At 43.1% G+C, this 144,179-nt stretch overlaps 3 protein-coding genes across 4 annotated transcripts in view; 1 reads left to right on the plus strand and 2 right to left on the minus strand.

The window, feature by feature from the left end:
* Positions 1-786: 786 nt before the first annotated feature.
* CNOT10 (CCR4-NOT transcription complex subunit 10) lies at positions 787-33,077 on the plus strand. Its single transcript, XM_058039115.1, has 19 exons — positions 787-953; positions 6,235-6,326; positions 8,876-9,037; positions 9,526-9,676; positions 10,675-10,820; positions 11,662-11,748; positions 12,455-12,538; positions 13,303-13,420; positions 14,285-14,434; positions 16,034-16,236; positions 18,819-18,940; positions 19,534-19,710; positions 22,291-22,371; positions 27,028-27,141; positions 28,506-28,636; positions 29,393-29,428; positions 29,530-29,657; positions 30,895-30,970; positions 32,783-33,077. Exons 1-19 carry the CDS (start codon positions 932-934, stop codon positions 32,935-32,937), a joined length of 2,235 nt encoding a protein of 744 aa, XP_057895098.1. The 5' UTR covers positions 787-931; the 3' UTR covers positions 32,938-33,077.
* Positions 33,078-42,251: 9,174 nt separating this feature from the next.
* TRIM71 (tripartite motif containing 71) lies at positions 42,252-96,545 on the minus strand. The gene is made up of 4 exons (XM_058038870.1): positions 95,670-96,545; positions 55,326-55,493; positions 45,817-45,951; positions 42,252-43,703 (listed from the first exon to the last, which is right to left on the minus strand). The coding sequence occupies exons 1-4, from the start codon at positions 96,543-96,545 to the stop codon at positions 42,252-42,254; spliced, it is 2,631 nt and encodes an 876-aa protein (XP_057894853.1).
* Positions 96,546-139,442: 42,897 nt separating this feature from the next.
* The window catches only part of TCAIM (T cell activation inhibitor, mitochondrial), a 20,370-nt gene continuing 15,633 nt past the window's right edge, over positions 139,443-144,179 (minus strand). For both annotated transcript variants that reach the window (XM_058022725.1, XM_058022734.1), the window contains exons 9-11: positions 144,015-144,179; positions 143,375-143,506; positions 139,443-140,046 (exon numbers count right to left, since the gene is read on the minus strand). The exon at positions 144,015-144,179 is cut by the window's right edge and continues 68 nt beyond it. In XM_058022725.1, the coding sequence (XP_057878708.1) occupies positions 139,821-140,046; positions 143,375-143,506; positions 144,015-144,179 (523 nt within the window). In that variant the 3' untranslated portion in view covers positions 139,443-139,820. The remainder of the gene's footprint in view (positions 140,047-143,374; positions 143,507-144,014) is intronic.

The raw sequence follows: 144,179 nt of genomic DNA on the forward strand, positions 1-144,179 counted from the left end.
AACAGCCACTTAGGAATATGGGATGAGGCACCAAACCTGCACCGGGCACTTATTGCCATTAATTAGTACGGTGAGAAGCACCCTAACAACACTTTAGATAGTGCACCTGATAATCCACATAAACTAGAGAATACATTGAATGGAAGTGTGTAGGTCACCGCTAATTGCTTCAGAGGGATCACAGAATGGGTCAGGTTGGAAGGGACCACAGTGGCTCAGCTGGTCCAACCCCCCTGCTCAAGCAAGACCATCCTAGAGACACTGCACAAGTTTTGGATACCCCCGGTGACGGAGACTCCTCAGCCTCTCTGGGCAATCTGTTAAGGTTCTTGGCCACCCCCACAGTAAAGAAGTTCATTTTCATGTTCAGGTGAAACTTCCCACGGATGAGTTTCTGCGCGTTGCCTCTTGTCCGATTGCTTGGCACAACCGAGCAGAGCCTGACTCCATCCTCTTAGCACCCCACCTTTATGTATTTACATCCATTGATGAGAGCCGGCACGTCTGACCGGGGTAGAAAGGACAAACCCCGTTCGAGACAGCTGCCGGCGAGCTCCGTGCCGCGGGAGGAGCGCGCACCGCCGCACCGCGGCCCTCACACGCCAACATGGCGGCCCCGCCTCGTTCGCCTCTCCTCCCCCCCGCCGCGTCCTGGCGTCACATCCGCGGTGCCCCAGCAACGGCCGGACGTCGCGGGCGCGCCGGGAACCCGGAAGCGGCGGGCGAATCGGGGCGGGCGGCGCAACCGGCGGGGCGGGCCCGGCGCGCAGGGCAGCGGCGGCGGCGGCGGCAAAGCAGTGTCGGGGGGCAGCGGCCGGTTGGTGGCGGCGGCGGTCGGGCAGCGCCTGTGGCGCAGCGCACGGGGGACTCTCGACAACTACCGGCACGCTCGGGCTGCGCGGTCCCGCACGGAGCTGCGGCCGAGGCGGAGATGGCGGCGGACAAGGCTGCGGGTGAGTGCGGGGGGAGCGGCCGCGGCCCCGCCGTGCCCGCCCCCGGCCTGCGCCGCCCGGCGCGGAGGGACACGCGCCGCGGGGGGAAAGCTGGCCCTGCGGCTGTGCGCCGTGTCCTTCCGCCGAAGAGGTAGTGCCCGGCGGGCGCGGGGCCGTGTGAGGGGCCCTGTGACACCTGCGGGTCACCGCGGGGCCGTGCGCGCACCGGGCCCTCCGTGCCCTCGGCAAGCGGCGCTGAGCGGGTGCCCCCTCCTGGCCGGGAAGGGCTCGGTGGGGAGGGCCCTGTATCCGTATGGCCGGGAGGGGGGGTTGTGCGTTTGTGTCACTCAGAGCTTAATAACCCCTACACAAGTCGAGCTTCTGGGATAATTTGTTAAACTGGGGCATGCAGGAGGTACGAGGGAGGTTATAACTCTTGGTGGTGCTGCTTAATCGCTGGAGTGCAGTCTGATTCCCTCAGGGATGCTGCTTTGGTTTCACGGGATGAGTGCGTCCTCACTGAACTCGGGCCTGAACAGACCCGAAATCACAGAGACTAAACATAAACCATGTGTGGTAAACAGACAGAATAAATCTCAAATACAGTTGCTGTGTAGCACTGCTACACCACTGCTCGTCCATCTTCTGGTCAACTCCCCGTCATGCAAGAAGTCTTCATTGCAGGAAAGGTCATCCCGTCAGATGTCAGCTCCTGGGGGGATGGAGAGGAGGGCCATGTGGAGGAAAGCCTTACTTACAGAATTATGTAGGTCTGCTTAGTTGAAGTGTAGGATATCCTGAGTTGGAAGACTGATAAAGATTAACAAATTCCAGTTCCTGGCCCTCCACAGGACGTCTCTAAGAATCACACCATGTGCCTGTGAGTGTTTTCCACACACTTCTTGAACTCTGTTGGACTTATGGCAGGTGGGGAACCCATTCCAGTGCTCAAACACTCTCTGAATGAAGAACCTTTTCCTAATATCCAACCTAAACCTCCCTGACACGACCTCATGTCATTCCTTCTGGTCTTGTTTATGGTCACCTTTTTTTTCTAGTTGTTTTTATGTGGGGGGAGCATTATTTAAAATCACCTTAAGGATTTTTTTCTCTGGATACTAAATATGAAATGCCTCAGTATTTGGAAAAAAATTACAGGGAAAATAAGTATACTGCACATGACAGTTTACAAAACTGTCATGTGTTTATTTGTAGGAACTGTAAGTGACTGCTAAAGTACAAGAAAAAATATTGACAAGTTTTTAATACTTTTTTGTTGATGTTCTTTGAAGTGTTGAAGGAACTTTTCAGTTTTACTTTCTTAAAAGTATGTGCCAAACGAATCAAAGATGTGAGCTATGGCAAGATATTGCACACGCTGCACTTGTTCAGGGCAGCGAGCTATAGGTAGCTTTCCACTGAGAAATGTTTGTTTTTTATTGCACAGCACCAAAGAAGCCTATTGTACCTATACTGGTAGTGAAGGGCTTTATACAAAAATTAAAACATAATAAGTCTTGGTGCCACAACTGTTATCTTGTAATGGCTGGACACTGGCTGGGCTTCATACACTTCAAAATTCTTTTGGAGCAAGAGTCATGTGATAGATCCCTCCCCTTTCAAGAAAGGGATTATCACTCTGCCTGAAGAGTTTGGAAATTAAAAATATTGCCAGAGATACTCTAATGTTCAACATCACAGTTCATACAAGATGTAATTTGCAGGGCATAGGAACAAGAGAGGTCAGGAGCAGCAGTCCTTGGAGAAAAGGAGTGCAGGTAGGAGAAGGATAATGATTGCAGTCACTCTCAGGTGTCTTCAGCTATGTGTATGTGGGAGATGTGACTTTTGTTGCTTTTATGAAATTCTGGCAGCAAGCCTGTGAGGAGAGCAGTCTTCCTTTTCAGGTGGCAGTCTCATACTTTTCCTTGTTTTCCTTCCATAGAGACAGTTTTCCTGAAGTTCTGCTGTCCACCATGATGCAGCCTCTCCAGCAGGAGCAACTCCCTGCTTGTACAAAGCAAACCAGCCTCTGTGATGTAGCATTGCTGCTGCTCAGCCCCAGGATTGATAGCTAGGAAGATAATTCCTGGCTTGATTCTTAAACTTCTAACTCAGTGCAGCAGCTTCCTCCAGATCAAATCTGAGCAGCTGATTTTTACATCCTATTCCAGGTTGCCCATTTTGCTCCTCATCATGAACCTACACAAATTTTAGTTCTAGAGTTGGTTTGTACTCATGAAGGTTGCACAAATGAAAAGTTAAGCAAACAGGTCCATATTTCAATACAAATTCCAGAGATAAATCAAGTTCTCTCACTTGTGAAGCAGAGAATCTGCACTGCTCTGGATATTTCAGCTGATGGTTGTGGCTGCTGTACAGATGGGAGCACATTGGAGGTGGCTGGTGTGCCATGTGCTACCTACACCACCTGCAGTTCTGCAAGAATGCCAAAGGTCAAGGGGCCCAAGTGAGCAAGGCATGCTGTTTGTTTTGCCAGAGAACAAGTTCCCTACCTGTTTCACTTTCAAGTGCTTCAAGGAACATGGAAGTAACAGTTCTGTTTGCCAGCACTGGGATAGCCATTTGCAGCCAAGAGAACAGAGCACTCCCTCCCCACCACTCTGCCACTTCAGTGCACTTGGTGGGCTCTGTTCAGTACCTTGTGCCAGGCAGCTTTCAGGTGACTCCTCCTGCAGGGATCTCTGATAGCAAAGATCAGCTGAAGCAGTAGATCCCAGTCTAAACAAGGATGGCAGTATCACATTAGTCTGCAGTGGCTTTTAGGTTTTTAACAAGTTTCAGGTGTGTTTGGACAGAGAGGGTACAGAGTAGCCCAAGTGCTTTGTCATGCTTTCTTCAAAGGAAGGAGCTATGCTGTGAACTACATCAGCTGGATTTTAGTTTTTTCTTGATAAGCTTCTAGTTCAGGTTTCACAAACCTGCTTTGTTTACTAAGTGCTAGTAGGTGCAGTTGATTGGATTACAGAGACAGCTCTGGTTTTGCTTCATTTTATGTTTTGGGTTTGTTTGTGTTTGTTGAATGTATCAACAAGTATAGAGAGAGTGAAATTTGAAGACCTGTTCTGATTTTTCCTTAGGAATTACATCAACAAAGCTATGTAACTGTAGTTTTCATGGCAGACCTTGAACAAGTATCTCTTGAATTATCTGTCACTTCACTGAAGACATTTTACTTCAGAATTCAGACTTCCTTTGCAATGCTGGTCTTACAAACCTGCATACAAAGGCAGTAATCATTAATGTGCCTGGTGTTTGATGGCTCTCTGCTAGGTAAACCTGTATGTGAGGAATCTGATCAGATTGAGTGTTATCAGCTTCAAAAGCTTTAGAGCCTCAAGGCTCTGCACTGTGGTTACCTTTACCAGCACAATCTGACAGGCATGCTGAGCAAGTAAAGCAGAAAATGCCACTGTTAGCATGAAAGTTTGAAGGAAGATGCATTTGCTTATTTCCTGCTGTTCTAAAGATCCTTGGAGAGTGAGAGCTTTTAGTTCATCTGTATAATCACAAGGTTTAGAGCTGGAATCAGATCTATGCTATATTTAGGTTGAAGCAGAGGTACTTCCTGTTCCTTTCCTCTTTCCCTGTGGAAAGCTTTTGGCACATCAGAAATGTTCTGAGCTTTTTTGTGGTTTAAATTTCTCTTTTGCCTTTCCTTTTGAAGGACAAGGCAGTGCAAATGGTGTTGATCAATGCATGATGCAGTCAGATTTCATAGCAGGTGTAGGCCCTTGAGGATCCATCCCTCCAGAGTACTGAAATTGCTGAACCCTGAATTTTATCCAAATGACAGTGGGTTACTCTTGCTGGTGTGAGATTTGTTGAGATTTTAAAATCTCCGCTTTGTTAACATCTTAATGCAGGATGAAGGTCCCAACCAAATCTTTAAAATTCTTGCTCAATTGCAGGGGGCAATAGTATTATTGCAGGTGGAAGGAATCTCACTATTTCCCAGTAACAGGCACAAACTTAATAGATTACTAAGTCTGTTTTGTTCTTACTGAGGATATTATATGATTAATCTTCTGAGGTTTGACTGCCCCTTATGATTGTCGTTTGTCCTATATTTGTAAATTTTCATAGTAGTAGAAGATCCAGATATATTGGTGATGATGGGGAATGTATTTTGCAGAGGAGCTCACAGCTGTGTTTTCATTTGTTCAAAGTGAAAACAAAATGAGTGGAGTTTGCATTATATCTCTGAATTATAGGGAAGAGAAAGCAGGCATTGAGTTTACATAGCCTACATAGTCTATTAAGATAGCAAAACATGTTTTAGAGCAGATCTTCCACTGTGAAATTCAAGAAGTACTTTTCTGCAGAAGCAGTAACATTGCTGATTTATAGTGTCTTTGTTTCAAAAACATGAAATTATTTTTGTATGTTCTAGCACATTAATTAGTACTCCTAGAAATACTTTCTCCAGTGTGGTGGTTGTGTGGTTGTTTTATTTTTTCTCAGTAGTTTGTGTTCAGCACAAGGAAGGGCTTACTGGAGGGGTTTTTTTCAGCTTCTTTGACATTGAATGTGTGTACTGTGCTTTTTAATGCAACTTCACTGAATTCTTAATTACGTGATGACAAAAGGATTTAGTAGACTTCTTTCTGAAAAAATATGCTTAATAGTGACTGCAACATAAATCATTAGGAATTCAATGTAAAAAATTGAAGGCAATTAAAACCTTGTTACATTGCCATATAAATGCATGAAGGGGCCACCATTGCAATTGCTACATGTTGTTCTTGTCTTAATCTGGAAAAGGGTGTGGTAGAACCGGAGAAGATTCTGGGAAAAATGTGAGGAAGATGGAGAGTAAACTGCTTCTGCTCATGTTGGAAGAGATGTGATAGAAAGGAATACCTGTAAGATTTGGAGTGAGGCTGAAAAAGTGAGCAGGCAGCATGTGCTTGTGCCTTGCAATATAATCACCAGACAGCATTTGATGGAGTATATTGAAGAATACAAAAGTATAGAGTGTGTTGTTAAAAAATATACTAGATCTGTCAGTGATTATTAACAATGATGGTTCAAGTGCAGCCTCTTATTTGGGCAGATATTCTTCCAAAGTAGGGAGCTGTGGAGTATAACAACTTGATATGTTGTGGTAGGAGATGTAACTTGGGATATAGATAGTGTAGTAAGGACACTGCTATAGTTATCTGGAAAATTACTTGTATTGGCAGGAGGACCTTGAGGACTGGCAGAAACAAAGTTTTTAAGCTGCACAGCTGTTATCACACTTGCAAGCTTTGTTGTAATCTTCTGTTCACTTTTACAGATCAAGGTACTGAAAAGCATGAGGGAGCAGGTGCTTCTGGGATTACTGATCAGGAAAAGGAGCTGTCGAGCAGTGCATTACAAGCTTTTCAGGTAAGACAAAGTCAGACTTTGAGACTTCTAAGTTACCACATTACTGCTAAGTGGGATTGTGTGATTGTTTTGCCTGTTTTCTTTATACAACTCCAATTGCATTAAGAGGATGTTCAAAAATAGTACTAGTTGTGTTGTAGAGGCAGCACATGCATTTTCTATCTGCTGTGATGTGAGAACGCTGAACAGGATACTTGAACAAAAGCACTTTTAATTTTGATTCTCAAAACTTAGTAACCTTAAAAGCTATATGAGGCTTCTCTTCTGCATCAGCATTGGAAGTGCATGATCTCTTGGAAGAATTAATCACATCAAGCTAAAAATGGTGTTAGTGTTTAAAGGAACCTCATGTATTTAAAAAACAGCAGTGAAACAAACACTTGTGTTTTAGCATCATGCTATACTATATTCTTTCACAAAAAGTGTTGTATGATGTCCTGTCACTTTGCAATAAAACATTCTGAATGTGTAACACCTACAGGCAGTATCTACTACTTGTTTTGTGTTTCTTGGAAGATTTTTTTCTTCTGTGTTAAAGTTCAAGTACCAGGTCTTTAAATTTATTTCTTTCTTTGTATTTTGCCTATTTTTATGTAGTGTGACAGGAAGTGCAATTGCTTTTCCTTTCAATTATATCTCTGTCTCCAAAATGCCTTGCTTTAAATTCAGTTTTAAATTTGTGAAATAAGTCAGTGAAGAATTTAAGTGTTGTCTTTTGAGATTCTTGTTTCAATGTTTCACTCAGTACTTCTATGTTTCACTCATTTTGCTACATTAAGTGCATATGGTTGGTTCTTAACACTGTGCTGCTCCCTGATGTCTCCTTCAACGCTGTCTAGCTCAATTGCTCTTTTTCAATAACATTTTAATCAGTGGCATTTGATCCTGAGAACTGAAGGCACATGAGAGAGTCATTTGTTTTCCACCTTGCCCACACATCTAAATACTTTTGACCTGCTAATGATTTCATCTTTACTTTTATCCTGGTCCAGTGTATTTGGTTTATCTTGTCAAATTTTTCTTGCTTTGAGAATTCCCTGAGTTCATAGAGTGAGGTGGCAACAGATGTGAGCAGAATTAATTTGATGCCTTGTTTGCCAATTTTTTGCTATTGAGTAGCTCCAGATCGCATTGTGGGCTGTCTCACATCCTGGCTTATCATATTACATGCCCAGTTTCAGTCTTGACAGAATTCCTATAGAATTGGGTATTATAGTCTAGATCCTATCTAGTAGAGTGGCATAAAGGACTGTTAGCTGATGAAAAACATCACAAAATAACCTGAGCATTTAAAGGTTCAAGGTTTGTAGTCCAGCCATGATTAGAAACCTTGTTGCTGTGATCTGGAAGCTCCTACTGAGGAGAAGCTGCAAGTGTGAGCACAGCAAGAGAACCACTGGGAGATGAACTGTCTCAGCTAAAGAGCATGCCAGCAGCTGAGCTGCAAGTTCCTGTGTTCATGCCCAGGATCAGAAGGCAATCCATGCTGCTGGTGCTTACAGTTGTGAAAATGTGTCAGTGTCCTGCTACATCTCTCTAAGTTGTATAACTGTGCCTGCCTGGGAGACTGGAGGAACTGGAGTGGTTCCATGGAGAGGAGCTGTAGAATGGCAACTTCCTTGGGGAGGGCAGAAGGACCCCAGAGCTCTTCTCTGTTGTATTCTGCCCTTAATAGGAAGTTACTCAGCAGTCCAGGAGAAGCTCTGTGGAACAGCACCTGAAAAGGAGGAGTAAGTAGAGGGTGGTACTCCAGAGCTTAGCTTTTGGGTGTGAACCATTGACAGAGATAGAAATGCATCTGCCTATCTGTCTATAACTCTGATATGGAAGAGGTAAATGTGATTATTCCTGTGTAGGAATTTAGCAGTTGAAAGTGAAACATCATCTAGGCTTAATGAGTGAGGAGTTTCTCTTTCATTTGTTGATGCCACTAAAGTCCTCCTGTGGTCAAAGAAAGGGATTTTTCCACTAGATCACACATCAGTGGAGCATCACGCTTGGCTCCTAGTTTCTGTTTAGACATTCCTAGGTGATTGAATACTTCATCCAACAGCTAAGGCTTGTAAAAATGTTTCTTAAACCTATTCTGGGAAAGTGACACTTTCTTTTTCCAATCTCTCTTGAGCTAACTTCCATAGATTCAATTGTGAATCACTATATATTCAGATGAACTGAAGACTGAACATAAACATACACAAGTTCCAAGTTGGGCTGGAACTTGTGGAAGCAACTGCAGCTGCTTAGTGTTCATGAAATGGGGAAAGATTGTGAAAACTGAGGAAACAGAATCTTGAAACTTAATATGATAAGAGAAATGAGAATAACCCTTTTCATGAAAACATCTGATAATAGTAATCAGCTACTTAATTTGTCCTTACACCACCAAGTTATTTTTGAAGTTTGGATATGATTTCAACATTTAGACTTGCTTCTCATCCATGTTAATCTGCATAAGTAATGAAATATGTGTATACACATTTAGTTCAGTTGTATTGATAAAGGAAAGACTATCTTCTAATGCATGTTTCTGGTATGTGTGCAATTTACAGGCTGGAAACTATGATGCTTGTTTACAACACCTAAATACCCTTCAAGACATAAACAAAGATGACTACAAAATAACTTTGAATACTGCTGTTGCAGAGTTCTGTAAAAGTAATCAGACTACCACAGACAATTTGAGACAAACCCTTAACCAGCTGAAAAACCAGGTAATGCAACTGTATTGACATGGTACTTGATTTTGGGTACTATTAATGGTGGTGGGATCTTTCAGTGAAGTAGGAGTAAGGCTTCTGCTCCTTGTCACATAGATTTAACAAAGTAAGAAAGTAACATTACTTTTAAACATCTGAGTCAGTTTAATCTTGTAGGACAGTTTTTGTAGTTGTTGAAATTGGTCTGTGATTATAACAATAGAAGGACCTGCTATGTTCATTCAGCAGAAAGTTCCTTAATGTAGAATAGTTTGTGAAATTATAAAAAAGTGAAAATATTACTTTACTGCTCAATTGACAGTTTTGTATTTCATTGTATGTTTTTTTGCTGTGTTAATTTATAGCAACAATGAAGTTTATTAGGTCAGTAAGTTAAATTTTACTTTAGAGAAATTCATAGCGTTGGAGGTTTTTTTTAAAATACCTGGTACTTTAAAATCATAGGTACTGAAAGTTTAATGGAATGAGTGGGGTTTTTTCAGGTTCACTCTGTTGTTGAAGAAATGGATGGTTTGGATGATGTTGAGAACAGTATGCTGTACTACAATCAAGCTGTGATCCTGTACCATCTCCGTCAGTATACTGAAGCAATATCCGTTGGGGAGAAGCTGTACCAGTTCATAGAGCCTTTTGGTATGTAGGCAGAAAGAAGAATCTTGTCCTTTCAAGAACTACAGAAAGATAATTAAGTCTTTTTCACTATCAGACAAGTCATTTGTAATTTGTCTAATATAATTTTAAGAAATTAGGAAAGGTTTGGAATAAATAATATGTTTTACTTATATCAAGGACAACCAACTAATTTGGGGGAAAGCTTCAGAGAGATTTAGCGGACAAGTGCTATGAAACTGAAATGGATTCTTTCAAGTTGAGATGGTATTTATATAAATAATATGTACAAGCTAATGAAATTATTTGAAATCTAATGTTTTGAGTCATCATGCAGCCTCATGGGTGGGTGTCTGTTTTTCAGGGCACTAATTTTTAAATACCTTTATTAGGTAATGCATAATTGTTTGTGCTTATATCTGAATACAAAGTCTGCAACTTTTATGAGCTATGATACCTTGTGTAGTAGAATTACTATACTTGCATGAAATAATTTCATAATCCTTGTTAAATCTTATAAGTGAGAAGGCTGAAGGATGTATGTTTGTGGGTCTCAGTAAATTAAGTAAATGCTGCTGTGTTCCTGCTTCAATTCCTCCTAGTTTTCAGTATGCATAATTGGGACTTAGTCTGTGAAGTCAGCTAAACAGAGATGTGTTTTACAGAATCTTTGTGAGTTCTTTGGGATTCTACATCTGCATACAGCTCTGTCTGTTTGGCTGCTGCAACTTTGGTACTGATCTACTTAGATCAGTTCTCAGAGCCTATAAACATGAAATACTTGTTAAGCTGTCTTTAGTCTGTGCTTTTATGGTGATGCTATTTGAATAAGTAAGCTTTCTTTTCAGTGCATGTACTTAGCTGTGGGTTGGACATGGCTGCATTATTTTTTCTTATGTAGTATATTGATTTTTCTAATAATGTGGCATAAATGGCACTTTACAGTAGGGTTTTTTCCATCCCTGTTTGGAGGGATTGGTATTAGAGGTGAAAAACAAATTTTTCTTCTTTGCTTTTCACAGAAGAGAAGTTTGCCCAGGCTGTGTGCTTCTTGCTTGTAGACTTATACCTGTTAACTTACCAAGCTGAGAAAGCCTTGCATCTGCTTGCTGTTTTGGAAAAAATGATTTCACAGGGCAACAATAACAGCAAGAATGGAAAAAATGAGGTAAGCTTAAAATCATACAAATGCCTTTAAATCTTTATCAGAAGTATGCTTTAGTTCAATCCAAAATTAGTATCTTAATAGACTTTGGAATTATAAGACTAAGTTAGATCACCTGTAACTTTAGACAGCGGCTTAAATATTTTAGTGACTGAGTTAATTGTGTACAACAGCTATTTATTCCCTCTTTTTCACCCTTTTCTCTTACTCCAGGGAGCTAAAATGTCTTTCTTCAGTCTGAGACTTGCATTGGAAAAACAGTTGTCTCCTGGGTCAAATATTGCTTGTCTTTGACTATGACCATATGAGACCCTGAGTTTGAAAGGGAAGTCAGTGTCAGAGGAACTGCAGCTGCACAGCATAGGATAGGAAATTAAGTATCTTTTTTACACAGTATCTGAAAGTGTGAGGCACACTTTCAAATGAAATCTTTCATGTGCCTTTTGGAAAAATCAAGAAAATCAGTGGTGTCTTGGAAGTGAAGAGAGGACATTTCAGTGTTTTCCTGTTGATGGAATGTCACACTTAAGATAAAATTTTCTCTCTTTATAGTAATTCTACTGAAGGAAGCATTAAAGAAGTACTCTAGAGTGTGCATGTCATCCTTCTAGGCAAAAGAATTCTTCTTAACTGCAGAGCAACATAGTGTAACACTAATGTTAGTACAGAATTCAGCTCTTCAAAGACTGGTCTGGTTCGTGGGTTTTGATTGTTAAACTCAAGTTAGTTTCTGGTGGGATGTGTATATTTTGATATTAAATACTCAAACAATATTATTATTAATACTATTAAATACTTATTTAAAAGGTGATTAACAGTAATGCTTCCCCTTTTTTTGTGACAGTCAGGTAATAATACCAATAAAGATTCCTCAAATCAAAAAGCTGAAAGTGGAGCTTTAATAGAAGTTGCTAAATCTAAGATACACCAGGTAAGGGTCTGCATGTTATTTATACAAGAACATTCCTTCAAGAGTTTTCTAAATCTGAGTGTCATCTCCTTTAAAACCAGTTCAGCCCAAATTATGATGCTTTCTCTCTCCTTGTTGTGAAACAAAAAAATGAATTTATCTAAGTGTTCCTTTCTGTAAGATCCATGTACAGGAAACATTGACCTGGCATCCTGCCCACCACCACCATTTCAGTCCCTGTGTGTTATAATTATTTCTTTACATGACAGTTCACTGCACTGAATTTGTCTGTTCAACCTCCAGTCTAAATCAGCTGAGGTTTTATTTCACTGTACTGTTCTGTTGAAAAATATGTGAAGAATCAGAGTGCTTCTCTATTAGCATTCACTTACTTGTGTTTTCAGTTTAGTAGGTAAATGTCTGGGTTTAAGATGTTAGATTATTTTAATTAGTTTGTCATTTTAAGTGCTCATGTCTGTGTTTGAATATGGAGCAGATGCTGGCCATTGAACAAAGTGTTTATCTGCTTATTGTGATACAAACCCTATAAATGTGGTGTTTAAAGTCTGAATAAAATTTCTTTTTTGTGAAAACTTTTTGAATAGCTTTTTGCTACCTATTTTAAAAATATATATAAAATATTCTGCAGTAAATATCTAGATACAGTTTGTCTTGCAAACCTGCAGAAATTATTGTGTATTATTTAACAAGTTTAATTTTTTAACAGTATAAGGTGAGAGCCTATATCCAGATGAAGTCATTAAAAGCATGCAAAAGGGAGATCAAGTCTGTTATGAATACAGCTGGGAATGTAAGTATTCTTAAGGCTGTTGTTTTTCTAATCTAAATATGTTCTGTATCTTAAAACTGAATTTGGTAATGTTCTTTACAAAAAAAAGTTCTTATTGAGGGTGGATGTTTGAAGTAATTCTGTATGTAGTCAGTTGGGTTTATAATATCTGTGCAAATGTAATCAATGTAGAATTTTCTTGTTTGTGCTCTTTTCAGTTTCTAAAAAAATATGCCTTGTGGTGCCAAAATAGCAGTGAAACACTATATAATAAACAGATTCAGCATTCTTTATAATTGCAATGAAATAAGTTTTAGTGTACTATAGATGTTTTGCATATTACAAACTTTGATGTAATTGGTAGTTTAAACCAATTTATAAAGGATTAATTCTGGGATATGTGGGCATTTTTTTGAGTTGTTTTTTTTTTCCTTTTTGTTGACATTTTTTGGAGGCTTATGTCTTGCTGGAAAGCAAGTTTAACAGAACGCCTTCTGGATCATGAGGTCTGTGTTGGAGGATTCCAGCCTACAAGGAACTCTGCTGGGAGGGGAGGTGTGAGGAGGAAGGTATTAGAGGACAGGTTAGAGATCCTTTAGAGATCCTTTCTCCTTAGCCACTTCCATGACAGGCTCTCTAAAGTTCATGACAGTGTTCTTGAAAGTAACATGGCCTAAACCCATTTATTTTTAAATGGCAGGAGAAGCAAGTTTGTGAAGTGATATAACACTAGCAGTATAAATCATCAACCAAGACATAACTAACTATTGTTTTCTGCTTCACAGTCAGCTCCTTCCCTCTTTCTTAAGAGCAATTTTGAGTATTTGAGAGGCAATTATCGTAAAGCTGTCAAACTTCTAAACAGTGCCAACATTGCCGAACATCCAGGTTTCATGAAAACAGGTAAAATAAAACCCCTTCATCTGCAGGTACTTCAGTGTCTAATATAACAGAACTACTTGTTGATAGCAATTTTAAGGATATTAATGATTACTTAACAGTGTCAGCCCTGAAAGTAATGGATTTATCTGCTGAATGTGTTTCATCTTTCTTCTTGTACTCTCACACAACAACATAGTGATTTTCATTGAACATTCTTCTACAGAAGGCTGTGATTGTATGTGAAAATGGATTTATGAAGCTGTGTCATATTTGCAAGGCTCATGATTGAGTCTCTTAATCAATAAATGAAACAAAAGGCAACTTATTAGATCTAGAATTGAGGCCTCTCTGGCAGTTTTTCTGCTTAAAGTTCTCTTTATGATTTAAATTTTTTTGAAAATTTTACTGTCACATAACTTTTTTGCATTAGCTTTTTTGCACAGTATACTGTTCATTTAGTAGACTTCCTAGGCTATGACTAAAATCATGTCTGTTTAATTTGCTAATAGTCTGGTTATTTGGATTTTAGGGTGGTTTTTTTTCTTTTGTCTTTATTATCCATGTTAACCCTGTAAAATTTTAGTCACCAGCAGGTAAGTGAAAAGTTTATATTTTTTGTCCTTTATTATTTAGAAAAAACCTTTCACTGTGTTACCTGAACATATATTTAGGAAGAAGAATGCATTTCCTGCTTGTATGGTTAAGTTGGCATAAATATATGTGTATGTCATATTGGATGTAACACTGTCACCCATGAACATCTCACTGAAAACCATCTTTAATAGACTGCCATAATATGCTGACCCATCAGAAAGTGACTGGAGCATTTTGTGGCCTTAGCAACAACTCTCACTGAATGAAAATGGTCTTTTGTTGTTCTCTCAGGTGAATGCTTAAGGTGTATGTTCTGGAACAATCTTGGCTGCATCCACTTTGCAATGGGAAAGCACAATTTAGGAATTTTTTACTTTAAAAAGGCCTTGCAAGAAAATGATAATGCATGTGCACAGCTGGGAACAGGCAGCTCGGATCCAGGTAAGCAAGAGATTAAAACAGATGGTGGAAGAGGGGTTGGCAAGTCTAAGAAATATAGAACAGAAGGTTTGAGTAATCATCAGCAAAATTCGCCTTCCATCTTTTTGTGGAGGGCAGGGTAAGAGGGGTGAGAATTTTGATGGTAACTTGATGTAGGAAGGTGGTTGCTATTGCCAGAAATACATGATGATGATTAAGTATGTTCTTTATTTTTCTGGTTTTTGTGATGTACCATGGTGCTGGGACAATTACTTCTCTCTTGTTTACAGACTTTGTCCATCAGTTAGGGAGGTATGACAAAAAAAAGTTTTTGTGGCCTATTTTGCATAGGTTATTTATAGTCCAGCTGACAATGTGTGGAATCATCAGGGCATGAAGGATGCCTTCTCCATATTCTGCATATTCTGGGTAATCAGGTCTCCTGTTTCCTTGTGGAGGGGACTCACACTTTCCCTAGTTTTCCTTTTATCACCAACATATCTATAGAAGATTTTGTTGTTGCCCTTGATGTTCCTGGTCAGATTTGATCCTGTCAGGGCTTTAGCTTTCCAACCTGGTCCCTGGTTGCTCAGTTTCTCTGTATTCCTCCCAGATTGCTGGTCCTTGCTTCCACCCTTTGTATGCTTTCTTTGTGTATTTGTCCAGGAGCTCCTTGTTCAGGAGGCCTTCTGGCACTTCTGCCCAACTTCTTTGTTGGGATGCATCACTCCTGAGCTTGGGAGAGGTGATCCTTGAATATGAATCAGCTTTCTTGGGCTCCTCTTCCATTCAGGGCTTTACCCCATGGTATTGTACCAATCAGACCCCCAAAGATGCCAAAGTCTACTTGCCTGAAGTCCAGTGTAGTGAGCTTGCTGTGCATACTTCTACTGTCCTAAGGATCTTTAACTCCACTATTTCATGGTCCCAACCAGCCCCTCCTTGTTGGTGAGAATGAGGTTCAGTATAGGACCTGTCCTCATTGGCTCCTTCAACATTTGGAGAAGGGAATCATAAACACCTTCCAGGAATTTCCTGGATTGTTTATGCCCTTCTGTGTTGTCCCAGCACAGGGGCTTCTGAATGTGAGACCTCTCCTATCTGACTATAGAGGGCCTCCTCACTCAGTCTTCATCATTTCATGATGAAATTATAATTGTCTTCATTTCTTGTTTTCTTTAAAATATACTCACTATCTGGCATTTTGTTGGGTTTTTTTTCCCATTTCTCCCCTGGACCTAGTGTTGCTTTATTAATGTGAAGACAGAAAGTGTTTTATGCTTGTTAACAGCAAAGTTTTCTTCTGGAATCTATATTCTCTGGAATGTATGTTGATGTGTATTCTCACAAATCTGGGATTCAGTACTATTGTATACAGTTAGCTTGTGTGATAAGGAATGTATGAGGTTAGCATTTAATGTACTTCAGTCTTAATTAAGAATACAATTAATCTGTCTTTGAAATCGGTTTTGGTATGAAGGAAATTTACAGAGGGAGGCTAGTGGATTTCAGCAATGAGAGGGGTTTTTGGTAGCTTTGGGGTGTTTCTCACAGCTTCCCTCTTTGAGTTTTGTGCTGTCTTGAGCTGCACATCCAATGTAATGTAATCCTTTTCTGCAGGTAAAAAATTTTCAGGGAGACCCATGTGTACACTACTGACTAACAAACGATACGAGTTGCTCTATAACTGTGGGATTCAGCTCTTGCATATTGGGAGGCCCTTAGCTGCCTTTGAATGCCTGATTGAGGCAGTCCAGGTCTATCACTCAAACCCTCGTCTGTGGCTGAGAATAGCAGAATGCTGCATTGCTGCCAATAAAGGGGTAAGTAGCTTTGGAAAATTCTTCTAAAGAATGGCATGTGATTACAGAAAGATGGAACTAATACCTAGAGTTAAACTGTGTATTTTGAAGGCCTGATGTTGTAACACCTCTGTAAATCCAGATTATTTCTTGTGTATATGTATTTTTACATGTTTAATCTGGAGCTGCAACAGGTGAAGGGAACTCTGCATGTGGTCTTTTTCTCTTCATGCAGCCAAAGCTCATCTGAAGTTTCATTGTTTCCTCACTTATCGTCCACTAGAGATTAAGTGGGGTGAGACTTTTGTGTGGGTAGTCTGAAAGTGACAGAGGCTGAGGAAGCAGAGATCAGCCTTCTCCATCCTGAAGCTGTTGGGATCACACCTGCTGGGAAATGGAATCTCTAATTGCTAAGCCTTCACCTTCTTCTCCTGGCAAAGTTGGTGGAAACCTGCTGATGGCAGGCATATTACATGTCCTGTGGGACATCTTGTTTTTAACCTGCTGATCCATGTATGCTTAGGATAAACCCACATGATAAAATTCAGAGGGCTGAGGACAGGAAGAAAAAACTGCACCTAAATAGTATGTCTGTGAAATTAAGATACACCCTACTTGATTCCCTGTAAAAACTGTAATTCACCCCTTAAGTGTGGGGGAGTGATGATATAATCTGTAATTGCATGATCCTATACAGTTATTCCCACAGTATGCCCATTGCACTCCTCACACAGAATGTGTGGGATGAATTGAGCAAATAGCTATATTCACTATATTTTCCTCCATCCTTGAATCCTCTGTTTTTCCTCTCTGGTTGGCCTCTGTGCATTTATTTACTGCACACTATCCAATTACAAAATTAATAATTTTTCCTTTGGGAATTTGAATAGTACTCAATATTTTGGTATCTCTATTTCAGAGAACTTAAGAAAGATACAGCTTTATAGCAGAGGTTTGCTTGTATACCAATTTCAGAGGCAGAGCACTGAAGATTCAAGAGTATTGGGTCAAAACTGGACTGACTGTGATTCTGTATGTGCTACTTGTCAGATTGCCTGAGTTTTATAAAGCACAGCAAATGCAGGAAGAACAGCTTTCTTCATACTAATTTTGCAATTTTCTGTATCAATCCTACTGAGTGCATGTCAGAAATAGATAAAGAAGACACATCTGATCATGTCTAGTGAAAAGCTGAGTATGAGAGTGGATTAGTGGTTTTGTGGCAAAAACCCAAAGCTAGGATTCCATTTACAAGGATAGTATTTAGCAGTCTGGAATAGGGAAATAAAGATCCTTATGGGGCATTTCCCTGTTTACTGCAGACTAGCCAAAGTAGTAGATTATGCCAAGTTCCTGAGGCTTTCTTCCTGTACAGTTATGATCATGTGTGATATACCAGAGAGTTGAATTCATGTCAAAAAACCAGCTTGTTGTTCCCTAAATTTGTAATCTTAAAAAAATTAATTTTGGATGCTATTAATATTAAAGGCAAAGAGAAAGTATCTTTAAATTGTTAGATTTGCAACATGGCAAGTGAGGTCCTAAAGTCAGTAATATGTTCAATTTGACCTTGTAACTCAATTTTTAACTCAACTCAGCAGTATTTCTTTATATCTAAGCATGGATTCATATTTATGCTCTGAACACCGTGCAGAAAAGCAATTTCACTGAAGCTAATTTTCACCCACTTTAGTATTTTGTAAGCACAAAATATGAATGGAAGAAGGGTGCTCTTTAAACACCTGCATTTCAAACACCTTTTTTGAAATATGTGCTTCATATCCAAACTCAGTGTATGCATTTTTTATTTGGCAGTAAATGCTACCATTTCAATATTTTTACTACCATGCTACTATGTCAGTCTAGTTTTGGATTCTGATAAATTTTTGAAAAAATGACTGCTATGAAAGTCCAGATTTAGGATAAGTTTTTTCTTAAAACTGCAGCCCTTAATCACTCGCTAAACTTAGCAATGAAGTTAAGATGGCTCATGGTAAAACAGCCAAACAAACCCCAGTAAACGTGGTGTAGAGATAATTCTTGGGACTGACAATTAGGGTACTTTAAATTTACTTGACCCCCAGAATATGTCTGCACTCAACAATCCATTAAACAAGTTAATTTAATGTATCTTTGCATATGTTGTTGTTCAGCTTTGTGTTCCCTGTGGAACAGTTTGGGAGCAGCTTTTCCGAAGAGCTTTCTGAGTGCTGTGTAAGCAGGGAGAGAAGATGGCAAGCGTTACAGTGCCAAGTCTGAATGTTATGTGGCAGATCAAATTATTTCTTTTTAGATATCCTGTCAGTTCTTTTAATATGACTTGGTTCATTGTTCTTTTGCTTTCAAAACAGAGGAGAAACTAGGTCAGTAGGCTATCAGACAAGCTGTCAGAACTAATCTGTGCTTACACTGTGTGCAATAAAACCCCTCTGCAACACAAAGACAATAGAAGGTGCCTGATCCTTCATTGTACTTTAGATTTAAAACTGTATCCATTATTCTTATATTTTAGCAGAGTTCAAGGTCTTCTTTCAGCCTTCACTTACTTTGTCAAGCTCTCATTCAATAGCCTTGATATTTAAGCTCTTTTTTTTTCCTTTTAGACATCAGAACAAGAGACTAAAGGTCTTCCCAGCAAAAAGGGAATTGTGCAATCAATAGTGGGTCAAGGCTACCACCGTAAGATAGTCCTAGCATCCCAGTCCATACAGAATGTTGTTTATAAGTGAGTATGTTTTCCATGGGTTATTTATTTTGTTTTTATAGCTTTGTTAAGGATATATATCTGTTTATCAGAAATTTTAAAACTGTTGTGGAATAACTGTTCATTTATGTAGCAAAGAGAGAGGCATGCTAAAATGCTTAGTGAGGCTTAAACATCATTTTGTGCCTCCTCTGTGATAGCCAGCAGAGGGCTTAACTGTGTGTTTATTGTAAGTAAGATGAACATTAAAGCTTAAAATTTACTTATCTGAAATTTCATTTTCAGATAGCTGAATCTGTCCTCTTTTTCTCACTTAAAAACATATATTTTCAGTAATCCACTTTAGAAAAATGCAGGAAGAATCTATCTGCTCTGCCATAAAACTTGAGTAAGTGAAATCAAAAATCTAGTGAATCTATTTGGGCATGTGATGTATTTTCAATATGTAAAGATAACAAGGTACTACATCTTAATAATTTACATTTGGTATATTAAAATGTTATTTAACATTTTTGGGGTGAAGTTTCTCTGCATTCAGGTATTTTTGGAGCTCTGCTTTTATTTTCAATTTAGTAGGATTGCTACTTATTGGTCAACTTCTGTGTCTCTTTAAGTGATGGGCAGTCCTCAGCAATACCTGTAGCCAGCATGGAGTTTGCAGCGATTTGTCTAAGAAATGCCTTGCTGCTACTGCCAGAAGATCAACAGGAGCCCAAGCAGGAAAATGGATCTAAAACTAATAATCAGCTGGGGGGAAATACAGAAAACTCTGAAAGCAGTGAAGCATGCAGGTAAACAGAATTGAATATAAGCCCTTCTTTTTGTCCAGAGGAACTCTGGGCCAATGGTCTGTGTCTGTGATTTACCTGGTTTGGTCAGCAGAAAAACAGAACATATTTGTAAATTCTCTTAATAATGCTGGTATGTTCAAGGAAATTGTTTAGCTGCTTGTTGTTTTAATGTAAGAATAAAATACTGAATTGATTCCTCCTGTCCCTATCAGCTTTTATTAAATTAGACAGTGAAATTATTTTTTCCCTTGGCCATCTTTTCTTTTCTGTGCTGCAAATGTTATGTTTTCCCACACCCTCCTGCTGTGCATATTGGTATTTCTCTAATTGTAAGTGAAGTTTCATGTTACAGTGATTTTGTGTGTGAGCGCACGTGCGCCATGTACTTGATTCAATATATATCTGAATGTCTGGAAACTCAGCTGTAAACATTTCCCAATGATCAGATTTGACATTCATCAGCCCTAGTGTGCTTTGTTGTGTTTGCATTAAAATGGGAAACTAGATTTAGAAGGTAAGTAGGAAAGCAGCATGGAGCTATTGCTTAATAATCATATTTTGCAGAAAAGAATTTAAGAAAAATCTTTCCTGTCAATAACAATTCAGAAAAAGTAATTTGTAGACACGTATGTTAAAGGAAGGTGGCTTAATTTATTGCATCACCTCGTACATTTGGGACTTCCTTTTGGAGAATAACTTTTGATCATAGTCTACACTTTCATTAAAGACCATTTTGAGGGTAAATGTTACAATAACTCATCTGGAAAAAGTTTCTGGGTAGAACTTGAACTACTTAGAGAGTAATGAAAAAACACTGGTTTTGTCAGACCTGAGTACAGATAAATGTTAAGAAGATAAGATCCATTTGTCACAAGGCAGGATTTACTGTACACATACTGTATTGTGTAGGCACAAGGTGTATCCTCATATATTCCGAGGTTGTCTGTGGCTGGAGGTCAGTGGCTGTTACTGTTTGCAACAATATTTGAAAGCTGCTCTCTATAGTCCTGTTTTTCCAATTACAGTCTGTGTTGTCAAGTGACCAAATTATTTATTAAAGTCAGAGGGAGGAGGGGGTGTTTGTGGGTTTTTATTTTTGTTTGGTTGTTTCTTGTAGGGTTTTTTTTTCTTTTTCTCTTTACTAAGATTGGAGGTTCTCTGGCAAGCATATATGCAGCCCATTGAGATGAAGCTTCTCTGGTTTAAATGGGACTTCACTTTGAAGCTTTTGGGGCTCACTAAGGGGCTGTAATGAAAACAAAATGGTGCCCCTTACTCAGACAAGACCTCCTTTTTTGTTTTCTATTGGGGTGGTTTTTGTTTATTTTTGTTGGAGTGAGGAAAGAAAAACATGCCCTCTATGGGAAGATCCTTTGCTACCTTCTGCTTTCAAAACCAGATGCTTCTTCAGCTGAAAAAAGCTAAAGAAAGGACTCCCTCATATCTTCCAGTAGTCATTGCCAGTTTCAAAATATCCAACAAAAGAGGCTGTTCTTGAATTTCTGTGTCACATTCTGAAAGGTTCTCTAAGGATTTGTTCCTTCTGACAAGGGAACCTCTGTGAGAGAACAGTAAAACATACAAGGCATTTGAAGAAAATCACACTAATTGAACAGAATGATTTTAAAGCAAATCCCACTAATTGAGCAAGCTGACTCTTAAGGCAGATTCTTCTCTTATTCACAAGAAAAGAGTGAATGCTTTTAGTGGTTAAGGGTATTTTTTGGAACAAATTTTTGGTAAAGGCATGAAGTATGTACTATACAGCATTATTGAGTATGAATTCCTTGGAAATTTCTGCTGTATGTTTTGCATGTTGGAGTTATCTTACCTATTTGTAATAGAGAGACATGAAACTCATAAACTAAGTTCTTGTTAAGTGGACAGATTCAGTTTCAATTCTGAATTTTCTTTTAAATCTTTTTCTAGACCTTGCTGTCTCTCACTGCCAAGATACAGCCATTAGCTGTCTCTTCAATTCTCATTCCAGGAAGTTCTTTCAGCTTATTGGAGGGTGAAGTTTCATACTTCTTAAATGGAATGAATACTCCCCAAATGCTCCCCCCCCCAAAAAAGGTGTAATTTTAAGAAAGTGGAATTTTATTTGGGAAAAAATAGAAGAGGCATTTTGTAATAAAGGGAAGCTAGAAATCTAAAGGAAGCTGTAGCACTTTGTGGGTTATCTTTCTAGAGTATTTATGTAACTAGTTTTTAAGAGGTCTAGAGAGAAAACTAGTTTATGGCTTTTCTTACAGACCAAAAGGAGAGAAGCTACAAATGCAGCAAATTCTGTGTCCCTCCAGTTAAAAATGCTTATCCTGCACTGAACTTCAAAAATAGTTCAAGGCTGTGAAGAATGGTGTGGGTTGTTTGGTCTGTCAGTCAAATCCTTTCCAGCAAGTGTCCCACTTCTTCCTTCTCAAGTAGAATGATTAGGATAAGAACATATGCCTCAATCTGTGAATGACTTCAACTCCCTCTATTTTAAGCTGCAGAATTTATGTTCTTTTAAATGGAGTGAAAAAATGCACTGAGAATTTTTAAATTGTCTATTATAGTAATACACTGTTTTTATTCTAGCAATAAAAGTCACGAAGGGGATAAATTCATTGCAGCTCCTCCTTCTTCACCTTTGAAGAAACAGGAATTGGAGAATTTAAGGCAAGTAAATTATGTCAAATATTCATCATTAAAAAAGCCTCTCCCTTAATTGTGATTCCTAGGGGTCTTTTTGTAGCCACCTGTGATGTTGAATTGTAGCTGGTAATCTTTTTTTCAAATGTGTGTGCTTCCTTTCTTCTGGGCTTTGAATCTGAACAAATAGAAACCATCCAGCAGAATTGCAGCTTAGGTAGATCAGTCTGCTTGATTCCAGTATTGTAAGTTTGGTGTTATATACTGGGCAAAGCTGAAAATAGCAAGTCTCATAAGGACAAATCTAAAAAGCCTGAGAATGGCTGTTGACATTGGTGGAAGGGGATGGAAATTCCTGTATGTACCTTTTCCCCTTAAAACCACAGCAAAGCTAGTTTAGAATTCAGTCCCCACATTATATGCTTGTTGGATGGGAAAAAAATGAAAGTGGAAAGCAGCATAAATGCTTTTACCATTGAGAATGGTATTCCTTTCAGCAGGAATAAATCCCTAGTTTACATAAAATAAAAAGCAAAAATGCCTCTGTCCAGGCATTTGACTTTCTCACAATGGAAAAATATATGTAAAATTTCATTGTAGATTTCTTATGTGTTCTCAAAGATCCTTAAACTGCGTGTTCAGAAGTCTGAATGTTCTCCAGGTGGAATAACTCACGTGTGTGTAAATAAGTATCATTTTATCTGGAGTCTCTCTACTTTTCCCCAAGATTACCATTTACTGGCAATGTTAATTATTTCAGGTGGCTTCCAGCTTGTTGAAAATCTCTTATTATAAAGCTTGCACCTGTTTAGGAAAAAGAAATCTGTTTTAAGTTTCTATTATGGACAAAGCATACAGTAATTTCCCACTTGAACTCTTAGGTAAACATTCTGTTTCAGCCTAACCCCAGGTAACCTATGTTTTATAATGACCAGCTTAACCTTTTCTTTGCTCCACTACATGTAGCAAATCTTTTTGTACTCATTTAAAAGTACCTCAGGAGGAATCTGTGAGGCAACATCGATTATTTATTCTGGAGTGGTACAAGAGTGTGCTACTTGAAATAGAACATGCTGGATTAAAATCAGTGATGTGGGTTGCTTGTGGGTTTTGTGGTTTTTTTCTCCTCCTGACTGTTGAAAGTGTGGCTGCCACATGTCAAAATTACATGGTGTCAATTTGTGATTTTTTTTTTTAATACGTAGTCTTATTTTTCACAATCAGCTGTTGTTATCTACTGATGAAATCTGACAACATGTCAGGAAAAACTTAGCAGTTCAGCAAGAAGTGAGCTGCTTCTGGTAAAGAACTTCATATAAGGAAAGGAAAAACATTGGGGTTTTTTTTTCACTACATACTTTGGTTTAATCTAGAGGACTACACATTCCTAGAAAGAGGTTCTGCTGAAATTGTTTCTAAGCTTCTGAAGATGTGAATAGCAAAATACATTACACTCAAATAGTAGTCCTGTAGCCTTGCTCACTAAGGAGCTAAGTGAGAAAATTGAAATTCTTGTTGAGTCCAGGAAAATTAAGAAGAAAGGATTCTGGATGTTGTCAAGGATTATCCTGAGGAATAGGTATCTATTCAATTTTTTTTTCCTGACAAGTTGCTGAATTGAAAAACCTCTATTACTTCTAGAACTGAAAAGGGACTCTGAATGCTTTTTTTGGATGATTTTATAGAGTTGTGCATCCTTGTAAGAGTTAAAAATGCCTGACTTACCTTTGCCCCTGAACAGTTTTTAAAAGCTAAAAATATCATCTGGAAAAGGTTTACATGCCCTCTATATTGCTTGATACTTCTGCACAAATTGGTGGACTAGTTGAGTGGACTATTCTCATAAAAAGCAGTAATTCAATTGCAAGGTTTTAAAAACAACAAGCAGAAGTCTTGGAGACTTCTGAGACTTGAGAGGACACCAATCATTGCTAAGAATTTATGCATTGGAAGTAGAAACTCCAGTTTTTTTCTTCTGAGTTTCTTCTAAACAATCTTCCTTGGTGCTTCTCATCCTTGGACAAGCCATTTCCCCTGCTCTGCTCTCAGGCTGTGGTATGTTCCACACACCACAGCCACTAACACTGTTTGGATACATCAAGAGAAAAGATGTTCTGCTAGACCATGGTTCACAAAATGCACATTTGGAAAATTTTGTGGATTTTATTGTAAAAGTTGAGATGGACAGCAACAGACCTTGTTGTAGTCTTTCTCCCTAGATTGAAGGTGTTTGTGTAAGAACCCTAATTTTGCCCCTCAAAGCAGATAGAGTTAAAGGAATCATTTGTTTTCTCCACGCTTACCCAGTTTTGCCTCAGTTGAAAGGTTGCAGTGGTCTGTTTGGCTCTGTCACAATGCTAGAAGCTTACAGTGATTATCACCCATAGCTGTTTCACTCTCTTCTTCCTCACTCTTAGCCACTGTGTACTTCTTCCCTCATCTCCCCTTTGCTGCTGCTGATTTTCCCCTTGGAGAAAGCACAGTCTGCATTCTGTATTTCTTAGTATTTTGTATTGTTTGTCTGTGTTGAAACATAAAAAGTAGGTATTTTGTATATATTGTTGGGCTTAGCTGTTTGAAATTATTTAACATTTGTGACGTTCTCTTAATGGTTCAGAAGTGTCATTTTTGGTGCCTTCATACTAAGTTTTGAAGGACTGGATTTGCTCTGGCTTGCCATTTCCCTGAGAAATAAAGCGAGGCAGATGTGGAGTTTGGGTTCCGTAAACTTAGAGTCTGTGTGGGCTGACAGATCCTGTTGCCTAGACCTACACAAGAGGCTGTTTGACATAATCTGGCAGTTTAAAAAAACATTTTTCTTTTTCCTAGTGCAAAGGCAGTTTTATTTAGGGCATGTGGAGGCTCGGTGATGCTGGAAGTCTGCCGTGCTCAAAGGCGACCTGCGGAGTTTTGTCAGAATCCTGAGCGGGGTGAAACACTAGTTTGTCTTTTCCCTTGTGCTGCAATTCTTCTGCTCCGGTTGGCTGTCAGCTCTCCTGAGCTTCGGTTCAGCCAACTCAACAATGGATCCAAGTGCAAGAACACAACTGCATGGGAGGAAATCTGAATGTTTTCCTCCTTAGATGACTTGTTGCTAAAGGCTTTTGCCTGCTCTTATGTGGCAGCAAACAGTGGCTAGTGCTTAGAGCAGAGGAGTAGGTTTCATGCTGTTGTGTGATTGGAGCATGTGTTGTGTTTGAATTTACACTTGCAGAAATAAAAATAGGCTTTAAAAAAGTTGTGGGAAATGTAACACACATTGATGGGAAGGGCAGTAATAACCTACTCTGCAGGCCCTAACTTGTGTCTAAGGGTATTTTGCTGGTGACACGCAGCATCTCTGCTGATTTAAAAGCTGTACTTCCTTGAGGTAGAGACAAAAAGAGGTTAGTTAGAAGCGGGCTGTTATTGCAGAGATTTTTTTCCCCATTCCATCCCCCTTCCCAGTCACAACCTTTCAGAAATATTTTAGGTTTGGGACTTGAGCTGGGGAAGCTTTCCTCTCCCTCTCTCCAGCTTTTGTATGTGCTCAGATTAGATGTGACATCTGGACACGGTGGAGAGGAAGTGGGGGGTAGGGGAAAACACTGGAGAAGTTTCTTATCCTACTTGTGCATAATTAAGGAGCATGCCTCCTGGGAAAGGGGAATAAAGGCACCCCAGGCCCTGCCATGAATGACATGACTTACTGCTGGACCGAAAGCGGGCTTGACAGTTGCCAGAAGGTTGGGCAGTAATAGCCCGCCGACCAGCGGGAGAGCCCGCGCCTCTCCTCCCAACCTGAGACCCCACTCAGAGCATCCACTCGTCCTCCCTGGAGAGGAGCAGAGCCCTGCTCACAGCAGGGTGTCCTGGGCAGAGGCTTGTGCCCTGAGGACAAGGCAGCCTGCGCTGAAAGATGTTTTACCAAGTGGAAAATATGCCCAGGAACAGTGTTTGGAGAGGGGGGCAGTTATTACAAAGTGTGAAGCTTGGCCTAATGATGGCGTCCTGATGTGGGGTTATTGTTTGAAGATGGAAAATGTGAGTAGTTCAGATTTCATTAAATGAACTGCCAGAGATTTTCTGGTTCTGGAAAGATAAGCAAGTCTGTGATGGCAACAAAATGCCATGGATCACTCAGAGTCTTGGCACTGGGTTACAGCCCTCAACTGAACACAAAACTGGAAGTACCAGATTCTCCAGTGTTTGTCTCCCTGTGTGCAGATGTTGTTCAATAGAAGAGTGAAATATGTTACAGCCTAATTGATAGCTACTGTGTGTCTGTAGGGTGTGTCTTATAGCAATCTACTGTTCTCTACAACAGATGGGGAGGGCAGAGGAATACAAATGGGTCCAAGGCAAGACCAGTAACAAGAGTGTGAGAAAGGGAAACTGCCCATGAGAAAAATGACACATGGTGAAGTCCATCATTTTTAAGTCTGTTATTTATGATGAAAACTGCAAAATGTTACTGAGCACACCATGGTGATCCTTGGTTTATATTCGTAGGACAATCAAGCCCATAAATAATGAAAACTCTTTAACTTCATGGTTAGATAGGAAGTCATTATTGAAAGTTTGATATATTTCTTTAGCACTAAACAAGAAAGAGGATTTAACAGGTGTGTTTGGAATCACAGAATTCTCCATTTAACATGTTGACTCTCCCCCTCTCCCCCTTGTTTTGTCTGTTTCTTCCAGGTGCTCGATCCTTGCGTGTAGTGCTTACGTGGCTCTGGCTTTGGGGGATAACCTTATGGCATTGAATCATGCAGATAAACTTCTGCAGCAACCAAAGCTCTCAGGGTCTCTTAAGTAAGTCTGATGGGGTCATTTCTTCTTTCTCAGCCCTGTTTTTTGCTGGACAGTTCTGAGTTGAAGCATCCAATGTCTGTATTTGCTTGCCAAATTTGTGTCTGATGCAAAGAATTGCTTGACCTGCTCCTGTTCTTGTTGAAGCCCTGACTAAATGCCCATTGATACACAGGAACATGAATTCCCTCCTTTGTATATGAATTCCACATAATTTGGAATCAATTGCTGCTTTTGTTACTGTTTCTCCAGCTCTGGGTCCCATGCAGCAGCAGGACCATCAGGTCTCTGTGATTCACTGCAGGGTTGCACATGCTTGGCACAGCACAAGGGGCAGGGATGTGCAGCTGTGGGTAGCCAACATCAGCCCAAACCCACACAGCTGAAAGGTTACTTCTGAAACTACAGCCTCAGAGGGGAAGGTTTGCTCAGTCACTCAGGGTAACAGATCTTGTGTGTGCAGGACTGTCACTTCACCTGTCAGCAGCACTGTCACTGCTACTGCTGCTTATGTAGGTTCCATTCTGCAGTTTCTCTCGGTCGTCTCTCATTTGGCACTGTATTTTTTGGAAGGATATTCAAAGTGCATTCTTTTTCTACCCAGCAGTTCTCATAGAGTTCTACAAATTCAAAAACGGCAACTTCAGTCCTATCCATCTGACACTGCACTCAATGCACAAGATAAAGTATAGCAGAAGTTTTTACAGTAGTAATATTTTTCAAAACTGGTAATATATGGTGGAAGGCAAGGTAACTCGTGCTTGTTTTTATATGCTGGCACCATGCTTTAAACTGGTCCATGCCAGTAAAATTCTTTGGCTTTTTTCTTCACACTACTGCAGCTCATCCTTTTGCACAGCCATTGTATTAGCAAGGTCTTTGAGGAGTTTGCAAGGTAACACATAATTTTGTGTTACTGTTATGTAATGAAAAAAATGCTAAACAACATTCTTTTGCAAAGACAAATAGGTGTGTATCTTGGTCCCAGGAAAATAGGTGCTTTATTTTTATTGAATGTAAATTAATGTAACACTTTAAATTGTAGATGTATCCATATTCTGGGGTGGCTTTTCTTAATTCTCTGAGTAAAGCCCCACCAAGATACTTTCTCTGTGGAATGGAACTCCTGTGCATGGATGAATTGTCATTATTTGGGTGTGGAATTTTTTTATAACTTTGGTGCCTAAAAGCAGTAAATGGTAGAACTGGGTATTATGACAATACCTTATGAGCAAGTTAACTTCCATGCTATTGTTCCCAGTAACAGTTCCCATGTGCTCACATCAAAAACTGCATTGTTTGTCTCTCATAACAAACTGTGGGGATTGCAGTGCTGACATTTGTACCCTGACCCTTTGCTGTTGTAGGTTTCTTGGGCATTTGTATGCAGCAGAAGCTCTCATCTCTCTAGACAGAATATCTGATGCCATCACTCACTTGAACCCCGAGAATGTCACTGATGTTTCCCTTGGGATCTCTTCAAATGAGCAGGATCAAGGTTAATGCATCCACACTTCATTATAACTGGCTATGCTTTCAGCTGCCTTCCTGCTGTAGCTTTGTAGACACAGATATAATGATGATTCAGACATTTTGTTTTAAGACCTGTAGGTTATTGCAGGGTACAGGAGGGTGTTGTGTTTCTGTTGTTGTGTTTTTATTTTCCTGGCTTCAGTTCTTACTTTGTGTTTGGTGTGTCTTTTCCTTGTTTGTCACTCCTATGAGGTGGTTAATTCTGTAGCATTAATAGGACTGTATATTGTAGTATTCTGACTTGTTTGAAGGGAATTCTTGAAAGCTGTTTTTGTTAAATATGCTATTATGGTTAAGTTTGGGTTTTATGTCATTTATTATCTCTTCCAGCTTTTTGGTCTTTAAACCAGGCTTTGTCATACTGCAGAATACTTTACTGAGATATAGGGAGTGGGGAGACCTTAATCTTAGTCCTCTTGTTGGGAGTGTGTATTCTGTTAGAGAAAAGTACTTCAGAACCATCTGTAGAGTCTACAGCAGCTCTGATTCCAGTGAAATGCCTGCAGTGTAAACTCACTGTACTCATCTGTAAATCTAAAAGCACAACACTGAAGATAGGAAGTCTTGAATGATGTAAACTCTTGAGCAAACTGATCTGTTTTCCCTCTTTAATGTCAGACTGTAAAGAAAGCAGAAAATTTGTATCTTTGTATTATTTTTGTAATAACCTTTAAAAAAGGTCACAGAACATGACGTGTTTGTGTTTGTTTTTTCTTTGCAGGGTCTGACAAAGGAGAGAATGAGGCAATGGAATCTTGTAAGTACCAGCCACTGTATTCAGCAGAGTACAAGAACTTACTTGGCCAGTTGGAACAAAAGTGTAAGGAAAAGAAGAATTTTATTTTCTTTTAATTGCAGCTGGCAAGCAGACCCCACAGTGTTACCCCAGTTCGGTCACGTCTGCTCGAACAATGATGTTGTTTAACCTTGGAAGTGCTTACTGCTTGAGGAGTGAATATGACAAAGCTCGAAAGTGTCTTCATCAGGTATGAGAAACAAACCTCAAGGCAGCTTTAGGGACAAATGTACTTCCTTCAAAGTGCCATTCAGATCACAGTGAGTTCTGGTGATTTCACAGCCCACCTTACTTGCAGACCCTGCTGAGATGATGGCTTTTCTCTGTCTTTATGAACCAGTCTCTATTAAAAACAAAATTAATTCCAAATTTCTTACTTGTGTAAAAAGTTCGATACCCCTACAGGCAGCATTTTCCTTTCATATCAGAACAGTGGAAGATGGCTGGGAAGCCTTTTCACGTTTTTTAAGTTAACTTGTTTGAGTTTTTTTTTGTGGTCATTTTAATGGTTTGGTAGTAATTGTTATAATTCAGAGAAGGTTTTCTCCCTAGTCATTTATTAACTCACCATCAGAACTATTATCTTTAGGGCTGTGAGAACAAACTACAGTTCTGCTGGAAGCATGCTCCTTGTCTGCCTCTTGTCCCAGGAACTCTCAAGTGCTGCTTTTGAAATGCTGTCTCCACCTGGCCTGTGTCACGTCACTTGGTCTTTTTCATGGCTGGGACCCATCTCTTTCAGCATGATGTTTCTCTTTTTGCAGCCACTCCTGTCTGTCAGGAACACTGCTTGGATGCATTGTTGAGCTACAAACTCAAACAGCAGCTTCCAAATTACTTCACAGTGGTTGTGTATGTGAACAGATTCAAATTCTTTGAGGCTCTCAGCTACTTAAGGCAGCTGTCTGGCTCTTTTTCCTGCTGAGGCTTCTTATGATGGGGCAGGTGTCTCTGCCTGGGCTCTGTAACACCTGTGTAAAGCCCAAAGGAGTGCAAGGCCACCCATAGGTGTAAAATACAGTGGGGCTCTGCATCTACAATAAATTCATTGACTCCATAGCTGAAAAATGGTTGTATATGGAAAGTTAATGAACAGTGTTTGTTAACTTTGTATTCTGAACTTTGGAGCAGTGGAGGTTACCTTCTTCACCTGTCACCTCAGCAGGAAACCACGCTAGGCTGGCCCAAGAAATACAGATCCATATGAACATAAGCACACAGCAGATGGTCCTGCTAATTAGTGTGAAACAATCTTGCTATGTAGATAATCTTGCAGTCTCTCCTTGCATGTTTAAAACTGATGGAATGTATGAGTTTGAAAAAAATCTGGTCTTAGTTGATGAATTGATCTTTTCAAGGGGCACTTTCTTTGTTCTGGATCTTTCTCTTAAGCACTTTTTCTCTCCACCCTCTTGTTTTTCAATAAGGCTGCTTCGCTGATCCACCCCAAAGAGATCCCTCCAGAGGCCATCCTGCTGGCTGTGTATCTTGAATTGCAGAATGGTAAGTTGGGAGGTGTTCAGGCAACCTAAGTCTGGGATACAAAGGCAGGAGGGCAGCACTCATCATTCCTGCTCTGCAGGGAGTTGTGCCACTATTTTGAACAAGACACTTTAGCCCTGCCTCCTTCTTAACCTGCTGTAGATCCATGTATGTGCACCTTCACTTCCATAGTTTGCCATCCTGTTCTTACACACACCTCCTAAATATTCATTTCCTGAGCTGAAGTTTTCTATCTTTAGTGCAGAGTTCAGCAGTCTTGGATAGGCTCTGTGGAAGTTTGCAGGCAACCCCAACATGGGAAGAGATGAGTTGACTCCATGTTTCAGAAGGCTGATGTATTATTTTATGATATATATATATATTATATTAAAACTATACTAAAAGAATGGAAGAAAGAATTTCATCAGAAGGCTTGCAAGGAAAAAAAGGAATGATAACAAAAGGTCATGACTCTTAGAGAGTCTGAGCCAGCTGGGCTGTGATTGGCTATTAATTAACATGAGACCAATCACAGATCCACCTGTTGCATTCTTCAACAGCAGATTGGTTTTCTTTTCCTCTGAGGCTTCTCAGCTTCACAGGAGAAAAAATCCTAACAAAAGGATTTTTCATAAAATATCATGGCTACATTCTCAGTAAAACTCTTGATGAAGTTTCTGCTATAAGGAGAGTTTGAAAAGCTTTCTCCATTAAAAGCCAACCACAATCCAAGTTTCCCAACGAAGCTGTGTCAAGGCTTGTGTAGCAAGTATGGCAGCAAAGCTTGTAATACTGATAATTTTCTCTTCCACAATGCTTTCCTTTGAAGGTTCACTTGGTTGGTAGGAGGGGAAAGCTCTACATAATGGGAAACTGGAAAGGTTGCACTTGAATTCTGCAGTGAGAGCAGACTGGTGCAGCTGCTGCTTGAAGCTGTCATGGTTGCAGACCTGTGCTCCTTGGGGGGCACTTCATATCCAAGTGTTGTGAAATGTTCTGTGTGCCTGTTCCCCTTCAGTGATGTTGCACTGCAGGCAGGCAGAGGATTTGAGCATTTGCATTTGGAATTGAGACTTCTACAATGCTTTTCTTACAAAGATGTTTCTAAATTGGAGTTTTGGAAACCTTTGGAAACCTTTATTTCTGCAATAAAGATGTACAGAGCAGAAAAGAGTAGAAAGTGGAATTTCCATCCCTCACCCTCTTCTAAGTACATGACTAAAGGAGGCTAAAGACATTTTTGTTCTATAAAGGACAACAAAATGGTGCATCTCTTCTGAAACGAAAACTTCAGGGAAAGAAAACTATGAGAGAAAAATACTCTCCTCACAACTCAGTGCCTTTTCTCCTGTAATTTTACAAGTTTAATTTTTAACAGAGTAAGTTTTCCATGTATAGTGGTAGTTGTTTGATGGACTGTACATACAGTTAAAAATCAGATTACTTCTTTTGAAAACATCTTTGATCCCCTTGGCATTTGCATTACTGTCTGCAGTGTCACACTGTGAGGGCATTTCGTGTGAGGTCTAGAGCCTCGCTGTGCAGCTGGGAGAGAGAAGAGGTGACCTTTGGGAAATTAGAAGGTGCTTTGGCATCTTCCAGCTCTGAGGTAAAAACTTGATGTCTTCAGCTAAGAATAGGTGGACTCAATCAAAACTAATTTTTTTCAAATTTCCTGTTGTCTACTGCTTTTCCTATCTGTGCCAGCATTTCACTGGAGAGGAGGGACTGCTGGTGTACCTGGCCTGGGCCCAGGGCTGGCTCATCAGCTCTGTCCCTGAACAGTAATTCATATGCCATTAAATGGGGTTTTAATTGAAACTTGTCTTGTAGGTAACACACAGCTGGCACTGCAGATCATCAAGAGGAACCAGCTGCTCCCTTCTGTGAAAACACTCTCTGACATGAGGAAAAAGCCTGTTTTCCAGCCAGTCCACTCCATCCAGCCCATTCAGATGCCAGCTTTCACCACTGTTCAAAGGAAGTGAGGTTGTGCTTGAATCTGCTGCTGCCCTGGTCAGGGGGGCTTGGGATTTTGTATATTTTTTTAACCTAGGACACCTGAATACCCCAATTGCTGGAGTGTGTTTGTTTATGTAAATTTTTAATAAAAAGATGTAAACCAAAAGACTTGTTTGTAAAGGTTATTTAATAAATGATGGTAGGTTAGCACCTGCTTTGAATGGGAGTGGTAGTTTATTTACAAAAAAAAAAAAAAAAAAAAAAAGCCAAGTATGTAATTCAGCTCTTTTTGAAGAGAATAGAGGGGAGAGCAGTGAGTGGAGAAAACCATTTACCTGCAGTAAAGTCCAGAAGGAGCAGTTGAGCTGTTGTGTTGGCTGCTGTTCTGACATATATAAGCCATGCTCTTCCTCAACAAAGAGGGAACCTGTTTCTGTTTCTTTTTTTTTCCTTTGTGACTTTTTTTTCCCTCTCTGGTTTTCCTTTGCCCAACAGAATGGTGTAAGGGTGCAGCTATGGAGGAAGCATGGATCTGGCTATAAGAAAAAGGTTGGGTTTGGGGTGGTTGTTTTGTGGGGAGCAGGGGTTGGGTGGGTGGTGGAGTTTTGGGGGTTTTTGGTTATTTTTTTTTTCTTTTGGAGAGGAAATTGTGGCAGTTTTTTAATCTAGTTTCCAATGCAGAGGAATACCTCTCGTCTTAACAAAAAAACATATTTGCCTTTTACTGAAAGGAAGATGGAGCATAATCAAGGACCTTGTGGTTACTGACTGTGAGCACAGGAGAGGCGCAAGATAATTGGAGCCCAGCACTCCTCTCACAGTCCCTCCAGGGCTGTTTTGTGCCATTTCAGCTATCCTGATAATCTCCAGGGCAAAGCTGAGCTACCACCTTATCTCCTGTGCTGCTGGCATTGTACTTTAGGTGCTGGCTGGAGGCAAAGGTCACTTCTCCCAGCAGCACCTTGGATTCAGGGCCTGCCCCTTCTGCTCCCAGTACCGTGAGTGGGAGGGAATGCACGTGTGTCCAGGAGAGGAAGGAAGGCAGCAGGATTTGTATCCATCATCTTGGAGAAACCAGCTGACAGAAACAGCACAGCAAGCCTATTCAACAATGTGCAAGTTGTGGAGTGAGCACAGGTGTGTCTCCAGAGGGAAGCAGCAGCTTGGGACCTGCTGCTCTGTCTCGTGTCAGATCAATCCTTTCAGAATCCAACCCAGTAGCTGCCTTTTCTATCACTGCAACGCACCCTTGTCCTCAGGTAGGGACAAACCGCTTAGAAACACTAGGAATAAAAAAGTATCAGGAGTAAGTTGGTAGCGATCACCTTTCTTGAAAGAGAGAAGAAAGGGAGCTGATAGATCTTTTACCTCAGAGCAGATTGACTGATTAAATACAAAAAGGTTCAAGATGCTCCCTGTGTGGTCCCGGGCCCTGAATGGAGACGATTCTTCCCCGCCCCCCAAGGAATGCGGGGCATTCACATGCAAAAGCTGCTGCGGCCGTGCCCGGGCTCGGTGAAGGATGCGGCTGTTTCCCAGATAAGGCTCCTCTTATCGCAGCACGTGAGCCGCGGCCCCGGGGCCCCGAGGCGGCTCCGCCCCCGCCGCAGCTGCGGGATGGACGGGCGGGGATGGCCGCTCTCAGCGTCCAGCGTCTGCTATTAACAGAAAGAAAAAATAAATATCATAACACGTCAAGGGAGGCAGCAGCCAAGGACCTGGATTCTCCCTTCAATCCTTTTGATCTCTGGTAGGAAAGAAGTGACGGTCAAGTAAAACGGGGAGCTGTCCTTCGGTAGAAAACGGGGAGCGTGAGCAGCCCGGGCTCAGCAGAGGGCTCTTAGTAAATCCAGTAATGCAGTAATGCTCAGCAGTTTGGTTTGGGCCCCTTCCTGAAGGAAAGGGTGCCCGTCCCTCTCTCTCCCCTTACCTCCAGGATCTCCCCTCCAGCAGCACAGAGGCTCATATTCCCAGAGCAGGAGAAAGGGGTGCAGTCCCTTTTCCCCCAGCACACACCACAAGCATTGCTGCTGCCTCAGGACTGTTCCTGCTCGGTGCCTGTGGCCACTGCTGTCACCTTTAGCTGTGCCCATGGCCCCGGTGCAAGGAGTGGCCAGCACTCATCCAGCAGTGTCCTGTGTCCTGAGCCATCTCCTGGTGTTCAGGGAGCTTTTGGGTACCAGCTGCCTTCAGGAGGGCACAGAGGAGCTAAGGGAATACAGAGTAACACAGAAGCTGGACAAACACACCTGCGCAGTCTTTGTCCCCACCTCCACAGGGCCTTCTCCCTTCTTGCCTCCCACTCGAAAGGATCTCTGTACTCCCGTCATGTTGCCAGCTGCTCCAGCAGGAAGAAGGCAATGGCCTGGTGATGGATTTTGATGGAGGTGCTGAGAGCCCTACAGCTGTACAGCTGATGCCCAGAAGGCATCTTGGCTCTGAAAAGCTAAAGCAGACAGCACTTCCAGAGCCTGGAATCCACCTCCACTGCTACCCATGTTGGGAATTCAGGCAGTGGCTTGAATTCTCAACCTCACCTGTAGAGCATCTTCCTATGCTCACTATTTCTTTTCAAACCTTTTCCAAGGTAGTGAGGAAAAATGGCAGCTTTCCACTAACCCAACTTTTGTTGACAGCCTGCCCTGTAAGATGCCAGAGAGACTTATTAAATGTTCTGGTGACTTTGCTTTACACTGCCATGCAGAAGAAGCATTCTTTCAGTGGCCAAGGTGAAGGAAAGGAAACCTAGAAATGGACAAATGGACCTAATAAAGTTAAACCAGAAACTTCCTGGCAAAATATTGGGGGAAAAAAGGATGGAGTTTGAAGCAGTGAGTTCAATATCACAACTCTTTCCCCCAGTCACGACAATGAGGACTTTTCTAGTAACACAGACAACTAGGAGGGGCTTTTTCTTTTTTGCGTCCTGACAGAAGAGAAGGCTTTTTCTGGGTGGTACAGAAACACACACACACACAGTTGCCATGAAAAAAACCTCACATTTATTTGATTAAACAAAAATAAAATAAACTGCATAGGAACATTTTAAAGTCCAGAGAGACACTGACTTTGTTTTAAGGCTGCCAGTAGCTGATACATCGTCTCCTTGCTACATCCTTCAGCCTTCCCTATGGACCACAAAGATACATTCAGAAGCCTCCATTAACACAAGGGTTCTAACATTTTGTTCACTTATTCTACATAAAAGTTTGCACATAACCTGTCATGCTTTCTTCTCTGCAGTACTCAACATCTGACAAGTAAAAATTGTATCACTTTTTGTCCAAGTAGAAATGTGATGCCCTTTTTGGAGCACGGCAATTTTTGTCACAGCCTGACTCATTTTCAATTAGATAGAAAAGCTCCGAGCAGCTCATTAAAAGCAGAGCACCGTCTGACCTCCTGAGCTATTTTATTATCAGGAGAGCAGCATCATTAGTTACTAAAGTAGAAAAGAAGTAACAGAAAACTAAGAAACCAAATCAACCCAACATCCAAAGAATTACAAGATCAGTCTGGATCCCAATGCAAACCTGCACTGAGGCAATGCTACTTACAAATCAGTAGTGAAAATTTTCTAAGATGGGTCATACATCTACAGCCAATTAAGGGGGAGGGGAGGGAGGGGAAAAAAAAGCATGTTTGACATTGGTTTTATGAGGCTAAGCTTCTTTTTGTTCAAGGCTTGCAGTTTCTTTTGAGTTAAATTGCAGGCATGTGTTTCACACCCTCAACTCCTCCAAGGACCTGTGCACGAAGCAAGCAGGGCATGACAGGTAATGCACAGTACAAACAAGAGTCACAGAAACCCCCACCAACTCAGGTGACTAAGCAAACCTTACAAACTAGTTAAAAACCTCTTAGTCATTTTAGAGAAAAAAACCAAAACAAAAAAAAAAAAACCAAAAAACCAAAAAAAACCAAAAAAAAAAAAAAAACAACAAAACCAAAAAACCCCACAACCACTAAAAAAAACCCTCAGAAACAGGCATCTCTCTCTCTGAAGGAAAAACTACTACATTGTCTGAAAAATACTCTACAAACCTATAAAAGGACTTTTTTTTTTAAACTAGTCTGGTAGTTCAAAAGGAAGTTACTTAACTACATCAGTACACAGACATTTAACATTCAGTCAGTAAGGCTCTATGAAAAGAGCTTAAAAAATTATCTACCTGAGTTTGTAAGTTGATACAATCATTAATAGAAGGTCTAAGACCATGCAGGTACACAAAGCATTTTTAGAACCATTATTGGTTGAACAATGATGGAAAAAGATGCCAGTCTGGCTTGTTAACCCGTAAGATCACTTAGAGACATCAATGTACATTTCCCACCATAACATTTACCAAACCCAACACAGCCTATTGTCATTAGGGGTCTCCTGTACCCACTTCTGCCACCCCTTAATATGAGCTGGGGAGGAAAAAAGACTTCTTTTTCCTCCAACAGAGTAGTCTGAAAATATGCTTCTGCAACTTAACTCCACAGGTAAAACAGGGTATGTTGCACATCACTACTTAACTTGCCTAAAACCCCAAGACACTGGTTTTAAACTGCCTGTCCTGAGTATGTCTGAACCTAAGCTGCCCTCCAGGAATAGGAACTTGATTGCTTTGTCATGGTGGAAAAAATCCCATTGAGTCAAGCAAGCTACAAATACAATCATCAAGTCAATAAAATAAAAATCCAGGACCTTATTCCCTTCAAGCATTTGGTATAGCATTGTGTTTACAGCAATCAGAACACCAGTCCTCCCAAACAGGACACATTGGTAGGCATGCATAAAAGTTTTTCTCTTGTAGAGAGAAGACCTAAAGGTCTTAAGGACGTAAAAACACTGCAAATGAACATGAAGGATGTCACGTCAGCCAGTAGTGTCATAATACTGAACAAAAGTTTACACTTCCATGCCTCGTAGTGAAACCAGAACAAACTCGGAGGCATTTCAGGTCTCAGTCCAGTTTGCCTAAACATTTGGTTTTATTTACAGATTCTCTAGCAAGGGCAGCTTAATATCTCCATAGGCAGGCAGCAAAAACAAAAGCAAACAAAAGCAGTCACCTCATAGTACACACTTAGTATCTCTGTTTCAATTAAAATGCTTTTCCAACAGGCAGGATGAATCCTTCCCCCAGGCAGATTCTCAAGTATTTCCCAAGCCTGTCTCCTGCTAAATTGAGGTAGATGATTTACTTCTGCAAAGTGAGGTAGAACTTCAAGCAAAAGATAGTGGCATCTCTAGTTGTGCATTTTGTACCACAGCAAACTGGGTTTCAAACTCCCAAGGACTCAAAGATCAAAGGTACAATATTTGTCTAACTCAAGTACCAGTGTTCCTTTTTTATACAGTTCCAAACTGTTTGTCTAAATATCTCTACTTTTAAATACCCTATTACCTTTTGGCACCATTTGGCTTACACTCCTTTAAAAAAATAAACAAAACTTTGGCACAATATTTTTTTAAACTAGAACTGAACAAAGAAATCTTATGATCAAAGTTATGGCAAGGTGAGTCTATAAACCTGCTCTCTCCAGAAATCAATTTTGGTTTAACTAACATAACCCACTGGGCCCACTTTCCTTCAATTCCAAGGGAATGCCACATCCAAGTGACTTGTTCTCTCAGGTTGGCTATGTCTGGCCCTAATACGCATTAGTTTTCAGGTGTTATCTTCCTTTCCTTCCTTTGTTTGAAAGTTTCAGGTTTAAGGGCCCTCCTTAAATAAGTTATATTTAAAACGTACTAAATCAAAAGGAGCAAGTTATGTGAAGGACCTGCATTATCAAGTACTGAATCTGCTTCAGTTTGCTACTAAAGTTCCTGCTTAAATAATGCTGAGAAAGGATAAGATTGCTTTACATGCTGAGCACCCAAACCAGCCACACTGATTGCTGATAACATTTTGTCAAGCAAAAGGTTTACAGAGAGCCACTGGTTTAACCTGGCATAGAGAAAATCCTTTGGGAGTTCGATAGACAGCTCTGTCCCCCACATTTGCTGTTCCCCAACCAAGAGGCACACACTCACTTTACCCTTCTCCATTCCATCTCCCCTAGTTAACAAGGTTACTCTGAATGCTTGTTTGGTTTGCAACCCAGCTTCCAAGCCTTGTTTTCCTCTCTGCATGCATGTACATTATGATTCTGGGGCATTAACCTGAGAACATGCATGGAAAAGCAGAGCAAGGTTGGAATCTCGTTTATTACTTTTTAATAAGCCTCTATGGGGCATCTGATGTTGGCATTGTATATTAGCACTACTTTTTTTCATTGCATATAAAACACTCCATTTTATAAGCTACACTACCACTTTTCAATGAGACCAAGTGTGCTTAGCACTATCTATCACAAAGATAAGGAATTCTTTTGGGTAGCTAAATAGTAGTGTTTTTAAAACGAAAAAGCTCCCCAACAACATGAGGTCAAACACTCAAGGTTCGGTTTGCAAGCAAATCCCACTGAGTTAAATAGACAGAAAGAGTTTAAGTCATTCCTCTTCCTGACTGAGCTGGGCTGGGGGTTGTGCAATGGCTCCATTCAAAAAGCAAAGGGCAACTTCAGTGTCTGTCACCTTCCACAGGGTGCAGGCTGGGAGGGCAAAACGTCCCTCCAGTTCAACACAATCCTGACTGCACACTTCACCTTTTTTTTTTTTTTAATGCCTGGAAAAACAACTCCCTTCTAGCCACAGAGAAGGGCAAACCCCACAAGCATTTAAGCACAAGAGCGTTTCTGGGACACTTCAACACTGTCAGCCACTCTGGTCAAAGCATTTAGAGACCTGGCGTTTTCATTAAGACATGACAGGATAAATGCAAGGACACTGCAGACTAAACATTAAAGCTTTTTAAACCACTATTCTTTGGTATCTAGATCTTGCAGGCTGTTAGTTTTCACAGCCCAAGTTGCAAATAATTCTTGGGCTGAATAATACAAGACAACCACAGACATCTGTCACAGCTGTAGGCCACCCCCAAGAAGGGAGGCGTGCACACAGGCAGAACTTGCAAAACTTGAAGGTAAACTAGCTCTCTCTGATACATGTTTTGTGTGGCCATAGAAATTTATTGACAGACATCTGTATAAAATATTATCCTTTCATACTGTTTTTAAACCATGCCATCCTAAGATTAAGCCTAACTGAAACACACTGCTTTGAAGAGTTTGCTTCCTTGAGGCTTTGGCTGAAAGGCAGCACAGTTGTTTTATCCCATTTAATTTAGTTGGTTTTCCTCACCCTTCTTTTGAAAGAGGTTTTGCCATCTCATGAATCTTGTCTCTTTCTGGTCCTTTAGTTTAAGCCTCCTCTAAAGTGGCAGCTCTCTCTGTCTGCACACATCATTGGTATTTCTACAAAACTCAGAAAGTTAACACTCCTTGGAGGGGAAAAGCAGCAAGAAGGAAAGTGCACCTTGTGATTTCTCACAAACTTGTCAAGAGCCTGTCAACCTCAGGTCACTTTTGTGCATGGTGGCTGGCAGAGAGAGGAACCCTTTCCTTGCAGGATGGTTAAGGCTAGTCAGACTTTTTGACAATGACCAAATTTACATTTCAAAGATATTCTCTTGCAAACAGTAAGGTAAATCCCATGGCGTTTCCAAACTCAAGAGTACTAACACGTGAGTTTTTCCATTGCAGAGCAAGAGGAGCCCTCTCTTGCCCACTTTAAACAATTCTTGTTTGCCAACACCAGAGGGTGAAGCTACAGGTCTGTAGAGACCATATCTGCTTGAACAGCTAAACTGGAATGCAGGAAATTGAAGAATAAAACCAAATCCTTCCAGGGACTACAAGTCACATTTTGCTAAAGAGATCTCTATTCTCCCCAGAAGTTTCTGCTTTTCAGAACACCAGTTTCTATATCCCCGAAAGGGCAAACTTCCCCCTGCCTCCAAAGCTTTTAAGGATCATATACATTAATTTTACACAGAAGTCTTTGGTACTGCCCTGGGAAAAAAAGCAGCAAAGTTTCACCTTGATGCAGTTTGCCTTTAGCTGGTACTGGTAACTCTTCACTTGGATCTGTACCCAGAGATCCTGCAGCAGGGAGCTCCAGGCCCACCCCACCCACCCTAAAAGCTACAGTAGCTATTCCCAAAATTTTCAGTCCAGCTCTCTGGGGAAGCCAGAAGAAGAAAAAAAACAAAAAACAAAAAAAAAAATCAATCAGTGAGAGAGTTATTGCAATTCTCTCTGAACAAAAAACCCCAAAACAAAACAACTGTTGACTTCTCCAAATCACACCCTGAATCTCCAAAGCTGTGCTTATTTCTTTTGGAAAAGGGTACCACTTCTAACAAATTCAAACTTTATTCCCTTAAGGTTTCTCTATGGGAAGGGGCAAAAAACACTAAGTCATTTCACAAGAAAGTAAATCGAAAGGGTTTGATTTTCCCTGTTTCAATGCTCCTCCTAACCTCTTCTGTTACCTAGATTAGGGGCACTGATAAAAAGAAACAGCAACTTTTTTTAAACTAATTTAGCTTTCAGGTGAAAAGAGGTAAAAATGAAATTCTCAATAACAGGATATGCTAAAGGAAGCCTTGCTTTTTATCTAAACTTTACAATGACCGCACTAAGCCACTAAAATGAACAATTTGGTTTAAACTTAAAAGAATTTTTGTGCATTTTCATCAGCTTCACTTTGTGCTGTAAAATTACTGTGTTTCAGTAAAAAAAATACACAGAAATGCCAAAAAAGATGCAAACTTGCTCTTCCTGGCGAGTGAATCTCACTCACTTTCATAAAACGTTCAAAGTTGTCTGGGAACAAGATGCTGTGCTCGCCAGTAAATCAAACACACTGAGGTATAAAAAGGAGAACAGGAAAAAGTTCTCTGCTGCAGCAGCAATGAAAAAAAAAAAACCAAAACAAAACCAAAACCAACAACAACAAATGTCCCTCCCTCCCATGTCCCCACCCACAGAACTGCAGAATGGTCAAGAACACAAATTTCTCTACAAACACCTACTACCATATTCTCCATTTAAAAAGTTACATAGCGCCTTTCTTGGCTTAGTCTAACAGAACTCACCACACAAACCACCTAATGTGCACAGCAATTCTCGTTTGTGCATGAAACCCCATCGGGGGGAAAGAGGTAAAACGTTCTGAACTATGAGTATGTGGGGATGGGGAGGGGGGCGAGAAATCGGGGAGGGAAGGGAGGACAATGAGGTAGATAGAATTCAATTTTACAGGCTCACTCCCTGCAGAAAAGGTAAGTACATTCATCTGTAAAAAAATTAAAGATGAGGTAGGTTTGAATTAACGTTGTATTTTTTCATTTTCTCTTAGAAGAATTTCCCTGAGACAGTTTCTTCCTAATTCAAACACAGATTAGAAGACGAGAATTCGATTGTTTCCAAAGTCGACCACCACAATCATGCCATCAGGGGTGACAGCTATACCTGAAGGACGGTCCATCTGACCAAAGCCGCTTCCCTGAGTGCCAAACTTGCATAAAAAGCTACCATTGGACTCGAATATCTGCACCCGGTGGTTCCTGGAGTCGGCCACGATGATGCGCCCTTCCTGATCCACCGCCACGCCCTGCGGGCGCAGGAACTGCCCGTTGCCGGTGCCCTCGGAGCCCAGGAAGCGCGCCGACTGGCAGTCCGGGTGGATGACCAAGAGACGATGGTTGTTGAAGTCCGTCACTACCAAGTGGCCCTCGTGATTGAACGTCACGCCTCTGGGGGAATCAAAGTGCTTCCAGAGTACCCCTTCGAAGCCGTACTTGTTGAGGAACACGCCGTCGGGCCCGAACAGCTGCACGCGGTGGTTCCTCGTGTCAGAGACCAGGATCTTGCCCTCCGCGTTGACGGCCACATCCCACGGGTAATTGAACTGCCCGTTCTTCGTTCCTTTCTCCCCGAACTTCAGAATGAACTGCCCCTCGAACGTGAAGATCTGGATGCGATGATTGTCCTTGTCGGCCACGACGATCCTGCGCGAAACGTCGCAGGCCACGCCGGCGGGGCGATCGAACTGGCCCGGCCGGGAGCCCAGCGTGCCAAACTTGTGATGGAAGGTCCCGCACGGCTTGAACACCTGGATGCGGTTGTTGCTGCGGTCGGCGACGATGATGAAGCCCTCCTTGTCCACGCTGACCCCCCAGGGGCGGCAGAGCTTGCCGTCGCTGTCTCCCTCGCTGCCGAAGGACAGCCCCGGCAGCCCGATGCCGATGTAGCTGCGCCCGGACTTCACCATCACTTTGAAGGGGCTGTTCTCGATGTGCTGGTTGCACATCATCACGGACACCAGGTGCTCTCCCTCCAGCTGGGGACGGTAGCTGACCAGGTAGGTCCCGTTCTGCTGATCGCTGACGTCGGCCCCGAACAGGTTTCCATCGGGGCCCATGACCACGGCAGAGATCATGTCGCCCCCCGAGAGGCGAGGCTCCCCGTCGTGGTCGTAGCCGATCACGGTGAATGAGGCCACCTTGCCCTGCAGAGCGCGCTTGAGACCTTCCCCCGTGGCTTTGGTCAGGGGAGCGAAGGCCCCGCTGCTGACAAAGCCCATGGATTTGATGGCCATATACAATGCCTGGTCAGGGGGGGTGAACATGATCCTGTCGTCCTCCTGTGGCTGGAGGAGGCCTCTGACGTTCTTCAGCTCCTGCACCTGAGCCAGCATGCGGTCCCGAGCCAGGAGAATGTCCATGGTGCGACCCTCCTCCAGGACCTGCTGAACAGCACTAATGGTGTTATCCAGCTTGTTCAGGTTCTGACGTAACTTTTCAACTTGCAGGTAGAGGGACTTGGCCTTGACTTGGCGAATCTTTTCCACCTTGTGGGAAATGGGGGAGAGAAAAGTGCACTTACATCAGGAAAGACAGACCACAGAGATTTCCTTCAATCTCCCTTCTACATAAAAGCCAGCTGGACAGTTGCTATGGCATGCTGACACACAGCTGCAGAACAAACCTCTAAAAATCACAATGCAGACAAGAAGAAACAAGGAAAACAAATTACTTATCCAAATTTAGGATTATTAGTCTCTCCTACCCTCCAGGCAACACCATACATTTCTACTCTTCAGATCTGCTGCATCAGAGTGACATCTGAGAGTGAGAATTACTTGCTTACTAGTAATTATTTGCTTCCACAAATACTATTCTGTTTTCTAGTTGCAAGGTACTTGACAGATCATCCAAAGGCACATCTCATTCAGCCCCCAGGGAGGACAGAAGTTGTTGCAGCCTCTCAGAAGAGCAGAGGCTGAGGCTTCACTAACCAGAACTGAGACCAGTTTCAGAATGTGGGTTGTTGTCCCACTGGGCTGAGCTGGGAGTCAGCACCAGCTAATGCACATGGGCTCCTGTCATTCCCCCGCCTGCCAGGACAGTTTTTGTGTGACTGGATAACACCAGACATCTAACTCCAGGGATTTTTAGGGTCTGATTATTTTAATATTTTCTTATAAATACTGGCAGTCAACCTGAGCTTGTGCTTTAAAACAGGACGTTTTGTGAATGTCATTTCAAATAACACAGAAGGTTGCTGCCAGTCCCTGCTTGAGGAACTGAAGTTGGTGCAAAAATGTCTGTTTTGTAACTCATCTATATAAGTGTGTGTCTACCCTTACTTGTGAAAAACCACTTTGGACCATCTGTCAAAGACACCTGCTGCATAAAACTAATGTAACATGTCTTTGTTTTATTGTTGCAAAAGAACATTTCCTGATGTCTGAATACTTGCTTGGCCTCAGAACAGTATCTGGAATGCATTTCAGTGAAGGAAGACTCAATGTCTGAGGATTCCTTGATTAGACACTGACTAGATAACATATGTACAAACATGCTGTAAATTGAGGTATGTAGGTTTTACCAAGATGTAAAAAAAATTTGGAGATACTTCTTCCAATCAGTAATGCATCCAAGACACATTACTGATCTTAGGTCTTAGCTAAATCCATAGACTCAGCCCTGGTATACAAAATTGTTTATCAGCATGCTTGATACACAGAGTTTGTTTTGCTAAAAGGATTTACCACCACCTTCCCTTCTTAAAATAATGTTTTTCAGCTTGAAGAGAACTTGCTGTCAGTGCAGATATTCCAACAAAGTGCATTTGTACAGCACAGTAGGATAAGAAGAGCTCAGGTGCAGATCTTACTCCTCCTGTACTAGGAATACCTTAAAAGAGAAAGCTGCCAAGCTTCCTGCAAGTAGTAAAGAGTGAAAATCCAAATAGAAACTCTCACAAAAGCAGCATTCAAAGTACACTAACTATATAAAGTGCAACTTTAATCTTGCTATTGACACTTACAAAAGAAAACAAAGCTTCTCTTGCAGGGTACCAAGACCACTGAATTACTTTTCTGGAACAAGAAACTTGCCTGTTGCTTCCTTTCCTCCTCTCAAAATACCACACATGCATCATTGAGCTGAAATGAGCCCACCACTTCAGAATTGTGCAGATACTCTTTTCTTATACTAGTTCAAAAAAATTGCTTAGAGGGAGGATGCTACCTTGATTGGCAGTAAAGGTTTTAAAGGATGGGGACAGTGAAATTTGGCCTCACAGAATTTCTACCAGCCTTTCTAAGAAACAAAAAAGGACAGGATAGGATATACAGTGCTGCTCCTGTTCTTTATGAGGAGTGGATCAGAAAGCCAATTACACTATGTACCCTAATTCTAGAGCAGGTATTTTGAATATGTTGTTCAGAGGGGATCTCCTCTGGGGGCAGCTGCGGGGCCAGCAGGGGGAGTGCCCAGCCCACGTGTGGGGCCGTGCAGCTCCCAGGATCCAGCAGCAAAAACCCCACCAGCAGCTCCAGGTAAGGAAATCTGCAGCTTCCCTCGGATATCAGAATCTGGCTGTGTAGTGGTTTGAGCAATTTTGCAGTTTGAAAAGCACCTGTCAGCAGTACAAACCACAAATGTAAGGGTGCATACCTTCCAGAGCAGCTCACACTCCCGCTCCTCCAAGGCCTTCTTGTGTCTAGTGGTCACTACCTTGACTTCAGACTGCACCACCTTCGCTTTCATCTCGACTTGCTCTGCCACAGCCTGGGCCTGCTCAATACTCAGCTGGGGAGAAAAAAGACACACACACTTAGGGCTTGACCAAACCAATTAAAAATACACCAGAGGACTGCTGCTTACATTTCACATTACATGTAAATGTAATTACATTTAATTTTACATTTACATTACATGCAAATGTAGAATTACCTGTCTTCAGGTAAAGGCATAAAGTGACAACTCTTACTTTCTTACTAGGCCTTCTTCACCCATTCCATACACTGCAGCCTAAAATCTCTAAGGATTCTTTACATACATCTATTACATGGAGTTTACATCTTCATTGTACCTTGCACCCTCACAACAGCACTCAATGCCCTGTGCAATCGCAGCGAGCAGCTAATGGGGTGAACAAGAGACTTGCACAGAAATTCATACTCATGTTTTCTTCCATGTAGAGAACCCAGCTTTTCCAGCCCCTCAAAATGGTTCCCTGTTGTTGTGTGATGTTCTAGTAAAAAATGACACTGTAGGGAACAGACTGTGTTATCTGTGCATTTGAGTTGCACAGAAATACCCCCAAAAAAGTATGGAGATAATCAGTTTTAAAAGAAAAAACAAAGACCAAATGGTTACCAGTAAAAGTATTCATATAGTTATTCACACCTTGGGTAGAGGTGGGAATTATTCCTAATATAGTAGTATTCGGCAGAATGTGCCCAGGAGCATGTCTCTTTCCCCCCCCCCCCAAAAAAAAAAAAATTAAAAATTGTTTCCTCAAAAAATCTGTCCTAAACTACTCCCAAGTTTCACAAAATATTACAGAAAGGGGCATAAAAACAAAGACTCTGAAGGATCACAGTTCCCAACGGAACAGGTTCAATAGCAATGGCTAACAACTTTTTCAACCTTTGTCATACAGTGAACCAGCAGATGAACCTGTGACCCTAGAGAGGTTAAAAAGATTGTAACTTATTAGTTACAAAATTCTAGAACAAGATGATGGCCTGTGAAGGTACTCAGCCTAAAAAAAGGGGGGTTCTTACAAGTATTCACACACTTGAAGGGAGGGCACTGAGAAGGCAGAGCCAGGCTCCTTCCAGTGGTGCCCTGTGACAGGACCAGAGGCAATGGGCACAAACGGAGTCAGAGGCTCCCTCTGAACATTAGGAAACATTTCTTTTTCCTCAGAAATGCAGGCTCATTGAAAACAGCTCAAAAGGAATTTAAAGGCTTTACCATACATTCAGAACCTTCAGGAAGATGCCCTCATTTTAACTGTACTTATGAGGATGAACCAATCTAAGAACACCTGTTGCAACAATGAACTACCCAGTGTGATCCAGCATCATCAGACAGCACACACTGTCATATTTCACTAAATGGTTGTTAGTATTTTTGAACTCTCCATTCAGCATCTAGTTTATGCCAATCACTGGAATGCTAAAACATAAAAACTTAAATATAGTGTTACTTGGACATTTCTCATACCAGGTAAGTTATTTTAGGACACCTAGTCTGAACTAGACTTATTCTTCCAGGTCACATAGGAGATCCTTTTCTGAAAGAAAAAGGAAGACTTAACTTGGCCAGGTGATTGCTCTCTGGAGACAAGCTGAAGACAACCCTAACAAAATCAGACAAGACAACATTTCTATCTTTACTCCAAATAATTCTCCTGCAAACTGTCATGGGAAAACAGGAGTGCTGCTTGACAGCCCAGTCTGCAGCCCAGGGCTCAGTAAGAGGAACAGGTCTTTGACCTCTCCCTCCTTCATGAACTTCACTACAGTTTTAACAGGGAATGTCTTCAAACTCATACAGCCTACATACCCCAGTCCCACTGGAGGCTGCCCTGCCCTGCCCTCTGACAAAGCTTCTGGCAGGCAAATTTGACAAAAAAATGAAAATCTCATTACAGTATTTAGCAAAGTAGACACGAAGTCACAACTGGCCATGGATTAAGACTTCATAAAAGCCAGTAGGCTCAGACCCAGCTAAAAGAGGCTACATGTAGTACTGTGCCTCTACCACCTCTTTGCCATTCAAATACAGAAGCTGCCCTACAGCAGGGAAAAAGCATGCTTTTTTTCCAAAACAGACCTGGATTCCCATCAAGTACAGCAAAACACCTTCCTTCTCTTGCAAAGAGAAAAAGGTATCACCTTGTGAAGTGTCAGGGAAACTATCCACTCATATTCCAATTCTAACAATGATGTCTGTGAAAGCATGAAGATCTTGAATTACTTATTTTTGCTTTTTGTACTCAGTACCAATTTAAAACTATGATCCCTATATATGCGTCCCTCATTATACCTTAGGGATAAGAGCAATCCCAACTTCCTTGATTAATCCCCACTAAAACCAGAGTCTACCTTCCAAGAATTCCATCACAGCAGGAGAGGTAGTAATTCCCTGTGGATGCTGGGATCTTTCAGCTACAGGAACCAGTTATGCACAACCAGTTGTCTACCAATTACTCATGTCATCATCTGGATTTATTTTTACTTGCCCAGGTATGAACAGCTCAGATCAGTGGGGGATGCCCAAAATGCTAAGATTCTAATATCATCCAGGATATTGGTGATGTTTTGGTAAAATTCAAAGGGTTCTGCACTCTGCCCAAATAAGCTAGAACAGCCAAGGAAGGCTGACCAGCATCAAACATGCAGAGGTATGATGGGGGAACAGCAATAGCAAGTGATCTATATCTGAAGCAAAAGCCAAGAGCGTTAAGTACAATTTTTGGGAGACTTCTTCACATGGAAATTCCTTGTTCACTTTGATTACTGTAAGGTGTCAGAGTTCTGCTATGAAAACTCACTCCTGCTGTTCTGCAGGCATTTTCTGTGCTGAACTTGTCTTGGAGAGGTCAACTTTTCAGGAAGCATGTTGAGCAGCAGTGTTTCTTGTTCTGGTCAGACACCACACAATCTTTTTAACAACAAATCATTGTAAAGAAGAACAGCTTTTATCATGCTCTCTCCTCATGGCATGTCAGTTTTTCCAGTGCTAGTGAATTAGATGGTTGATCAGTTCACACACTTGGGAGACAGAAGACAAGGCCTGTGTTTATCCAAGAATTGTGCTGGGTTACTGAATGTGAGATGGAAAACAACTGTTTTGTTTCCTGCTGTTGGCCAATAAAGTAAATAATCTATTTGCAATTGTACCTCTCCACCTCTGGCCTCTCAGGGCTCTGAAGATGGCCAACACCACTCCCCATTCTATTAGACGTCAGCAGTGCCTTGTGCTTGTTAAAAACAAGTGAAAACAAGAACAACACTGCTTTGCAGTGTATCTTGTAAACTTTAGGGTTGAAACTGGTACTTCCAATTCCTCAAGAGTAAAACTGAAGTGGCAGCAGTCCTTGTGCAGGTGACATGATCCAGGGGGCCACCACCCAAGGACACTGCACACAGAGCTCCCAGTGAGGCACACAAACGCGTTTGCATGGAGGACAGCAATGCAGACACCCATCACGAGCTGCTGCTACCAGCACATTTCCCTTTGGAGTAAAAGCTGAAGGGCAAAGTTGTATCAGAACCTGGGTGTCCTTTACAAGCTCCCTTTAGGGGGACACCTCTGTGAGCTCCTCTTTATCTACATTTCACCACCTGAGGGAAAACTTGTGATGATCTTGCTCCAGTGGCCACAACAACTGATGGTACAACATGAACCCATGAAGAAACCAACTGCAAGAGCCAGAAGTAGCAGAGTAGCATTACAGAACTTGGCCATGCTTCTGGATGCCTATGCTGACTACAGAGGTGCCCAAATCAAGATTTGCCATTTTGTAGAATGGCAACATTCAGTAATTTTTTGTATTTCCCGTCTTCTGTTGAACAGTAGGAACTACCGCCTCAAGTTACAAAAAAAAAAAAAATTATATTATTTCATTTTTACCTAAATATGCCTAAGGGATATTTAATGTTCTAGACTTCCAAGTTTTCACTAGTGTTACTTTGTTATATGAAAAACAAAAAAGATCAGAAGCATAAAATGCTCCAGGAGAAAGAAAAACTGTTACAAAGCTTGTGCTCTGAAGAACTATGACAGAGGTGCTGATGCCCTCACTGAGTGGTTTCTGCTGTCTGACACTCAAATTAAATCAGTATGTCCACAGTTATGCCCACCCAGCACACAGTTATTTGAAGAGGCCACCTCAGGTCTCATGAACAGCAGGGTGATCCAGGTGCTGAGCCATGATGTTAGATGACACCAATTTAGTCCAGGAATTTATCCAAGTGGACAAACTGCAGCACCACACACCACAGTGGCAGCACCATGAAATACATAAAGGCTGCTTATGGTAACTGTACTGCAACTCATCAGTGCTGGCTTGCATGAACATATTTGGAAAAGTCCCTAGGATTTTTTTATTCCATCCATCCAAAGATGGGAGGGAGCTATAATTTTTCAGCCATTAATTACAACACTTAAGAATTTTCCTAATCTCATGTTTTCCAATGAAGGTGCAAACCTCTGGAGAGAAAATTCAAATTCAAAAGCATTTGAACATTTTGGTTCTACTGAGGAATTCTTCAGTATTTGAGGGGTGAATGGACCACAGGTATTGAATAAAGAATATTAAATATACACTTTCCTACCTCAAGTATGGAGGATTTGCAGTTTAACCATCAAGGAATTTAAGAGTAAGTTAACCCTAATCAGAGGGGAACAAACAGCTGAGGTGCTTCTTCTCTCACAAACTCCTTTCTGGATTTCAAAAGCACATTAACTACAAAAAAATCCTGAAGGAAACTTTTTTGTATGTCTCAAGTTAGCCCTCTTCCACCAAATGGAAGGTGTTCCAGCCATAGGTGGTTTGTTTTCAGTTCCTTAAGGCACAAAAAGATACGGTGGGTTTGTTTCACTAAACTTTTCCAGTTACTTATCACTGAGCCATGCAGGATAAAACAACCAGGACAAAACAGTTGGCTTTCTCCAGCATCAAGAACTTGGTGTTCTTACAGTAGAAAAATTAACTGGAAGATCCTACACAATTGCAGTGAAAGTACCAGGATTTGCAGGAATACCGGTGCAGCTATAGCACAAACCACAGTAGCTGGACCAATTTAAAGGTTTCAGTCTAATGTGTGTAAAACACTACAACATCCTCACTTGAAGTTCCTCTCACAAAGATAATTTTAAAAGAAGCTTTTATGGAGGGAGGGCTAGAGGCCAGGTTAATTCATGCCAGATACAACTAAATCATTTTGGTTTGTGCTGCAAGAACAGACTTTTTGCCTACAGTTTTAGGCAGAACAGTAGTTTGGACAGTGACACGTGTCAAATCCATCTTCCCCAGTAACCATCTGCTCATATGCTGCACTGAGGAACTCACTGAAATACCACACAAAACAGAGACTAAAAGTACAAAGAAATTCAGCCTCTTGATACAAATCCCAGCTTTAGAAAGGCACAATTGACTCCATTTTGTTGCCAAAGCTTCATTTCAGATTCTCAAACCTGCAAGCCTGACTTCAAAGCCACGCACAAGGCTGCCTGAGCTAACTCAATGTGACAACCCCAAAGAGATCCCTTGCAGCACAGCAGTGCCATCCTTCTCAGGTATCGACCTCCCAGCACACACATCCATATGGCAGCCCACAGGGAAGCTCCCACCCAAGGGCAGAGGCTCAAGGCAACAGATCAGCTTCCTCCTCTGGCCAGCTGAGTTTCTTAACAGAACCCCCTCACCCCCTGTAAAGGTGTTAATCTATTTCATACCACTTCCCCCACAAATTTGGGAGGGAAGCTCCTAAGCCTTTCATGACAGATAAGAGCAGCTCCTGCTATGTTCTGCACACGGCCAGTCTCACCAGGCAGTGAGAAGCTAAGCACCAGTCAAGCACTCCAGCAAAAAACAATTATAGGCTCAGCTAAGAAAGAATTTATTTTGTTTTCGAATAAACCCACTTTTTAAGACATCTGAGCTGAACAGATTAAAATGTACTTTGACATGTTCACCTGGAAATTGACCCTAAATGAACACGAGCACTCAGTGCTTTACTGTTACGCAAGTGCATTAGATTACATGCATACATCCATACATATATATACAGTTACACACGTATAGATGTATTTTAAGAAGGTGACATTTTGAAGAAGCCATCTATCTTTCACCATAACAGATTTACGTTCAGTTTGTGACCTAGTCCTTGGAAAAAATTCTGAAAGAAGACAGCTAAGTGTGCACTTTCGTGAAGTAAAACAAGGCAGCGGGACACGCTCCCCACATACAGAAAAGCAGCAGCCCTGATTCCTCCCACACCATTTATCTAGCGTCAACTTTGGCTTTCATATCACCTTGTGAATCAATCTGAGTCTCTGAAAAGGCTGGAAAAGTATCCCTGCTAGGAGTATAGCTTTCTGCTGAAATAAGAAAAGAGTCCTACCAGCACCCCAGCTGGATGTTGCTGCTTCATTCCCTGGCACCATCAACAGTCCTTGCAGCACTGCAGCCAACCAGCCAGGGGGCTGACCCAGCCAAAAAGTAAAGCCACAGAAAAACTACCCTTTCAGCTGGATCAGTTCATCACACAGGCACAAGTTCTCAAGTTAGAGACAGGCTCAGGAATGCAGGCCAGGACCATCACAGCACAAGGAAGCATGGAAGGCTTTCCACTGCTGCAGAAATATCACCAAGGGGGGACAAAAGCAAGCCTCTTGCTCTTTCTTACAGAAGACTTCAACTTCCTTGAACAGGGATGTTTGGACTCTTCTGGAGTGACAGGCTACATCAGGCTTCAGTGGATCAAGAGGTTGAAATGTATCCCAACTCACAGCATTTTTTTAAAGTCTGAAAAACAATCTTTCCTCCAAAGCCACAGGAAGAGCTTAAATAAACATTTCTTCCTAAAAGCCTTCAACTTTGCTTAACCAGATACTCTCCAGCCAGTTGACTCATGGCTTGATTTCCTCTCTCCTGCAACACCGCCATTCAAATTCCACCTTTTCCCATTTACTCTCAACTACCCCTCCTCATCCATCCTCAACCTCTCCTGTCAGGGGAGCTATCACTTTCAGAGCCTATTAAGAAAGAGTTTACGGTACAGCAGTATGTATCAGTCCCACTAAGAAGTGTTACTACAACGTATGACTTTTCAAGCCTCTCAGAGCTCCAGTCTTATGTCCCTCCATATCACAGCTTGCACTTGCATTTAGTTCTCTGTTGGCTATTTCCATACTTTTAAGAAAACCACTCAAGCCAATTTATTTTAATTTAGAGACTACTTATTTTAGCGTTTGTTTTGAATTCATGCTGACACACTGTCTCCTCCCTAGGATAAACATACAGCTGCACAGCCATATTGTCCCAAGAATAAAGAGAGCTGTGCTCCATGAAAACTTTGAGTTGAGCACCTCTGCTTTTAACAGCATCACATGCTCTTCTGGTTGCTGCTGATGTTGCTTCAGGAGCAGCTGGCTTGGGCTGAACAATTTTCCCATTCCTGCACACACAGATTTTCACCCTCTTAACTTAATCACTGATTTGTCTGCTCACTACTCTTCTTTTTTGCAGTGGTCCAGATTAAGAACCCCACTAAACTAATGAAACAACTCAGCTCTTGAGAACATGGTTCATTTTACCGATCTTTACACAAGCTGCTCAGCTAATACTTCCACGACAGCCTCTTAAGCTGGATGGGCTGCAGCCAGACCTGGGCAAAGCTGCATGAGCGAAGTTCAGTAGAGGTAGAGTTGCTTGTTCAACTCACATGAGCATAGCCAGTACCAAGAAACTTTTACCTGCACCATCAAGCAACAATCAGCCCATCACAATGGCAGGAGCCTTCAGCATGAAAGGCAGAAAGAGATAAGGGAGGAACGAGCAAAGTAAACTCAGTTGGAAGAAAATCAGGCACAAAAGCATTTATGCAATAGTAGCAGAGTGGTGCTCCATGATCTCCTGCTAGTTTCTACTCCAAAACACAGTCCTTAGATGATTTAGCTGTACCAGTCAGATGATTAAGAGCCCTGGAGGTCAAAAGCAATTATTTAATTACTAAATGGCAAGCCCTTGTCTAGGACAGCCTGAAGAAATTTAGTGATGGTCTTTAAACTAGTATCATTCCTTCCTTCTTGTCATTTTGGGGATGTGTAAAGCATTTCAGTATGGATACTGCTGAAGAGCTTTACAACCTAGTTTAAAACAAATCTTGAAAGATGCTACGTTTTACAGGATCCTGACTGAAGCTGGAATTTAAAGTTAGGCATCCAGCTCCAAAAACTCGTTGTTTACTGTGCCAGTGTAGCAAGTTAACATCACAAGCTGAAGGAAAATGTCAACAACTGATTACTATCTATAGCAACATAAACTATTGTCATTCCACTGGTGCAAAGACTTAATGAGAGACTAATTAGTTGCTCTTGTCTCACAGAACAAGCTGAATTCCTTCATTTACTAGAAACAAGCAGCAAAGGGAGTGCAATGAGCTTTGGGTTATTTTAATTTTTGTTTCCTTGCATGTGGCAGGAAAGCCCACCCAATTTGAAAAGTAAGTTACCTGCCTATCCATGACATTCTACAGAAGTTTACTCAAGAAAGAAATAAAATCTTAGTAGTTAAAGCATACAAAGTATTTAGTATTGAGTTTTGTACCCAACTCAAATTTAGGACATGACACTAACAAAACTACATGGCAGCAGGTGTGGAGTGAAGCTTACCACTTCCCCTCCAAAGTCTCCCTATAGACCAAACTAATACTAATATAATATCAAAGTTACCACTGGGTATTACTCAGCAAAAGTAATTATCTACATATCACTGCAGTTTAACTCCCTATGAAAATTCCTTGTCTAGTTTGAAGCACTGTGCTACCTTCTCTCCAGCCCTTGCCAGGTATTTGTATTTGCACTACAAAACACAGCTGAGGGAGAGCACAGTAACAGGCAGAGTGTGCCTCTGCGTGTGCAGAGCAATCCTCACATGGAGATAGCTCTGGCTCCTCTGCACATGCAGGTTAAGGAATTTCACACTAATCCAGCAGCTGATTAGTATTTTGTATTTGGTGGCAACACTGAAGACATAACAAGAGTCAAAGGTAGGCAGAGTGCTAGAAGCTATACAGGCAGGAAGATGCTCAAAGAAAGTCTGATTTGTAAAAACAAAACCAGGTTTGGCACTGCCACATAAGATCTGAGCTTTCTTGAAACGCTTCACACTCCAGTGCATTTGTACAGAGCTTCATATATATTGTGATTTACATGACAGGATTATGCTGCAAGAATGCAAAACTCATATAACAGCACTTTATTTTCAGCTCCACTGCCACTTCTGTCAGAGATCTGAGAAAACAGAAGGGGTGAGAAGACTGACAGCAGAAGCAGAGAGCTTTTTGCCTTGACACCTTGCCCTGTAACAGACAAGCTGGGTGGGAGAGGGGGGAGAGGAGGGAGGGGGAAATAAAGTACTCAAATTGGGAGTATCTTACTTGAATAGCCTGTCGTCCTTGCTGAGCATCTGCCAGGAGCTGAATGGTGAGAGTCCTGGAGTCCTGTAGGGCGTCTTGGAGGTAGATAAAGCTGTGACCCACATGTCGTCCCATGGTACATTCCCGACATATGGGGACAGAACAGGTATCACAGTAGAAATGCAGTACCTGCAAGAAGGGGGGGAAAAAATTCTCATTACATAAAGAAGAAATGAAAAGAAAACAGAGCCAGGATGTGTTAAAAAAAAATAAAAAATCCAAAAGCTCAACTATAAAGGAGATGGTTAGAGGCAGTAGCCACAGGCAAGGACTTCACAATAGTTTCTCCGCAGAGGAAGAGCTATCCTTCCCAGTAAACTCCAAACCATGCCCTAACAGTTAGATGGAAGTGTCATTGTTTTCTTTGCAATACAATACTAGGAAGAGTGTCCACATCAGCTCCTCTTAAGAGCGGAAGCCATCTGCCAACACTTACAGACTGGAGATGGCATCTATGGCAAGTTTCAGGTGAAGACTTTTCTCGAAAATGCAAACACCAAATTCTCTTCAGAGGCCATTCAATAATCGATACACTGGAGAGCTGCAACAGCAGCACACCCACTGCTCACAAGGGGAAAACCAACCATGCATGCCAAGAACCATCCTCTCTTTTCAAAATATGCAAATCCCTTATGTTCAGGACAGCAACAATATTGGGGAAAACTCCCCCCTGCCACTTCCATCAACAAAGCAAAAATCCTTTGCTATGACAGTGTTTTCTATGCTAGTGATGCTTCAAGATGCTTGAGTTGGAAAACAAGACTGGAACTTTATCACGCCCATCAGAGCATTTGAATGCTGCAGTGACCTGTGGGTAACCACTAAATCCCCGTTCTGTTCACAAAGCACTCCCAAACCCTATATTCAAATCACAACTTAGACCAAGATGCTAGCCTAGAAAGCTGGATCCATTCATCAGCTGTAGCTGCTCCCATTCCATCCAGTAGAGGGAAGTAGCATACAGAAATAGAAACTTCCATGGAAGCCTGTCTTCTTAGAGAGAAGCAGAAACCAGCTCTCAAGATTTTATTTCCAAAGATGCACATGAAGGAGCACAACACTCCAACACAAGAAAGTTCTGTATTCAAGTCGTGCTCTTAACTACACACACTATTTTTCTTAGACTGTAATAACAGAAAATCTGTATTACCATGGAACAGTACAATGGCACGAGGTCTCATACTACAAACAGCTTTTCCATCACCAGATATTTGAAGCCCACCTCAGAGAAAGGAGCAGGAGCAGAACAAAGACTGGACAAGTGTTTGATATGCCTGTCTTCTCCCAGCTGTCATCCAGCCATTCCCACTCCAGCTAACAGCTCGTCACACGGGGTGCATTACATCCCCCTCTCCCTTCTCCCTCAAAAGCAAGGGAAGGACAGGACAGGTGATTCCTCCCTTGGATTGCCTGGGCTGCATAAAGTGACATTTTAAGCTCCTACAAGCGCAACAGCTGAAGTGGTACATGGATTAATTTCTCAAAGGGGTATGTGTGTGTTCGTGTGCACATGTCAGATTTTACTAAAACCTGCCCTTCTTTTTCTGAAATTAGGTTTTGCTGTAGGGAAACTGGAACAGACTTATGTTTGCTTCTGTTTAAACATTAAATCCTCAAGCAGTGTCTCAGATTCCCACTTTTCCAAGTAAAAAAATGCCTTAGGTCTGAAATGCTTTGTTCAAACACATCATCTTCCTTAACTAGAGGGATCCTTGTCCTTACACTGCGGTTGTCTAAATATGTATACCATGTCCACTTGCACATGAAGTTCTGTAATTTTTCTGCTGAAATTACAGGGAATGTTTATTACAAGCTCCTGAATAACTCCACTTAAACAACTGAGAAGTTGAGGGAGAATGAAAACCAAGACAAGGTATCAAGTTAAGTCATATGAATCTGATATACTTTAAAAACATACAGCAGGGATTTGGGGCCTCACTCAAGCAGAGCAGCTGAAAAGAAAATGGTGACCATATGAACAGAAGACCAGAAGCAAGTTAAATCTATTACTAGTCCTACACAATAGCCAATACCAGGAGCAAAAGTTCAGCCCTCTCCTGCTGCAAGGTAACAGCATCCACTGGTAAAAGAGTCATCCAGCTGTTCAAGCCAAAGAAAAAAAAAAACAAGCTTAAACTGTTTAGTTGCCTCTTGCCACCCACCAAAATGTGGTGGGAAACATCACTCCTGAATTTTGAATGAAGAGTGACAAGAGCCATATTCTCATTTAGGAAATGGGCAGATTACACAGGACATGGCAGGGGAAGGTCTTGGGTATATATATTATTATATAGAGTCATTGATAAGGCCTTATTTATTTCTTAGTCAAGCAAATAAAACAAAAAAGGTCAAAACAAGACAGATTAAAAATGGAGAGCAAAAGAGTTAGCAAGCTGGGGCAAAAACAAGTAGATATGCTGGTCTGATCTCCATCACTACACTTTTTCCCCTTATGTACACAGAGGGGAAAATCACAAATGCACAATCCCTAGTGCTCTCCGTAGGGAGGGGAGCTAGCCAGATAGGCACCAGAAGAGCACTAAAGGAGTCAGGCTTCAAAGTGAACTAGCAACTCCCCAGAAACTCCTTTCTGGGCAAAAAGACTCTGATAGAAGCCCCAAACTAGGCAGGGGTACGAGGAAGGGCAGGTCTCCTCCCACAGCCACTGTCACACACACACACTTGTCAGGGGCACCTAGCAGGCTGCACATCAGCTCTACCAGCAAAGGGGGCATGCTCCCAGAGAACAAACCTGGGAAATCTCTGGCTGTGCCAGGCACAGCAGTGAGGGAACTGGTGCCAGCTGGGCTGCTGGGGCGTGGGCACAGCATCCAACTTGCCTGTGCTTGCAGTCACAGCCAGGAGTTTATTGTTAAGCTCAAGCCTGCTCACATCCCAGTCCCTAGGTCATGGCCACAAAGGTCACGTACTGCTAGATTAAGTTTCTATGCCCGGTTCTAAATAGAGGGGGGTGGGGGGAACCAGAGCTCCCCTTTCCCCCATCCCCCAAACAACCAACTCCCTGGAAAAAAAGAAAAAAAGAAAAAAAAAAGAAAAAAAAGGAAAAAAAAAAGATACTCATGCTGAGGATAGGTGTAGGACAATGCACAGCCGTGTTCTTAGTTCAGAACTGACACGCACACAGAGCACCCAAAGCAGTTCCAGTTCCAGCAATGTGAGACGGCCTCCCCACATTTCAGGTCTCTGCTACTGCAGCACTGCAATGCTCCTCATGGACAAACAGTCCTGCTCCTCACAGGGCAAATAACAACACTGATCCTGAAGGGTGGATGGGCAGAAGTAGCACGAGGGAAGAGCCAGACTAAATCTTCCTTAGTGGACATCAGCTTACATTCAGGGGAAAAAAAAAAAATACGCACCACCCCAAAAAAATCAAAAACCCCACCAAAACAGTATTTATAGGAAAGTCCTAAAGATTTTTCCCCCTCCCTATCTGAAGAGGCAGAGATTATACAGCCAAAAGATCCATCAAGCTGTAAATCAACTATTGTCCTGCTAATTTCACTATTTACCCAAACATAGGAAAAACTGGTTTATAAGCAAACACCTTCAAACATTGCGGGTTTTTCCAAACCACGTGAAGGCTCTGATGGGCAGCAAGGAAAGAAGTATGAAAGTAGAGACATTTCTCCTTTCAAAGAAATTTATAATCTGTGTAAATGGCATTTAATGAATTGTTCCTTTCTGTAGTAATTATTAAGTAATTAAGTAAAATTAACATTTTAAAGGTTAAAACCGGTGCCCTACAACACCCTATCCAGTATGGAGAAAAAGATTAATAAGCAAGTTTAGGAGTTTTTATTCCTTTTTTTTTCAAACTGTTCTGCTCAATTAATTAGTACTTTAGAATTTCCATCAGAATTAAGTGAAGAGAGAAATCAGAAGGAAGAGGGGACTAGTTTTAGAGATAGTTAAAAGTGATTTATTTTAAAATAAATCAGCTATGGGTTGATTATTTCCCAAACAGGAAATATTTCCTGAATTGGTGGCATACAATTTTAGACACAAAACAATAAAGGGAGCCTACTTCAATTTAAACAGAATCAGTGAACCATGTTACAGGGCTATTCATCTTTTACAGCCACAGCAGCCCAAGAAATACAACAGCAAGGCCATAAATGTGATTGCTTCAGGAAAGGCTGTACAGTGCACCGTAAAAACATTTTACAACAGCAGGAATTCCTGGGTGTCGCTCTCCCCATTTTTTGGTCCATCTGCTTTCAAAGGGGGCAGGGGGATGGGCGGAGATGTTGTTAAACGTCCCCCGGGACTGCACAGCAATCAATCATCATCTGATGAATGGCCACTAAAGTTAAACCCTGACCCCACTCCACAATTCCCACACCAGCCCTTCTCTCCTTACTGCTGACCAGCTTCCAGCGCGCCCCCCCACCTCCCAGCCCTCACCAAAATTTCCCAAATACCAAGCCCGGACAAAAGCAATGGAATGTAGTAGGCACCATGACAGAGGAGAATTCAGCAGGAACAGCATCTGAGGAGGCTTATCCTTACACTGTGTTTAAATAAATGTTCTTTCAGCAATACTCTCGGTGCCCTTCTCCTCCCAGCTTGCAAACACTTCACTTCTCTCATTTTCAGAGCACATGTGCATGCAAATGGACAACAAAGCACAAGAGAATCTAATCACATAAAAATTTTCTGTCACGACATTTCAGTACCTTGCAAGGATTTTATTTAAGCCTACAGTGTTAGGAATTTGTACAAAGCAGCAACACATAAGGCCACATTATTTTTAAAATGCAAGTCTGCTCTAAAAATCTACCCTTAACCAACCAATCTTAACCAACAATAAAAGAAGTCTACAGACAAAACAGTAGCCTCCTGGTTTCCAATTTTGGAAAAGTTTCAGTATGGCACTTGTAAATTAACTTAGGTTGATTTTTATGATTAAAAAAATCTTACTATAGTCAGTTTAAAGTTTTCCACTACTAAAGGTGTTTTATTATCAAGCTCCCTTGACAGTACCTCCAACACCAGTGGCTTTGTTAGGCAGTGTGTAAGGCTTAGATGACCGAGTTTAGTATAAAGCAATTTTCTAAGGAATGCACTGTGGGATTGATTTTTTTCTTTTTTTTTTTCTTTCTTTTTTTTTTTTTTTTGTTTCTCTCTCTCCCTGAAGAAAAAGCTGCTTCCCTGAATACAGCAATTTTTTATCTTTTTGTTTTAACAGTATTTAAATGAACTAGTCCTCCTGAGTGGTGTAGAGTTTGATACAGATAATTGTTGCAAGTTTAAGCAAAAATAGGTAATATTTTTACTCTGTAGGAAACCGGTCCTTAGTTTCCACCTCAACGGCAATTTGTGACAATTAATTTGATTCACACCATGACTAAAGTAGTGTTTTAGGAACCTTAATTTGAAATTTGAGTGCTAAATATAAAGACTGAAGACATGGGCAAGTCACATGACACACATCAGAACGACAAGGTATTTCCCAGTATACCTTAAACATTTGGCATTCAGAGATACCAGTTAATGATCTAATAGCTCCTAGAACCTGTATTTTAACTTGATGCTCTGGTGTAGAAGAGACTGGCTTTGAACACCAGTCTTCCTCTCTGCATACAGGGGCAATAGGAAATTGCACACCAACTCCAGAAGGTCTCCACAGCAGATAAGAGTTAATTCTTGAACTTAGCCCGATATTCTAACAACGAAATTTCCACAAAAGCATGGGCACTTTGAAGTGTTACAGCCCTATCCTACACAGGGCATGCAGCATGCACCAGGTGGCAATAGTGAATTCAATAGTGAATTTACTGTTACCTTCCTTTGCCACTTGGATGAACAGAGGTAGGTTTTGCTCCATTTGAAATTCAACTTTGCTCCATTTAGAAGTGCAAGAGGATCATTCAGCCCTTTTGTTAAATTCACCTTGATTTCCTTACCCCACCTGGAATAATAAAAGCCCAGCCAACAGATGACTTGGCTCATGCAAGTCTGTTTATAGGAAATAAAGCTGTAATCCCACACGCTTTTTTTCCAGCACTAGTGTTAATACCCTTCCTTCCCCAGATGCTCCAGCGGGTTCTGTTCCTTATTTCTCAGCCACACAGGTATCTCTTGGCCCAGCACATGAAGGGGAAGGAAGCTCACAAATAAAACCCTGAATGTGAAACCACACACAGCCCAAGGCTGCCACTTCACTCCGCAGTTAAACTGACAACTACTCTGTGAGGAAGCCCTAAATCTCCCCTGCCTTGCTTCTATCTCCCTCCCTTCACTGATCCTGTCTCAGTGAAAAAGATCTGGCTATCTTTACAAAAAGCATAAAATTCATTTTTGAATAAACTATTTTTATCAGCTGAGCCTGGGATCAGAAGATCAGTAGGACCAGCACGATGAAGGGGGAAGAACCCATAATTAAGGGCATAGAGACATTTGATGACAATTATCTGGTACCCTGCCAACCTCACAGCTGGAAATCAGTGTAAATCTTCCCGTCTCAAGCTCTAACTGGAAGAGAACAGTATCTAACTGGAGTGGAGTTAAACAGGCTGGTAAATCAAACAGACTACTATACTCTTAAAATTCCTAATGTTTACCTTCTTCAATCCTCCTGTGATGTCATGAAGCCAGTAAAAACAGCTACACATTTTAGAGTGGTGACAGCACTGAGTCAGTCAAACCATCCAGGTTAAAAGCAAAGTTTTTTGAAAGAGGAACAGCCACATTAATCACGTTTAGAACACCCAGTAGGTATTAACAGCCAGCTGGGAGTGGAGCAGAGACCATTTAAATTGGCTTTGCCAACACAAACAGCATTTGCAAATTTAAATGGATTTGGGGTAGAAGTGACAATCAAGTTCCACTTCACTCAGATCACTGAAATGGTGTGACAACAGGCTGCCAACCGGGCCAGGAGACAGGAAGTCACACCTTTGACAAAGCTGTTTTGAGGATCTGCTGGCTCCAGCCTACTATGAAATTGCATTCTCTGTGTTTTAAGTTAAAATCTTATAAATGAAACTTCATGTGATGACTGCAGCTTCTGGTTCTAGGCACTCGCCTGGCACTGCGGCTTTCCAAGCAATTCTCTTTCCATACATTTCTCTTGCACTAAGCCCCCATTGATCCACTCTGATTGTGGAGGGAGCACCACCCCAGGCACAGATGGACTTTGGCTATCTCATCAGCTAACTTTCTAAAAGCTCTTGGGTGCAAGGTAACTCAGTCAGCTGATCTAACTCACTGCCCCAGAGATTCCAGTTATTGATGGACTGGAAAGGGCATCTTGCTTCCAACTTAACTCACTGGTCCAATATTTCCTAAATAGGGATAAGCAAGGCTTAATACTATCTTTAATGTTAAGACTGAAGTGATGCAGGGATAATTATCCCATAGCTGACTATTGTTTAATTATTACATAATGGCAAGTTGACATTCAGCACTTTTCTTTAAATATGTTGGAGTAAAAAACAAACAAACAAACCAACCACTATTTTGTTTTTAAAAAGCCACATCTGTTTCAACAGTGAAGCAGGTAACATAGCCAGTCTAGGGAAAGATGCAATGGTATCAGTAGCTAGTAGATTACTCAGTCCAAGATAAGTCACAGCTCTTTCACGGATTTCAATAGGGGAAACCAGCCTGTGCTTCAACATGCAACTCATTAGCTGTTTAAATGCAGCTTCTGTGCCAAATCTGCATGACATGAGTAGCAGCAGGGTGGTCTTGGCACACAGGGGACAGTGGGTGGATCTAAATATTCAACAGTTCAAGCATGCAAGCTAATAGCCTGCTGTGGTAGCTGACAGAGTGGGTCAGGACACAGTTCTACTTTCAAGCCCATCTGTCCAAGGCACTGCTCTGAGTCCCTGCAAATCTTCCACTCAAGAGTCAGGAAATTCTTCAGCTTTCTGGAAACCAGAGTGTCTTCAAGTTCTGATCCAAAGCTTGGCCATGATTTCAGCAATGCTGTAAACAGCAACAGGTTTACAACTTCTTCACTGTTGCATAAGGTGTTTTGTATTTTAGAGAGAACCAAATGTTAACATCCCTACGAACTCCTCATGTAAGATGCTCTCTCCGTTCCTGCACAGCTCGGTGTAAGAGCTTGTGAAAATTTTCCTTCTCTGCACAGAAAGGGTTGGATAAGAGTCACAGTGCACACAAGGCTCCTGCGCCATCTCTGTGACTATCATCAGTACAGGCCTCACCTCTCAAAACCCATTTTCCTCAAACCCGTGCTGTTCCCACACCACTGCAGAGAGCACCTTCTCTGTTCAGGTCCTTGGCAACTGTTGCTCTTCACATGGAAATATGACAGCAAGGACCCCATTCTATGTCTTGCAAACAAATAAAAAGCTTTTGCCTCTTAAAATACGAGAGACAAACCTTGTTCTTTTTGTGATTCGATGGGGGAAGGGAGCAGGAAGAAAGTCAAACAACCCTGAAGTTCCCATATTTCACTCAAGGGCAGCTAGTCCTCATGGTGAAGACAAACCAATGAGAAACAACATGTTAAACAGATGGGTTGTGTGCAGTTTGACAGACAGACTTCCCTGATCCCAACACAAACAGGTCTTGAGTAGGATTGATTTTCTTATACAGCTAGTCTCTAGTCAATCCTCCACTAACTAACAAAATTCACTTTGATGCAACTGATTCCCATTAATAAGCCCTGGGGGGTCAGAAAGCCTATCAGGAAAGACACCTTAAATTCATAATATTCAACTCCTAGTGGAAAACTGAGTATGAAAAGAAGGAACACATTTATCCAGATAAGCTTCTACTCTATCTATTTGAAGTTTGTGATAGGTTCTACTTCAGGTTTTCTTTTTTAATTATTTCATCTGAGGTTTTAGAGGGAGGGGCTGTACTTTTCTTTTTTAAATGCAATACTAGAAATCTTGGTTCAGAAAAGCATTTCTTCAGAACATGAGTTTGGACTTTTTCACACATTGCTTCAATTAAATGACCTAGAACTCATTTGCTACAAGAAAATAAAAGACAGAAAGCATGTATTTGAAAACTCCCACAGCTGAGGCACCACATGAATAAGTCAAACTGCAGAAGTTGGAGAATTCTGAAAGACAAAGTAGTAGAAAATTAAGCAAGCATGAATTATGAGCCCACTTTCCAGCTTCACTGTCTCCTTGTTCCCCCTTGCTTATGTGGCCTTACTGACAATCACAGAGGAAAAGCACAAGAACCCAGAGTAAAAGCAATTAGTAAAGAACAGTGCTCAAAACTTTGTAAGTTCTAGATAAAGTAGTTTTTACATAGAAGTAACATGAACATAAAACTATCAAGTAGGCAGCAGTTCAACAAATTTAATCTCTAATCTTCCAGAGCATACATTATTTGGGGAGGTTGTCCCTGCACTGATTATTCACCTAAAGTAATTTTAATAGCATTACAAAATCTCTACATAATTTTAAAAAAACACTTCTCCTTATACTTTTTCAAAGGAGTATTTGTGTTAGGAATAAAGAAAAATGCATCAACTTGTAGACTTACAAATCTCAAAGTCCTTTTAACCAGGAGCATTGGTAGCACACATTTGGCAAAGTGAAATGATTCTGGTATCTAACACCACCACTACCAGACTCGGTTAACTCCAGTTTGAGTAACAGCCTGGTAAGCACAATCATAATTTGTACAAGACACTGTCCCTCCTCCCCTGCTTTCCAGTATCAGCTCTCCAGAGAGTTATGGGGGTGAATATTCTCACAGCAATAGCACAGCAATTACCGAAGGAGGATTAATTAGGCTGCTTCCAATGAGAACTAGACTTTTACATATGCAAAACATTAAACACCCCTATCAGGTTTAAATTTAGTTTCAACTTCCATAGGATTGCTATGGCTCTGTTTTTATGTGGAGTAAAAGCAAATAACAATGAAAGCAATTTACCCATTAGGGCATAAGCCGACCACCTGGGATACTATAGGAAGGAATTCCTCCTCCCTCCTTTTTCTCAGTGGTAAACTACCCAGATGGCCAAGTGTGCAGGCAGTCGGGGGAAGGGGTAGAAAGTGGCAACCTTTTCTCCTCTCCTTCTCCCCATTCCATCCCAGCACTGGGCTCTGGGCTCTGCTGCAGCCCCGATATCTACTGGGAACAGCTCAGTTCTGCTGCTCCTGCCTCGAATCTCTGTCTTCATAGAAAAGCTGTAACAGGAACAGCCATGGCACTGAGCCCCCACTGCAGGAACTGTTAAATTTTTTTCTTCTTTAACTGTGAAACAATCCATTCCTATTAAACAAGTCCAGTTACTACCAGTGCCATATGCACATCAAACTCGGGTCAAAGTGAATATGACCAACTCTAGCCTTTTATTAGGAAATACAGGCAAGACGCTTGTCTGGGAAAACTGACATATAAACCCGTTCCAAGTGTTTTATACCACAATGTTTTTAGTTACTGCTTATGTGGAACAGCTTTTGTGGAAAGCACAAAGGCAGCATCAAAATGGCCCACTCTGTTCTTTGCCTTACTCTGTCCCAAACACTCTTTTTACAACAACTCTACACCCAAATATGAAGTCCTTATAGAATAGGGCATTGCAGGGAACTTCCTTCTTCACCAAAACAGCCAATATGTACATTTGAAAGGTATCTTCAAAAAACATTTGAGTTCTACCCCTATACCATCATCCTTTTAAAGGCTAACACATCAAAAATATGCAAGTGTAAAATTTTTACTAGCTTAAGTGCACATGTTTCAGAGCAGCAAAAAAAATTACAACATGTCAAGGTTTCATTTGGGATTACTCATAAATGAGGAATCTTAATTAAGCAAAACCAAATTTGGATGGCATTAAAAGAAAAGACAAAACTGGTTTGCTCCAAATCCAGGCAGTATTTTCTGGAAGTGTATCATTATAGGCTTCCTTAGCTAACACCAACAAACTCTACTATCCATGTCAAAAATAATCATTATCTGCACCCAGCATAGGGCTTGGCACATACTCTGGAGTATCTTATTCAGAAAAACAATGCTGTCCTTGAGGACCAAAACTCTGATGATGCTTGTAGTAGAATGTCAGACTGCATTTGTCAGATTAATACGCTTGTTACAACTCCTCTTAATTTTAAGGAGGATTATACAAATCACATTTTATGAAAGACTCATGCAAGCATTAGCCTATGGGTGCTAGTGCACTATTACTTCCAACTGAACTCTAGTATTTAATGTTTGTTTTGGAAGACCTAGCTGTCTTAACAGCCACAGGGCATTTCAATAATCATATAACAAACACTACTGCAAGTTACTCTTTAATCCCTTGTGAGTGAATGAGTAAATTCTTGTCCATCTATCATATAATTACACAACTCTGTAGTTACAGCCAAAAAAGGTACTGTAAATCATAAAGGAAAGGCATCTAAGACGAAGACAGAGCTGTTCCAGGAAGTCAAAAGTGTTTGCACAGAATAATTTTTTTCTCCATCACTACAAAAAAAAATGAACAACAGAAAATTTTTGTTAACAAGACATTAACATAAAGTGAGAGAACCTGTATTTATCTATGAAAAGACAAGTCCGGGTGGACAATTTAAATTAAGTGTGTCTTTATTTATCCCACTTCACCTCTCTGACGACAGAGCAAAACCTCGAAGTTTCAGAACTCTGAATGAATTACCGACCCACTGCACACTTATTTCCAAGTGGCTAATATATAGGTACAAACAAATTTAAAGCCCCTCTTCCACCAAGTGGTCTTTGTTGATTGTGGGAGGATTTTTTTTTAATCCCTGAAAATGTACTTTCAGCATTTCTGTCAAAGATTTAAGAGCAGCACAGTGTCCTATTTTAACAGCCTTTTTCCTCATGGAGGGGACTTCAGATTGCTCTACTTCTGAATTTGGGAATGCTGGAAAACTGTAAGCTTTCCAGGAGCAATATTCAAGTCAGTGGAAACTGACAGCATGGTTACTACTCCTTCCAAGCACACGACAGATGTGAGGTGCTTACAGATAATAACACTAATAACTGCACTTTGTCACTGTGCCATAGATGCCATTATTGAGTAGTAGCTCCAGTTCTGGGAGAACGAGGGCAATCTTCTATCACAGTCAAGGTTTAAGTTATGATTGATAGGCACTATTTTTAATCCATTCCATGGTGCTGTCGCTTGTGGGGCAAGTGTACAGTGTGGCATTCCTACAAACACCAGAATGTTTCTGCTATAGAGCATTACAGCTTTGGTCTAACCAAACTTCAGTGGTTTGATGCCACCCTGTCATGGTCCAGGGCCAAATTTCAAGGACCTTTTTAAGAATTTAAAGGCATTCTGAATATTTAAAATGCTTAAATACTCTGAATCCCTTGGTGAAAGCATTAGCCTTTTCAATAGCAGCATCCACCTTCCACTAGCTTTAGATTGCTTCTACATTGTGCAGGCAAGTTAGCCTTATCCTAAACTTTAACTGTAGCCTTGTTTAAACTTTAAATCAGGATAAATGAAAATATAGAAAGCTTGCTCAATCATCAGTGAAGGGAAGAAAAGCTATCCAGGTTGAACTAGAGGGGAAGATTTGAACATGATTCACTTTACCAAAGGAAGAAAGAAGAGGGAAAGGATGGCTAAGGTTAAACCTTTGCCCAGTTCTCGAAAAGAAAAATACACATTAGTCGTACTACAAAACAACAAAAAAATCCTTATCTACACTTTCTCCTGATATAAAATTTCAATAAAGAGGATATTCTTACATTTAAAGTGCACTATAAACTCCTAAATTAGAAACAAGCCATTTCTGACAAGGATCAGCAGGACTTTGATGCCATTTAGGTACATGAACTAGCCAGAAGGCTGGGTTAACACAAGGTATGGTCTCATACAGCACACATATATCCTGAGGGAGGAAGTGGGTAGGCAAGGCAGAAGAAATTTTATTATCTCTGCACAATCAGCAGGTTGTGTTTTTATGAAAGCTCTTGTGTACACAAGTCTTGCATGTTATGCCATGATCATTAATTTTTTATGTATTGCCAAACTAGTCCTACGTGTCCCCTGTTGACTAAGAAGCAAGCACCAGGTCACAGATTAGGTTTATTCTCTGAAGAGGAAAAAGCTTTTCTGCAATCCAGGCACAAAACATGCTTAACCAGATTTCCAAGAACAGGACAATTAAACTAAGAGTCGACCCCTCTTGGTCAAATGAGTTTTAACTAAGTTACCTGCCTCCCTCCAGAAGATTCTATAATGTACTATTTTCTCCCAAAGACAGTTATGCTGAATTAAAGAATAGGAAGAAGGTCAGGCTTTTGGATAGTGCTGTCATGCAGTTCTCTCAGCAACTGTGCACAGCATTAAGCACCATGCTGGTTTCCTAAATTAGCAGTTGTTAATTTATTTTAAGACACAAATGAGCACTGGGAAAGTACAATGGGTGTGCATGATTGAGAATGCAAGGGAGAATTTAAACTCCTGAAGCCAACGCAATTAAAGTTTCAAGAAAAGCTGCATTTCCACCTTAGTGCTGTACCAAAAGGTTAACTCGTTGCACCCCACACACTACCTTTGCTATCAAAGTAAGAGAACGGCTTCAAGAGCCACACACAGGCAAGTACCTCTGGTAGCTTACTGCCAGGACAGACCCACTGCATCAGGAACATCACTTCCTGCAACACTGCTTTCAAGTAATAACCAGACCCACTGATTCACTTAAGATTTAATGAGATTACAGCTTGAGGTGATTTGACTGGAAACCATAAAAGTTTTAGGAGCCCATCTGCTCTGCAAAACTACCCTCTCACACGCAGGCCCGGGTTTGAGCTGACCTTTGAGAGCTGCAGTGTAGTTAAGGCAGGAATGAGTCCAATCCGTGCTCTTGATGGGCATACAGGCCAGGCAAAAAAAAAAAAAAAAAAAAAAAAAAAAAGATTTTGCATTTTCAGGCAGAGAGAAGCTTCCATATGCATCAGCACCCAAGGGGGAGCTTCCCAAACAATCAGCAGTCTTTTCATTAAGAAAAGAAGAGTCACCTCAGGGTGCTTTCCCCACCATTATCACACCATTAACAGCAAATGCAAACTGTACTGGCAATGGTCACAAAATCACCGGTATTGCAAAAGCCTAATGCATTATTCACCTTGTGTATACACCAAAAATCCATGACAAAATACTCTTGAGGAGTTGCTGGGTTGTTTTGGGAGGGGGAAAAAAAAAGAACTTCCAATCACAATTAAGGGGTATGTCACCACTGGTTTCCATCTCACTTTACATTTCTTTCAATTCCCTAAGCCACGGCAAGCATGTGCACTTTCAACAACTAACTGGCTTTTTTTTTCTATATTTTCCAGTATCAGAACAAAAACTGACTTTTATTCCAGTGGAAAAAGAAAACCAACTTATTTTGAGAGACTGAGGGCAGAATGGAGGGGAAAGAGCTATTGTTTTTCCTCTGTTACTTTTTACACACACGTTAAAAAGCAGCATTTACTTAAGACTGCTGCTAACATACTTTAGATGTGAATGTTGGGACAAATATTCACATTTTGTTATTCTAAACCTGACCCTGGTTAGTTGCAGAAGCATCAGTGTCATCAGACAGCTGTATTTTGTAGTGTAAAAAGTAGGTGCTGTTATTTTTCCTTCCCCTTGTAGGCTAAGATGTTTTGTTGTTTTGTTCTCACTTCAGTAACAGGCCTCAATATGCAAGTTACATCTGGAAACAGACAAAAGCCAACTGCCCAGCAGTATTGGAAAATTAAAACATTGGGTCAGACTCAAACGGACTAGGAAGGCAAAGGTCAAAGCAGCATTAAATCATTAGTTTCCCAGCTGCCACCAAGGCATGGAGTTGACCTTTGATTTTGTAAGAAGTGGTCCAAGCAATTTTCTGGTGGCAATATGGGCAATCTGGCACAGTGGAATATTATCCTTGAAAGGGGTGGGTGGGAAGGAGGAGTTTAAAGTCTTGAAGGCAAAGATTAAACTAACTTCAATCTCTCCAAACCAAATTTGCACTGTGAATCTGCAAGTGCAAATAATGAATATTAAATTATCAAGCTTTAAGGACAAGAGACACTCCAACATTTGAATCATTCAAGTATCTGTTAAATCACATAGCAGTGACAGCAAGCAGAACTTAAGAACATAAAGAATTCACTGCAGAGAATACTAGAATATTGTATTTATTTCCTGGAATGAGTTCAGTTTTTAGAAATTACACTTTATAGCAGTTCACTTAGTTTTGTTGGTTTTGCTTTTTAAACAATACATTTGAGATGAGCTCATGCTTCTTCAGAGGAAGGACTCAGAGCAACACTTTTAGTCTAGCTCTACCTCCACTACTTTTTGACTGAGGTAGGAAAGACAGGCTAAGCAAAAAACTGGCCTCCACTTTCTTTCTCTAGCTTCCCTGATCTTAAACTTCATCTACTACTGCCCTGTTTCCAACTGCTCCTTGTACACTGCTCAGCTGAATGTTGGCATTGTACGTGCAGGCTCTGATCCGACTGCTTCCAAGTTCCTAGAAAGGGTTTGGTTTTATTGCTGCTTGGCAAAGGGCAGCACAGGTATCAAAGGGGCCCCAACCAACCAAAGGACACTTGGAGAGCATGTCTGAGCCCTCATTAGCAGGGAAACACACAGGGAAAACCAGTTTGCATGCAATCAGCTGTTAAGGTATTTCTAGGTGGATTTAAGACATTTCTATGCATATTTAAGCAACTCCAAGCAATTTCTTTAGTCTAAAAGGGTCACACAAGTCATGCTTTATTGCCAGGGCAGTACAGGCTGGTGTTTTCCTTTGTGACAAGAGCACAAGTTTTCCAAATAGAACATAGAGAGCTCCCCTCCCCATCCTACATCAGTGTTCAAGGATTCCTCACTGCTAGCTCTTCATGTGAGAAACTAAACCACAGCAGAGACTTTGGGCATGGACTGAGTTGTATATATCCACAACCTCTGATGAGGAAGAACATTTTCAGAGAATTTTAATTTGGCACTAACGCCTTCAGTAAAATACCTCTCTGTGCTGTAAGCCACATGGTAAACTGTAAGCCAGTTGGTCAGGCTTCTTTCATATGCAAACACTATTTTCACCAGCGAGGTGAAAAGCACACCACCTTTAACACCTACATTAGAGAATAAGGATGAGCAGAACCACCTCTCTTCCCACATACTTTCTTTCTATGAAAGGTCTGTGATCACAAAGACAGCACAAACATAGCACATTCTGAATATATTCTGTGCTATGTGGGCCACTGAGCTAAACCACTCTCTTCAAAGAGTGTAACAATCTAACGTTCAGACAAGTGAAAGAATATTTAAATCTGTTTTAATAACAGATACAACCAATAGAATGCTGAAAGACCACACTGGTAATCACTTAGAGAAAGCAACCACAAACTTAATGTACTTGCCAAATCAAAACATACAGATGGCACCAATCTTAATCCTTTCTGCACTCAATTCAGGTAGCACTGAAGAAGTAAAACAAGTAACCAGAAGCCTTCTATTGCAGAAGACACACATTTCTCATCAAGACCATTCTGAGAAAAATACAACAGATTTTTTTTTGTTAGTGTTCTGGTTTACTCACACAAGCTCCAATCCACTGATGAGACATTATGGAAGTTTCACCCTCACTTCATGCAGCCTGAACGTGCCCACTGTTTCCTAGACAGAGGAGAGGTTCTACCCACTGTACATTTTCCCTCCAAGAGAGAAAAATCAAAGCTTTCATCAGGTCTGCAAGCTACCTCAGTCAGCTCTCATGGCTCTTGCTGTACTACCTTCCGTGGTTCCAAGAGGAATACAAGACCACAGAATCACAGAATGGTTTGGGCTGGAAGGGACCTTAAAGACCATCTAGCTCCAACTCCCCCATCAGGAGGAGGGCCCCATCCAACCTGGCCTTGAACACTGCCAGGGATGGGGCACCCACAACATCTCTGGGCAACCTGTGCCAGTGCATCATCACACTCTGGGGGAAGGTGTACAAAGCTTAAAAGAGCCCTTGCTAGAAAGAGCTATTCTTCACAGCTCTAATTTTAAAAAATAATTCTTATACAAACAGACCAGTTAGCAAGATACATTGGTTTCAGACTGGATAATAAGGCTATTTCTGGAATTGAGATACTGCACTGACACAGCTTCTGCCACAAAAACTTATGAAATCCAGCTACTTGGATACCTTCTTTCCTGAAAAGAGAGTTCTGTTTCTTGTTTGAGCCAGAAATGAGACTTGACAATGCCCTAGAGTTCTTCAGGGGTTCAAGTATACTCCCTGGACCAGAACTGAGCAGCCAAATGCTGGACTAGCACTGCAGGTAGTCAGTCATGTGCTCTTCAGCAGAAGATGGCATGGGACTGGAATAAGATATGAATCATGCAGGTGTGACTGACTGGCCTTGATCCTACCTCAGCCCTATTCTGACTGCCATGTGAAACTGAAAAATATCTTCTCTACTTATACTGGGGGAAAACCATTTTCCATGAGTTCTCATCTGTGTAAATGGAACCGGAGGCAGGACCTCATGTTTACAGTGGAAAGACATCTTGTATCTTGAAACCATTCACAAGACACTCCTGGAAAATCCCTGCTGTAATTGCAGCAATTTTTTGCTATAATTTTTTGTGAGCAGGTAGTCTCAATGCTGAAGACAACTGTATGTATGCTCACACAGCTGAAGCTTTAGAAACAAGTTAACAGCCTTTTTTTTCCCCCTGATTGAACAGGCTAATAACTGCCAAGACAGTCCATCAAGATAACACGTGAAAAGAGAAGCATGTTGTGCAACTACCCCCTTCCACACCCCAACTGAAGGGGCCCATTTGATATCAACCAATGGCAGTAAGGGACCTTGCAGCCTTCCACAAGGAAGCTTGGGGAAAAGGAAGACAGACCTTTGGAGCTGGACCAGGGGCAAGTAAGAGGCCCCCTTCTGTGGCTGCACAGTCCTCCTCATCTTTGCTTTGTGTCCCTTATCACTGGGGCCAGATGCTAGGGGAGCACAACAGCCAGCAGCAGCAGCCAGGGACAATAGCCTGGATGCTCGGGTGTGGTGGGCGAGAGCAGCTAAAAAACAACTACTTAATGCAAGGTTTTGTGCACAGCTGGAAGCACCCCCAGCCCGCAGGATCTCCTGAGAGGAGCGGCAGGAAAGATGCACAGCTCCCTCCACCGAGCTCCAGCCCTCGCATGCAGAGGGCCAGAGCTATCAGCCTGAACCTGCCTTCAGTGCAGGTGATTTCTCTGGCTTTGTCTATGACCACGCATAGGAGGTGGTCTTGTGAAAGGCTTGCCTCACAACACAGCAACAACGGATGCCAGCAAAGACAAACATGGAGCTTCCTCTGCTAGGAAGTATCCTGTATTATCTCAGAATTCTTGCCCCAATTTCTTTGTGACAGTGAAATGCTGCTTTGTGATGTGGCCTTTTTGCTTGGTCTAAACACACAGCTCTGGGAAGTAAGAAGACATTACAAGCCATCAGTTTTTTTACTGAGAGGACAGTCCCACAACCCTACCTCAGGGCAGGAAACAAAATGGAATTTGGTGATTCCTCCAAAATCAGCAGTTAACAAAAAGCTAACAATCCCCACAGCTTCTGAACAATGGGCTATTGTGACTCATGCTAGGGTGCCATGGGCTTAGTGGATGGGCTAAGTCAGATCTCGCACTCCACAGGACCATGAATTTATCACTAGATAGAGGGAGCTTCCAATCCATTTGCTTTTGATAGAACAGCTATACCCAGCTTTATTTCCAGCTCTTGGTCTACTTCTAGCTTTGCCATTTGTGCTATTCAGTAATCTGTGCATGGTCAGTCACATGGCTCAGTGCCCTTTGGAGCCATTCTGAGCCTCAACTGGGGTACAAAGATGAATCCCCAGGTAGCCCAGAGCAGCACAAAGTACTCCTGGGAATACTCCTGGCATTCCTCTGATCTGAGCAAGGCCACTGCACCCAGAACAGCTTATCAGCCAGCATCACTGCTTAGAGATACAGCGCAGGTTAAATGATCTATTTCCAGGAGGCGAGGTCTTAAGCAAGGGAAAGAGTGAAAGACTGCTTCTGACATGCAGCCTCACAGAAAGAGGTTCTATGAGAACAGGAAACAGACCTCTGCTTTTATCCCATTGCCTTTCTTCAGCTTAACTCTCTCCCTTGGAGCTGCTGTTAACACCTAAGAAAAGGAAGCACAAGCTGCAGCAGCCTTCTCAAAACCAGACCACACTTGGGCACAAGTGGGCTGGAACAATTAGGTCATGCAGAAGTAAAATTTGAAGTCTAGAGAGGTCTACTCCTGTGAAGTCTGGTTCAGCTGCCAGCAACAGGTAGTAGGGGAATACAGACCCGTGGGTGATTTGAACGGAACAAGTCCTCCTTTCTGCTACTGATATAATCTAGGACTGGCTGGCAGCAGATCCTTGTACCTTCCCTTAAAGGCTTAACAAAGATGTTGTCAGTAAAGACAAACATGGAGATTTCCCCACTAGGAGGTACCCCATATGATCCCATAAATACCTTCCCCTCTGCTGGCATTAAAAAAAAAAAAAACTAGAGGGAAATTAAGAATCACGTGCAGTATTTTTGATGCTGCCTTACCTATGATGGAAATGCTGCAGATAAGATTAATGAAGTGCTCCAATGTGGTAGATCAGTAGCCTGTGAAAGCCTCAGCTAGGTAAAGCTTTAAATGTGACCTTTCTAAGCAGAGCTGATCTTGCAGGAAGTTGCATGCTCAAAAAAAGTAATTCCAGTGAAACAGAGGCACTCAAGATGCTTGAGATCTGGAGCTAATACATACCAGGAAGGGATTTCTTTTCTTGGGAGAAGGGAGGAGTCAAGCAGGAAAAAAAGGAATAAAGCTTACTAAGAATGTTAACAGCAGACATTATATCTAATTTCTTTGCATTCCTTCCCCCCTCCTTTTCCTCCCGTCCTTTAAAAAACAGGAGCAAACTTGTGAGTTAAGGATTCTGATCAATGCAACATGTTAGGAAAAGAGAGCAGGAGGTCAAGAGGAAATGATTAATCCTGTGCAGAAGACTGGCAGGATGGGTCCTGGAATGGCTTACCAGAACAATGCCCCCACTAATAAGCAGGTCAAAAGACCCTTACAGTGAACAGAAGCCCCAGTTACACTGTACATTAATATTCTTCCCTTTACCCCAAGTTATATTTGTTTGTTAAAGCCACATTAAAAAAAAAAAAAACCAAGTATTGAATTAGAAAACAGGTGAAAAGTTGTGGTGCCAGACAAGCAGGAAATCTGAAAGATAAAGGATTACAACTAAACAACTCAAAGTGTAAAGAGCTCCACTGTAAGATGGTCTTTGCAGAAGGCTTTGGTAAACTGAGGAACAAGGCAAGAACCCTCTATTACAGATTTCACACTGACTTTTGTGTTTTACTCATGCAGCAGACCAGCGTCTCTTCTGATAAAGACTGCTCTTCTGTTGGTGGCATAGTCTAATGAGCTGAAGAAAAAAAGAGCAAATTCACTGCAGGCAATACTTTGGACCTGAAGGTGCATGTGGTTCAAGGTTTACTGCCAGAGATAGCTGTTTAGTACTGTGGTTTCATGATATCCAACAGAAGCTATTCAATCCCAAGAGGCTCCAAGTTTCAAGTAATTATTCCAATCCCACACCACTCCTCTCCTCCACTTTAGGCAGAATTACAAGTCCCCAGGGCTGCACTGTGGATGCTGTCAGGGGAAGGCAGCTCTATTTCCAAAAAGATTCTGAACTTACATGAAGTATGTATGTATTCCACGATGCAGCACCCAGTACAACCTCAGACTTGCGCTCACAAATACACAGCAGAGGTTTCACAAAGGCTTCAAGGCTGACCCAAGCAAACCCACATCTTCCAGAACCACCAGCCTTCCAAGCACTCTCCCAGTTCAGACAAGCAAGCACCAGCACCTTGAGAACTGATGTGAAGATTACCCTGAAAACTCACCCACAGTCTATAAAGGATGAAGTTACTCATCAGTTCACTAACACAGCCTGCCCTACTGATGACAGGAAAGTGCCAGCAGTACTGCTCGAGGTGTAAAGGCTGGTGCTGATGGGTGGGCAGGGAGGAGAGGGGCCAGCCTGCCCCTCCTGCCGGCCCAGCAGCAGCAGCAGTGCTGCCCTTGGCTCCTGGGGCCAGAGCAGATCCAGCCCTGGAGGAGCCCAGCGCTGGGGAGGGAACGCCCTCCGGCAGCAGCAGCAGCAGCATCGCCTTTGTATCAGCACACAGCCTCCATTTTGAGCAGCTGGAGGCACTGGGCCCAGGCTGGAGGGGGCCAAACTTCAGCTTCCCAAGAGGAGGAATAAAAATGGGGAGATTGGTATCAGGGCTGACACAGTATTGTTAGTGCCCTCAGTGCTCCCCCAGCTGAACACTACTCCTGTGAGCAGTGTGTGTCCATCCTTCACCCCACACCAGCAGAACAGGGCTGCACACTGAGCTAAATATGGGCCAAGTGCAGGGTTTTTGCAGTGAGAGCAATCCTTACAGCATAATACGACAGAAACTCCAAATTCCTCAGCTTTTAGCAAACTGAATATTAAAGCAAGGCTGATCATTAATACATTAACCTCCATCTCTATCCCCCAGCTCCCCATTTTTCTGCAGGAGAAAAGGCACAGGCTGTAAAATGGGACATGAGTTCCAAATCAGAGAGGTCTTTGGGCATTAGAAGGTTGTTTCAGGGAACTCCACACCTCTCAAGAGAAATCTGAAAACAAAGCTACAGCTTACTTGGAAGAGAATTTGGACTCAGAGCTCTCTTGGTCAAAAACAAAATCTAGTTAATGTACACGTCACCTTGTGCCAGCACTGTTAAACCCACCAGTACAGGCACAGCCTATTCCAGTTTGTGACCTCTCATGTCTGCTGAGAACCAGCAGATGTCAGGCCACTAATTTTTATTAAATCAGTGAATTAAATTGAAATCTACCCCTTCAAGTCTGGAAGAAATTGAGTCTAAATTGTTAAATTCACTTTTTGCAAACCTATTTAATCCAGCTTTCCTATTTAATCCAGCTTTTCACAAGGAAATGCATTTTACAAGTGCTCCTCTTGTTCTAGGAGTAAGCTACACATTCCATTCCAAATCCTGCAGTGTGCATTAAGAGACTGGCTTGAGGTAGAGACTGTCCTTACAACACATCCAAGAACCAAGCTTCAGAGTATTTGTTCCAGAACACAAGCCAAAACCACCTGAGAGCTGGGTGAGGTTACACATCTCTGCACAGAACGACGAGTGCAGCAGCGCGAGGTGGATGGAAATTAAAGCCCCAGCGAGCTGACCTGCTCCTGGTGTGCGAATTCACAGGACAACCCCGTGTGGCTGGCTCAACATGCCAAAGACAAGGATGTTAAAAAGCCAAATCATTGTTATCTAAAGCCCGGTGCACGGGCTGAGTTCAGCACAAACATCCATTTTGCTCTGCCTCCCCCATATAAAAGCCAGGAAAGTGGATTCCAAAGTTCAAGCACTGTAACTACAGAGGAAATGCTGCAATGAAACAGTTTCACTCTAGCTACATTTCCCCCAAAACTTAAAAGACAAGCTTCTTGGACACCCAAGTCACACCAGTAACATGCCAATTATTTAGGGCACATCTCCTACGCACTTATTTTCATGACTAAAAACGTCACAGCATTAAAATAGAGCTCACAGACAGAGCTATTCACTTGCAGTATAAGCCTAATAAAAATGAAATGGCTAATAAGTTTCTTAACCAATAAAAGTAGCAACAGCCATTATTTAGTCAAGGGATGATAGGAACTCTTAAAAGAGCAATTTTTTCTGCTATTTGTTTCTCCTCTATTCCCCACAGTTCATTATAAAAATGCATTTTTCAGTGTGGTAAAGGCACTACTAACCAAAAGTTGGCACCTCCAGCCAGACACACACAGGTTGTGATGCAAACCAATGTGTTCTCATGCATAAAAATACAGTCTCCTCCTATTTTCTGTGCAACAAGATATTGTCACATGGGCAAAATCCATTTTAGCTATGGCTGAATTTTACGAACAGGATCAAGTTGCACGGCTTGCCCCCACCCAGCTGATGAACCTTTAAAAGTCAGAACCACCACCCCACATTTTTGTAACTCCATTCTTGACGGGCAGAGATTGCCTTTGTTCCAGCCCTAATCCTGCACTCTAAGAATATCAGATGATTCCCCCCAAAATAGGAACTACTCAGTCCTCCATCTGCCCAGCATAATTACTCTTTCCATGACAGTCACCATCTTTTTCTCCACAAAACATCAAGTACTGCTTAGGTCCAAAATCAGTTTTTAATGCTGTCCCTTTTAACACAAATACAAAAGCCCAGTCTGCCATCAGTGTAAGTATTTATGGACTTGCAAACCTACAAATTCCACCTAGAGCCACACTATGCTCTTTGAAACTTTTCCCAATGGTTGTCTCAAAGCAAGCGCCCATAAAGAGTTTATTTCATCAAATTGGAAGCTGTATGAGGGGAAACAGGGCTTGTGAACACCACCATATTTAACTCGTTAGACTTTCTTCAAATGTTTTGGATATTGAGCATTTCAGGGAGGGACAGGATTGAAAGCATTTACCAGCAAGAGCCATGATTGATTTAAAAACAGTTTAGAGAAACAGGCAGAAGCAAGTGCAGGGCTTCCTTTCAAATTTGAAAAGAAACATATCTTGTTGTTGGCCCTCCGGTCACATTCAGTGCTGTTTTTTCTTAGGACCATCTAAACAAGACAGATGTAGCCAGTATCCAGGCAGCAGCTGAAGCCTGAGCACTCGAAAGGCTCTCTGGGGTGGGGGATGGAGGGGAAAGAGGCAGAAGAGAAGGAGGAAGCCATTTGGCTATAAAAAGGATCTTTCTTTCCTGTTGAAATGCAATGGTAAAGAGTGTCAAAATGGCTTAAGGGTGGGGAGGTCAAACATGTTTTGAGATGTTAAAAACTCTTAAGCTTTGTCAAAAAGGCTGAAAAAAAATCCTTAAGGTAGGTTTTTGTTCTTCCATGCAAAATACTTAGCCATCATAATAGCCGGGAGCAATCCTGAAATTTCCATTATCTGTTCACTTTTATCACAAATTAGTCAAAACTATTCAGTTAACATTTTATTCTAATGAATCTGCCACTGGAGAAACACTTCTGAAAATTACTGTTTTCCAGTAATTTTTAGACACATCATGTATTTGCCAATCCTCCCTCCCTCCAACAAGCCTCCATTTTAAAAATCCATCACTGCTGCTCATACAGCGCAACTGACTCCGCACTAATAAGGATGCTGAAAAATAGGCACCAAATAGTATTTTCATTAATGCCACAGCACCAGCAAAATACACCTTTAATATGTATGCCATCAAAACTGAACACAACATAGAGGGTTTTCTGCTAAACAAAAATATTTTAGTAACTTCTAGACTATGAAATTACTTGTCATTTAAATACAATAATGAAATTTCAGCGGTTCTAAACCTTGATTCACAAAGCCAGACAAGAATGCTTAAAAAGCTTGTACGGTAACTTTTACCCTTTGTTACTTCACCAAGATCTGCAAGAAGGAAGCATATAGCCTGCACAGTGAAGCCTCATTTGCTATGGCTACAGAAGGTCTTTAAAGCTCTGCAGCTTATTTTCTAGTTTGTAGTGCAGTAATAGAAGAGTCCATGTTTTTCTTTTTTTAATAAGTAATTAATTTAAGTGGAATAAGAGCCACTGGAATACTGACTGGCACGCCAAGCCCCCCATCTCTCCTACTGATGAGGAAAGCCGGACTCTTCCTTACCCTCCTTCTCAAGCCAGTCACTCTTGTTCTTCTATAAAAGTCTCCCCCACAAGAGGCTCCAATGCACCATCTCAGAAGTGATGTTTGCAAGTTCATTCACAGGAAATTGGATTTACACCTGCCTGATTTCTGAAATGTGCATAAAACAGGGATAGAGCAGCACAAAGCCACTTCCCCACCATGACCTCCCGCCCCCACACCTGAAGGGGCTGGGGTAGGGGGTGTAGGAAGGAGACCACCTTTGAGAAGGGGTTTTGAGATGCAACTTATGAACAGATGCTGGAAACCCAGATCCTCTATTACTGTTATGGAGCTTAAATTACACATCCAGAAATTAATTCCAGTTGCTAATATAGGAGTCAGGATGTTGTTAGCTGACAATCCCACTCAACCACTGAAGTCCTCTCATGTTCTGTAAGCACCTTGTCTCTCTCTCAAGTTTCTACATTCCACTAAAACTCACTGCTTGAGGTGGGGATTGCACCAGCTGGTGGTACAGCCCTTTGGGCTATGGGTGCCACTGCTTTGCACCAGAATTTTCTACAGGAAAAGTCCTCTGAGAAGTGGCGCTTCCCAGAGAGAAATCAGAGAGAGAGAAGTCAGACTTCTCTCTCACATGGGCAGGTTTAAGTAGGACTTCTTCCCAGCACTCACTGGGCTGGCTTGTTAGAGAAAAAGCCAGCATTGGAGGTGTTCATCAAGGCTCAGTTTGTTTGTGGCACATTAACTGGGCTGAAGAAGTCACCCTTCTGGGCATCCTCTTGAGAATTAAATTCACTGCACAACCAGACAAACATGTGGCCAGCAAAACACTGGATGTTTACAGAAAAAGACAAAGCTGCTTACAGCAAGAAAAGGGTTTTGAGTAGAGGCATAACTTCCCTCCTAACTGGGAAGCATTCTGGAATTAACAGCTAACTGTTATAACCTCCACAGTATCATGGATCCTGAAGCTGCAATAATTTAAACTATTTCTAGTTCTCAAGTCAGCTTCACTAAAGTTGATATTGGAAACATGGTCAGAACCTAGCACAGCCCTTTTTCCCCAGCTGCAGAATTGACCATTTGATCAACACATAGCTTTGACCAAAACCAAATAAAGATTAGTAGAAAATACTTTGTCAATTCCCTTTTAATGGCATAAAGGCTGAATCTCTTTTGTGCCAGACATTACTTTCAGATGCCAGCACTGTTGCCAAATTGTGTTGTCAGCTAATCTAGTGAGGGCAGAAATAGATCTTAACCTAGTACATTTTTAGGGGATGTATACCGCAATGGGTCAGAGTTGAAAGTCACTTGACCAAGTAATACTCCATCTTTTTGTTCCAGGGTAGAATCCACAATTATTAGGATCTCCATACAAAATCTCAAGTATACAATATGGTATATTAAGGCTTTCACTACACCACCACCTAATTATTCAGGAACACTGCACTGGAAAACACCACAAGAACCAACAGAGTTTTCAGCAAGGTCAGGATGGTGAGTAGCCAAGAGGTGGCAGTGTTCCTGCCTGGTAAACAGGAAAAAGACTGATTGTTAATAGCATTCTCTTTGGGTAGGAAGTCCAGTGGCATCAAAGTGATCAATGTGCAAGGGGCACACTTTTTAAACTGCTTCTCTCCCCCTTTCGGCTGCAGCCCAGTTAAAATGAATATTCTCTTCAGGGACTACAACCAACTCCTGGTCAAAGCAACTGCCTTAAGAAGCAGTAGTAGTATACTACTACAAACATTCTAATTAGAGAGTAATTGAATGCATCTAGGCAAGAAGGTGGCAATATTTTAATGCTTTAGTTGGCTTCTATAAATGAAAGTATTTTAAGACATTATCAATTAAAAAGACCTCCATGATTGCATAGACAAAGAATTTTCAGGTTTATAATAAAAATTGTACCTCAGACTTAGCACAAAAAAAAAGGGAAGAGTAACTCTATAAATCGGTACTTAAATTTCACTTGGCATTTAAGCTAGCCTAAGGAAATCCCAAGACTGCCTCACCTCTGAATTTTTAACATGGTTATTGAACACTGGAAGATGAAGTTTCAGTTCACATGTTCAGTGCAAAGGTCACAAGCTCTGCAAGACCATGATCAGAAACATTCCAGGGCAGCGTTGCTTAATTCATGGCAACAGCTTTATTTAACAAAAGCACTCGAGGAATGGTTTCCCTCCGTAACTCCATATGGGATCAAACATGAAACAAGCCAGCTTACTCCAAGAAGTGGCTTCTTTGACCACATGAGACCTGGTGTTTTGAGAATTTATTTTGGCTGGTTTTGTTCCTTTTTGTTTGTTTAAACTTTGATTTGCAAAGATCTTTCATTCTGAAAGCATTTCCACCTAGCCGTAGCAGAACAAGAGAGATGGCATACATATTTGGCAGGAATGTCTCCCCTGCCTGGAGAAAAACAGATACATGAAATGGGGAAAAACAACAGACACACCATGATATTCTGACTCTTACTGATCTAGGGAAGTATCTTCCAACAACCAACAGCCTTTTGTTCCTAGTCAATGACTAGCAACAGTTTTCCTGGGCCAGACAGGAGTTTCTGAAGAGGAGTTTCCTTTCTTAGATAATAAATGTAGCATTTTATATAATTTCACATCATGCCGCTCAAAAAACTTGTGCTACTTTATTACAACATGTGCATCCAAAAGAAGTTACTAGATTTGGAGCCGTGTCAGTCACCTTGGATTATTTTCCCTTACTACCTCCCTCCTTCAGCAAGGGACTGTGTAGCTGTCTGTCAAAGTATCTTTGCCAGGGGAGCCAAATGGAAAGCTGCCCATCTACACCCAAAACCTGGATCCACTAACACAGGTGGATAACATCTTAAGGAAAAAAATTCATACCAGGGAGCTTTGGGGTAAAATCATACACCACTACAAATAATGAGAAAATTGTTCTCAAAGGGAGGAATAAACTGCAAAAAAGCTGAAAATTAAGATAAGAGTTATAATGAGAGAGGTTATCATTATCCCAAATAGTTTGTCTGATTTCCATCCCAGACAAGCCATATACAAGTGTACCTGAATTCTGCAATGAGGATAACACTGTTCTCATATGCTGAGGAATAACTGGATGAAAGAAACAAGATTTCCAAGACAGCATTTCATGTCAGTGAGTCTCTCACCTGCTGACAGCACATTTGGATAGCATACAGTGATCTCAGCTGGGAGGTATCACTATTCTATTTTTTTTTTATTTTAGTCTTTGTTTTGATATGCAACACTTCCTCTTTACAATCTATCCCCTAGCTGGTGAAAAGTGTTTCCTTTTATATTTCCTCCTGGGATGGTGTTAAAATGAATTTAAAATTCAAACAACAAACACATTGATGAAAATATTGTGTTCTCCTATAGACAAGATCATATTGAATTTCATGCATTATATGGTATTTTCAGTTGAGACCATGATTTTTTTTCTGTTGCTTACATTAAAAAACTAATATTAAAATAAGACAGGACACCATCAATGCTTCCCCATGATAATTTAAGTGGAAGGACACATTATAGATCAGTTACTCTAAAATACATTCTAAACAGCTTTCCTTTTTTCTTTTTTTTCTGAAATAGCTGTCTTGAACATTGGTGAAGACAAAACAGCAGTTCTGACAGGGTACTGGTTCAATACATTGTTCCTAGATTGATTAACTGTCAAGATTTATCCTTCATTGAGGAGAAAATAAGTTGGTCTTATTATGCTAGCCAAACCCTCATAAATACCTTATAAAAATGATGTTTACATGCATACACTGACAATATATAATGAAGACAAATGAATGGCAACAGAAGTGTATTACTGAGCAGCTAAGAGGAATGAACACTTGTTCCACATTTGCACAGTGACTTGCACTACCAAAAACCACGACATTTTAAAAGTGACATGCTTAGTCACAAGAATGCTTTATAATGAAATGCACAACTATGGCTTTCACCAAAAATTTATTCAAAGTATCCATGCTCAGCTTCCTTCCCTAAGTTTAAGGCAGAGCTGGGGAAGGAAAGGAGATGAACAGGTTTGGACCAGAAAAAGGGACCTTCAATACATCTTTGGTCCACACCATTGGGGAATTTCATCAGCTGAAGCTCCTTAGCAGCCCCTGTTCTCTGCTGAATGGAACAGGCTGGCATCAAGAACAGGTGTCAGAAGTGATATCATGTACAGAATGAAAATGCTATGAATTGTATTTACAAGGATGTTGACTGAAAGGCATGACTTCACTCTAAGAAACTGAAGGCCAAATAAGGCAGCTGAGTAACTCCTCCTCTCAGAAAGTTTCTGCAGCTAGACAAGCAAATTGGAAACCAATTAAAATAAAGCTATAAGTCGTTTAACACTCTAAATAACTTCTACAACTACAGAAATTATGGTACTCTCTGAAGAAAAAAAGTTAATTGCTTGCACCTAAGGACTGAAATACGAAATGAAACTATTAACTTAAAAATGGCTCAAGTTGGTTTTTTTTTTGTTGCAGTTTGTGAAAGTAGGCACATGTTAACACCTGCATTTTTAAATTATGGTTCTCCCATTTGTTCTTACAGTGTATAAAGTTTTTTGGCATCATTGCCAAGAGACAGACATAGGAGCACTAGTAAAGACTATCAGTAATCACGTACTACTTGAACTCCCTTCACTGGCTCACAGGCATAGGAAAAGAAATGAAAGGACTGACAAGGAAGTGTTCCAGTGAAAGAAGAGCCTCTGGATCTAAGCCAAGCCCAAGTATGCCACTACAAGCTCAAGTGGCCAGCCACAGAATCCAACTACTCCAGTCTTTGCAAAGATATGCTGACCTTACCTATATCCCCAGTCAATGCCAAAGCCTCCTACAAGGGGAAATGAATTGCACACATTATATTAATTGTAACTGCAGTGCTTCATCACTTCCAGCAAAAATCTCTCTAGTGGTTCCCTAGAAGACCTAGGTTCCTAAATTATAAAGAATTTTCAGTTGTTACTACAATATACCGACATGCACTAACCATGCACCAATATGGAACAGCATCAAGGCGTACAACTGCTCCCTGGAAATATTATTTGAAGAATAAGCCACTTGGAATGAGGGGCCCACATGTACCCCATCAGGTTCAGCAGAACATTGCCTTAGAGGCTTTCCACTTGTTTTGGTAAGAGACAAAGAATTTCGGCTGACTTGACACAACTGCTCCTGAGGAACAGTTCAGATTCAGAGGCACGTAATGAACTACTTTTGACAAGATGCAAAGGTGGGATAATTCCACCTTTGCCAGAAAAGCAATAGCATGAAGATAAAGTCATGTTTGTTTTGACAAGTCACAATTGTCTAAAACTCAGGAAGTTTATCAAATTTGTATGCATTGGGAAGTGCATACAAATGGAAAAAGCACATCTCAGGAATGACTGGAAGTTTGGAGTGGACAGCCCTCCAGCAAATTGCCAGCTATGCAGCAAAAGTCAGCTCGAGACACTTCAGCCTTGCTTCCACTCAGCCCAGCCTGCTGGGACTGCCCACCATGAACCTCCCTAAGAACCATCCCACCAACCACCACACAGAGTAATTCAAGTAAGGGAGCCATGCTTCAGCAACAGAAAGCTCAGGGGCCATACATTAATTATCCAGCAACAGGCTCAGAGCCCTTGAAAAAGTTAGTAATGCAAGAAGAGTGCAGCAGCTACCATGGAATATTGTCAATTAAAATACACACTGTCTGGAACAGAGAAAGAAGACAGCACCTTCATGATAAGGGAGGGCATGCAGAGTTCCTTTTGGAACTCTGTCAGTAGCCACCATATATAATTCTAATCCAATTCTTAATTCTAATCTTATTAATGCTTCCATGATATTGGGGGAGGTGGAGTTTATTACATCTGCCCCCTCAATGACAACTGCATTGAGTACAAGAAAGGAAGAAGCAAGGAGAGCATTAAATCTTACCACCATTACCATTTTAGTCCATACAAGAGCAGCACTAGAAAGACTGGGACCTCAGTATTCTAGGAATTCTTTTGTACTTCATCCTTTCCAATTCCCAAATGTTTTGTTAGTGTTGCTTGTTAATTCTTTCAGGGTAGAATCCACTCCAGACCACTACCTGATCTTTCCAGTACCAATTTGTTTATTATGATAATTTTGGTTTTGTTTATCTTTTTTTCTTCTATAAACTGTCCTTCCCTTCTTCCCAATATCCAATATTTCCCCATCCATTTAAAAGCCTTTAACAGAAGTTGACACCAAATACATCCTGTTGGGACATAACTGCAATGCTGTAGGTACTTCTACAGTAACTAGCATGGGGAAATTATTTTCCATTATTTCAGTCTAGTATTCAGTCAATTCAACTGAATCCTCTTGTATCATTATCTGCACAATCACGTCTACGACTTGCAAGCACTTCAGTGGGAGAAACAACAATTTTCATTTTCCCCTACAAATAACCACTTCTCTGAGGGGAGGCTGTTCGGGTCTCACAACAACTTCAGCTAGCTTGCTCGTCAGTCAGCCACCGATTAAAGAAAATCTGGTTTGCAATCTGCTCATCTAGCCACAAAAGCTGTATTTGGGACACTCAGCCGACTGGCTCATTCGGCAACCGGTTTCTTAACAGAGAAGCCATGCCTTTCTCAAGTAACATCCTTGTATGGATCAAGTATTCTTGAAATTTGAGTGACTTTGTCTAGCAGGCTGCAGACCCCCTTCACGCTCCAACTTCAATGTATTAAATCTCCAGTGCCTTTGGGCATACCATATATAGCGGTGGGGGCGGGGTGTGCTGCAGGGGGCTGGAATTTAACCCTTTACCAGCACTGTTTTTAAAGGGAAAAAAAAAAAAAAAAAGGAAGGCTTGGAGGCATGCTGCTCCTTCTTTCTATGCTCTGAGAAAAGTTCTTCCTCAAAGTAACAGACCTGCTCTGCCTCACAAACACATGCGCTTACTAAAACATCCTGGAACTACAGAGTTGACTTCCAAAGCACAGCAAGACACAGCAGCAGCAAGACCCCAGGAGCTACCTGGTGGCTGTCCCTTACACCCTCCACACCTGACATGGCATTATTCAAGGTGACAGAAGATCAGCAAGAGTAACCTTGTCAGGCAGCCCCTACTGGCTCACTCACTGGTGCTTCCCACTACTGACCCTGACACAAGGCAGCAGCATTTCTCTAGTCCCTGATGCAGCACTAGGGTGGATTACAAAGCTTAAGGGCATCTGTAATGCAGACAGCTTTCAAGCTTTGCTCACACCCAATATTTAAGGCTAGGGATTTTTATTTTGTACACTTAACTCTCTGACAGTGTGAAAAGCTGTGTAAAAAGAACAACTGAAGTGAAGGGGGAGGGAAAAGGGGAGGATTTGAAGTTTGATAGCTGACATTTTACCCTAAATAATAGTTTGCCCTTTGTTAACCAAGAGCACCTGAACAAAAGGCTGTATAACTAGTTTTTTAGCATATGCCAGCCACTCTGGACAGCAAGTGCCTAGACATCCAGACAGAGTCCACAAAACCCAAGACAACATAGGACATGGGGAAGTTACAGCAACAAGCTCCAGCACCACCATCCAAGAATCACACTGAAGTTTGATTGCTGAATTTCAGGTCCCTGCCAGTGTTTTAATCCAGCCAAACACAGCATTTGAGAGTTCTGTACATTCACAATACCTTGCCTAGCAAAAGGAAATATTTACAGTAGATGGTAGTTTAACAACATTGGCTCTCCCCAAAAGAAATTGGGGGGGGGGCATGTAATACAAGCAACCAACTGAAAAAGAGGGTTTAGCAAACTTCACAGAACACCTTGAAATATTTTGGTTATGCATGGACACTAACCAACATGAGAGGGATGATGCAACACAAATTCAGCTATCACCTTTAGCTCACTAAAGCACCCTTTTCCCCCACAACACAGATTAAAGGGCAAGAACATTGCTGTTCTCACATCCCTGGAAAGCACTGGTATAAGAGCAGCCTTGGTGATTGCTTGGGTGCTCTTAGGAGAGAGAATACTGTAGTAACAAACAGGAATAAAACTGAGCTGCTGAGGTGACAGCAGCTGCTTTGGTTAGGTTAATGTGTCTACTTAGAAATGAGTTTTCAAGGCAATCCACATGTTTCTTCAGTTGAACTTTTCTCTGTAGCATTCAAGACATCTCACAATCCCCAGAATTTTAAGTACCCAACTCTGAAAAGGGATTCTCACCCATTGCCAGTCCAACAAGTTTAGAGCTTGCCTCAAGTCACCTCCCTACTGCTGGGAGGTAATCCATTTTCTCCAAGTCAGCACCAGTGCAGAGGCACACAGCACACAAAGCATACAGAACCATAAAACAATAAGCATTTCAAGCTTCCAGTTCAAGCCTTAGTCACTTCAAAAATATTTCAACCACATATGAAGGAAACTGCTAACTAGTCATCATCCTAGCCAACAAGTTCACCATCTGGGGTTTTAGCAATGCATGTTCCACACTCAAGTGAAATAACAGGAATGGTGCTCTTATTTCTCAGAGCTGAACATGTAACTATGAATTAATTCTGTCAGTATTGCACACATATCCAAGATGCCTGAACAACACAGAACATATATTCATGAGCCTCATCTGTGGGTACTGGCTTTTATTTTTTTCATACTAGGCTATACAGCTAGAGCATTTAAAGCTGGCCAATACTTTTGGTTGCTAAAAAAGATTAGCAGCTATGGACGCTGTAACTGAAAAGAATTTGTTTTGTTGAAGTTGATAGCAGAGGAAGAAACAAATAGATGAGAAGGAAAAGAACTTTAGACAAGAAACACACTACTGTCTTCGCCACATACAGTTTCTCTTCTTTAAGATGGCAGTGCAAAGAGGAATAATAAAATAACTTCTGAGGTGACATTACATAGTAAAGAAGTTTTTGTACTCAAGGAGATAAGGAATTGGAGCAATACCATGTTTTTTGTTCCATTTCTGTAACTTGATTCTGATGCACAAGCCTAATTTGTTAGGAGGACCAAACCTATCCCACCCACAGAGCCCTTCAAGCACAGCCAGGGAAACAAGAAAACAAGCCATGGAAGGGGCTGCAGCTGAGCCCACAAAGGGTACAGCTGAAACAAAGTCAATATGCCTAATATATTTTGGGATGAGGGACATCCATTCATGAACCAATACTTGGATTGCCAAGCAGTAACCAGTCCCATCCAGTATGTCTACACTTTTTAATTAAAGACTTTGAATGATAGGTTAAAAGCATTAATAAAAATTATGTACTACATAATTATGATCCAAGACCATATCTGTAACTGGTCTACTGAAAGTGGGTTACAGCTGAAGACAATAAACCCCTTCTGTGATATCTTATCTGTGGTAACATTAGTCTTGCATTCAGTGCATTGTTCATGCAGCTTAAGATCTGTGCTCTCAACACATCGTGATTCTTTCTTTGCCTGATGGAAAGACACCAACTACTTTGCAGGAAGGAAGGGAGAATGGGAGGAAAACTAGGAAGAGACTGGGCCAAGACAGTATTGAAAGAGGAATGATGCCTCCTCCTTGACTTTAAAACAGAGGAACTAAGTAGTTTTCCTTAAAGGAAGCATGGTCTAGCAAGCATGTTTACATGCTCTGAAGATTTAGCTGAAAGGAGAAACTGCTACACATGATGAAAAATTTCATCACTAAATTGAAGCAAAAATTCAGCTAGACCTTCTCTCCCACTTACAAGATACACTTCAAGGCATCAGTTCTAACAAAACTGTAATTCACAAAATTATGGGTATTCAGCAGTCTAGTTTCATGCCTATTTATTGTATGCACATCTCCAGCTGTATGTCACTACAGCCTCAGAGGTCTATGCTGCAGCCTGCAAGCATTAATATCCCCAACACACAGCAATACTCTTGGGTTTTCAAAGACAGGCTCTAAGTAAAAACAGTCCATGAAAGTTGCCTGAACATCCAAGGCATCTATGCTTCTTCCAATTTTTACTCACTGAAAATTGTCTGAAGCCACGTTTAATTAAGCCAGTAGTGTAACAACATCATATTATCACCAAGAGAAAAACCTGACAACTTCGCTGTATTTACCCTAAAAATGGTGAGTGGATTTCAACACCAGTCAACTGCAAAGCAGCAAGGAGGCATTGGATTTTCCAGAATAGTATTAAAGCTGTTTAAAAAAAAGAAGTTTTAATTCTCTTCCTAAAGAGAAGGAGTTAAATCAAAAGACTTCTGCATGCAGGGAAGAGCCAGGAGTTGAAGATGTGATGGTGAAGAGACATCTAAAGGGAAGGTAAGGCAGAGTAATCCCAGAGGTTTAACACCTGATAGCTGAACAGTATTTGTAAGCTAAAAAATATTGTGAAACAAAAAATTATTCCAACCCTTTATCTTTCTAAGGATGTTAAATCCACATTCCATAAATCACATATGAACAAAGTAACTCACTACCCTGCTTTCTTCATCAGGAAAAAGTTTAAAAGGAAAACACAACTGTCAGTAACCCAATCTGAAGCATTGTTCTCAGATGGGCACCTGTATGTGCATTTGATATCAATAGAGAAAAGACACAGTAAGTATGATCAATGAAGGCTGCATGAGTACCAAGATCTATATGCAGTTTCTTACATGCCCTGGAAGTATGAATTTCTCTAGCTCATGTGCACATTTTTTCCTCTAAACCTGAAGCTCTCGCAGTCACAACACCAGTGACACAATGCATCGCATTTAAAACCACTGCCTCTGGATACACTCCTAAAATTTTTAATCTCTTTGTTAGGTGGCAAAAACCTTAATCATTACAAAGAGAAACAGCAAGAGCCTGTACCACACACTGCAGTTTCACACAAATAACCCCTGAGCAAGAGATGCAGAACTGGGAACTCGGGCATACTCCCTCTGCATGAGCCAACCACTTTGGCGAGACGCGTGGGTGGGTGGCACTGGGAGCACCAGGGAGCAAAGCTCAGCATTTGGGAGCATGGAAAGCCATTACACAAAAGCAACCACATTTAACCTACCATTCCTGTCTAACCACTCCATTCCTCCTTTCCCCTCATACCAGTTCAGCCTGGAATTAAAATAAACTTATCCCAGTGCTAGCAAAAGGGAAAAGTTTTCTGTCATGTTAAGTGAATTAAATTGGCTCACAGAAGCATCTCCTGAGTGTGCTTGCTCCCTATTGTGAGACCACAGCTCTAGCCTACATTAGGGGAGCTTAGACATAAATTCAATCAGCAACTTTAGCCAAGGTACCAGGTAAGTAGCTTTCAGTTCAGCTGACAGCTATGAAGTTGAATGCTTTCCCCTATACACATGCAAGCCTCCAAAAATTGCATCTTTCACAGTCTGTAAAATAACAAGAAGGAATGCATTTTAGCCATAATCTAAAAAGATAAGAAATCCAAGAATATATGCAACATAGCAATCTGATTTTAGTGAGTCTTGTCTGCATGCTCCAACAGCCCCATGAACCACTGCAACTCACTGACATGGCAAAAAACTTACAAGAGTTTGTAAATTAATCTGATCAGTTAAGACCCTGACCAAAGACAGACATGATGCAAGGAGAAGGAAGCAACAGTGTGTTTAAGGGCAAGGAGAGAAAGATCTTTAAAAGCCTTTCTTGCAACAGAGGGAGCTGTGGTGCTACAGGGTTTTGTCTTGTAAGTCTTGGTAGTCCATGAACCACTTCTAAAATGGAATCTGTAGAGTAATATCAGAACAAGAAGGGTCATACACCATTAAGCTGACTGAATTTGGCAACTCCACACTTTCCTAGAAAGTGTCAGAAGTCTGCTATTGAAGTGTTTTGACCATCCACCACTGTTATCATGAAATGATATTCAAGCTCACAGAAGCTGAGCTCTGCCATAAATGAAAATCCCAGTTATTTAACTTGCAACTTGTAGCATTTTCCACTTTCTGCAAACTCACTTGACTCAGTTTATCAACACAAGCCAAGTGTCCTACAGCTGTTCCAACATTTTCTAAGATGGTGGTTTAGTTTACAGCCTATTCATCCTGCCAAGAAAAACAGAGGTGCTCTTTCAGTCCGAGATTAAACAATCAAGAACACATTGACACATCAGGGAGGATATTTGATTTAATTATGGGTAAGACTAAAGTAAAATCTTTCCAAGTCCCCTGTCTAGTTGGTTTTTATAACAATAACATCTAGTTGCTACTGTAGCATTGATAGCGCTGTACACACAAAAAATGCTAGACAAAATAAAATTTTCAGGGTTGTAACATGGTTACTTTTGTAGAATGCTTCAAAACATCTGAAATTAAGCATTTTACATCAGACAGTGAGGTTCCCAGTAGTAAATCACCAGACTGGATTTTAACAGAAGGTCCATGACAAAGAATTGGCTTTTGCTTCCCCCTCACCCCACAACACTTTTTGTTCACCTTCTTTCATGCATCACTGTACTATCTGCAGGCACTGCTATCCAGAAAGCAATGTTCAGGGTTCCACTCTCTAATGTCTGCCACTACTGTAACAGTCAATATTCTCTGTTTCAGAGACTGTTATGTACTCATAGCACACAACAGGAGTCAACAGCTCAACCAAGACCAGAACCATCTCCACTAAAAAGAGACTACACGCCAGACACATCCCAGTTAAGAGCTGAAATCTGCATTTCTCTGCATAAAGAGGATGAGCAACTACACTGATCTTGTCTGGCAAATGTGTATGTGTAGTCTTGTTTTGAGACTTGGAACACCCAGCAAGTCACCACCCACGGTGCTATTTCCCTTCTCACTCGAGGGAGTCTAAAAACGGAGGTGGAATGAGGGAAAATTATGGGGAAGGGACAGTGATTCCCAGAAGGAGGGGTGGAAAGACCAGAGAGGAACAGGATGAAAGGTAACAAATGAGTAGCAATATTAGAACAGGAGTATCATGTTCTAGGCAAGGAGGCACAAAATAAGGGAGGAGCCAACAACTTTTGTGCAGAAAACCCTCAGGGATGGGGGTCAAACTCCTTATAACAGGGTAAGGAGGATCTATCCTGGGGAAGGACAACTCTGCATTTAAGAGAATTACTCTTCCAGCAGCTTGCAGATGAGATCTGCCTATGCCCAAACCTTACCTGCATGAATTAATCAGAGGGAATATCCTGCCCACCAGCTTTTCTCACATACTGAGCAGAACCCGGGTTTTTAGCTACTAATATTAAAGTTTCAGGCTACCATTCCTGCCTTGCATTTTAGGTTTGTTTTTACACTCTTAGCCCAAAGTGCCTAAGTGATGCACTAAGTACTCTCCTGGAAGGCTGCCTTTCTATTATAGTTCCTTTTATGAGGCTGTAAATAGCATTCTTAAACAAGCAATAACCCTCACAGTTTTGCAGCCACCCTTTCTCAGAAAAAAAAAAAAAAAGTTGTACACCTCACCCATATTTTTAGCCAAAGTGATAAAGATTTACAGGACAAACTGTTCCCAACAGTCAGACTATCCCAAACAATTCCTCTCGAGTGAATAATAAATACTTGCAAATACTGATCAGGCACACCCGCATTAAGGAGCCACCAAAACGCACTAATCAAGAACAGTAGTAGATCATTAATTTGCAGAATAAAAGCCTTTCTCAACAGGAGCTGAAGGCTTGAAAATACTTAGTTGTTTTAAAACAATTTCTAGGTCTGCAGGACACAGGAACACCCAAACCCAATCCTTTTAAGAGGTGTACTCTTTTCAGAGTGCACTGTTGAAAGTAAAATTATTTACCGTCAAATAACGTAAGCTTTTTCAGAAGGTGCTTCTAGAAAAGCCATACAGTTTAAGCAAGGCTAGAATACCTTTGTTCCCTTTGCATTTTAAGATTTTAAGACTACAAAATACCTAGGAGCTCTTATCCCAGCTACTCTTTTACTCAGTGGATTCAGAACACGTTGCATTAGAAGCTGGATATTCTATATTATGGCCAAAAGCCCTCAATTGTTTCATTTTACACACTTCGAAAAGAACTTTCATCCTACTGAGAATACAAAAACTAGAAGCTTTCTAGCCTGCACCACAAAACCGAAGTTATACTCCAAAATGAATGCAGAAAGATGGTTTTTTTTTCTAGTGTCTTAAGAACATCATGCCTCATTTCAGTCTAGCATTCAGTATTACACAAGTGCTTTAGGAACCCCACTCTTAGGGAGATGCTGAGATATCACAAAAATCTGTAAGCAGCTCAGCTGCCAAAACGTTTCTGGGCTGCTTTTGTTTTTGTTAAAAACTTAATTGTTCCTCAATCACACTTCATGCTCCCCAAATGTCATTTTAAGGTCTTTCTTTTCCCACAGAATTCATACAGTCTGTCCTCTGCCACTAGCAGCTCTAAGAAACACAAAATGCCAGGCATTTCCAGAATTATTTCATACCTACAGCAACATTAGAGGAGATAGAAAAAGTGTCCCTGAAAACTGAAGACAAAGGCATCACCACATTTCCCTGGGCGAAATGCCTTCGTTTATCAGTTAAGCAAGCATCCCACAGGAAGCTCTTGTACCACCCCTGTCCTCAGGCAGGTTTTCCCCGAAGCCCCGTGTGCTGTCCAATTTCATCTTGGAAGGAAACTACCTCCAACACCAGTTACTGGAAAATTCCAGCAAAATCCCCCCGCGTTGACCCCCAGAGCAAAAGGGGAAAGTCAGCAGATCGCCATTTTCCAGCTTCAAACGAAAAATCAAGTTTCAAGCTATCACAGCAAGAAACTATCCCAATGAAACTTAAGAAACTTTCAAGTACATTTTGAAGAAGCCACTGCCTCTTTTAAGATCTATGAAACAATACTTAGGGTCACCAGAATCAAAACTTGCAAAGCCAAAGCGTTTTAAATTAACACCACGTAAAGCAAGTTCCTGTTTTTGCATCAGTAGATGTTTGCCACCACAGAAGCAGAAAAGATGTTAACCAAGAGCAGTAGATGTAGCTGGCATTTGCAAGCGTGAGTATCTCTGCTAACTTTTTTACTGCCTTTTATTTATTTATAATTCATTAATCAAAAAGGCGTCTTTTTCTCAACACAGTTACCTTCCTTCCCTATTTATTCGTTTTTCTTCCTCCAGTGGGTTACACGCCGAACACGGCTGTGCAAAGCAGACTCCACAAACCAGTTTAACTCAGCATCGGGACTCTGGGGGACCCCAAACCTTTTTCCCTTGCATCTCCGCGGCCCCGCCACCCCTCGGTACGCGCCGGACGAGCCGCTCTGAGGGACACAGCGCCCGCAGCAGCCCAGAGCTCCCGCTGCAAGCCGCTCACGGGCACACCGGGGCTCCGCCGGCCGCCTCCCGGGACAGCAGGTCCCGCACCTCGCGGAGGGGCCCCCGGCTCACCTCCTCCTCCTCCTCCTCCTCCTCCTCCCGGGCGGCGGCGCGGAGCAGCGCCCGGTGCGAGCGGGTTGCGCCCGGGACGCCGCCGCCTCCCCGCACGCCCTCCCCCGGTGTGTCGGCGGCTCCCGCGCCCCGCTCCGGCCGCTGCCGGGGCGGCGCTGCCCCCTGTCCCCACAGCCCCGCCGCCCCCCGGCAGCCGGCGATGCGGGCGGGGGCCCTCTGGCGCCGGCCAGGGCCGGGAGCGCAGCCGCCCCTTCCCTCCCTCCTTCCCTCCCTGCGCTCACCTCGTCGTCGTGGTGCTGGCAGTAGCTGGCCCGGTCGGGGAAGACAGAGAGGATGTTGTACGGCGAGGCGGGGTAGGGCGGGCTGAGGGCGAGCGGCGCGGCGGGGCCGGCGGCGGCGGGGCCGGCGGCGAAGCGCTCGATGAAGTGGTCCTTGGTGAGGCGGACGCGCTGGTGCGCCCGCACGCAGTTGTCGCACAGGTGCTCCTGGCAGTCGAGGCAGCGGGAGCTGGCGGCGTTGCCCTCGTCGCAGGAGCTGCAGCGGGGCTCGCCCTGCCGGCTGTGGGGCCGCCGCAGCAGGAGCGCCGCCGAGCCGCCGCCGCCCGAGGAGGAGGACGACGACGACGTCGAGGAGGACGCGGCCGAGGCGGCGGCGGCGGGCGAGGAGCCGGCGGCGCGGGGCGGCCCCGGCGGCGGGCGGCCGTGGTGCCGGTTGTTGCCGCCGCCGCCGCCCGAGCCCGCGGCGGGGCCGGTCCCGGCGGCGCGGCCGTTCTTCTGCTCGTCGGCGGCGGCCGCCACGACGACGACGTCCAGCAGGTTGCTGAGGAGGAAGTTGGAGGAGGGCAGCGCGTCCATGCCCGAGGGCTCCGAGATCACCACCTTCTGGTCGCAGATGGGGCAGCGCAGCTTGAGCGCGTCCCCCGCGCCGGGGTGCCGCTGCGCCTCCAGGCACTGGCGGCAGAAGGCGTGCAGGCAGGGCAGGACGTGGAGCCGCCGCGGCGGGCCCCCGCAGGAGGAGCCGCCGCCGCCCCCGGAGGAACTGGAGGTCTGCGAGGAGGACGAGGAGGTGGAGGAGTTGGACGAGAGGGGAGCCGGCGAGCCGCACATCTCCTTGCACAGCGGGCAGATCTGGAAGTCGGACTCGGGAAACGAAGCCATTTGCGATGGGCCTGACTCCCCGATGGGGGGGCAAAAACGTGTCTCTCCTCCCTCAAAAAAAAAAAAAAAAAAAAGAAAAAAGAAAAAAGGCCAAAAAAAAAAAAAAAAAAAAAAAAAAAAAAAGCGTGGGCGGAAAAGCAGAGGCGCGGGGAGAAGGTAGTTCTGCAAGCAGCTTACCAGCAAGCTGGCATCGATCAGTCGTTTTGCCAAGTGGGATCGATGGGCCGGTTTTGCAAATACGGTGTCATCGATCCGGCGGTCTGCAGGGAGCTGGGTCCTCTCCTCGTACCTCGCTGCTGCCGGGCTGGCTGCTGCGGGGAGGGGGGAGTATTTTTGGTATGAAGGTGTAGCTGTCCCGTTCTCCCTCAGTAAATGGATCCTCTCGTCCCTCTCATGTACTTAACCCCCGATCCCCCGTTGCATTAGACAAATTGTATCGATTCCCCGATCGGTCAATACCTCACACAGTCTTCTCATCTCCCCCTCGGGTCAGCAGTTTGACAACGTGGTTTGGTTACTTGTCCTCTTCCTCAACGGAAAGTGCATGGGCGCCGACGGCCCGATCCCCGCCGCATCCAGCGGGGACCGAACTCTGTCCGCCGGGGCTCGGCTCTGGTTCCCACGGCCGCAGAACCGGGTCGGGGCGGCAGTGCAAGTCCCTCTCGGCCGGCGGGGCGGGGGGCAGCAGGGGCTTAACTCAAGTTTCGCTCTTTCTTCTTGGGGCGTTGGGTTTTTTCCTCTTTTCCTTTAAACCTGTGCTTGTCGGGGGGGAAGGGGAAATTTCGTTTCAGTTCCCCCCTCCACTTTTGCAATCCAGAGCAGCTCTAGGAGAGAGAGAGGCACTGAAATACAGTGGCCAGGCAGACTTCTCCGGCTCCAGTCTTCCCCCGCCGACGCCTGCTCCACCACCGCATGACTGGGGGGTGGGGATGGAGGGCGGCGTTGGTGCCCACCCCACCGGCACAGACTCGCGCTGGCGGGACGCGGAGGAGGAGATGGGAAGAATAAAAGGGCTCCGAGGACGGCCGAGAAGGGCAGTCCTCTCTCTCGCCTCTCCGAGTCCCGGCTCCCGCCGGACGCCTTCCTTTGCGCGGGGCTTCCCGCGGAGGGCAGCGCCGAGCCCGCAGCAGCCCCGCACACGCGGTACCCGGCGGCTCGGGCGGCCGGTCAGTGCCGCGGGCTCGGCGCGGCTCGCACAAGCTGCGGCGGCCGGGCAGAGGAGCAGCGGCAGGTCCCCGCCGGCCGCCCTGAATTATTCATGGGGGGTGTATTATATTCGCTCGCACAAATTGGAGCCGCTGTGCAATGCTATCCGAGAGCGCTACGCTCGCCCCCTCCTCCTCCTCTCCGGTTCTCTCTCGCTCTGAGCCCCTGCAGCGCCTAGGATCACATTTCCTTTGTCATCTCGCCTCTTCGCGTGGTGTTTTATTGAGAAAACAAAAATAATATAAAACCCGAAGAAGAGGCGAGAGGAGGGGGGGGCGGCGGGAGGAAAGCAGCGAAAACCAAAACGCCCGCCTCCCCCGCGATCTGCCGAGCCGGAGCCCACCGGCCTCGGGGGGTAAATTAGCAGGAATTACTCACTGATGCGGCAGCACCGTCCCAGGCGGCGTGGGATCCGGGGAGAGCCATCGCGCCGGGCGCCTTCCCCGCCGGGCGGGGTGCGGAGGGCGGCCCCGGGGGGGTGGGGGGCGCGGGGCTGGCGGCGGCGCTGGCTCCGGCCCCGCTGCGGCCGCCGGCACTGGGGCGGCGCGGCGTGCGGGAGCCTTTTAAGCTCCGACGGCGCGGGCTGACTTCCGCCCGGCTGCGGGGGGCGGCCGGGGGGCGGCGGCGGCGGGCAGGAAACATTCGCCCTCCTCCGGCCCGACCTGCCCCCATCCGCCCGCATCCAGCCCCCTCGGCCCACCCCCCATCTTGTAACGCCGCCGGTTTCAGCGCCGGGGACCCCCGAGCACCGCGGGCGTGACGCGCCGCCGCTCGGGCGGTCCGCCAGACCCTCGCGCCCTTTTTTGGGTTTGGGATGCGAGCGGGGCTTCGGGGCCGTTCTTTGAAAGCACCGAGGCGTTAATGCAGCTTTAAACATTAAGTCTCTCGAGTAATCGAGCATTTTCCCTTTTTCTGACGCCCAGTCTAGGAGTGACGGGCTCCTCTCCGCGCTCTTGCGGCTGCCGCCGGGTGTGCCGTGCCCGGGCGGGCGAGCCCGGGGGGGTTTGCTTATTGGCAGGGGCAAGCGCTTCCTCTCCTTCAAAGCGACGCATTGAAGTTAGCGAAGATTAGCTGGAATGCCATTTGCGCTGCTGCGAGACCGCACTTAAAAATCCGCAACAATTATTTTGGTTTTAATGAAGCGCCCCGCCACCAGCAACGCGTGGGTGGAAAGTTTCGGCTCTGCAGCACGACCGAGTGGGCACCCTTTTGGTTAGCTGGGCTTGCGGTAGCCAGAGAGGATGCGTGGCATTGCACCCTTAGCAAGGAAACTGGAGATTTGAGAAATTTTAAAACGTGGAACTGGCTTAGAGATTGGAGAGTCGAAAACACAGGAAAAGAGATAAAAATGGGCAAATGTACAGATTAGTGAATGGAAGCATCTGTAAATAACCAAAATAAACTCAAAACTAATTACTGTTCAGCAATGATAATAAATTCTTAGAACCATCACAGAACAGGAAAAGTGGTTATTAAAACATATTCAGTTATGTTTCTCCTTTGTTTAGCCCTTAGATGCACAAACAACTAATGCTATTTAGGCCTTAGATGCTCAAATAACACTGACTTAAACTGTCTACTCAAAAATGCCTTTTGTCTTCTGCTGGCAGGTACTAAACACAGCTCAAGCCATATTTCAAAAAGCCCTTCAGAGAAACTCAGGAGTGCTAACACCCTTATGCAAGACCAAGCAATGGGAATCATTGATGAAGTCCATGGGGCAAGACAGGTGCATTAAGGTGTAAACAAGCATGAATATTTATTATGCCCCTCAGTAGTATATTCTGCTGAGAACTTGCCTTGTGTATGAATAAAGGATTTGGCTCTGGGGCTGTGTTCTTTATATTACGTATCTGTATGTTCACATTTGAGCATGCAGGTGAAATCCACCACAGCTTTGACTATCCAGAGGTTAAAAAATCATTGAGCCTTGCCTCAGCTCTGTTTATTTGTCCTGTGGTTGCTGCAGAGAGTTATGATGCTGCAGAGCTTGTCCTTTCCCTGATGAAGTCAGTTGTGAAGAGCGGGAATTCCCTGAACAACAAGCTCATGGTTGATCTGTTTGAGTTTCCCAGATAACACTTTGCTCCAGCTCCCTCAATGGAAACTGTCATCTTTTGTGTTCAGAAATATTTTAATTGGGCAGAAATTCCCAGATGTGTGTCTCCAGGCATATCTGACACTCCTGTCTCCCTCAGTGACAGCTGTTTGCTTTCCAGCAAGCTGGCTGAAGGGGGCAATTCTGCACATCGATGCTTCAAATGGTCCTTAGCGGGCTCACGACGCTACCTATGTGCTGTGGAAGGTCCTTTTTGCTGACAGGATCCTCTGTGTTTGTGCCAAGGCTCCTGAAGCTCGTTTACATCTTACACCCTCCCTGAGCTTGTAAAAGGCTATAAGCAATTCACTGTCCCTGAACAGAGGGTCCTTATTCTCCCGCTGTCACCCTCATATGGGAGCACCTCTGTCTTGCTGAATCACAGTCCTCCTTTTCTTCTCACCCCACTTCCACCACTGAAGGAATGAAACATTTTGAGGCTTCCTCCAATTATGGATGGCTTTCTGTCTTCACTATGAAACGTGCTGAAATAAAGCTAAAGGGAATACACCAGCATTATAATCCTCCTGAAGCATTGGCTGCTGGAGCACTTGTGCATGCAACGACACAGCAGATAGCACCGTGCATTTTTCTGCTTAATGCATTGACTCAGTGGTTTTCGATTCAATTAAGTTGTTGTGCTATAACAACGCCCTCAGCTCTCCTCAGAGTGAGGCCTCAATATATTTCGTTTGTTTTCTAAGCCGACAAACACCATGAGGGAGTAACAGCGTGGGGGCGATAGGTGAAGTGCGGGAGGCTTCTCGTTCCTTGTTGGACAGCAGGATGAGAACTTATTTTTATGATTTTTCCCTGGGAAGCTAGTGCTTCGCATTTTCCCTTTTTGTTTGTTAAAAACAAAAGAACAATAGCTATCCTGGTTAGCAGGGCTATTGTCCCTCTGTACCAAATAAATGAAATCTCCCCGCTTACGTGAGCGTCTGAGACATTTCTCTGCATTCTGCTAGTTCTCCTTTGTGTCATTCTGGTGAGGTTTCTCGCACTTTATCCCCCTTTTCCCAGTCTTTTTCAAACCATTTCTCTCATCTTTCTTTTGTCCTCCATTCATACATGGTTGCTGGTCTGAATTTGAAATGATGTGGTTTGTACTAAAGGCTTTTAAACTGTGTTGAAATCATAACTGTGTCATGATCATGTCAGAACTGTGTTAAAACATTAACCATTAAAACATTCTAACAACACTGAAACCTAGGCATGAATGATCAAATTATCAGAGACACTTAACAAGAATTGAAATAGCTCTGATGACCTGGGCCAGCTTCTACCTAGTTGAAAAATCTCTTTGGCAACTTTTGTCTGTCCTTGACTAACTGCCCAGCCACTGCAGCTAAAGGATGCATTAAAAATGCTTTTTTTTTTCCTTTTTTCCCTTAAATTTTAGTGGAAAATAGACTGCACCTGAGTCATTCTCTGGCATCTGCTTAGAATACCAGGATGTGCTTTCTACTTGGAAGCTCCGTTTTCTTGAAGGAAAGCATCTGCTTTCTGCCAGCAGCTCTACAGGACAAACAGAATGGTGTTCCTGCCAAAAGCAATACAGCTGGAAAACCCAGGGGTCTGGAGGTTAAAAGCTTTGTTAAATAGAACCAGGTAGAGTAATTGTGACTTTGGGGATATTTTACTGTAATTTTAGAGGCAAACATTTGCAGAAAGAGCTCTCCCCTATGCCACCTGCATGAAGTGGTCCAGCAGCCTGATGTGGTTCACCCTTCTGTGCTGAGCTCCAAGGCAGCGTTGTGAGCTCAGAAGGTCTTGTGAGCAGGAGAAGCTGAGGAGCTGGTGCAAGTCCCCAGATGTGCACAGGTAATGTAAACAGAGGGGTCTGAACTCCTGTTGTCATTGTTGCTGTTTTGCACCTGAGGACCCAGAAAACAACTCCAACTCCAATATTGCTATACCACAGCCATTAAAAGCCAATTCAGTGGTTCATAGCTTCAAATTCTGCACAGTCTTTCCTAGGGATTACCAAGATCTAAAAGTCTCCCTGTCCTGCTGCCCCTGAGAAACCCCTTCTTTGTTTATCTGCTAACAAAGAGGCAAGAGACTCAGCATTACAACCTGCTTGGATCTTTGCCTCTCGTGCTCAAGAATTCATCTAGTAAATCAGTGTACAAAAACATCACTTACAACAGGTCTACTCACAAAGAAAGTCTTTAGCAAGATCTTGATGCTGGTGTAGCCTTCGGAGATTTGGCATTTGTCAAATAGTGGCAGACAAATGAAAGAAGAAGGTTTTGTTGTTAGTTTTTAGCTAGCTGTTATTGACTTATTCATTATGCTCAGAGGAATATCCATCTTTTTTTAGGTTTTCACCACAACTGTGCTCCATGGACAACTGTGCCACTTAAGTTCAGCCACTTTAGGTCTGATTTGTGCTGGTTTTTTTTTCTTCTTTCCTCATTTTTCCTCTTGTGAGCACAAACTTCTAAATTTGCCTCAGATTCCAAATTTGCCATGCCTGCTCCTGCACACTGACTCTGGCTCAACCATATATCTGTCATTGGATCCATTAGTAAGTACAGTAGTAAGCTCAACTTTCTGCATGTGTTGCTGAGCTTCCTGTAGGATATGCTGGATCTTGAGCAGGGTGGAGGGTTGAGGAGCAAAGAAGCAGTAAGTGTTGTCCCCATGGTATAAATCATTGGAAACTGGCTTGCTCAGCATATTAATTCAAGCTCTTGACACCCCCTCCTCCGCCCATCCATCTCCCCTACAGCAGGGTCACCTTGAGTTTAAAGATGTGCTTGTTAGGGTGTGATGGGATCCAGAAAGGAAGAGAGAGCCTCCTCTGTGCCCATGTAAAAGTGATCTATAGATCTTGTTGGTGTGCATCTTTGCCTCTGTGCAGTCTTCAGGGGCTGGCTTTGGGAAACAGGGATCTTGCACTCCCAGCAGCTGACATTACTTTTAACCCCAGAGACACTGCCAGGTTTAGGCATCAGTCCTCTGTTCCCACAAAGAAGCAAGCGCTTACTGTCTTGCTTTACAGCACTAAGCTCTGCAGGCAGCTGATGCAAAGATGTCATTTTTCAATGTGCTTTTGGGTTTTTTCACTTCTATTACCATGTCTCCAAGAGCACCTTTATGCTTAGGCCTTGCTCTCTTTCCCACTGCACAGTATGCATTTGAGACAAAACTAAATTACCTTTTTTTTTTTTTTCCCCTGTGCATTCTGATAAATTCCTTCATCTTTTCAGAAATTCTGGTTGAAAATCATCCATTTCTAACCACATAATGGGATTTAGCATCACAAGGACTTTTAGCACTTTTACCTCCCAATGACTGTATCTCTAAAGCCAGTTTTCTCTTCCAGACTTCTCAAATCTCTCCCTATTCACCATCTGTTCAATCAGATTTCTTGTTAGGCTAAGTACCTGTGTTGGCTTTAATCTTTGATGATGACAGCTCAACTATTGCCCCCCAAGGATGGGCTCAAGGCCAGAAGATGCAAATGTCTGGTTCTTCTCACCCCGATTCTGTTCTAAACAGCTTTCAAATGCGATGCCTACCATTAAGAATGGTCTAAATCTATGTCTCAGTCACAATAAGTGACTTCTCTGACTGGGAGTGAAAACTGATGCTGGAGTAGTCTTGAAGGTTCTCAAACTCACCTTCAACAAAATGTCCCTTCAGATCACTTTTCCCTTTCAGGAAAAGCTTGGCAAAATAGATATACCTGGCAAACATGCTCTGCAGGTCAAGAAATGCAAGCTCTGAGCAGGTGGAGATAGAAAGCAGGTGCCAGCATAACGGGATAATAACTGCAAAAGTTTTGTTATTAGCCTCCTGCTTCCTGACACTGCTTCTGCTCCCATACCTCACTCCACATTTATCCTCTCCGCACAGTTGGCTGGGCTGTAACTCAGAAGTTCTCCTTGCCTTCGCTCTTATTCACATCTGCAAGATCCTTTTACTGGCTGGGGGAGTGCCCCTAGCAGGGAGAGGTGGTGTATGCTGACACTTAAGGGAGAGTGGCTTGTCAGCTGCTAACGCTTCCCCACAGCTGTGTAAACTCTGGGCGCAGGCAGCTGTTCCCCTCCAGATCTGGCGGCGGGAGCTGGGAAGCCTGGCACCCTCAGCTATCCATTACCAGCCCCCAAACCGGGAGGTGGGAGTGTCCCCTAACAGGCTGCAGCACTGCCGTGCCTGACCTTGTGCTGGGAAGGGTGAAGTGCTTGTGCAGCGTGTTCCGAGGGACAATAGCGTCTCCCATCTCTCTGAATGGTTGTGAAGGTCACCTGCATCTTTGTGTGTCTTAGGACTGCCTGCATCCAACACTGCCTCTCCCCTCCTGCCTCCTCATCATTATTCCCTGGGGGGTGTGGGCAGATGCTTCTCCCTCAGGGCCATGCAGTGTAATTCCCTGAGCACTGGCAAACCATGAATCTCAGCCAGTGGCAGGCTGCCTCAGGTGATTCCATGTAACATACAGCACTAGTCCTGACCCACATTCAGGTGCTGCTCTCTCCTGCGCCTGCTCTGATCAAGACAGGTCAGTTCCAAAGGTATAAATGGAAGGCTGAGAGGGAAAGGCAGTGGTATTTCTGCATTGTCCTTAGCAGGAAACATGCTTGGAGCTAATTTGGAGCTGAAATGTTTAGGGTTTTATGTGTTAAAACCAGCACTGGTCAGGGACAGTGCATACAAAGGTAATGTGCTCCTTTAAGAGAGTGAATGAACAAGCAAGCAGCCAGGCAAGGTGCTAATCAAACTTTCTGGTTCATGCGAGTATTTATTGCAGTTATAATTGTGTTTCCTGCAGGGAAAGCTGTAAGGTGGACACAGAGGAAGCTTCTGCTACCTTGCAGCATGCTATTCCTCCAGGCTCAGGTTACAGGTTGAGGCTTTTTGTGTACTCACAGACATGCAAGAGGTTGGAGTCTCCCGTCTTGGCTTCTCTGCAAAGACGCTGGGGCCATCAAGTGACCTGTGAAGAGGCCTTTCCCCTCCTCACTGCTCCACCAGGGAGCCTAGGAGGAAGAAGTTCTTGGCCTGGCCAGCTCTCTCTGGCAGTGGGAGAAGGCAGCTGCCTCCTCTCCTACATGAGACCCCAATGGCATCCCTACAGTCCTTCATAAAAGCAGACCCACAAAAACAGCCGGTGAGTCACGTCACAGCCCAAAGCCCCCGTGGCATGCCACTGGGAAAAAAGGCCGCTAAAACCCTTTGGGTGGGAGTCTTCTCCCAGAAAATGAGCCCCAAGGAGCCACAGGTTTCTTGGAGGCTATTAAATGTCCCTCCTTGCTGAGCACGGAAGGGCCCTGTGCCTGCTGGTGTAAAGCCTTCCCAGTATACCTCCACCACAGCAGCTATAAATAGGCTGGGGGATAAGACAAAGGGAAGCTTTCTTAAAATGGAGGATACCACAGGTCCTGTTTGCAGGAGCTTTATAGGGAAGTTTTAAAGCTGTTGATTTGGCTGACACTGTAGGTCTTAGCGAGGGCAACGCTGTCATTGAGGATCTTTTCCCCTTTTTGCTGTACTAAAGCAGGGAGGGTGCTGTCTCTTCTTTCACATAAAACCCACGTGCATTTACGGTGATGGATGTCTGTAGGAAGAGAAGTTTGTATATCTTGAGTTCTCTGCTAGCTGCAGAGCAGTGGAGTTGTGCTGAGCCTGACAGCCCCTTCTGTGAACCGCTGCCCGGCACTACAGATGCTCCTTTATTTAATTAAAAGCAGCCAGGGGGCTTGTGTGGCCTTTGCATGCAGACCCTGCCCTTCCAGCGTGTTTCACAACTACAGGCCTTTGGATGCTACTGCAAGCTGGAGAAGTAAAAATAAGGAAGGAGGGAGCGAGCCTCAGGAAGCCAAATCAAATGGCGGTAGCAGCATCTCAGGAAGCTCGCCCAGGGTGGTGGGGTGCAGGGCAGGTGAAGAAGATCAGAAGAGTAGGAAATCAGGGAAACAGATGTGGCGATGCCAGGCTTTGGGGAGGGAGCTCCTGAGATGCAGGGCCAGCATTCCCATGTGTTCCCATCTGGCAGTGAAGGAAAGGAAATTATGTAAAGTGGAGGGGCCAGGGGCCCCCTTTCTTATTTTTTTTTTCTTCCAATTCTTTTCTCCCTTCACTTCCCATGATGCAATTAAAGAGCCATTGCTGACATCATCATGTATGCACGCTGAATGCAGGCATTGTGTCTCAGCTGCAGTGCTGTACTATATATAGATTAGTTGCCAATCTCTGCTATGTATCAGCAGGGAAGACACCCAAGGAATTAAGAGAGCAGTTGCACTATAGGACTCCTGGCTTTTGTCCCATGGCCTCAAGACATGGTGGACTATACAATGAAACTAGAAATAATCAAAGGTAAGTTATTTGGAGACCAAGGCAGGAAACTTTTGACTGATTGATTTGCAGCAGTGGTAGGGAACAGTCTTCTGGGTTGTGATGCACAAAGAAGAAAGACAATCTGACCCATGCATGTTGCTAGTTTCTTTTATGTAAAAATTAGTGGTTAGTCAGTAATCTGCTCTCACCAGACCCTATGCCAGGCAGTATGAGATAGCCTGCTTCCTTGGCCTTGGGTAGATGAAGACAAAGCATCCACCTGGGAATTGTCTTGGCCTTGTGGGCACTTGAGGGGACAGAGACAGTGACCTCCCCTCTGAAAGTGGCAAATGCACCCTGCAATCCTCTGTGCAGACACCAAGCAGAGCAGCCAATGCCTGCCCTGCCATTGCCAGTGGCACTCATTGCCTCTCATTGCCAGTGAGAGGACCACTGCTCTGTCTGCTGCCACTACATCCCAGGGAACCTCATCCACAATGAGCCTGCTCAAGTGACCTTGCCAGCACTAGGTTAAGGAAATTTGTTCTTGTGTCTTTCCAGCAGTAGCATTTTCTTTTGCAGCCAGACAGCTCCGTCACCTCCTTCTCCCTCCCACCCAGCCCTTTGGCAGGAGGTGACAGGAGGTGGCTGAGCCGATCTAACAGCTCAACACATCAGAAAGGGGCAAGTCCTGCTCCTTCCCTGCAGCTCCTGCTCCTTGCTGCTCATCAGTGGACACGCCAGGCAGCTGACAGCAGGGTCTGATGAGTGCTCGAGCAGAGGAGGTGATGGGATGGGGAGCTGGAGCACCAGGAGGTCGGGGGTCCTTGGAGGTAAGTAAACCTTCCCTGTTCAGCAGCGAGCTGTTAGATTGACTCAGACAACAGACAATTTGAGGGTGTAAATTGACCCTGAAAGAAAAGCTTTGATGTTAGAGGCTTTTTTCTTTCTTGTTGACTTCACTCCAGGCCAAATTCCAGCTAAACTGTGACCATAGCAGCTTTTTCAATCATTCCATGGAGTCCCATACCAAGGTGATGAGACCGAGTGTTGCTGCAGCCCCAGGCACTCACCTTCCTGCCCTTACACTGCCCATGGGCCAGTCACAGCATCTCTGTTCCTAAAAGGCATTCAGGTCTTCACTGAGTAAATGGTACTTTTGTCACTCTTCTGGAAGGAATTTGAAAATAAGTCAGGTAAAGGTGTTTATTTCTTGTAGCCCCTGTGAGAGTGACTGTTGCATTGGTGGCAGGCGCAGAAAATGCTGCCAGGGTGGTTTTGAAAATCTTCAGGGGTGGAGGTTCCCCAGCCTCTCCTGTTCCTGTCTGACCCACCCCTCGCAACAAAGGCTTTTCCTTTCATCCAGGTGGGATTTTCCTTGCTGCAATTCCTGACTGCTGCCTCTTGTCCTCCCAGTCTTCTCAGGCTAAATTAACCCAGTTCTCTTAGCTTTTCTTTACACATCACACCCCAGTCTTCCAACCATCTTAGTGTTCCTCTCCAGCATTTCCTTCATCATATTCATAACTCTCTTGTACTGGGAAGCCCACTCGGGACCCAGAAGCACAGGTGCAATTTCACTGCTGCTGAAAACAAGGAAAGGATCACTTTCCTTCACCTGCTGGTTATGCACTTGGTGAGCAAACCCAGTCTGGAATTAGCCTTCACTCTGCCGTCTCACATTCAGGCCATTGCTCACAGGGACCCTCAGGTCCTTTTCTGCAGAGCTGCTCCCGGGTAGGTCCCCACTCATGCAGGGAGTTATTCTAGATGAGGTGCAGGACTTTCCATCTGCCTGTGCTGAACTTCGTGAGGTGCCCATTGCCCCATTTCTCCATCTTGAACAGCAGCCCGGCTCTCCAGGGTATTGACCTCCTCCTGTTTTGACATTGTCCTGACATTGTCTCTCAGCTTGTTGAGGAGGTGTTATCCCTCAGTGTGCAGGTTGTGTATGACATTGGTGTAAATCAATCACAGCCTCAGTATTGACCCCAAAACTCACTTATGGACTGCCTGATGGACTCTGAATCTGTGACCATTCCCTCCAGAACCTAAGCATCCAGACAGTTTTTCACCTGCTTTCTAGTCCATCCATGCAGCCCATATCACCTCAGTTTGGCTACAAGGATGATGTGGGATACCATGGTGGAAACCTTGCTAAAGCCAAGGAAAGAGGCATCCACTGCCCTCCTCATCCCTGCAGATCAGGGCCCATATTCCATCAGCAGGGCAGGCAGGCTGGTCAGGCCCACTCTACCCTTGGAGAACCCATGCTGGCTATTCATACTCACTCTCCTGTCCTTCATCTTGAGGTGGACATAGAGTCCCTCAGGACTTGCTTCATAATTTTCCCAGGCACTGAATTGAGTCTCACCATCTGGTCCTTCCCCAGATTCTCCTTTCAGCCTTGAGCCTTGGGTTTTTGTTTGTTTGGGGTTTTTTGTTTGTTTTTTGTTTTGTTTTGTTTTTCTTTTTTTGAAGGCAGATCTCATGTTGAGCATCGATCCGCAGATCAAACACAGCCTTGGCTGAGGCTGATGGATGTACAAGGCAGCCTTCAAGTATGATAAAAGCAGCAAGTGAAGATCTCTGTGCAGAGTGAGAGCTGCTGCAGAAGCCACCACGCTCAGCGCCTCAGCAAGCATTGTGCAGCCTGGAAAACACAGCCCCCTGTTGTCTCCTCCTGGGGGACAACACAGGACAGTCAAAGTTAATAACTGCAATTAAAATTGTAGAACTTTTGACCAATAAATACTCCATGGTGTTACAGTCTATTTTCAAACAATTGAAAAACTCACTATATTGAGTTCCTTGGGTTGAAGAACTACAGTTAGTCCTCTGAAGTATTTCCATTTCTGCTGGTACTGGTTAATCCTTTCAATTGCATGTATATTGCAGAGTTGAATGAGAGGCACAAATTTGGATATGAGAATCTGGTCCAGTTCAAGCCTTTGTGATGTGGCTATTTCAACAGTGAAGACAAAGGCAGTATCAGAGCTGTTGAGGAATACTTTGTCTTTTCTGGAGGTATGAGGGAATTCTTTGTATTTCCTGGATGCAAGCAGTATTTCTACTCAGTAATGCTGCATCATTTTCACTCATTTTCTTTTAAATCCCAGACATGAAAAAACTCTATTTTTAAAACTGATTTTATATCTTTCCTTGATGTAGCTATATACAGCACCATAAAACCTTCCACCTAACTGGCTAATAATATTTTGTTTTCAAGAGAGAAATGTTTTAAACTTCCCTTAATATTAAACAGCTCCTAAAGATGCTTTGAATATTGACCAAAGGCATGACATGGGGATGATTGATTCCATGACTGTCAAAACAAAACTTCCAGAACTCCACTAAGAAACTGGGCATCTCAGGGTGCCTGACAGCAGGAGCTGAGGGCTGAGGCAGCATCTACACTGCCTTGATTGCCCTTGGGCACCCTGCCACACTGGCCCTAGCAGGTAGCTGCTCTGAACCAAAAGCATAAATTTGTCTTTTGGGATGAAGTTTTGAACTTTTATTCTCTGATCATGCAGATCCCAAAATTTCGTGAAAAAAACTGCTAAAACTGTAGTTCCCCACCGGCCAAACAGCAAAGCTTTTACCTTTGTGCAAAGCCTGAAGTGCTGACTCTGTCAGACCTGAGGGTGTCTCCAAAAGCCAGTGAGGAGCTATCTGATGCTGCCAGCAGAGATCTGCAGAGCTATGAAGCCCTCTCTGCTTTTCAGGTTTCTGATGCAAGCGCCTTGCGTAACACCACAGGCTTCCAGGTACAGGGAGCGTGGCCAGCCCACAGAGTGAGTGCATATCTTAGCCACCTTGGGGCCAAAATAACCTGACCTCTAGATGATCTCAGGAGGATGATGAATAATGTATTGCGTCTCCCAGAAGGCTGATTTCTGCCCGTCCAGCAACTGACAGTTTTCCTGACATGCACCAACTGTGTCAGCTTGTATATTTTCAAAAAGGGTTCTGAGGTTATTGAGGGGGAAAACCTGTAAGGCAAAGGAAAGATTGCTTGAAAAAGAAGTAAAAAACTTTTGGAGTCATCAAATGGGTGTGACTTTTGGAACACACGTTGGGATTCCCCTGAGCACAAAAATCTATCAAAGAAGAAATAGCAGGGCTGAAGAAAGCTAGGGAACTGAGAGCTAGGAGAGAACTTCCAAGGAGTTAAGTAGTGCTGTGTTAGTGTTTGTGGGCAAGCAGATGCAGTAAGTAAGGACATACATTTGTGAGGTCATTTAGAAATTCCCAAAGAAGCTCTCTTTGTTGGCAAATGCCATACTACCCACTATGAGAGATAATTTACATGTCATTCATTATGGAAAAGGCATTACAGGGTAAAAGTCCGAGTCCTTTGGTTCAAAGAAATCCCCAGGACTGCTTCAGATTAGCTGCCTGCCATCTACAGCTGTTTCCTGCTGGGCTGGGGTTGTTTTTGGGAGCCATTGGATCTCCAGGATCAGCCGGGTCAGGGCAGAATAATCTCCTGGTGAGGGAACTCCCTCAGTGGACAAGAGCCCTCCCATGCAAGGAAAGGCTTGTCTGCCTCAGCTCTCCCTCATCCTGGAGTTGCCGTAAAAAAAGTTCAGAAACGGCAGCTTCATGTCACGAGTCACAAAAGTGACTTTTAATGCCCAGAGGGAATTTTTAGAGTGATTTAATGTTTAGAAGTTTACACTTGTTTGGAGATGGGTAAAGCTCCTAAGTCCTGCTTTGGTGCTTTTAAAAATGTGCCATGCCAATTACCTGCAGATGGGTTTTCAGGGTAAAGAAGGGTGCTACTAGACATTCCCCTGCTTTTTTCAGCTGGACCATTTCCTGTGAGCAAGCTCTGCAAAATGTCTGAGCTCTCACCCTCATGGATGGCAGGAATGGGCTGCACTTCCTTCTGGTGTGGTTTTTGGGCAGTGCTGCCCTTCAATGCTCTGTCTTGCTCCTCTTGCCATCCTTTTCCCAGTGCTCCACTGAGCTGGATGCTCACTGCAAAGCTGCGGCTGTCTTAAACACTTTTAACAGTGGGGTGGCCTTCTGTTCTTAAATGAAAATATAAACATAGACACAGCAAATGCTCTAGCTTTTGGGCAACAGCTAATTTTCAGGGTACCACATTTTCTGCCAGGATAACTTCAATGGAGTCAATGCAACATCTTTTCCAATAAAGCCTGTATGCAGGGGATGGCATCCATTATCAGGATTGGAGCTGCTTGCAAATAACAGCACAGACTTCTTTTGAAACATTGAAAAAAGAATGCTTCTGTATGATTTATTATATATTCATTATGCTCAGGCTGACAGCACTTGTGCTCCTTATGTGCTTTTCTCAATTACATTCTTAAGCACTTGTATAATTTCAAGCACCTGGAGGCCTTGGCTCGCTTTGCTGGATGCTACTTCTGTTCAGCCTGATGCTAGGGCTGTGCTGCAGTGTGTGCTACAGTCTAAACAGGTAAAACTGCTGGTTTTGACTTGTGTTTTGTCTCTTATTTCTCTTGGGGTTTTATCTTCTGAAGTGGTTCTCTGGACTAAGCACAGCTCCAAGGTCTTCTCCATGCTTTTGGAAGATAACATCCTCCTTGTTGGGACTTGCTGATTAAACGGTGTGGGAATGAAGGGCCATTTGCCTCCCCAGCTGCCTTAGGCCTGCTGTGATCCTTTAACAGCCCGGGTGACACAGCAGGAGCTGCCAATTCCAGGGTCTGCGCTGTAGCGCAGAGAAGCTGGATGCTTAACTGGACAAAAGCAGGGATACATGAGATGGGAATTGGGTGTCTCAGCACCAAGGGCAGTGGGTAGGAAAGCAGCTCCACAAACACAAATCTGAGTATGGACAACCAGTACAGGAGAGGGTGTGTGGCTCCCCCTGTTCCTCTGAGCAGCTGGTCGGTGCTCACCCCTCCCTGAGGTCAGGGTAGGCTCCCATTGCTCCCCTGCAGGCTGCACCCACCTGGCTGAGCTCAGGCAGGGGCAAAGCTCACTCCTGGGGAGGGCTGAGGTGGACACAAAACCTTGCTCAGCCTTTTTACAGCCAGCATCTTCTATCACAAGGAAAGATGACAAATTTTTTGTTAAATTATTTAAGCTATTACTGACTGGTCATGAATTATTAAAGTGTTTATTACTTACCATTTGGATGGCAACTCAGGGCAGAAAATCACAAGCCTTTCAGGAAACCTGAGGCCAGCCTTTGCGTGCCAGACATGCCGGGGACTCGGGGCTGAGCCGAGGTGGTGGGCGCAGCAGCATCTGGTGTGAGAAAAGGCACGGCTGGAGCCTGGAGCCTGCACTGCTGCAGATGGCTTTGCCACTGCTGCTGCAGTCTCACAACCTCCTGCCACTCCTCCCAGTGCTATTTTTGTTTAATATTTGCATGATGGCCATGCTGGAACCCCTTTATACCAGGTGCCATAAAACCTACAACACAGACAATCCTTATCCTGGTAGTTTGCTCCCCGTGACTGCAATTTTCTTATAGATTAGACTATCTTTAGGTACACTAGGAAGCAAGAGTGTGCTAATTCTCATCAGCAAATGTATATTTGTTTATGGTATTGGTCTGTTGAAGATATTAGAAATTTTATATATTGGCCTTATTTCTCCCTCCTTTTCAGTCTCCCTCATGTTTAGTGGGTTTTTTTGTTTGTTTGGGTTTTTTTGTTTGTTTGTTGGTTTGGGGTTTTTTTGGGGGGTTTGATTTTTGTTTTAATTTTCCCATTCCTTGAAACTGTAACCACGTGCTGATCATTAGGACTTCTGTTCAATGCATACTTATCCTTTGTGGTCAACGTTCACCAGTTGGAGGTTAGTGATCAAAGAAAGAGCATGCCTTATCTTCCAGTGTTATTTTGAGGAAGACAAAGCAAGGAGATAAGCATAGTTTGGACATGCAACTCTGCCTAACAGTGTTAGACTGCCTCCACATCAGAGTCGAGACACTGAGGATTGGGCAGTGGTTAAAATACAGCTACTTGGAGCAAAAATTCTGCTGGTGGGTTCTGATCAAATAACATGGCTGCTCAAAATTGAGAAGAAGCTCACAATTACCCTTTGGGCTGTGAGCTGAGTTTGGCTTGCAGGCATAGACATATCACAGCATTCAGAATCCACAGGGTAGCCAGCAATTGCTGGAAATCTCTGAAAGTGTTTGTGAAAACAGTCAGCTGAATATGTTTGTCCTTGAAATGCACTGTTTCTTATTTAGTATCCTGTGCTCATTTTTCCTCCCTTGCAAACATTTCAGTCATTCAGCCCAGGAACTGATTAAACCACCCAGTAAACACAGTACAGATGTCAAAGTGAAAAATTCACAAGCTATTCATAACAAGCCATCTGCTGAAAATAATTTGTCTAAACTATTTGGGGAAAATTTACGAAGTAATGAAAATGCTCAGAGATATTTGGGAAGATTCTGACTACCAAAAACCATAAAAGGGCCTAATGATATGTTTTGGATACAACTGAAACTTTCACAGCTTGCTGCAGGATTTGGGATACTAAATTCTCTTTGGCTGCTCAGTTTGGAACCACTTAAGCCTTTTTCACTTTCATGATTACCCTGCAAGAACGTGCAGTTTGGGCATAGTCCATGGTCTGATTGATATTCCCAGGGTGATAAATGGCCAAACTCCCACTCAGGCTGTATTTGGACTATATTGGGAGCTCAGCCTTTAGAAATTCAATCCATCCAAACAATACCAAGTCATACCCAACCTTTGCAGACCTTGCTCAAGAAAAGACATACCTAACTTTCAACAGATTTTCTTTCAGGTAAAATGCTGCTTTTCCTTGGCTGTTCAAATAGTTTCTGTTGTGTATTATCCTGCTTTTCAGAGCTTGTGCTGAGTTCTGAAGGTGGTCTCTTCAGTGTGCTACGGCTCCAGGAGCATGTTTCTCCATTCTCTGCATCTTCTCTTTGCCTTGGTTTACACACTGGTGCTTTGACAGACACCTGAGCTAGCTAAAGTGGGTTTTGTGTGTGAAATGCAGATTTGGGCCCCTGGGAGATGTATTTGCTGGTACATCAGAGATCTCAGTTTTGAACCACAAGCAATTTCCTGAAGAAGGCTTAAAGTGAAATAAGAAAGAAGTGGAAAAGATTAGTATCTCCAGGGGACGTTTTCCAGCGCATCACTTAAATCCTCCTCCCAGCCTACAGGCTGAGTAAAGGTTAATCCTATAGCAACTAAAATCCCATACAATCCACACTCCCTCAATGTACACATTTCCAGGAGGAATTCCTCTGACTGAGTGTAGTTGGCAGCCTCACAGAAAGGTATCTCAGCTTAATGGCCACAAGTCAGTGGATATCTGGATCCATCAATCTCCAATGGATATAAAAGTCACACAGGGACATCGCTGCTGTGCATGTGCAGGATGGGGGCTTCCTTTGTGAGGAAACCATGTGGACCAAGAAGAAAGACCTCTCTGAAAGCCCACACCCTCTTGGGTTTTCAGACTTTTCACTCTGGGATTAATGGGCCTGGGGTCAAACAGATAGGTAGGTACTTAATGAATTTTTCAGTAGATGTTACATCTGAAGTCTGTGTTTACGGAGTTGTTCTCATGGCCTGTTTCTTCTTTTCTTTGGAAACTGTCAGTATAAATATTCCAAACAGCCTGAAAAGTCCATAAGTAAAGCTGGTTACTGAACTTCACCAGTGATGAACGCAGGGAAATTTGTTTTATGTTTGTAGTCAGAACTTCCATTTTTAAATGACTTCTGATATTGAAGTCCTAATTAGGTATTTTTAAATAGAAATGAACTCATGCATTGTCCAGCTGCTCTTGCCACTATCCTGTGCTTGTTGATAGTTGCCCATCTGCTCTTTGCCAGCTTAAAAATAAACTAAAATGATGTTCATTTAGAGTATTATCCTCATGCTACACAATCCAGTGTTTTCCATCAAAAAGCTCATTCTGTTCAACAAAAAAACACCAAAAGTATGCAATAGCTTGTGTTACCAGAGGGACAAACTGAACTCACTTTATGAAAATATGTCATAAAATGTAGTTGCCAAACGAAAAATCTCCAAAACCCGAGTTAGTCTACTTCCCTCGATCTTTCGCCTTCTAACACCCCGATCCCCGAAGTTGTTTGAGTGTCGGACTCCCGTTGAGCGTGGCTGGAGTGAAGCGCCTGGGTGCTATCACAAAACTTTGTTCTGGGGTCTGCAGCCTTGCCCTGCGCGCAGCCCTGATGGAGCTCCGGCACGTGCCGCCGCCTGCGCTCCCGATGGGAAACGCCGGGAAACCCGGGATCCCGGCTGCGGCTCCTTGGGCAGAGCCCCCCGTGTGTTTCCCCGGCGGTGGGGCTGGCAGATCGCGGCCCCCGCCACGGAACAGGCGATTGCGGGGAGCTCGGGCTCGCTCCGGAGGCAGGAGCAGCGGGCACTCGGCGCGGTCCCGGCGATGCTCCCGGGCAGCGCCGCTCCCGCCGGGCGCGTCCGGACACCCTGGGCGCTGCGGGCCGAGGGCAGCGCGGCCGAGGGGAACGGAGGGGAGGGCAACGGGGCCGAGGGGAACGGGGCTGAGGGCAGCGGGACTGAGGGAAGCGGGACCGAGGGACAGCGGGGCCGAGGGGAGCGTGGCTGAGGGGAGCGTGGCTGAGGCGAGCGTGGCTGAGGGCAGCAGGGCCGAGGGCAGCGGGGTCGAGGGGAACGGGGCCAAAGGCAGCGGGGTCGAGGGGAACGGGGCCAAAGGCAGCGGGCCCTCGGGCTCCCAAGGCGGCGGGGCTGGCGGCGGAGGAGCGGCGGGGCCCGGGGTTCCGGCAGCGGCGGAGCGGCCGCGCCGGGCTGGGCGGGTTCGGCGGGGCGAGAGCGGCACCCAGCGGCACCCGGCGGCACCGGGACAGGGACAGCGCCGCGGGCTCTGTGACACCGGGCACGCCGGAGGGACAGGGGCGCCGAGTTAGCAGCGCAGCGGGTGATGGGTGCAAAGCGAGGGAGGGACGGCTGGGATTGAGTGTAAGGAAAAATTAAGGTTTTTTATAGTGAGGGTGGTGAGATGCTGGCACAGGCGGCCCAGAGATGTGCCATCCCTGGAAACATTCATGGTCAGGGTTGGATGGGGCTCTGAAAAACCTGATCTAGCTGAAGATGTCCCTGATCATTTCAGGGGGTTTGGAACTCGATGATGATAAAGGTCTCTTCCAATCCAAGCCATTAAATGCATTTATGATTTTATGATACTGTGAGTCTGTGTTTTGGTGAGTCTGTTATTCTGCGACTCCCAGCTCCGGGAAGGCCTTGAAAACTGGTGTGGCTTTCTGCTTTTGTTTTTGTTTTAATAAAAATGACACACACATGGACGAGTGGCAGAAGCCTGAGGAAGGCAGGAAGAAGGCGTGAGCTTGCTGCTGCTGTGCTGGGGCAGGAAGGGAAAGGGAGCTACAGGCTTTTGGATCTTACAAATATTAGGGATCAGGGATCATGGTTTCTCTACCCTCCAGCTTTGTCCTGAGGGAATCCTACCAAGAGGGAGCCAGAGGTGCTTCAGGGCTGGACTGCATGTAGCAAACCTGACCTTTCTCTGCCAACAGCAGAAATGGAAGAGGAGATGAAAATCTGTCAGACTTAACTGTAATCCCAGCCAGTGACATTTCAGTGGAGCTGCTGTGGGCTGGGAGTACTGCACTTAAGAACAAATTTTTTGGCAAAAAGAACTTAATCCACTGCCTTAGAGTACCAAACGCCACATTAATCATGTCTAGAATGGTCTGCATGCTTGTGTGAACCAGCCACAAAGCCCACAGCCCATCCCTCACCTTCCTCCCCTGGGTCTGATCCAGAAACTGTGCCAGTTCTGCCACATTTTGCTCCAGCAGAACTCCTAAGGCAAGCGAATCTTAATCCTACCCCTGTGTAAGGTGTTGAACTTTGCTGTCTTTGTAAGAAGGGATTGTTGATAAGGATGATCCAACTGTGGGTTTGGAAATATGATAGATAAATAGATAGTGCTCAAATGGCTGCATTTCAATAGAAGTGGTGTTTGGAAAAAATGGTGTTGGAAAAAATATTTTAGGAAAAAAGCCTGTTTTTATTATTGGTTTAAATCTTTTTAGTGTGATTACAGAATGGGCAGACAATCTACTTTTCATGTGGTGTAAAAGAATCCTCCTAAATGAATAAAATATGGGATATGTTAGGAGCTCAGTTTAAAACCTAGCAAAAAAGAGGAAAGAAAAAAAGCAGAGAGAACACAGGCAAGTCCCTGTCTCAGCTCTCATTGCCATCTGAGAATTTGTGGTTGGGATCCTATGAAAGAACAACCCCTGGTGGGACAAGAATTAAAATTAGAAGAAGAAGAAGAAAAAAACCCTAAAATACAGAGTGACCCATGAAACCTAGCCTAGAAAGAAGGAGGGCCACAAGAGGAAATGAAGTTAAGGATATGTTTGGAAGGAGTTTGTTTTCTCAAAGCCTTCTGTTTCACTGCAACTGATTTAAAACCAGGGTTGTGTTTCAGCAGCAGCAGTTGTAGGAGTGCAAGAGGGGAGTCTGCCACCTCATCCTCTGCCAGCATGCCTCACATTGAGTTGTTTCTGAAATTGGGTTCAGGAGCTGTTCATAGCACCAGACCTGGAGGAAAAGCTGCCCTTTCCTTCTGGTGGCCCAAGTGATGCTGCACAGGGGCACAAAAGGTGTCCCTTAGCCTGGCTGGAGACAAACCCAGGAGTTTGTTGTCCAGCAGTTTTCCTCGCTTGCAGGAATGGTCAGCAGTGATGCAGGGCTGTGCCCACCAACACAGGGATTTGTGCAGTGCTGGAACTGAACCAGATTTTTCTGAGGAGCCAGTGGCAATGCCATTAAAATGCCACTGTGGAGCCATCATTCCCCCATCAGCCCAGCTTCTTCCCTCTCACATCAATGGCTTCACAAGTATGCCTACTTACTTACTTTATTTACTTCTTGCCTATGTTGTGCAGACAGCAAATCACTGCATAATATAATTTTAGGGTTTTTTTTTTTCAGGACAATTTTTCTATTCAGCTCACTCACTTGAAAACAGCACTGGAGGAGACCTGAGCAAGAAAGTCACAGAGCAGAGCTCACCCTGAAGAGCTGTGTCAGAAAGTTAGCCCCAAAATGGTGTTCAGCACAGCAAATTCCCAGAAGGAGATTGGGAATGGATACAGAGCAGAGAAGGGGTTTATTCCAAAGGACATGGCCCTCAGGGAAGAAAGCCAAGCATGTTGTGTGGGGCTGGTGAGACAGCCTTACTCCTGGTAGTGACTTCAGTGCAGTGAGATTTCCACGTTGTAGCTACACATGGGAATTTCCTCATGGCCAAGTGTTGGTTAAAGCAATGCCCTGCTTGCCTGTTGCCTGCCTCTCCTAAACACACTGGGCAACGGGAGGGGCAGGACATCAAGCCAGGCTGAAAAACAACGTTATAGCAATTTCAGTGAAAATGTCACTCCTCCTGCAAGTGTACCTGGTTACACAACACACTCCATTCCCCCAGGCCGGCTGTTTTCCAAAGGCCGGGCTGTCACAAACTGCTAACAGCAGCGCTTTTCATCTCGCAGTGCTGCTCTAGGTGGGCCACACGTGGGCTGTTCTCACCTCTGGGCACAGACCTGTTCTCCTCAGTGCAATCCCACTACAGCCAGCATAGCCTTGCTCCTCCACACACTCCCACTGTTACATTCTCCTTAACCACAAAACGCTTCTCTTCTCTCCCCACACTGGGAAACTCTGTGGGGACCATGGCAAAAACTGCTGACCCCTGGGGATACTGTAGCTCCTTTCTGAGTCAGGATTGTCCTGCAGTGCCAGGTGGTGCCTGCTGTTGCATCTTTCCCAGCTGATGGCAGGCATGTTTCCCCGATGTTCTTTCCAGGGGCCCAGGTTCCAGCCCCCTCAGGATGTGGTGGGTGTCCGTGATGTCCAGTGATGTCAGCTGGGGGTTGCTGACACCATGGAGCAAACACATTTCAAGGGATGGTTCAAAGACGAGATAAATTATGGGGAAGTTTCTGCTTAGCAAGGATCTTTACACTTGAAATCCTTGTACTAACCACGTCTGAAAACAGCGGTGTGGACAGGGAAATATAAATTACACAGTCAAAAGCTGAGCTGAGTAAATGCTGCAGCAGGGATCTTTCAAGTCCATTAGCTCTTTACAAAGCCAAGCTTATATTGCTTTGGATAGACAAGTGTCTCCAGAGAAGGGGTGCAAATCTGCCATCATGGTCCAGGGACTGAAGAGCCTGGTTGTCCCTTGGCACAGCACAGGTGCCTGGGTGCTGAGCCGCACTTGGGAACACAACATCTCACTGCTTGTCATGGCTGAGGACACTTTATTGCTTTCTGTCAACACCCCAGCACTGAGCTAGGAAGTAATATGTGCTTCTAGTGATGTGATCCCTCAGACAGCATTTTAAATCACGCTTCTGTCTGTGGGGAGGCATGAGAGATCCCGTGACACCATTTTTATTTCAGGAAGAATAAAGGCATTCATCTCTGCAACATTGGATAGATTCACTGCCTTATCCCAACAGGGCATCTTCACATAAACAGCTGAATTAAACTGCAGTCTGGAATAGCAGTCAGGGGTTGGAAACTCAGGCACTAATTTTACTTCTTCACTGAAACTATCTGTGTTTTATTGCTCTGAAGGAAGGTAGCCAGCAGTTTGTGCCATAGCTTCCAAATAATGGCACTATTTTTCCTCTGAGTCATTCTTGTTTGAATGCTGATAACTGGTGTTTAAATTTTCAAGCCCAGTCATGGCCAGGACTCTGAGAAGAAAATCAAAAGCAAGTTCCAACCTTTATTTTCATGGAATCTGGCTGACCTGTGGAGGTCAAACTGCAGTTCAAATCTTTAAAATGCGGTTTTAGTGCTAGGACAATTGCTCTAAGACAGCCAAAAGAGGAATGGTGATAACAATTTTAATACCAATGGGGACAGCTGATTCAAATTAAGCCTTTTCTCTCGAGTGAGAGACAACAGCCCTTATAAGGACCACAAGTCTGCCGTGGTGGAGCTTTTCATGACCATTCATAGTCACATCCTTCCTGAATGCCATGTAAGCTTTGAAAACATTATCCCAATTTTACACATGTGGGACTGTGGCCCAAGACTTGGCCTGGGACCTCCCCTGAGAGCACTGAGAAATCTTGCAGTTGAGCTGTAACTTGTGAGAATCAATCCCGTGCCTTTCTCACTTTCCTTGCCCTACACCAGCATCCTCCAGGCTGGATCTCACCCTCTGCCCCTTGGGCTGATGACAGCCCTTAGGTGGATGTCCATGCACTACCCAGCTGCTTTGAGGGAGGGCAGAAGAACCAGCAACCTCCTCTGGTCCTTGGACTGATTTCCTTCTCCAAGCAGTAGAAAATAAAGATAAGGAGACAAAAAAAAAAAAAAAAAAAAAAAAATCAGTATGCAGGGTAGAAAGCAAAGCTGATGAAAGTTATAGGTTTGTATGCTCAGCACAGCCTATGGTGTACTTAAATAACATAGCAAGGATTTAAAAAAACCAATCTTTTAATTTTAAAAGTAAGCACCACTTGTGAATATACAGGTGTGTGAGTTACTAATTTTGTGTTATTTTTAGTTCTTTGATTTGTTTATGCATTTTGAAAGCTGCTTCAGCCTCAGTGGGTCTAACAACCCAAGAGGACAGGAAAATGTGAAGTGTGTTATCCTTGTATCTTTCCTCCTTTTTAGGTTTTGCATCAATCTGATTTTTTTCATGTCAGTTTGCATTACATTTGGATCTGAGTGTGTCCATCACCACATTGTAAAGATGCAAATCCACAAATGCACAGAAGGTTGTTGCCTTACCTCACCTTTTCACAGACCCGGCAATTTTCCTTATCACTGGCAGCAACTGGGGATAAAATCTGCATATGAACTGCCTCCAGCCGGACCTGCCCTACTCTCTCCGTGGGACAGGACTTCCCTGCCTTCCCTCTGCCTGCCCTCTGCAGAGTTTCCAACAGTCCTGGCTCCCAGCAGCTCAGACTATGGGGGTAAGGGGAGAGCTCTGCTCCAGGCAGCCACTTCTCCCTTCTCCCAGGCATTGCTGCTGGAGACACACGGAAGTTTAGCATCTCCCACCTGGCACCACGGTTATTTACGCAACATATTCCCTCTCCTTTTGTCCAGAAAGCTGCATCCCTCTCTCCCCACCACTGGGGTGATTCCTGAGGAGCAGAAATCCAACCCCATCCTGCAGGAACTCTACCTTGCTGGGTACAAGGGCTGCAGATGGCTGCAGCTGCTCAAGCCAACTGGGACGGCAGCCGTCGGCCCCCACGCACCCGCCCCGCGGCTCAGGTGTCCTCAGGAAGGAGAGAATTAGTGAGGACTTTAATGCTGGATTAGGCTGCCCCAAGTTTTCCCTTTTTCTCCTACCACCAGCTCAGCCCGTGGAAGCAGGCGGTCTCCGGTGTGGGTTACAGCCTGGGACTGCCCCTCGGAGCGGCCACATCCTCTCCTTGACCCGCAGCCCCTCTGCCTCTCAGGCATCTTGAGGTGGCTGATGCCTGGGTGTGTGCCCCAGGGCACCCCAAGGGCACAGGGATGGGAGCTGCTGGAGGCTACGACTTACAACCCCACTCTGTCCTCTGCTGTGCAAAGCCTGGAGCTGAAATGGAGCATTTTGCAAAGAAAAAAGGCTTTTGCCTCTTCACTGTCTTTTTCAAAACCCATCCTCCTGAACACATCCATCCTCATGGGTAGAGCCCCTTGCACTACAGATTCAAAATGTTCTCCCCTGTGTTTTTAGGCATTCCCTTTTTTTATGAAGCCCTTGGGATATCCCACCAATCTGCAGAGAAATCTGCAAATCTGCTGTCCTGGCAGACTTTAATGGCCCTTCAGCCCTGGAGGACTGAGCAACCCAATGCTGTGGCCTTGCTCTTGCTCCACAGAGGGAGACACACCATTCCCCCTGTGGTCAGACCTGCCACCATTACTGTAACTGCTGGGAAGCTGGAGCTGGTCACTCTGGAGTGGTAGCTGGTAAAGGCTTCTTGGCTGGATTTAGACAGCCCAGCAGGCTGCCCTTCCACGGCAGTCATGTGGAAAGCCACAGAGAAGGTCAGGATATTGCAATAATGCCATTTTTCAGAGTCTTTTTGAAAAGCCAGTTCAGTGGCTGAATGAGCTCATGTGGATTCAGGACAAAAATCTCACAGTCATGCATCACAGAAATAAGAATTATAAAAGGCTTAATGTATGATTTATCCCTGGGACTTAGAGATTTGCCAAAACCACTGTGTGCTGAAATCCAGGAGAACATACAAGGATATCACTTTTACCCTGTTTCTCATCTTTCCTTGAACATCTGCTACTTGTTGCTGCTAGAGGGAGGTTTGGGATGAGGAGACACACCAGATCTGACCCACTGCCATAATTCTTTTGCTTTCTGCTATGTGGTATTCACTTTTTAACCCCAGTTGACTTTGAACAACTCAGTAAGGCTTATCTGCCCCCCTCCTTGGGAGCTGCTCCTCACCTTCTGAGAACTGCTCATCTGAGTTTCCTCCTGATAACTCATCAGTATTTCCCAAAGGGTAATTAAAAAGCTTTTGTTAACATCTGTCAGGTCTGCCTGCCCAATTGAACACACCTTGGAGGGTGCTGTCCTCTCATAGAAGGATTAGCAGCAGGATTTACAAGCCAGAAGGAATCCAACTACTTTTTATGGAGATACAACCTCGGAGAAACCTCTGGCCCTGGGGATTTGCTTTTCATTTTCTGCTCTACAAGTGCAAACAGAGTAGAGAAGCTGCACCAGGCTGATGGCTCCTGACCCTCTTCCTGCTCAAGATGTGAGGCAGCAGGAGCCTGAAAATCACAGTTGTGACACCACATTAATTAAGTAATTGAATTCCATCTGCCACAGCAAGAGCCATGCTCTGCGCACCACCACTTGGCTGCTGGCATATGAAGTTTCTCAAGGACAGCTGAAGTAAAATTTGCACTTTGGGAAGCTGGTGAAGCTTTAAGAGTTCATGCAAAAATGCATGAGGAAGGAATCAGTGTTTTTCAAAAGAAATGTTTTCAAGTAAGCCCAATTCTCCTTTAGTCAGTGTGATTATCCCTCAGTATTTTCCAACTTGTCTAAACCAGGCTTCAGGAAGGTTCCATTTCCAACACATATTTTTCTTCATAGGACAAGTGAGAGGCGGTGGGGCAATCTCATGGTACAGACCCTGACCTGAGCTACAAAGTACAGAGGCAATTCACAGCCCAGGCCACAGACCCTGCCTGTGTGTAATTGTGCCACTCAGAGCAGAACCCCAAAGGAGATGGGGCACAAGCATGTTTGGCTTCTGTTGAACATGTCAGAGGTCTGATGTTTGCATCAGATCATACCATGGGCATGTGCTTTGTGTACCAGAGCCCAATTCATTGCACATTTCCCATGTTCTTGTTCCCCTGCCATGTGCTCTGCAATGCTGCTGCTGTGGGTAAATGGCCAATGCCAACCAAAGCTTTGGGAAAAACCTCAAGAAAAACATCCAGAACACAGCTCACCACCACAACTCTTGTCTGCTTGGAGAGGTCACACTGCACATCACAAGGTTTGGGTCCAGCTTTCTCAGCTCTGCTTGGTTACCCTGTTCAGGCTTCTGAAGGTGCTCAGCTTGGGTAGATACAGGAGCAAGTTTTCCTTGCACAAGCAAGTCAGTTTCTGGAAAAAGTTTTCATCAAATTTTAGGAGAAGTTGCAATCTGTGCTAATAAAATTCAAAGAATTTTTTGGCCCAACACGAGGTAATCCTGTGACTTCCAGCCCTAACACAGCCCCACGGATTCCAGCAGTCATGTGGCCAACAAGACACAGTTTGGTGGACAACCCCTCACAACTCCAGTGGGAAGAGGGAGCCTTGAAAGCCTGCACAGCTTGGTAAGAGAAAGGTTTCCATCCCCAAAACAACATTCCTCACTCACCAGCAGCATGGTGCTGCTGTTGGGTATTCTAAACCAGGACATGCAGTGCTCGAGTCCATAAAACCAGTTGTCAAAGCCTTTGGGGCACTGCTGTCCCTGGGGAGTCCTGGGAACCCACAGGTGACTTGGAGACAATGTCCCTGCCAGCTGAGGCACAGTCTGTGTGAGCCCCTGGGAACAGGGAACAGCAGCCCCTGAGCTCCCACATCCTTCCCTGGGGCTGTGTGTGGTCTGGCACTGAGTGCTTTCACTTCTGATGCCCCAGAGATCTGGTGGAGCGAGGGGGAGTGTGTTGGCACCTACAGTTGTAGCAAGAATTGGCCAGTATGAAGAATAAAAACAATGATCAGTGGATCCCATTTTACAAAATGCAGGTCAGAGGGGCACGAGGGGGTCTCACAGCACTGCCTTGCCTTTCCTCCAGGGATCACATGGGGGGTTTTGGAGATGGTGGCCCACACACATCCTTTTGGACTGTGAGCAGGGGTTCCTGCTGCCTGGGGACACCTTTCAGGCTTGAAGATACCAATGGCCATGAACTTCCCTGCGCTCAACCAGGAGTGCCGAGGGCTCATGCAACACCTGATGTCTTCAGGTACCACTTGGCACCACTGGCCAGGCTGAGCCAGTCTCCTACTAATACTTTTTCACCAGCTGCCATGAATTCCCATCTGGGTCAAGGAAACTTCCTTCTGGAAGGGCGTGGTTTTAACTTTTTTTTTTTAAGCAGCTCTTTGATTTATATTCTTAACTAAAGATTTTAAGGATCTTGAAGCAAATCCCACCTTAGATGGCAGATCTTGGTATTGCAGATGAAGCAAATAACCAGTAGTAAATAACATGACATGCACCAGGTTTTCCACACATCATTATGGAGGAAGCCACGTGCCCAGAAAAGATTTACGACGTACAGAAGCAGAAAACTGCAGAAGTAATGAACACTTTAAAGCAAAGAATATGCCTGTTTAATAGATAAATCTTCTTAATTAATGAAAAGGGGGTATTATTCTGAATATACACATTCAAAGTGATTTTCTAGTATCAATACTTTGGATTTTAAAATACTATCTGCTATAGATCCCCATGCATCCATCCAGGATATTAGCTGATGGCAGGACAGCTTGTGTAAAGTGTGTGCACACAGCTCCTGGAAAAATCTTGTTTTCTGTGTGACAGCCACCACCTCCCTGTGTGCCATGGTTATTTTGGGCAAGGTTAGGTGGACTGGTGTAGAGACAAGCGGCTTTGAAATCCTCCGCTGTGCTTTGTAAGGCAGAATCCCAGGGATGCAGGATGCGGGAGGAGGGCGGAGGCACAGGCAAGCCAGAAGGAAACACTGGGAACACGGAGGTGGGAGCTTTGGAGGATAAAAGTAGAGGACAAGGACAAACTGAGGGGACAAATAAAATGCTAAAGACAGAGTGCTACATTGCTGAATATTTCAGGCAGTTAGAATAACCATTCACACCTCAGAAATGCCATGGTTTATTTAGCATGTCATTTTTTGCCCTTTTCCTCCAGCCCTGAAGAGGAGGGAGCAGATGTGTGGCATCCCCAGAAACCGAAATCCTGCCCCCTCTGCCTTCTGCAGAATAAATTTGTTATGGGAGCTTTGATTGCAGTATTTGTGCTTTGCCAGCTCCTGCATCAGCAGGTCAGGACCCAGTTTGGATTTTGTCTGCCCCTAAGATTCTCTGAGCTGACAGCATCCACAGATTGGTTTTGCTGCACTGTTACATTTTCCTGCTGCAGTAAAAATTAAACCATTGAGTAAAATACTCCCAGTACGAAACATGAAAATCTGCAAATGGAAAGCAAGGGAAAGGTCTTTGTTGCCATGCCAGCCCCATATGCACTGATGAACAATGAAATATAGTGACTTCTGCAACATTCATAAATGCAGAGTTCCAGGGCAGACTTAGGGCTGGTAGAGAATAGTCTCTGTGGCTGTTTGGTTGGATCCAGAGGTTGGACTGTGTGCTCTTCACTGCACAAAAAGGAAAGAGAAGGCAGAATGTGAGTCTTGACTCACCTGCACTAAGCCCATATGCACAAAAAAATTACCAAAGTTTTTCAGATGTTATTTGAGCAGGGAAAAAGCAAAGGATGGTGGAGGGATTTCTCGCCAGTTGGAAAAAATGATAATATAATTGCAAAGATGCAATATCCTCTACCTTCTCTGCTCCAGGTCTGGAGTTCCCAACATGAAATGTGCTGCTTTATTCTTTATGATGAGGACAAAATCAATTAGAGCAGTGCAGCCATGTGGGCCAGCCATGGAAAGCCAACAATTTTGGGCTCATAAAAGGAACACTCTGGGTCCACTCCCTGCACAAAGTGGGGCTCAAGCACCCCGAAATCAGTGTGGCTCTGGCAGGTGCTCCAGTGGAGGGGTTGGCCCTGTGAGGCGACTGCAGCAAGGAGACAGGGATGGAGCCCTGGGGGCCCACTGGTTCTCTTTCCCAGGCAAGGAAGGAGCTGGTTGCAGGCGGCAGGAGGGCGGATGGGGAGGGATGCAAAGGAAGAACCCCCCGAGCGGAGGCCACAGCTGATGGCCGTGCCCAGGGCCGCGCCCCGGCTGCTTCTGCTCCGGAAACGCCATCGGGGGGCCCAGCGAGGGCGAGCTGCGCCGGGAGAAAAGCAGCCTCAGAGCATGTCTAAGGTCATGACACTTGACCTTTCCTTTTCTTTTCCTTTTTGAAACCTGATTACATCTATTTTTAGGCCCGTGCTCGGGGAAGGAGGGGGAGCAGGGGTGGGCTGACCCTGCCCGATGGCGCAGCTCTGCTGCGTTCCCTCCTTGTGCCTGCCCCTGTTTGTACATTTCAGCGATGGCCCCGTGTGCCCACGCACACTCCAAGTCACTGAGTGAGCCAGGAGTGGTACCAGGGTGCTCTCACCAGCCCCAAAACCTCTGCAAACCGAGGTCTGCTTGGCACGTGTGAGGAGCAGGAGCACATGTTACACCTGGTTTGGACAGGAGCAATGCTCCACAGTGAGCAGATTCCAAGGGGATTTGCTCTGGGTGCTGGGGAAGACACGGTTTGGTGCAAAGGAGTGAGGCTGCTGCAGATCTGTTCTGAATTGAAATAACTTTGAGGGTGCTGCTGGTGAGTGAGGGGCTGCTGGGAAGGTACTGGAGTGGAGGAGAAACTTGGGGATGTCAGAGGCAGAACACAGATATCTCCAACTTTGAGACTGATTACTGCAAACCAAGTAAGGCTTTGGGTTTTAGCTTTGGAGCAGGCCAAATCACACTTCAAGTAAAAAGGAAAAGGGTGTGAAATAATCATGGGTGGTGAGATGAGCTGGTTCCCAAGACAACATTGTCTTAATCAAGTATATTGTCTATTTTATTTTGCCATTTTAGCTTGTCTGAGCAATAAGAAAATAACAAAAAACCCGCCATAACCTTCTGGCAGACTGTTTTGCCAGGCAGACACAGTTTTTCTCCCACTTCAGCTGCCTGACTACCAGGAGCACAAAGGGCGAAAGGCTTGAGCTGGAAAGCCTCCAGTGTACTGGGGGTCCTCATGTGGGGCTGGGCTTTCCCTTCTCTCCCCAGGACCTGGTGTTACTTCATCCAGTATGAGTTTTGCATCCTGCAATTCCCACAGCTCTGGCCAAAAGCTGGGAGCAGTAGTGGTGAAAATAAGGGCTGGGGCTCTCCAGTACTTTGTTCTGTTTTATACATTGGTGTTTGGAAAACAATAATGGTAAGGTGACTTTGGGGATAATGCTGGGAGAGGGGTGGACTTGGCTTCTCAGGAATCAGCTCCTGTGATCATCAGTCTTCAGCTTTTCAGGGGGATACGAGATCATGCCCTAAAGGGACAGTTCCATGGGCAAGCACTGAGAAAGTGGGCTTGGTCTTTCTGTATGGCAGAATCCCTCTCTTTGTTTTTACTTTAAAGCAAAGGTTATCCTGCCCACCCAAGGCCTGACTTGTTTCACATCACCCACGCAGCAGCATCTCACAAACATTCAACAGCAAAAAAAGTTGTGTGTCTGTTTTCCAATATGATATTTACATGTTATTTCAGATACCAAACACAGACACACACACACACACACACACACAGAGCTTGCTGCTTTGTGTTTTTTCTTTAAAAGGCCCAGGGTATGGTCACCAATTCTCTTGGCTGCTTAGCAACAGGCAATTGAGCCTGCCTATCAATTCTCAGTTTATAATAACCTGAGGCAGACCTAGATTTTTGTTTTCCCTTGAGCTTTTGTCTTCCCTTCCCTCTATAATAAATACCAGAAATGTAGGGGCAGCATGTGTCAGAAATCCCGCAGTGGAATATCTTTCATCGCGGTGCCGCAGCTGCTCCTCCGGTAGGACAGAGCTCCGTGTCCCACACGCCCTACTCTCCCTTGTTAAAACATTTGAGAGATTCATTCTGCATTAGACCACACCCCATTGTAGATTTATCATTCAAATAGCTAAGTTAAAATCAGAAATTTTCTTTTTTTTGTGTGTGAAAAACATGATCCGAAGATTTCACCTGGACAGAGATTGAATGCAACTCTCAAGATACACAAGTAACCTGGATATGTCTGTCTTTGAAGGTGCTATAAACAAAACCCAGAATATAATTAATTTTACTGGTCAGTGGAGCCCTAAACAGCATGTCCTGCACTGCTGTGAATTAAGGGGCTGGAGCTGAGGGGCCTGGCTGTGCCCCTGGGGGAAATGGCAATGGCAGAGCATGAATGGATTGGGAGCAGTGTTGTGCCTTAGTGAGTGCTGAGGAACTGCTGCCTTGTGTTGGAGGAGGCAGCACATGGTGATGATGGAGAGGTGGGTATTCAGCCCACCCTGAGAGGTGCCTGATGGGCAATGGGTGGGATGTACCAGGGTGCCATGGCCAGCTTTGCTGTAACAGCACACTTCCTGTGGAACACTCTTGTTTTCCACTGGCAGCACCTTAGGGGTGCTGCTTGCTGACCATCACTGCCTGTACTCGGGAAGGAAAAGCAACCTGTAAGGCCTGGAGATAAGGCAAACCTCTGGATGTAAAACATGAGCAAATGGGAGAAGCCTGTTCATCCGCCTCTGCTCCATGAGCAGGCCCATTCACAGAACTTGGCTGGGGATGGTGTGGTGTTTTCAGATGTGACCCCTCCACACCAGGAGGACTGCAGTTCTCACAGTTACCCTGTACCAAACCTAAGCATTCCCATCATAATGAAGCATTTCCAGGAGGCTGACACATTTTTTACAAGCAGGTGAGCAGCCACCCCACATGTCCTGGATCACTCTAGAAGGAATCAACATCCCTGGTGCTGGTCCACAGCCCTCAGCCTCAGCACAGCTGGGGTACACAGCTCACACAGCGTGGTGCAAAGCTGCAGCCTGCAGCACTCCTGCCCACAGCCATGCTTTCCCTGCCCATGGAATTCCTTGCCCAGTCTCCAGGTAGCCTCCAGCTCTCCTGGATGGGCTCCTCACAGAGGATGAGCGTTTTCCCTCACGTGGGGAGTCCTGGTTCTTTGGGAGAGGCTTGGCACCATCCAGCCCCTCATCTTACCACAATATCACTGCCCAATGTGGGTCCCTGCGCTCCCCAGGCATTGCTGGCCTGCGACCCACAGGAGCAGCAGATGCAACATCAGATGTAGCACTAATTGCTGATAGCCAGTGTGATAAGAGCACAGCACTGTCCCTCATGGCCCTTATGACATCCCAGCCTGTCTGAAGGGGAGCTACAAACAACCTGTTGCAGGGGGAACTGAAATGCTCTCCTTTCACTCAGGTCTTGGCAAGTCCTGCCAGCAGACTCTCATCCTTTCCTGGCCTCCACTGTGGGCACATCAGAGGACCAAGTGTGTTTCTCCCCAGACCTTCATGTCCTGAAGGATGGTCAGAAACTGCTGGCAGTGTTTTTGCTTTCTTGATCTTTCTGTGTGGACGAATGGCTCATGCAGATTCTGGAGATGGCAGAACTGCTGTGTCACTGACATATTTTATGAAAATCCTTTTGCTAGGATTTTTCTCCTGAGAAGCCTCAGAAAAGAAATGTAAACAGTAACTATCTGATGGCTGTGGAATGTGGTCTGGAGGTTGCTTACCAACAGTTGCATCTTTGATTGGTCTCATGTGGATTGTTTTTAATTAATGGCCAATCACCACCAGTTGTGTAGGACTCTCTGAGTCCGTCATGAGATTTTATTATTCATTCTTTTCTAGTCTTCTGGTGTCTCCTTTCTCTTTCTTTAGTATAGTTTCAGTATATAATTTTCTTTTAATATAATATATATCATAAAATAATAAATCAGCCTTCTGAAACATGGAGTCAAGGTTCTCATCTCTTCCCTCGTCCTGGGGACCCTCAAACATCACCCCACTGCTGTGGGTGGAGAAACCCAGTAATAGGCATGGATGTCCTCTCACAAGCACCAGACACCAGAATGTTCCTCTTGCAGCATAAGGGGAGGTCATGCCCAGGAAAGAGACCTGGGGGTCCCCATGGTTCCAGCACAGCTCATGTGCTCACAGCCCTCCCCTCCAGGCTGGAGCCTGCTGAATTGTTCTGAGCTGCTGGATCATATAATTCCATCACTCAGCTTTTGTTTGCTGGAAATTTAGCAGAGGATCCAGCTTTTTACAAAACAGAATGTCTGGAAAGGAAAGATAGGCAGGCTGTAGAAGAGGACTGGTCTAGGTGTTCCCTCAAGTGTAAGTTAATGGAACCAGCGCATCACTGGGAATGCACATGGACAGGACCTTTCTCCACAAGGCATCCTTCAGGAAAGCCACATCCCTGCATGATGAATATGCAGACAAGTGAATTTATCAGTGTGAAGCTTGTGGTATGCTCTCTTCAGAGCCTTCCTACAGTGGGAGGGAAATGTCACATTGCTCTGTTGAAAGTTCAGTTGTAACAATGCTGAAGAATGTCCCAATCTATCTTCTCCTTCATGTTGTGCCCTCCTGTTAGGACAGTAAAATTACAGGACAAAACAAGCTCTTCCTTTCAAAATAGCATATTAAGGGGAAAAAAAACCAAACAACTTTTCACAAAATCTGTGCATTTGACCTGTTCATAGCAGGAATTAAAAATCTACAAAGAAATCCAGACACTTGGTACAGTATTGTTTCAACAGCAATTTCTGGAGGCAAAGCATCCAACAGGGATTACAGAAATGCTGTGCAATCTCTCAGGAAAGGGGAAATTTTATAAAACACATTAGCTGGCTGTCAGGTAAATGAGAAAGAGCTCCACTGAAGTCACACAAGGACTTGTCATCACAAAATTGACAGCAATTAAACTATACATTTAGTTTACAGTAACTCTGGTACAATTCCCCACTGGAAAACCACTTCTGCAACAGTTAATAAACTTTCAAAAGTTTACTTATGGCTAAAACTATATGTTTAAAAAATAGAATAACCAAAATGAAAACAAAATATGGGAACAAATACTCAGACATTAGCATTTTAGCATCCTGGATTCAGCTCTGGCTCTCAGAATGTTGACCTTTTCCTAGATACACTCTTCCCATAGATCCTTGTATATTTATGCACCTGTACATCTGATGCACAAAGTGGAATGAGACCCTTTCCCACACTGAGGATGCAGCACTGGTATTTGAAGAAAACAGCTTTGCTTTACCGAAAAAGAATCAGCAACATCTAGAAAGTCCAAACCAGAATAACGCTGAGGATAGAATAAATACAACTGGGAGTGCAAACTGCTGAGAAAATAATTCATACTGAATCATTGTGTGTCCTCAACTATTTATTATGCTCACACACATGCTGATATATTAAAATTCTTGTTGGCAAAATGTCCATTCAAAATTAAATGATGCTTTAGCCTCATCATGAGGATTTTTGTTGTACCAAGTCACATTTATAATAAACTTTATTAAATGTGATTAAATACTACGCAGCTCAAACAGAGAAATCCAACAGGGAAATCTTGTCCATTTTTGTTAAACTAAGTGGTAGAGCTTTGTCACTGGCATTAGAACAGCTCTGAGCTTTGCTAGAGATACGTTCTAGAAAATCTCCCCTTAGCTCTTAATGAATAATTGAAGACAATTTATAACCCAGACGCTTGTTTGCTGCCTCCAGAGTTGGATCCTAGAGGACCATTAAATTAATTTTTAATAACATATGCTATGGTTAAAGTTATAGGACACAAATATTCATTCTAAATATACTCATCATATAAAGAGTAATCCCAAGATTATAACCTGGCTAGCAGGAGGTGCACAATGACTAAAAAAGCAGAAAGGGAAACATTAGCCCAGCTTACAGCTACTCCAAGTTATTTTTCAGATATCATCTGTTTGTGCCCCTTACCTACCTGTTCCATGACTTTAACAGTGCACCATGGTGTGAATGCTCAAATTTTCCAGGGCAGTTCTCCTTGCTTTTCCTTTCACCTTTCCCCTCCAGAAGCTGGGAACTGATGAGGCCTTTTGAGTGTACGGGGTCTGCACAAGATCTTACCCATCTAAATTATTTATCAGTGAGGAGGCAATTTCTGTTAGTGCCTCAGGGTGATGCTGCAAATGTTTCACAAATTTGTTATCCAAGAAAAATTCAGTCTAATAAGTTGTCTGCAAAATAAATTTGTAGAGAACAATGTAATCACTTGGAAATCCAGCCCATTTCAAGTAATTGCTAACTGCACCTAGGCCTCCATTAATCACTGCATAATTGAGTTTCACCTTATATTAACTCCGTCCTCAAGAAAGGCTGGTTTATCTTTGGAATAAATGAACATAATAAAAGAAGGGAACAATGAGGGAATGACAAAATCAGCACAAACTTTACACCAAAAAAGAACAGAGGAGTTACCAAGTACTCTGTGCCATGGATGACTCAGTGTTTGTATAGAACTTCTACAGTTTACCATCAAGATGAGCAGCGTGCAAGAACATATTTGAAGGCAGGTAGAATACATTTTGAGGGGCTGTGATAGAACATGAGGGTTTAGGACACTGTGCCTGTGGCCAGCAAAACTTTTTTTTTTTTTTTTGTTAGAAGCAGAAAGCAGTTTTGGAAACCCTGGCTTGCAATTTCTTGTATGCAGATATACCGTGCTCCCTGTGCAGACTTACACAGCTTTACTTGGGTGAGAGAATATTTTGGTATTTGAGGGAGTATCTTCAAGAGATTTTTCAAATAAAGGCATGATTAAATGTCAAGGCTTCTAAGAGAGACCCATGAGCTGAGAAGGTCCTTTAGGACTCCTTGAAGACATCTGAAGATACCTGCAAATGCAGTAAGGTCTCTGTGGCTTTCCCCTGCTACCCAGTTAGGGACATGTTACTAAATTATAATTAGAAATCTCAGCTACATTAGGAAGGAGGTGGGTAAAAAGTCATAAGTGCCAAGCTGAAGCAATCCTAAAATTGGTTGTTCCTTTTCCTCACTTTTAGGCCAGAGCACAAACAGTAGATGAACAGTGGCTCCTGTCAGAAGACTACAGTTATGGTTTTTATACCCAGTAAAAAGGAAGAGAACCATACAGTAGATGTAATTTTTTTTTGACCTCCTGACTTTGGCCATGAGGGGGTTGGACCTGCAGGGCTGTTATCCCACTCAATTTTTCCCATCTCAAATTGAAGCACAGATTCCTGGCTAAAATCAGGATGCACATATATCCCTCAATTTACAGCACAGCTTATTTTCCCTCCAAAATCTGTCATGCCAGCCCAACAAAGACCTGAGCAGTGAAGAAAACTTTGCAGCCATATGGGCTTTTAAATTCTTATTAATTAATTTGATTTAATTTTGTTTGTGGTAATACAGAGTGCAAGAGACTGAGGTATTCCAGCCATCACACAAATACTGTCCAGGACAAGCTTCCCTGTTACTAAAACCTTTGTGAACTGGTTAGTCACATTTAGATTAACACTTTGTGACCTTTTAGAGAAAGGTCTTACAAGCTCAAAGATTAAACAGAGAGGAATGTGCATCTGATCATGCAATACACTAATGGCCCTGTGTTTAAATATCACCTGGCTGGAGGGATTGTATATTTTGAAGACAGCAACATCAGCCTCCAGGAATCTTCCCTTATCTGAATTATGCAAAATTGAGTCAGAGAATTGACTCAAAATACCATAAGCTGTTAATTCTGTCAGCACTGTTACAAACTCAGGTAGTAATTTAAGAAAGGCCATTCCTCACTTTTGTTTCTGTTGTTATTTTTATTTTTATTTTACTTTTTTATTTATCCGTTTTTTCAGACAAGCAGGGCTCCTCAGGTCACTCCACCTGGAAGGTTGCTGTGATCAGTGTCCTCCCCTGGGGCTGCACAGGCACTCCTCATGAAGACAACATCAGCTCACCTGTGGTAGCTCAGCTTCTCTGGGGCATCACCTTCACTGCCCCCTGCTAGCAGGGTGAGCCCCAAATCATAGAGTCTATGCACAGCAGTGCCCTAGCTGCCAATTGGTGAGAGAGATCAAATTGAAGTCACACCTAGTGCTCCTTGTTAAGTGCTTCATAGTGCTTTGAATTGTGTGAAATTGAAGCGCAATAAGAATGTACCCATGAAGAATGTACCCATCTATCTTCTCCTTCATGTTATGACAGTAAAATTACAGGACAAAGCAAGCTCTTCCTTTCAAAACAGGACATTAAGGGGGAATAAAGACCTTTTCACAAAATCTGTGCATTTCCTTTTTTTAAGCACTGCATAAAAGTTGCAGCTTTGTCTCAAAGGACTGTCTGAAATCAATGCAAGCTGAAAACAGAAGTTACCCATGCCCTTGGAAGATAACACAAGCAGGATTCAAAAACTCAGTCTACAACTACAACCCACTGACTCAATGAACTTGAAACATCCCATTAAAAAAAAAAACCAGCTCTGAATGAGAAGTTCCCAGGAGCATGACAAACCAGTGGGTAAAATAACGTGTGGGCTGGCAAAGAACTATCAAGGAAACGCCTTGATCTTGAACTGTGGCCGCCAGATCACAGAGCAGTCTTGAGGGAGGACATCAGGTTCCCATCCGATTGCTGCTTTTATTAAATGGTCCCAGAATATCCCATTACAGAGAGAGGGTGCACACAGCTACCACAGGCATTAGCTGACTGCTCAACTATGTCCCTGCAACATAAAAAATCAAATGACAAAGGAGATGATGAAAGAGAAACAACCAAAAAGAAATTAAAAGTGACTGGTATCTTAATCTACAGTATAGTACCAACATCCCTGCCTGAATAGCTAGGCAGGGATGTTGGTACTAAATAAGAAGAAAATGAACCCTGCTCTTTTTATTTAATCTTGATGATAAGAACCATTCATGTGGCCATTGCAGCCGTTACATTTGGCACAAACTTGGGCCACTCTCACTTTTCTGAAATCTTATTCCCTGTTCTGAGGAATCTTATTCCCTATTAAAATCCAAGAGAACTTTACAAGGAGGGTAGGCAGCCCAATTTCAGGCATGCTGGGGGAGTCTGCAGTTAGCACAGTTCACAGCATAGACATTTAAACCTCTTTTGGAAAAAAAGTCAGCAGAAGCAAAAGGGTTAAAAATCATTTAAAGTCACTAAAATATGGAGCCACACAATAGCCAAAAGCTATGGAAATTGAAGATCACAGAAAAGACACTTTCAGAATATAAAAGCTGGCAAAAAATATTGAATTTCAGGTCTACTAAATAAAGTATCTTCTAAAGGTTTTTTGTCATAAAGAGATTGCTGAACTCATAATCAATCAGTCTGGCTACTTAGACACAGCACCCCATCAGAGGATTTAGCAAAAATGAAGTACTAAATTATTCAGCACTTAAGCAATTGTGTAAGGAATATGTAGCTGAAAAGGACAAACTGCAAAACAAGATTATTTCCCCATTACATCAGTATATACTTTAGTTTTAACAGGGCTTTCCAGGGAGGTATCTAGACATTTTTCCCATGCACAGAATTGAGATCCCAGCTTTTAATCTTGCATTTTAAAGTCAAATTACTGTAGTATTTATAGGCATTTGAAAAGGATCACTGCTCTCTCAAATTTTAAAATTAACATTTTTACTATATTTACAGCTATGTTTTCTCTTTCTCAATTAGGCTACCTTTCTATAAAAAATACCCAACAAAACTTCCTGCCCTTCTCTATTACAAATTTGCATAATGTTAAGCTTGTAAAGAAATACTAGGAAAGTCTGATCTTTATGTACGTGTACTACACACATACCATACATGAGTATGTCCAAGGAGTCACAGAGATAACACACTAAGTACTATATCTTTTCAGAAAGACAACTGGAAATTACTAAGTGTAAAAATTTCAGTTTTCTCAGAAAGGTTTTTCAAGCTGTCATGTACACAAATCAGATGAGATTTACATTTTTCCATGAAGAGTTTTGATGAATTTTGGATATGCTTTGATGCATCAGCTCTAATCTTTTGGAAGACTTTCCCTTTTTAAGTCTTTCTTCAGATTCATTATCAACCTTTTGAATGTCTTACAAAACATTAAAACCTGCTAATGCTGGAGACTGTATCCCAGCTGTTAATACCCATAAGAACAATGACAAAATGGGCACCATTGCATGCAATTTCATGCAATTTTCATACACAGCTGTTAAAACACAGGCAGGAGTTCTGTAACACTGGAATTCACAAAGAACTGATACTGTAAAATGTTACACCAACACCTGACAAAATGGAAAATGTTGTTAGCCAGTGCCTGCAACTCAAGGTCACAGCATTAAACAGCATCAAAACAACTTGTTAAGGTGATAAATTTTGTCTCAAGCCCCCATCTCTTTTATTTTAGCATTGGATTTCCTTCTGGCAGCTGCACTAAAACACTAAACCACGCTGAGAGGCTGAATGACACGATCCGGGCATCACAGTTTATTGACTCATGATGGATAACCAACACACATTTCAATTCTTTGATCAGTGGTAGGGTTTCTTACTTACCTTTCAAATGTATGCTGCAAATTTCTGAACAGTAGAAAACCTCAAATCTAAGCCAAACAATAATGATTAAAACAGCAAGACATCAACTCCACCTAATTTAATATTAGGATTTATTTTTAAAGAGGATGCTTCATGAAACTTCATACCAAACGTTTTCAGCTATTGGTCACAGAGCAAGCAGGAGTGTTGTACTGGATAAAACTACAGTAGATGTCAGTACTCATTCAAATATATTTCCAGAGTTGTGACAGCACTGTCTGTTGAACAGAATTTGAGGTGTTCTGCACTATTTAAAAACACAAGAGTTTCAATTCATCATCTGTTTCCATGCTGCCATAGTGACAAAAGATTTTCAGAGTTCTAACTCCTTTTTCCCCCCTGCCATATATAAAATGTTAGAAATCAAAATGTAATTCTGACAGATTTAACCCATATACATTTACCTAAATGGATAATTCTGTTACTTTGGTGAAAGTCTTCAAAATCAATCAAACATGACCAAATAAACACCTACAACACCACCTTTTCCCCCCACTGTTTTCTAAGTATGTTAAAGAATGTAAAGAGGTCCATAAAGGTAAAGGCAACTTGATCATTCAGCAGCAAAACCAACTTACAGAAAGTGCACTATAAAAAACCAGTTACACCCAGACCTTACACTGCTGAATTACTGACCTACCCTCACCCTTCATTTTTATACTGCTAAACTTATGAGCAGTTTTAGAGATTTCATAGTGCATCTCCTTCAGACCTCAGGGGAAAAAAAAAACAGAAGAGGGAAGGCACACCCCCATGGCATGTGAGACAACCATCCCATTGATTCCAGCACTGGAACTCTGGTTTATTAGACCCAAGACTCTAGCCTGGAGGAACCATCAGGAAAGCAAGCTGCCATGCTACCCTTTGAGGGCTGACATATTCTGCCAGAGGATTTTGGCTATTTTCCCTTAGAGAGAATGGTGAGAATCTTCAGTTGCATCCCAGATTAGAAGTATTCTACAGCAACTGCTTCACTGCTTCTACATTCAAGCTCAGTCCCATTCCCCTTTGTCAAGCTTTGCCTTCTCCAACCCCCATTCCAGGTCAGGGTCCCCATTACTTGTGGAAACATCCCATGCTCTATTTCATACTGGCCCTTTAATCTTCTTCTCCAGCCAGTTCCATTTGTCCATTCTGTGTTTCATGGAAAAGGCGCAGTCACTGCTTTCAGTGACATTAGTGTCAGTCCTCACAGGATGGCCTCAGGCTCTTGTTTGCATCCACTCACCTTCCTTGGACTTTTATTATCTCCTCTACAGTCAAACTGGACAGCTGCTTCTTCCCTCAAGCTCTGTAAGGAGTCATTCAACTCAAGCAGGAAAAACCCCACTAGTACAGTCTTCTTATTCCCAAAGACACCCTACTTTCCAAGAGCTGAATGAGGGAATTATTGCTGCGTACAGCTGATGGCACTGGCTCACTTGCTTGGCACAGGTGGGACACAGAGCAGCAGCAGTGCTAGATGGACTGAGGGAGGGCATGTGCCATGGAAGTTAACTACTTGGAAGAAACTGTCAATTGATCTTCAAAACCTCTCCAGGCCTTGCCAGTAAATCCCCCGGATTGAAGGCCCTGAGGAAGTCACAGCTTCTGTCCTGACATTTTAGAACAGATATTTTTGAGATCACAGTGGGGGTTTTTGCTTTAAGTTTGACATCTGAATAAACAACTTGATACTGAGCCTTCTAACAGGAGAAAATGGAGAACCACACCAATTTCCCAGCTCAATACAAATAAAAATACAAGGCAAGTAAGCATTTGATGATTCCTTTTCTTTTTGCCAGTTATGGTAAATTCAAATCCAGAAATGTTAAGCAGTTGACCTTTCTCAAATGATATTTTGCTAAGTAGTAATCCAAATACCAAAATGCATCTTGGCATGTATTACAATGAAAAAGTGTTGACATGCATTCACACTTTATTTCATTTTTTTTTCAAGGAATAAGAAGTACCAGTAAGGATCCACGCATTTGCCATACTGCAAACTCCTTGTTCTTACTGAGAAGTACTTACTCTTGCAGACAATCCCACACAAATCAGTGCTTCCTTCCCTTAGATGTCACATTAAACTACTCAGGGTTTAAGTGTTGTGTATGGGATTTGCAATCTGTTATAGTGTAAGTAAAGAGGATTGTTGGTATTTATGGAGCAAATGCCGGAAAACAAAAAGAGAACGACATCTGCTTTAAGGTAACCACAGACAGTAAAACTGGCACATTTTGGAATTCTAAGGCAACAACGTTGGACCAGCATGTGAAATTCTGCTGTAGACTCCAAGTAAATGTACTGCTGTCTTCTGCAAAGGAGAACTATTCCAATGTTTTTTCCTTTGTTTTTTTCTAATTCAGTGATAGGTAGCAATATGAAATGCCAGCATTGTCACCAGATAATTCTGTATTTCTGCATTCAATGAACCCCTTAAGATGGCATGTAATGCCTGGCTGGAGTAGCACACTCTTTATTTAAGATGATTTATCTGGCAATATCAATGTACATTAAAGATACACATGCACATTTTTGCAGACTTGAAATTTAATGTATTTTCAGAATTCACTACAAAAACGGGTTTCACAACTGTAACCATACACTGGGACTTCTACAGTAGTATGAATAATGTACAGATGTCTTTCCCAGGACTACCAATACTGTGCATTGTGCAAATTGTCTAGAACTGCAATCCTTCCTCAGCAGCAGCTGGAAGAAAATTTGTGAGCTGAATACTGATATCAAAATACAGATTTAAATAATTTACTCTTAAAAACATTCATATTTATAACCTCTTACAGAAAATAAAACAATTCATCTGATTATCAGATACATCCCTCAGTTTTTCCAGTTCCAAGGTATACACAGGTCTCCATCCTGCAGCACAGAGTAGAAATGCGAAATGCAAAGGTGCATGCCTTGTAGGTAGGGTAAGGATTCCTCCAGCAGCCTCTTACAACAATCTACCATCTGTGCACTGGAAACACTGGGCTCCTTATACAGCCGGTCCAAAGAAAATCTTTCTGTGGAAGCGTTGATTAGCTCCTTCTCTCTAAGCATCATCCTAGCAAATGGAGACAACACACAGTGACAAACTTACAACTGCATCTCTTAAAACCCCTGCCTTAAAAGAAGCATTTCAATATATACTGAACATATATTAAAACAAGAAATATTGAAATAAGTAGATTAAATGCATGCAAACAAAGGTGTCAATTCATATACAGATATGGTGGAGCTGAGCTTTTTGTGGCCCATGACTATCAAAGAAGTCAGAGTGAACATTCTTCCACGACTATGGACACTACATGCCCATGGACTACATTTCAAAGACCATGCCCTGACATCTTTTTGCTCAGTAAGTAACTGGGAAAACACAAAAATAAAAATCCCGTGAGGCTCTATTTTTAATGCAAGGAATGAAAATACTTAAATAACATTGAAAGCTTAGGTTTTAAGCATAAAATCATGTTGATAATTACCCTGTCTTAATTAAACCAGTACTCTGTACGTCATCAAAACCAACAACTGATGGGTACAGTAAACTGATGCATATTAAGTGTGTTAGTAACTTTCCAGTTGCAGAACTTTGTTCATGTGTTTGGACCCAATGATCTTAAAATTCTTTTCCAACTAAATGATTCTATGAATTTTGAATCCAGATATTGCAGATGATTTTTTCCTTCACCTCAGAGAAATAAGACACCACATGCAAACTCAAACTATTCAGAAAGAAAGTTAATGTGCAGATTTAATTAAGGCACTGGAGCTGTGACTGATCAACTGATGAAGAGACAAGTTCAGGTTCAGCCAGCCCCACCAGCTCGGGCACTGTGCCACACGAACACAGCGGCACTTCCAAGCCAGCCTGGCTGCAGACACAGCTCCAGTGCTGACCTAGAGCACAGACCCTGTGCTAGACAGGGGAGCAGCACCAATGGGATGTGAATCAGCCCAAGGCAAGCACAGACACAGCTACTGACACCATTTACCTCACATGAAAATGCTACTGGTAGGGCCTTGCCACTACTCCCCAGAGCTCAGGATGGGACCTCTCTGTGCTTGCATGGCACTGAGCTCTGCTGAGGCCCAAGAGCCCAGCCCACTGTGGCAGTCAGAAATGAGCTGAGCCAGTGAGTTAACCCAGGGCAAGCCTGTCCTCTCTATGGACCATTTCCACTCCACCTTCCTGAGTGCATTCCCAAATACCAAGGCACCAAGCTTTCCAGTTCTGTGAAATCTTAGGCTCCCTTGAAGGAAATCCAGTCAGCTGGAGAACTGCAGGTTTGTTTTCTGTCCCTTCCACAGGGAGGCTTGCACCTTTATCACCACACAAACCTGATACTTTAAAGAAGCATGGGAAGGAGAATCTTGCATTACTACAACACTGACATTATCCACACAGATACCAGAACTTTGTAAAGCAGCAGTGTTTGGATTTCCTTGTGCATTCAGGTCAGAATTAGAGCCACTCTATACTGTTTACTGCATGCAAAACATTCAGATCCATGTGCAAAGTACAGCCAGTACATCTCAAAGTATTTTCCTTTATCACAGCGCTTTTTTAACCACCACAAGAGGCTAAGAAAAATCAGAAGGACATGAGTAAGTCCAAGGAAGCATTAAGTGGAAAAGGAGTTTCCAGCTTCGATAAAAGACAAGTAAGAGGAAATGTGACACAGCTACAAAACAAAAGCAGAGGTGATACAGAATGACTGTTTTGTATTTCCTATCACACAAGAACAAAAGAACAACAAATGACATCATCAGGCTGCGGGTATATGAATCACAGAACACCTCCAGCCTCTTTCATATACACATGCCATATGGGATTCAAATATGAAGTTTGCTGCCATTGGATATCTGGAGCCACAAAATGCAAATCGGCTCAAAAAGTAGTAAGGTAATTAAGAGGGGGAAAAATAAAAAGTCTATTGATTGCTATTAACATGAGATAATGTTCCCACCTTCAAGTTCTTTCTTGAGTGCAGTCAGACACAAACTGGGAAGGAGTATGGAGTAAAAAACCCATCACATTTTTTGCCTCAAGCATAAAGCCTCTCCATAAGCTAATGGATGATGGGGACAGATATTGTGACCCAGTATAGTTGTTTACTATTTCATACAAACCAGCGTCATTCAGCACACAAGATATGCATCTTGGCTCTTACATTCTTGCAACACAGCTGCTTTTACTCTGAGGGCACAGTTTTCCTGGATTGGTGTCTTTATGAAGTGCAGAAGGGTGAGGTTTTTTGGAGAGTTACCCAGATGCAAATGCATATATTTGCTACAACATCCCTCCCAAAATCTATAGACAATACTCTACCAGCTGTCACATGTGGACAGTTACATAGAGAGCTATTCAGTAGTTACAATTTATATGGCTAAAATTTAGCTTCCAAGCTGGACTAGGGTTGTGGAAAGATTCCAACAAATCATGTTTACTGAAGTCCACCTGCAAAACATAGCTTTACAAGTAATGAGGTCTTAACAGAGATAAAACCATAGAGCCTTCAGGAAGACTCATGCCTAAAATAACTTCACAAGAACATATCTGGATCTATACATCATGTATATTGATGACAGTGTGACAGTTCAACAACTCATTAAAAGCTTTCCAAAGCAGAAAAAAAGACTTGCAGTAACAAGTCCTAAAGGAGAAGTACCACCCACTTACCTGTTACAGTACTTTATTTAAAAACCCCAGTAGCTCTACTTCATCCTCAAGGACACATACAGGGTACAAGGTCAAGAACCAAACTAACAGTTCTGATGGATATTACAGACCATGGCCCTAATATTAAGTATGGTGCTGTGACTCCCTATCATAATCACTCTCATCATCTGTGAGAGAGTACCCACAAGGTGTTTCTCTCATCATTCTTCCCCAATTTTCTTTTCCTTGCCTTGTTAGGTATTAATTAATATCTTTCTCAACTGCCTGATCAACAATTACAGATAATGATTCTCTAGTTGGTCTCAGTTATTTTGAGTTTAGATTTCACTGCTTTTTTGTCACATTTTAATTAACATTAATAAAAATTGTTCCTTTTCTTATTCATTAAGAAGGTGTTTTCCACCTTTTCTTTGAGGACATTATTGTAAAAAATATTAAACAATTTTGTCTTGTGAGCAAAGATATTTTACTTCTGAATGATGTACAATTGTCTCTACAAAGGTGAAAGAGGGTATTTTCTAATAACTGCTTGCATTCACTAATGCTTTACTTAGTAAAGCTGATGGGTAAAGTTCTATTTTAGAAACAAAAGGGTTTTTTTCAGCAAAAGAGTATGAATATATTTTAAAAAATTCTCCTCCTTCTTCAAATAAAAAACAGGACATGCAAAGATTTTAAAGAGCTGAGTGTATCAAGTCACATGAACACTTACTCCTCCTTTCTTTTCAAATTCTCTCTTGCTTCCTGTGCTTTGGCAAAAATAAACCATTGAAGAGCTGCTGGATCACAGATGGTTGGGATCATGAAGTGTCCAAGTTCATGTAGGCTTGGTGCATATCTGTCACTAATGAAACACAATGGAAGTAAAGAACAAGGTATAATTTTTTAATGCAACTATTTATATAAATCACTTTCAGAAAAAAAATCTAGAGATACAAGAATATAAGTTAATCACAATCAGAATAATTGGTAAAAAGTTATCAAGTTTGGTTTATGAGAATGGATAAATATAGCTGGTTATGCTTTTTTAAAATGAATTTCAAAAGGAGCTGACAATAATACTCAAAAAACATAAAACACCATCATGACAGCACAAAACTTTTGATTTAACACTCTAAACTAGACAGAATTGAGTCCAACTTGAATAAAACTAAGCAGGATTTTCTTCAATCTGGTTTCTTCTTAACCCATAAAAATGCACTTAAAACCTTCAGGAACAAAAAGACTTTGACATAATGAAAATCTGAGATTACACTGCTTTTCTTCTTAGTGAGAACAATAAGCAGTGTAACAAAAAAAGAAAAAAAGAGTAAAAGCTCTAAAAGAAATCAACCTTCCTTGCCAGCACTTACCTTTCCAGAATCATTTGCAAGCCTCGCAGACTGCGAGGATGAAAAGGTAATCTGCTGTCACGTAGTTTATTATAGAAAGAGTTCAGGGTCTCAAAGTACTCTTCTAGAGTCAACAGAGGCTGCAGTTCTTCAATGTATATTACTTGGATGCCTCCCAAAAGTTGG

Source organism: Melospiza georgiana, chromosome 1 (assembly GCF_028018845.1).
Source record: "Melospiza georgiana isolate bMelGeo1 chromosome 1, bMelGeo1.pri, whole genome shotgun sequence".
NCBI lineage: Eukaryota > Metazoa > Chordata > Aves > Passeriformes > Passerellidae > Melospiza > Melospiza georgiana.

Excerpts from the sequence above, each read along its gene's own strand:
- CNOT10 (XM_058039115.1), top strand. The coding sequence starts at position 932 with ATGGCGGCGGACAAGGCTGCGG. Across the intron at positions 954-6,234 it reads GGCGGCGGACAAGGCTGCGG|ATCAAGGTACTGAAAAGCAT; the intron begins GTGAGTGCGGGG and ends TCACTTTTACAG. Across the intron at positions 30,971-32,782 it reads GTATCTTGAATTGCAGAATG|GTAACACACAGCTGGCACTG; the intron begins GTAAGTTGGGAG and ends CTTGTCTTGTAG.
- TRIM71 (XM_058038870.1), bottom strand. The coding sequence starts at position 96,545 with ATGGCTTCGTTTCCCGAGTCCGACTTCCAGATCTGCCCGCTGTGCAAG. Across the intron at positions 55,494-95,669 it reads GCCAGCACCACGACGACGAG|GTACTGCATTTCTACTGTGA; the intron begins GTGAGCGCAGGG and ends CCCTTCTTGCAG. Across the intron at positions 45,952-55,325 it reads AAGGACGACAGGCTATTCAA|CTGAGTATTGAGCAGGCCCA; the intron begins GTAAGATACTCC and ends TTTTCTCCCCAG.